Source organism: Hyaena hyaena, unplaced genomic scaffold, assembly GCF_003009895.1.
Source record: "Hyaena hyaena isolate Hyena2069 unplaced genomic scaffold, ASM300989v1 scaffold_119, whole genome shotgun sequence".
In the NCBI taxonomy this organism is placed as follows: Eukaryota; Metazoa; Chordata; class Mammalia; order Carnivora; family Hyaenidae; genus Hyaena; species Hyaena hyaena.
This window is the reverse complement of record NW_024080750.1, coordinates 715,948-855,524: the sequence shown is the minus strand read 5'-3', so window position 1 is coordinate 855,524 and position 139,577 is coordinate 715,948. Positions and strand designations below refer to the sequence as shown.

Genomic DNA, 139,577 nt, shown 5'->3' with positions numbered 1-139,577 from the left:
CTCAAAATATGAACTCTAGACCCAAGTTTGAAGATTTTCTTTTTCCTTCTGAAGTTAAAATCCAAGGAAGAAGACGCTTTGCCCACAAGGCGCTGGAGAGGCTGTGCTGCGCCCACGGTCTCCGTTATTAGCACCGTCCCTGCTCTGGAAATTCTCTTTTCTGTGTGTTTCAGTACTTTTTTATTCTAAAATTTTTATTTTATTTTATTTTTAATATTTTTATTTATTTCTAGGAGAGAGAGAGAGAGAGACAGCGTGAGCAGGGGAGGGTCAGAGAGAGAGGGAGACACAGACTCTGAAACAGGCTCCAGGCTCCGAGCTGGCAGTCAGCACAGAGCCCGACGCGGGGCCCGAACCCACGAACCGCGAGACCACGACCTAAGCGAAAGTCGGACGCTTAACCGACTAAGCCACCCAGGCGCCCCTATTCTAAAATTTTTAAACATCTCTCAGGCCATCAAAGAGGTGGGAAAGAAAAATCTCTCCCCCCTCCCCCTCCCAAATCCAAGCTCTGGGAAAATCCAGAGTCTGTCCCTTTTCCTGATTCGATGTGCAAAGAAAAAAAAAAAAAAAAAAACTCAAGAAGACGAAAATACCTTGCAGTTGCGTCGTCGAATGTTTAGGGGGAAATGAGCCTGGCATTTTCTTCCACAGCTGCTGGAGCGCAGACACTCTCCCAGGAGAAAGGTCATTAATCCCCGGTGGTTATTAATTTTTAACTTTTGGTAGTTTTTATCGCCCAAGCTTGCACCTTCTACCTTAGAGGCCTCGAGACAAGAAAGATGGCCCAGAAGAGATGTGCAAACACTTTAAAGCAAAAAACAGCACAGCCAACTCCGGTTTTGGGGACCCATCGCTCTGACGGTGCTGTCACCCGTCCCAGAGTATGAGACAAAGAAGGATGGGCACCAGGTGTCCCGAAAGCGCTGACGAACCCAGAATTACAGAGCTGCCGACTTTAAACCAAGGGCCCGCATAGTTTTAACGACTAGACGTCTATCTAGCCGGAATTCATTTCAATGTGTGTTTTACAAGCCACCGGTCAAAACAGAAAAGTAGCTAAAGCCCTAAAACAATCACTAAGGTCAGAAATCTCAAGCAGTTTGTAAATCCACACTTTTGGGGGAGGAGGGGGGAGCTTGGAGATAGCAGATCTTTATTTTTCTTGAGATGATGTAAATTGGACAGAAGTCATAAAAGAGGGAAGGGGCAGAACTATTGTGATTTCCTACTTCCCTCCCCAGTACAGGAAATCACAGGCTGTTGATGTAGAAATCGGTGTGCCCCCCCCGCCCCCCCACCATGGGGAAATGCCCCAGAAGCCAGATGGTGGGACTGAGGCTGCTGTCAGGGGTCAAGCATTTTGTTCTTACTGCTTCATAACTTCTTTCTCACTTGACATCTTTATGGGGAACTAGCAAGGAGGCCCCGGCCACCTCAGCTCCCACAGACTCAGTTTTGGGCGCTTGCATTTGTGCGGGAGCTGTTAATTTTCCGTCTTCTAGCTGGGAATGGAATGTTGATACTGTGTGATTGTTTTATTTATTTTATACGTTTTCCTTGGAATGCTTATGTGCGGCCGCTGCCCTGGCTCGAAGGCCTCTTGATTTACGGTAGTTATAAACATTCCAAAGTAGACATGTCAGTTAAATGATACAATAACATTGTACAGTTACAATTCTGTTATAAATGTGCCGACAATTCAAAAAAATCCATTTTCTGTGCCCCCCTCTGCCTCCACCCCTTTCTTTCCTGCTACCTACGCGCTGGTGACTTTGGAAGCCAGCAGCTCAATGGAAAGACGGCAGAAGATCTCAGGTCTAGTCATAGAGTGGCCCCGCCACCCCCAGCCCTACCCTCTGGAAAATATTTCTAAGAAGGCTCAGTATTGGAGTCCAGAAGATGTTCATCTGAAGGACCTATTTGAATTTTCCTTCTATAAGAAATCACATTGACTCACATAACCAATGTATTCCCAGGAGAAGTGCGGGTCGAGCAATTGAGATGACCTCTCGCTCTCAGTCTACACTGCCTTCCTTCCTCACCCGGCCAGAAAGACTGGTTTGTTTTTCCCGAAAGATGTTGGGAGAGGGAAGGCAAAGGACCTCTCCATGGATACAACAGTTCAGAGGCAGCATTCCATCAGAAACCCACCTCAGTATCTCCCACAGAGATATATCAAGAAGAGACTCCTTACACATCTTTTCACAGAAGATACTGGGGCCACCACACAGACTGCCGTCATTGCCCATTGTGAAACTGTTGTGTGCACATCTGACGACTGATATTTGAGGAAGAGTGTGCACCTGAAGGATCTCCACTGTCTCCTAAAGCAGGGGGGTCACCAGAGCACCACCCCAGTCACCCGTTCTCTGTCTCATCAGCTCCTTCCAGGTCATCACCTTCTCTTACTTGGATGATTATAATAGGTTCCTAACTGGTTTCCCTAAACCCCATCCATCCCACCATCCATCTATCTGTCTATCCATCCATCCCATCCATCCCCTCTATCCCTGCCTCCATCCATCCATTCGTCCATCCATCCCATCATCCATCTATTGATCCATTATTCGATCCATCCATCCATCTCCTCTGTCCCATCTATCTCTCCATCCAACCATCCAACCATCCAACCATCCATCCATCCATCCCACCATCTATTTCTCCATCCATCCAGCCCACCATCTGTCTGTCCATCCATCCATCCACCCATCCACCCACCCATACATACATCCTTCTATCCACCCATTCATCCATCCATCCATCCCCTCCATCCCATCTATCTCTCCATCTCTCCATCCACCCACCCATCCACCCATCCACCCATCCATCCATCCATCCATCCACCCATCCACCCACCCATCCATCCATCCTTCTATCCATCCATCCATCTATCTGTCCATACCTCCCTCCATCACACATACGTTTGGTGCTTTTCTAGGACCCAAGCACTGTGTAGGTCCTAGTGTAGGTGGAAAACAAAACAGACACCCTGCTCTCAAACAGAACAGTGAATTTCAAAGTACGACACCCACGAGGAAGAAGAGCAGGCTATCTAGAAAGAGAAGGACATCGGGGGGCCTCCCTAAGGAAGGTTTGTGGCAGAGGCCGACCTCACCAAAAGGTGAAGTATTAGCAGAAAGAACAGGTTATTCAAACGGAGACACTTTCAAGGGTGAGAAAGGAAGCTACTGAAAGTTCCCCCAGGTGACAGGCACAAAGCAGCACCGGCTCGGGTCAGCTGAGGGGCATGGCGCCCTGGACACCAGGGTTCAGAGGAGGGGCTGGGAACACGGAGCAAGGAGGAGAGAAGGAACTCTTTTTCTTTGATGAGGGGCCTCCACACCGACATAAAGGAGAATGAGGGGAGGAAGGAAAGGGGAAACGAACAGACCAGCGGTGTTGGGGCAAGAGTGAGGTTCATGGAGGCGAAGCGAGTGAGGCCGCCCGAAGGAGGTGTGCACGCGAGAGGAACAGCATACGAGGCTTGTTTCCCAGACCCTCAAGGGCCAGCAAGAGCTCACTGGAGCCTGCAATTTTTGGTTCAGGGCGAAACGCAGACAGTGTGGATACAAGTTGGACAGAGGCACTCTAGGAAAGTCAGCGGCGTGACCAACAGGGCTGCGGCCTCCAGCCCCTCGGAGGGTTCTCCCTGCTGGAAAAAAAGCCTGAGATTTCACTCAGACACCAGCTCTTTTATCTGTGCTGCCATCTACCATTTCGTGTGGGCACGTTAACTTTCCAGTTTCTAGAACTATCTCACCCCCAAATTCTGCTCCATCGCCATGATGATCTCCACCAGGTCAAAAATGTCTAAACACAGGTCTTAGACCAAGACGGGGGATGGGGGGAGTGAGGGGAGAGACAGCGGGGGAGAAAGAAGAGAAAGAGAGAGAGAGAGACACAGAGAGAGAAGGAAGGGAGAAAAAAGGAAGGAAGAGCTTCCTTTACTGCTGTTTTATTCTCTCAAAAGAAGCAAATTAGAATGACGTTCTTTTTTAATTTCTTGGATAAGCTCTGGCTGTTGGGGACGCACATCCCTAAGTAGGTCTCATTATGAGGCCTGGACCCCTGGAGCTAGGGACATCGGGGTTTGCAGGCACTGCCCTCTTTGGGTCACCCCAGCACATGAGTGGTACCTCAGCCTGTCCCTCTCTGGCCCGTGAGCTTTCTGGGCCAGGGACTCTGCTCATCTCCAGCCCTGGTACCTAGTACAGGGCTGGCACTTAGTATGTGCTCAATAAATGTTTCATGTGGGCAGAGCCTTTGAATCCCAGAATGTTTCATGGCCTCCATAGGATGCCTTGCGGGAGGCGTGCTCCGAGCTCACACTTGATTTCGTGCCTGGCTCCTGCAGAAGTCGAGCCCTTGCTCCACTCGGGCTATTTACTGTCAGACTTTCATCTCCCCCCACGCCAGGCTGGCCTCACCTCTCTGTCCATCAGTTCTCCAGGGCCATCCAAGGAGCCGCGTGAAAGCTGACATTTGCGGCTGGCGCGCATGACCTCCGATGGGTGTGGTGGCTTGCGTGTCACCATCTTGCAGTCTGGTGTCTTCCGTCGGCATCAGCAGGCACGCAGCGTCTCCAAGCAGAGCGCTGACCTCACGGGTGGCGCCTCCGTGTCAGGGCTGTCGAGGCAAAGGGGATCTCGATCGCAGGCGGTGCGGTCTCCAGCTCGCTCTGCGATTCTGGGGAGAGACCTCTGTCATCTCGGAGGCCCCTTTAATGCTTCTGTGCACTGAGATAACACTGCGCCCGTGTCATAGGCGCCCGGCACACTGTGGCAAGATTCATCGCCGCTGTGCTTTGACTGAAGGCAGAGCTGGGGCTCTGAGCACGAATCCTAGTGCTTCGGAGCGAGGTGCTTTCTGGGCGCCCAGAGCAGGTGCAGGTGGGGGTGGGGGGGCCATCTTCTCTGTTTCTGTCCTCAAAGGGGTAGGAAAAATCACTGACCTGAGCCAAGTGGCCCGGCCTCGCTGCCTCCGCGACAGCCTCTGCTTGTCACCCAACAAAGGCCATGCCTCTGAGCGAGCCTGCCTGTGGCTTTCCGTGGCCATGTTAAAATACCTGGCCACGGCTGTAACTCCCTCCCAGAGACTCGGGAACGAGCACCGGCCCCGCGTCCCGACATGATTTAAAACACGCTTTGTTTATGCTCTTGCAGAGCGGACGAGACTTGCATTTGAAGCGGCCCCAGGAATTCTGGGCAGGAAGGTGGTGCTGTTCTGGCTGCTGAGGTGGAGGTGCTGGGCCTTGGGGGCCGGGGGGTGCGGGCGCAGGTGACCAGCGCCTTTGCTGGCTCACAGCCTTAGGGAGAAGCCCAGAGGCCACAGCGGCAACAATGCATCTGTCCACCCCGTGACCACGCTCTGCGCCCCGCCGCGTGCCGGACCCGCGGACCAGAGTCAGGCGGGGATGAAGGCCCTTCAGGAAGGTCTGGTGAAGTGACTCTTGGAAAGGCGCGGGGCCTGGGCAGGGCTCAGGGGACGCGAGGAGGCGCTGTGGTCCTGCAGGGCTGGGGGCGATGGGGCTGCTCTCACCCCAGCCCAGAGGAGGTGACCCCACGGGGCTGCTTGGCAGGATGTGTGGCCGGAGGAGGGTACATGTCCCCAGGGCGTCCGCGGGTGCCTTCACTGACCCAACATCCTGGAGGCGGGAGGGCACAGGGCCTGCTCACCGGTCCGTAAGGAGCAGCCCCTTGGGGCCCAGAGCAAGGAGGAGAGGGCACGTGCGGCTTCCGGGGTCGGGGACTGTCAGCACCTGGTTTGGGGGTTCAGACTCGGGCCTCAGAGGCAGGTATATGAATGGGGGGAGCCAGCCAGGCGTGCGACGGAAGGGAAAGGTGGCGATGCGGGCAAGCCGGCGCGCCCACCCGGGAAGGGCAAGGGTCCGGGGTGGCCGGATCCTCCAGGTTTTAGCAGACACGAAATCAGGGTATTTATGAGCTCTTGAGTTTCAAGTTCAGCCGTGAGGTCAAATTTTTGAAGAGAAAACCTTTTGCAGGTGGGACAAATGGAAGTGGTCTGTGGGCTGGAGGTCACCCCGAGTGGCTGGCTGGGGGCCTCGGGCCAGGAGCAGCCCTGGTGAGCTCTGGCGGCTCTCCTGGCTGGAAGGGGCTTGGCACCTGGGGCTCAGGGCTGGCGGCTGAGCTAAACCCGCCATGGTGGGCTATGAACCGGCCACCGCGAGCCTTTGCCTACGTCTCCTGTCCCTGGCCCCACCCCTCCCTACATGCCCGCTGCCACCTCTCCACTCTCTGCTTTTTAGAGCATTTATTCCAATTTATGATCGTGCGCTGCTTTACTCACGGACTTGCTCTCTCCGTCCCCGCCCAACAACCAGGAGTGTATCCGTTTCCTACATTTCCCCAAGTCCAGGCGAAGAGATCACAGGCGTATTTGTTAAGTAACTGCGGTTGCACCCCTTGTGGGGGGGTGGCATGGTTATTGTTACTCTCACTAGTAGTAATTATTGCCACATAGTCATCGCCCATTAATGAGGAAACAGAAGCACAGGGTGGTTAAGAGACTCCGTTAGGATCGCATAACCATGGGGGCGCCTCGGGGGCTCAGTCGGCTAAGCGTCCTACTTCGGCTCAGGTCATGATCTCACGGTTTGTGGGTTCGAGCCCCGCGTCGGGCTCTGTGCTGGCAGCTCGGAGCCTGGAACCTGCTTTGGAGTCTGCGTCTCTCACGGTCTCTGCTCCCTCCCTGCTTGTGCTCTGTCTCTCTCTCAAAGATAAATAAACATTTAAAAAAAAAAAAAAAGATTGTACACATGAAGTACTAGGGAGGGGACGAACCCAGGACAGACAGAGTCTCAAGGCCTTTGCTCTTAGCTTGATCCCCAGGCATCCCTTATACTTGAACATAGATTCTGCCTCCTCCAAGAAGCCCTCTCTGACTACCCAGCCGGGCTCGGTGCTGCCTCTGGGCTTCCCAGGCCCCCGGACTCTCTACCCAGGATTTCTGTCTCTGCCCTGCCTTTTCCTGATTGCCATTTCTTGCGCCCTGGTTGTGAAGTCCACCTTGAAGGCAGAGACCTTGTTTCGTCCGTGATTCCACTGCTGACCCCTTGTAGCCTAGCATCTGGCGTGTATCAGTCCCAACAACCCTCATAATCCTTGAATCAGAAGAGGACTGTCATTAATGAGTGAGCACCAGGCACCCAGATTTTATCTAATCCTCGCCCCTCCTACAGATCAGGGACCTGGGACTCAGAGAGGAGCTTGCTAGAGGCTGCACAGCAGGTCAGCGGGGGAAGTAGGAGTCAAATCCAGTCCCGCCTGACCCTGGAGCCAGTGTGCTGGCCTCTGATCCCGCATACAGATCCCTCTGCAGGTACTTGATGAAACGCCAGATGCAAGGGGCCGTGACCTTGCTCCGTAAACAGCCAGACTGTGACTACGTTTGCAGGCCCTATGGCCTCTGTGGCAGCTCGAGCTCCGTTATTGTGCACGAGCATCGTCAGCCCATGAACAAACGGGCTTGACTGTGTGCCAATAAAACTTTATTGACAAACACAGGTGATGGGCTGGGTTTGGGCCGTGGGCCTTCGTTCATGGACTCCTGCTGAATCAAAAACATCAACGTTGCAAGGTATCCTGGTGTCCAATGGATTATAACGTGAAACACTGTGTTTCCTAGAGTCCAGGGGAGTTGGTACTTGTTGGGTGAATGAATGAGTGAGTGAGTGAGTGAGTCATTTCTTCGGCTGTGCTCCTGCATGTTCAGCGGGGAAGACAAGTACCTCAAGGTAGGTTCCCTGGATGCTCTGTGGACCTCCTCAGGGGACCCCCACCGCCCCGCAGTGCCTAAGTGGAAGCCGAGGCCCCAGGAAATCAAGGATTTGCTCAGGCCAAGCGACTCCCGGCTTGCCTGCCACCGTGGTTCACGGGCCCTTCGAGGCAGGAGGGGTGCACTCCTGCATCAGCCGAGGAAGCCAAACCCAAAGTCACAGCAAGTGCCCAAAGAATAACTTTTCGCTTCAATTCCGTCCAGATTAATTCAGCGAGACTTTATTGTACACCTTTCATCACGGCTAGACGGGGGAGAGGGACCTATAAAACATGACTCCTGCCCTCAGGGAGCTTAATCACATCTAATCTTATAAACCACCCAGATGTAAAACCGGCCAGAGAATTCGGAGGCGCCGGGCCCCGTCCTGCCCCCGCAGAGCCTTCCGAGGTCTGTAGCGCAGATATTTTCCAGGCAGGAATTAATCATCGCTGTGCTGGTGCTCCGAGCCAGCCCCTACTTAATGCCTTCTATAAAGAGCCTTATTACACGGGAACGTTGTATATTATATTCTTCACTGCACACCAGCTATGTGCGTCGGCTGCTCCCTACATCCCTGGTCCAATAAATTAGATTTCGATTACAAGGGGAAGAAAGGCGGCCCGGTGCATGAATACCTAACAGTCACTGCAGACGGGGATGTCTTGATTTCGACATGGCTAAAAGGCCCGGTGAAGAAGCCAGGAGGGCGCAGGTTGGCACGTAAAAGGCTCATAACCTCCATACACAGACCATCACCTTGAGCAAACAGACCCTCTGGCCGGGGCTGGGTCTGCAGGCTGATGGACAGCTCTGATCCAATGTCACGTGCATTTCCCAAACCCAAATCGTTTGCAACTACAGATTATCAATCCGGCCGAGGAGTGTGGTCTGCCTTTGATGCAGAGGCCCCTCGTCTGGCTCAAGAGGTTTCCGTCTTGGGGCATTAACATTTTTCGAGGACCCCTGTGGGACTGGAGGGAGGAAGTCAGGCATGGGGCACGAGTTACCGTCACCCCCCAGGCCGCAGCAGGCCATCAGGAGGGCTGTGGACGCAGGCCGAGTGTCTTGCCAGGGGCAGAGGGGATGTGGGCCGCGGTAGCGGGAGCACTAGCAGCTGCGGTGGGGCTGACGGCCGTGCTCCCCAAACTGGCCTTGGGAAGGGACCCCCAGGCTGGAGATTCTGGCTCAGGACTCAGGGGCTTTAATAAACCTCCCAGGTAATTGTGGGTGTCCACACTTCAGGTGTCCTGGGGGCCCTTCCAGAATCTTCTCTCTGGAGAGCATCACTGAATTGGATGCTCCAGAGACTGAAACTATGGATGGTCCTGTGGTGGTGGCTGGACTTTGAGTTCGGGCAGAGTGGGTGTGGGGTAAGCCTCAGCGAGGTCGGCTGCGTGCCTGGAGGAAGAGAACTCATGGGGGTGGTGGGTAGCAGGGTCCCAAGAAAGGCCAGGATGCCCGGGGGGAGGGGTCGGCCACAGGGAGGAAAGATGGGGAGCACAGAACTATCTGTGGGCAAGGATCTTGTCATAAAACATCTCTCCAGGGAATTCAAAGCGGGGGTTTCCCTCCATCCTCCCCCCTCCCCTCCCCCACCCCAAATGTCACCCCGTTCATCACCCGCGAACTGTTTGCATTCAGATACATTCAAATCATTTTCTTCCATTAACTGGACCATGCTGTCCGTGTTAGCCTGCGCCCTGTGCTTCCTGCTTACGCGACGCTGTGTCCATCACATCTCAGTGAAGCTGCAGAAGCAAACCAGCGAGCGAACCGAGAGAACAATGCTTAAAATGGCAAAGCAGCAAACCGCCTCGGCCGCCACCGACAGAAGAGCGAGGGAAGCAGCTCTGGGGTCCGTGCCTGGAGCACGACGCAGCAGGGAAGAGGGACGCGGGCTTCCCCAGTGAGTCACTGCGGGCCCGGCAACGCCACTCCTGGGCTCGCCCGACAGGAGGGACACAGCTGTCCACGTCCACGTGAACTTGGGCGTGAATGTGCACGGCGCACTGTTCACGGGTGGAAACACCCCCCGCATTGTCTTGAAGGTCCCCCCAAGCTTAGACAAGCAGGTTTCCCACACTCTGGTTTTAAATTTTTTTAATGTTTATTTATTTTTGAGAGAGAGTAAGAGAGAGTACAAGCCAAGGAGGGGCAGAGAGAGAGACAGAGAGAGGGAGACACAGAATCCAAAGCAGCTCCAGGCTCCGAGCTGTCAGCGCAGAGCCCGACGCGGGGTTCGAACCCACGAACTGTGAGATCACGAACTGAGCCGAAGTCATGTAACCAACCAAGCCACCCAGGCGCCCCCAACACGCTTTTTTTTTTTTTAACAAACCACACTATTTTTATTCTGTCCTTTCTCATATTTAAATTGTGAGAAAATATGTATAATGTCAAATTCACCATTGTGATCAAAATATCCCATTCCGTGGCATTAAGGTCACCCCCCCACCATGGAATTCTGCCAAAGGAACCCCCATGCATTAAGCAGGTGCCCCACCCCCACCCCTAGCAGCCACGAATCCACTTTCCGTCTCTGAATTTGCCTGCTCCAAGCATCCCACGCTAGTGCAGTCAGATGAGCTGTACTTTTGTGTGTGGTCCTTTCACAGAGTGTGACATTTTTGAGGTCGCCCCGTGTGGCAGCAGATGTCAATGCTTCGCTACTTACCATGGCCAAGTGTCCACCACACGGACGTGCCACACTTGGTTTACCGTGTCCTCTGCTCGTGGACCTTTGGGGTGTTTCCACCTTTGGCTCCTGTGAACAGTGAACGTTCACGTCCAAGTTCACGTGGACGTGGACAGCTGTGTCCCTCCTGTCGGGCGAGCCCAGGAGTGGCGTTGCCGGGCCCGCGGTGACTCACTGGGGAAGCCCGCGTCCCTCTTCCCTGCTGCGTCTTGCTCCAGGCACGGACCCCAGTGCTGCTTCCCTCGCTCTTCTGTCGGTGGCGGCCAAGGCGGTTTGCTGCTTTGCATTTTATGCATTGTTCTCTCGGTTCGCTCGCTGGTTTGCTTCTGCAGCTTCACTGAGATGTGATGGACACAGAGCGTGGTGTAGGCTACGGTTCACCGAGTGACGACTTGATGTGCGAATAGGTCCTTGCTCTCTGCGCCTGTGTGAATGCTTCCCCAGGACAGCTGTGCAGACCCAGGGGACCCACGTGCACATGTAAAGCGTTACTGGGTGTCCGCACGCTGTCCCCACCTAATGAGTGTGTGGTCTCAGGAGCGCAGAATGTGCCACCACCTTGCTGTGTCGCACGTACTTACACGTAGCTACAAGAATAGGTGTTAGCCAGGGTAAGAAGGGGGCGAAGAACCTTCCAGAAAGAGGCAGCTGCAGAGCAGCAGGACAGGACAGGAAGAGTGCAGAGTTCAAGGCCGCACGGGGCTCGCTCTGCAGAGCCTGGCAGCTGGAGTCAGCCCGGGAGTCAGAAACGGGCCCGTCTGTGCAGGCGCTCGGCTTCCCCGATGCGCAGGGCCACCGATTTAGAGAAGGGAGGGATCGCAGGAGGCACGGGGGGACGGGCGGCAGCTGGGGGGCTGGACTGTCTGCATCCGGGTCCCAGCTCCGCCACGCTCCCCGGCCCGTGGCCTCAGGCAGCCTTGCCCTCCCTGAGCCTCAGTTTCCACGGCTGTAGAGCAAGGACGAGATGTTTACTCACAGGCCGTGATGTTCGGTGGTACCAACAGGGGAGGAGAGGCTGGGGCGCCTGCCCCGGGGGTTAGTGAAGAGCAGAGCACGGCCCTTCGAGTCGCGGAGGCAGCCGGGGGCCACCTTGCTGCTGCTCGAAGCATCAGAGTCACGCGGAGCCGCGCGGCCCGCCTTGCACCAGGTGCCCGGACGCAGGGGCCGAAGAGGAATATGGAAATCTCTTCCCTTTTGCCCAGGCCTGGGCATTCGGGGGATTTCCTGCCCCCTCATGCTGTGCGGTGGGCTTGATCTTTCTCTTTCTAGCGAACAGCCTTTCCTTTTTATGTGTCGTTTATTGTAAACCACCTCAAATCCCTTTTGGAAGCAGGCAGGGTATAAATTATCGATAGATTTAATTTAAAAAACTCAATAGGGCAGTTTGTACAGCACCTCACCATTGCTTCTGTTGACATTTCCCTCTTTACCCGGTGGAGGGGCCGGGGCGGGCGGAGGACGTCCCTCGCGCTGCAGAAGGCGAGGTGCCCGTGTGGGGCCGACACCCCCCTTCCCTGCCGGGAGCCGCACAGTTCAGCACGCACCCTGGAGCCGGCCCTCTCTCTCCCCTCTGCCGGCCCACCTCACACCTCCGCAGGCCCCTCACCAGCTCATAAAATCCTGGAGAGAAGACGGCAGAGCTGAGGCCGCTTGCCTTTCACCGGTTCCTGGTGCCGCGTGAAAAATGTCACTTTCGGTCACTTGGTGATCCCGTAGGCCTCGCCTCGGTCGGCCTGGGATGACACCACGAAGTCGGACGAGGCATCCTTGCGGAAGAGCTTCGGTCAGACTGTCTTGGTGGGAGGCAGCCTAAGGCGTTAGGGTCCCCGGGGCTGTGTGACCTCGGGCGAGAGGCCCAACCTCTCTGAGCCTCAGCTTCCTCATCTGTCAAGTGGGTATAGTAACAGAACCCGTTTCAGAGGGTTGTTGGGATGACAACTTGCATCAGTAAAGTATATCTGAAGCACTCAGAAGGGGACCTCGCACATTCGAAGAACGTCACCCAGCCTTTGCTACTTTGGGGCACACACCCACACCCGCACACATGCCGACGGAGGCCATTTTTCGGGTTTTTACTCCCCCTTCCTGGCCTCACCCAAGAAGCTCCATCATTTAGTGGAGGCAAAGTCATACGGTCTTTCCCTCTCTCCCTCCCTCCTTCCTTCTTTCCTTCCTTTCATCCTTCCTTCCACCATCTCAAGTGTCGGTTGAGCGCGTGTTTGGTCTTAGTACAGAGGGACACGGTGGCAACCAAACACAGACGTGGTCCCTGCCCTCCTGGAGGCCCACTCTAGGCGATTCTTAAGAAAACAAACAAGGAATTTCAGAAAATGGAAGAGCTTGGAGGCAAGATGGCAAGGGGTAGGGGCTTGCCCTCAAGGAGGGGAGGTGGAGCTGAGGCGTGCATGGCAAGAAAGAGCCTGCAAGTAAAGCAGAGCTTTCCAGGTAGTGGGGGTGGCAAATGCAAAGGCCCTGAGGCCGGAGCAAGCTTGGTGGTTCAGAGGCACAGAAAGAAGGCTGATGGGACTGGGGGGTATCGATCGCGGGCGGAGTGGGGGCAGGGAGGAGGAGATGCAGGCAGGGCCTGAGCCCTGGTGAGGCCTGTGGATTTTGTTCTAAAGGGCTGGAGAAGAAAAGGAGACTCCAGGGTCTTCTCCCCCGGCTGCCCGCCCCCACCCCACCTTGCACTAAGGCTCCCCGGCCCGCTAGTCATCACGGCGGACTCCTGGAGATCAGATCCGGGAGCAGCGGCAGCGGCCACAGGCCCTTGGTGGCCTCACCCGCACGACCTGTCGCTGACGTCAGTCGTGCGGGGGCTGAGGGCCCCCGGCCTCCCGGCCCGCTCTGTTCTCTGGTGCTGCAGCCAGCGCGCGGCTCCGGCGAGAGACCCATGGCTCTGCTGACCTCATCGCTTTATGTTCCATCCGCACAGAAAGTTTGTACTTTATTAAATATACATACGCCTCACATTTTCCACGGGGAGAGCGGTTCTTGCCCACCCGCCCCAAGCCAGCCAGAGAGCACTGCTTAAAGAAAACGGTGAATTGATTCATTTTCTTCTCGGAGAGGTTTGTTTCGTTTCCCCGCTGTGGGGGCGCCAGGCCCGGAGGACACAGAACGTAGAAGAGGTCATCGTCCCTGGCCTGCAGGGACCAGCCGCGAGGCAGCTCTATTAGCATAAGCTGCAGAGTTAAAAATGGCAGAGTGCAGGTTCACTGTGCCGGCCGAGCCTGTGCGTTTGTGATCATGGGCGAGGCCTTCTAGAAGCTTCTGACAGAGGCCGAGTGGGGCCCCCGTGGACCGATAGGCTTGGATTGAGCAAAGTTAGAAAGCAGCTTCTCCTGCAGGACTTGTCAGATCCTTCACACTGTCCGTGACCTGCTCCTATCTCTGGTCCTTCTGCCAATTTCTTGTCGGTTTCTGGGAGTTTCACTGCCAGGGTCCAGCACCTGTCTCTCCCTCGAAGGCCACCCTCACGTTTCCGGAACTTACTTTGTCTGCCAACATGGTGAGCAGGAAGGACTTGGGAGTTGGTACCCTCGTCCTGGGGGCAGCCTTTCACTGATGACTGGAGAGTGAGTGTGTGAGGGTATAAATACCCTGCCCCCTCCCTGTGGTGGGAACAGCCCTGTGGCCACCCCCACTGCTTTCCAGAAACCCCTACATAAGTGAGTCAGTTACCTTCCATAGGGCGGCCCCCTTGCTTGCTGACCCCTCCTGGACTCGCTTCCCTACTCCCTGTCGGTCCCTCCTGAAATGCTTCCTCACAAATCCCCCTCCCTGCATCCCCACCTCGAGGCATGCTTCTGGGGACTTGACCCACGACAGCGATGCCTCAGGCCGGGAATTAGACATGGCATCAAGCAAAGTTAGACAGCTGTCCACATTGCAGGACTTGTCAGAGCCTTGACTCCATATGTGCCTGGTGGCAGTGCAGGAGGGGCAGCGGGAGGCTGCATGGTGCTCACACTCACTTGCCAGCAACTATCCTCACCTGAAGGCATCCCTGGTGGAGAGCAGGCTTTGGATACTGTGTTGCAGAGAGCAGGGGAGACTGTGGGAAGAAACCCCAAGGCCTGAGGGCACGCTGAGAAAAAGCAGAAAACTGGGTCCAGAATGTGAAAATAGGACTCTAAATCCCCTCCCTCAACGACTGCCCCTCTCCAGGCCTGCCCCCTTCACCCCCCACCAGGCTACACCGGATGCATCTAGGGCTCCCTGCACCACCCTCCCCGTTATACCTTCATGATCTGAGTTAGCCTTGGTCCTCGACAAAAGCCCCGACGGCAACGTAAACAAACGCAGTCGCCTCGATTCCCTGCACAGCGAACGTGCCCGGGCTCCTGGCTTTTCCTACGCAGATGCGCGTCTCACCGCAGCTAGCATCGGTCAGGCTCCCTCCGTGCGTCCCCCTCAACTCTGCACGGAGGGCCCCCCGCCTGGTGAGGAGCAGGGAGACGGAGACAGCCCCGACCCTGGCCCCTCTCCCTGGGGGGCTGACTCTCCCACTTGCTCCCGATCTTTATTTCGGAAAATTTCAAACATGCACGAAAGGAGAGGGAATAACCTGTGGAGCCTCTCCGCACCCGGCACGCACCAGTGCTGGCCGTGCTCTGTTCTCTGTGCTTGGCTGCCGAGAGCCCACCCGAGCCTCACGTCACTTCTGCATGTGGGTGTCGAAGCTGCGCTCCCAGGACTCCGCTGTCCTGCTCTAGGTATATAGTCTACGTACAGCTTCCCCTCTAGAATGTAAGCTCCGCTCGGTGCGTACTTTGTTTTGTTCATTACTCCATCCCAGCACATAGCACAGTGCTTGGTGCGTGGTAGAGCTCAGTAAATATTTGTTGTTTCTCTCATTCTATCTATCCGTCTCCGGGTGTGTGCATCTATCTATCTATCTATCTATCTATCTATCTATCCATCCATTCTTCCATCTATCTATTCATCTGTCCATCCATCAACCTATCTACCCATCATCTATCATCCATCAGTCATATCTATCTATCTATCTATCTATCTATCTATCTATATATCTATCTATCTATCTATCCGTCTATTCATCCATCCATCCACCCATACACCTACCTACCTCTCTACCTATTCTATCATCTATCATTTATCAATCATATCTATCTGCCTTTCCATCCAACCATCCATCCATCCATCCACCTATCTACCTACTCTATTACCTATCACCTATCAGTCGTATCTATCTATCTATCTATTTACCTGTCTGTCTATCTATCTGTCTTCTGTCTGTACACTTATTTTATTTTTAAATTTTTAAAATTTTTAAATATTTCTTTATTTTTGAGAGTGTGCAAGCAGGGGAGGGGCAGAGAGAGGAGGACAGAGGAGAGGAAGCAGGCTCTGCTCTGAGAAGCTGACAGCAGCAGGGAGCTGGATGTGAGTCTCGAACCCATGAACCGTGAGATCATGACCTGAGCCGAAGTCAGACGCTCAGCCGACTGAGCCCCCCAGGTGCCCCAGTCTGTACACAGATTTTAAATGAAAACAAGACCCTTCTACGCACACTGTTTTGTGACTCTCTGCTTTCCCTTAAGAAATGTATTACACCCACAGCTCTGTGTCCATAAATGTCCCTTCACCCCGTGTTTGCTGCCTGCACAGCCCCGCATTGTGTGGATGCATTGTCACTGGCTGAACGGATTTTCTGTGGGACACTGAGGTGGTTTCTAGTTTTTCATTACTGTAAATGATGCTGCTTCTGGGCCTTTGGGAACATCCACAATGATTTCTTTAGAAACGATTCTTGGAAGGGGAAAGGCTAGCTCGAACGGTGTGCACCTTGAAAGGGTGGCTTTAGTGTTTTAAGTACGGTTGATGGATCTTAACGATGAATGGTAACCTTTCTCAGTACAAAGTGACACCCCTCCCCACCACCGGATTATTTTTACTTTGAATTCGGTGTGAGAAGATGGTTGTGATCTTGGAGCTGCCGCGGGGGTAGGGGTGAGGACCTGGTTACCTGCCGACGCAACTGTCCTGGGCAGCGCAGACCCTGGCCCAGCCGCTCTCTTGGCAGATGGCAGCCGGGCCCATGGCGGGCGCCGAGGGCTTGGTGACCGCTGCTCACAGCACCACCCCCGATGGCTCCCTCTGGCCTGCCTGGAGCATCTGCACCGCCTTGTACTCCGACCCTTTCCGAGTTTCGCTGTTGACACGTGGTCCACATCCCTTTGCTCACTTGTGTCCGTGGACAGGACACAAGTCGTCCTCTCGGGCCAGCTGGATTTTAGCCGCCATAAAGCCTAATGGTTAACACCATGAGCTTCTGGAGTCGGGCAGTGTGGACGGGAGCCCTGACGTTACTACTGCCTAGCCGTGGGGCCTCAGGAAAGTCACCTCACCTCTCTGAGCTTCAGGTATGATCCCCACGTGGCCGGGATCATAGGAGTGCGGGCACCCAGAAGGTCCTCACGCCTCGCAGAGCGGGCGCTGAGCCGGCCGTGTGCTGGGCTTGGCCCTGAGCACTTTAGGCTGCGTGTGCTGATCCTAAGGCCACAAGAGGAGGCCCCGGGTGGCCAGGGGGGCTGGTGCGGGTGCCGGGACCCAGCCCACCTGGTTTGCGTGGAACCCCCTCGCTGAGCAGGTGCTGGAGGCAGGAAGTGACTATGGGATGGGCGGGCAAATGGCAAACGGCCGGAGACCCTGGGGACAATCACGTCTGACGGCATCTCCCTGGAACGAGAGGCGAGGAGGCTTGCATTGACCTCTCTTAACACTGAAGGCAAACAAAGTGGGAAGGTCCGAGCCCAGGGCGGAAAAGGGGCTTTCTTCTTTTGCAAAGAGATGCCAGTGGAGACTGTTGGGACAGAGCGCAGGTTCCTGGGGCAGCTGGGGAATCCGCACGGTAGTGACAGGGATCCACCCGCCGGGTGCCGGGCAAAGGGCCGTGGACGGGATCCATTGGTCTTGGGGGCCACAGCGTTCATGCAGCTCGAGGCTGGAGGGCAGCAGAAACGGCCTGCACAGCAGCCCCGGGGTCCGAGGGCCGTCCAAGCCCGTGTTGGGGTGACGGGAGGGAGCGGGGCCGAGCGGGGTCAGAATACCAGCTGTCCCCACCTTCGCAGCGTGTGCTCCGGGGGGAGGCACATCCCTCCCCTCCCCTGCTGTCCCTGCTGGGGCTGGGGACGAGCCACACCCTGCCCTGGACTGTGCAGAGCACGGCCTCCGGGGCCCGAGGCACGTCCCGGCGGGGAGGTTGTCCCGGCTTATCTGGCTGGGCCCCATGTCGTCACAGGGAGGAAGGAGGGGGATGAAGGTCAGAGAGCCGGGCGGGAGCTGCCCTGCTGGGTGGGGGGCCGGGAACCCAGGCCGCAGGCGCCTGAGGAGGCTGGAATTGGGGACGGGCTCCCCTGGACTGCAGGACTTGTGACCGCTCCTACTTGGTGTCCTATAGGTCACTGAGTTTGTGGCTGTCCCAGCAGCAGGAGAACTCGGGCACAGTCCGTATCTCGGAAGACGAGGTCCAAACCATGGCACCGCGGGGTGGGTTTCCCATCAGGGCTTTGGGGTTCCCGGAAGAGCCGGGAGGCACGGGGACGCAGACCGAAGCCGCCAGGGCTGAGCTGTCCCCCTGGGACCACACGTGAGTGGCCATCTGCTGGCTTCATGACGCTGTCAGGTGCTAACAGGGCCACAGCTGTGCCCCCAGCGTCCTGGCGACTGCGGCGTAGTGACTTTCTGAAACAGGAGCGGAGAAACGATGGAGAACAGGGGGCTTGCCTTGCAAAGGGGTGAGGGCGCAGGGGGCTCGCCTTGCAGAGGGGTGGGGGCGCAGGGCCTGTGCTCACCAGCGGCCAGCTTGCTGGGAAGGGGATGGACCAGGATGGAATTCACTGGGCGAGAGGTGGGCTGGGGGTGGGAGGCTGCTGTCGTCAGAGCAGCCTGTGCCCCCAGGCGCTGCCGTGTCTTCTGGCTGCCCCCCTCTCCCTCCGCGTCCTAAATGAGCATCTGGCTTGCCCTCTGCCTCTGGTTGTGTTTTAAACTTGTCCCTTTGCCTCCTGGATGAGTGGGGAAATGGGTGTGAGAGTCGGGGGTCCCACGCTGGCCTCCTGGCTTTGTCTTTTTCTAGCCTCGTGGCTTTGTGCAAGCCTCCGAGCCTCACCTTAGGCGGCCACACACCCTCCTTGTGATTCCTGGGGAGCTTCCGGCTCCCCGGCTTGTTCCGATGTAAGTGAGGTCATGGCCACCGTGGCGTCCCCAGCACCTGCCTCGCAAGAAGCACCTCCTGGACGCTGGGTGAGCGCATGAGGCACATGGGCGTGAACAGCTCTCAGTGCAGCGCCAGGCACGGAGCCACCCCTCAGCCAAGCTTCGCCGGGAACTTGCGGCTGCCGACAGGCCCCTACTTTCTGCTCAGCCTTCCTTCCTCTCTCCCGCCGGCCTTCTCCTTCAGGCTGCTGCTCGACTGTCTGTGATGGACTTTTAAAATCGTCTGCCCCTTAATTATCCTCAAAAAGCACCTTTGGACGTTGGGTCTTCGGTGTCCGGGAGCACTGGGTGCTTTTCTTTTCTATTCCGTAACGAGCACGGTTCCGCTCCCTGCCGTCCCTGAGGCTGGGGGAAGCCGAGGCCCTGGAGTCTGCGTTTGCGCCTCGGACGCATCCGGCCTCAGAAGCCTGCGGCGATGAATGAATGGCGAACGGGGGGAATGAATGCATGCGGAATAAATCAGTAGATGAATTGGAGGGTGAAGAACGGGCTCTGGTCTTTTCCGAGCTCACGTGATCTTGGAGAAGGTGTGCTCTGTGGTCTGCAGTTTCTGAGGCGTGCCCTGTGGATAGAGTGCTGCCCAGCAAGCACACGTGCCATCCAAAACCCACAAAGAGGCGGGAGCTTTCCTGCACCAGAATAGATTGGAAAATACTGGTGTTGGACAAAATGAAACAGGTTTCTTCCTGGCAGGACTTCTCAGAGCCTTGACTGTGCTACTATGCTTAGCAAATCGCCGCCCCCCCCCCACTTCCCCAAAGAGTACAGATGATGTGATTTTCTGCAACATGTTGGCCGCGGGGTCCATATTTTGGGGACGGGGTTCAGCAGAGCTGGCCGGTGGGATAGCTTTTCCCAGGGGGAGGGGGCTGTTTTAAGGACAGAAAGAGAGAGCAGAGGGCCGGCCGCCGAGCAGCGGCTGCTCACTCAGCCCCAGGTCAAGAGCAAATCCAGGAAAGCAGGTGACCCCCTGTTAGGCAGGCTTGATGTCTCGCAGGAGCGAGGGACATTATTGCTGCCGTCAGTTGACAATTGTCTGCCTCAGTTCAGAGCTAGCAAAGGACGCTGCTGGGCCTTGTGTTTTCTTATCTCTTGCGCCCGCTGGGCCCCTGCCACGGGCCAGGGCTCCCTCCAGAAAGTGCTCAGCGAGAGCTAATACATAAGGTCACTCGAAAACGAAGCTATTATTCCCTTCTTAAAGGTTAATGTGTTTTTTCCAAGGAGTGTGTGAGTGGAAATTTCAAGTATTCCACATTCTTCATTTAGCCGGGTAGTGTCCGGAGCTACTCCAGAAAAATGAGCCCTTGAACAGCAAAAGAGGAGCCCCAGGAGGAGAAGGGGGGACAGTGGGAGGGGCTGGCCGCCCCCGCGGGTGTCACTGCCCGCAGACGGAGGTGAGCTGTCCCCCCTGCGCTCCACGGTGGGAAATAACCAAAGTCCGCAGGGCACAGCTGAGGGAGAGGGGGCTCCAGGGAGGCGTCCCTGGGGCGTCACAGGACCCTGGGGAGTCTTGGAGCCCCTCCACGCCTCCTCTCTACTCGCTCGCCACGCGGGCTGCGGCCAGCCTCCTCTGCTCCCCAACCCCTAAGTCTCCGCGGGCTCAGTTTGAGATGGACGGGGGGCCGGGTCCCAGCTCCAGGGGCCCCTCACGTCAGGTGTCCAGCCCCAGCCCCATCGGGCCGGCGACAGGGTGCCGTCCCAGCTCTGTGATGGACAGAGAGCGAAGGCCCTCTCGGGCGATCACCATGGTCATGGCCGTCACGGCCTGTGTTTGCCCAAGGCTCCCGTGACCCGCCAGGCGTTGCTCGAACTGGAATTAGCCAGATCGTCCTGCTAAGAGCCGAGTAGTAAACACGTCTGACTCGGGGGCCAGAAGGTCTCTGTGGTAACTTCGGGGCTCTGTCATCTGAAAAGCAGCTGTGGGAAATATGTAAATGATATGGAAATGAACGGGCGTAGCTGTGTGCCAGTAAAACTTATTGACAGAAATAAATGCAGGCTGCGTTTGGCCAGTTTACGAACCCTTCATTATTCAAAACAAACAAACAAAAAGTCCTGGGTTAGAGGTGGAGGCCTTGTGGCGCTAATGTGGGGGGCACGCAACCCACTGGGCAGCAGGGAAGGTGCCGGAAGACCTAATGTCCGTGTCTGAAATAGACCCATTGCAGGGCGGCCGGGCTGGCTCCGTTCAGCGGCCTCTGGGAACCAGTTCCTCTCTCATCCGTATCATCTGCACCCTGAAGAAGAAATTGGATCCTTGACTCAGGAAACAGCCTCCTGAGGATGGAAGGGCAGACTGCATAGAAATGCTCAGGTACTAAATAGCCAGGGACCCCCCTGCCCCTAAAAGGAAGGGTGGAGTGGAGTCGAGGTTGAACCATTGGCCAGCAGGTGGAGTTATTAATCCCGGAGGTCTGCCTGGAGGAAGTGGATTTTGCATGCTGTCACGAATGCTGAAAGAGCCATTCCTGTAGCTCGAGGGACATGTGTGCCCAAGGGAGGTGGGGGTGGAGGCTCTGGTCTCACCCTGCCTCCATCACACTCCTCTGCAGAGCCACCGCTGACCTTCCCTCTTCTGCGTTAGCGGAATATGGCCGGGTGCATGATCACCCAGAATAAAGACCACATTTCCCAAACTTCCCTGCAGCCACATGTGGCCACGTGATGGATTTTGGCCGTGGTGATGTGAAGTGGGCAAGCCGGTTCCAAAAAGGCGCTCTTAAAGGGAAGGGGCGGCCCACTCCTTGCCCTTTTGTTCCTTCAACACTTGCTGGAATGTAGAATGAATGGCAGGAACCGGAGCAGCCATTTTGTATCTTGTGTGTGTGAGATGCAGAGAAATGAGGTAGGAGAGACCTGATTCTGACAACTGCGGAGCTGCCCTACAAGCCCTGGACTGTGACCCTAGACCTTTCCCGGGGAGAGGAACGATGTCCGTGTTGACTCCACGGCTCTTTCAGGTTCTTCTGTTGTAGCAGCCAAGCCCTAAGATAAGACCCCCCAAGGCGCCCCAGTTAAACCTACAATCTGAGTAAGCACCTTGGGCTTGTGATGCAAATGAGGCTCCAGAGCTCCTTCCCCTGGGAGATTCTGGGGCCCCAGTTGTACTGTTCTGCCCTTCCCTGAGTACCTCCTCTGACCACAGCCCTACTCTGTCACGCCAGCTGCTGGCTCCCTTTCTATCACCAGGGCTCAGCACGTATTTCCTGGTGGAGGAAGGACTGAGGGGTAAAGGGGGCTGCTAAGGCCAGCGGAGCCTCCTGGGCCTCAGCAACACCCTCCCACCCCGACCTTCATCTTGACCTCCCCCCGCCCTGTGAAGGGGCACCTGTGAGGACTCAGGGGCCATTGGGATCGCAGCTGAGCTGCCAGGATGAAAATTCAAAGCCCCGTTCATCTGGCCTGTGCGGGTGGGGCTGCTTTTCTCAGTGATCTCAGCCTCCCCCATCCCAGCCCCATTCCCATAAAATCACAGGAGGTCTGGCAGTTAGATGCCCTTCGGCTGAGGCCCCTCTGCGTGGAATCAGCCGTAATAACTTAATAGCCTTAAGTTCGGGAAGCTTCTTTTGAAGCTCAGAATCTTTACCCCCAGCCACTCAGTTAATCTGGAAAAGCCTCTGTCTTCCCCTGACCATACCAATTATCTGTGGCCTGCCTGCTCTCTGGGACGCATCTCCGGGAGCCGGCCTCGCTGACAGGCACCGCGCGCGCTTCAGGCCCGGGCCCCCGCTCCAGCCCGCTTCCCAGCACCGACTCCTGAGAGAAAACCGAGTGCAAGATACAAAAGGCTCAGCTCAAAGCATGCACATCCACACAGCAAGAGGAATCAAAGAAAGTACCCACTGGGTGCCAAAGACGGTTCAAGAAGAAGGGCTATAATCGCGGAGAAAATGTAATATGCAAGACTCGGTGTTGGATTAAGTGTACCGCGCAGCTGGAAAACGAGGCTGGAGATAGAAACGTGCAAACGTCCTCGTGGGCGGCCTCCAAGTTTCCAGCGCTCCTAATTCCCTGTCATAATTCAAGCTCGTTGGCCTGAAGATGATGGCTTGGCCCGTGAAGTTCCGGGATCTATCAGCAGCTCTTCCAAGGCGGCCAGCGGTTCCCTCTGCAGACCCCAGCACGCTGATGTTTCTGGAGCAGGATGGAAGCCCGTGTTTCCATTTGGCCGGGCAGAAACCTACCGCTGAGCTCATCTTCCCGAGAGCTGGCTCCGTGCAGGGGTGGGGGGAAGAGGGAGGGCAGGGAGGGTCCATGATAGAACAAGGCCACAGTTTCTGAAAGAGCTTGTCCTTGGGGGCTGGGGACAGGAGTCCTTCAAGTGATTTTGGCGCGACCAACCAGCCTTCAGCAATGGGTCGTCCATCGTCTGTCAGTCTATCTACTCATCATTCATTCATTCATTCATTCATTCATCTTTCAACTGCCTCTTTACCATCAGCCATGCTACAACCTTAAGTGAGCAGCTAGAACCTAATGTGTCCTAAATGGAACTTGTCATTTCCCTCCGGTGCGGTGGGCAGCATCTGCAAAGGCTCTCAGTGAACCCGGTATTCACACCCTTGTGCAGTCCCCTCCCCGGGAGTGTGGGTGGGGCCCAGTGACCTCCTCGTAACAGACAGAATGAGGCGGAGGTGATGGGAGACCACTGCTGAGATTAGGCTACACGAGGGTCCGCGGGAGTCCACGGGACCCTCTCGCCCACACACCTGCAGAGGCCTCCTGGCTCACCCCTGCTCCGCAGGCCGAGTCCTGTCCCACGAGCTCCCTGCTCCCAGCCTTCCAAGGGCTCCCACTGTCCTTGGTGCAGAGTCCAGACTGCTCCCACGGCCCTTGCTTCTCCCCGGTCTCACCCCTTTCCCCACTCCCGTCGACTCACTCACTCTTACCCTCCAGCCGCCCTTCTGCACCAGGCTTCTCTGTGCCCCCCAGGCCTCGTAAGCTCCTGCTCCTGGAGCCACTTCCTCAAGGTCTCAACTTGGTGATCCCTTTTCCATTTCTCTCTAGAACATCACTCTGTTTTATTGTCAGGATAGTGCTTTCGCCTTGCGAGATTATCTTTGTCACTTATTTATATGGCCTATCAACCTACCTACCTATCTGTCCATTCGTCCATCCACCTGTAAGTCTGTCCATCCATCCATCCATCCACCTATCCATCCATCCATCCGTTCATCCATCCATCCATCCTTCATCCATCCATCCATCCATCCATCCATCCATCCATCCATATCTGCCCCTCTTTCTCTTTCTCTCTCTCTATCATCTCATCTATCTCCACTAGAATATAAGATTTTTTAAGTCATGACCCTTATTTGTCTTTAGATTTGTTTCCTGGGGTTGCTGTAACAAATTAACACAAACTAGGTGGTTTAAAATAACAGATATTTATCCGCTTATTGTCGGGGGGCAGAGGTGCCTCCTGAGGCCACAGGACAGAACCCCCCTCCCCTCTCCCAGCTCTGGCGGTTCAGCCTCTTGGCTTGTGGCTACTTCATCCCAGTCTGTTCCTCTGTCTTGGCTTGGACTTGTCTGTTTCTCTCCTCTTCTGTTTCTCTCTCCTCTCTTTTAAGGAACCTTGTCATTGGGTTTAGGGCCCATCGAGGTAATCCAGAACGATCTCATCTTAAGATCCTTAACTTACTTGTGTCTGTAAAGACCCTTTTTCTAAATGAGGTCACCATCACAGTCTGGGGAGACATGTCCTTTGGGTGACCACCCTTCAACCCATTACATCTTGTTCCCTGGTTATTGAACCCCTGAACCTCTAGCAATTCCAAGTATATCTGGGAGCATTCAGTAGATATTTGTTGAATGAATGAAATCACTCATTAGTTTGGGGGTGCTCCAACAGGAGCTCACAGTAAAATCACCTGGAGGGCTTTTTAAAACACAGGTTGCTGGGTCCCACTCCGAGTCCCTGAGCCAGCAGGTCTGGGTAAGGCCTGAGAATCTGCATTGCTAATGAGTTTCCACGTGAGGTTGCTGCTGCCGCGACCACCCTTTGAGCACCCCGCTTTAGGTGATCTGTTCTTCCTTTCAGCCATTAGCAGGACCTGAGTTGTAATTAAGATTTCATTTCCCCCTCAAAGAGCCTCCAGGTCCCCCAGCTGTCCCCAGCTCTTCCTTGTCAAGGAGAAAAAATGATCCAATTACCTAATTCTTCCCCAAAGAGCCTGGTGCCTTATGTCCTCCCTGGATAATTGCACTTAAAACAGCTCTCTGGAGGAGGCGGGCCAGAAACCTGCCCAGCAGGGAGGGGCATCGCTGGGTGCAGAAGGTTGGAGTCTTCTTACATTCTCTCAAATCACACCTCTGGGGCCATACCTAGGGGTTGTTACAGAGTTCAAATGTGGTCCACGATTCACCCTTAAAGGGGAATTTCTGGTTTCTGGGCACATGTTCCCCAGGGGGATATGGGAAGGGAACATCTTGAAAATCTTACCATTAAGATGCATTTGTAGCCAGTGGTGGGACCTTCCCCTGAATGCAGAGCTTTTCCTGGGCTTCTGCTCATGGGTTCCACTCTTCCACCCAGCAGGGCCTGGAGGTTTCTTCTTCTTTCCCTTTTTCCCCCTTTTTTATTTTATTTTTTAAAAATGTTTATTATTTATGTATTTAGAGAGAGAGAGAGAGGACAGCGTGCAGGAGTGGGGGAGGGGCAGAAAGCTAGGGAGAGAGAGAGAGTCCCAAGCAGGCTCCACACTGTCAGCACAGAGCCCGCCGTGGGGCTCAAACCCATGAACTGTGAGTTCATGACCTGAGTCGAAATCAAGAGTCGGATGCTTAACCGACTGAGTCCCCTAGGCATCCCACCTTTTTCCTCTTTTTATTTTTTTATTTTTTATTTTTTAAAAATATTTTAATGTTTTATTTATTTCTGAGAGAGGGAGAGAGAGACAGTGTGAGCAGGGGAGGGTCAAAGAGAGAGGGAGATACAGAATCGGAGGCAGGCTCCAAGCTCTGAGCTGTCAGCACAGAGCCCGACATGGGGCTCAAACCCATGAACCGTGAGATCGTGACCTGAGCCGAAGTCGGACGCTTAACTGACTGAAGCCCCCAGGCGCCCCTCTTTCTCCTCTTTTTAAAAGGCACTTTATTGAGATAGAATTCATATGCCACACAATCCACCCATTTTAAGTGTGTGACCCAATGGTCTTTCATATACGCACAGCTATGTGTAAACAGTACTTCAGGGTCATTTTAGAACATTAAAAAAAAAAAAACAAAACCCACCAGCATTTTCATCATCTCGGGAAAGAAACCCCATAACCTTTGGCTGTGGCAGCCTTACCCTCTGACTCCCAGCCCAGCCCTACATAACCACGAATCCACTTTTTGTCTTCCTAGACTTCCCTGCCCTTGACTTTCAGAGGCGTGGAGTCACCCGCCGTTTATCTCTTGTGACAACTCCTATCTGTTACGGAGATGGATGCTCACTGGCCCTTCCTTCATCCCCTTTCATGGCTGAATAACTAATACGCCGTCGTCTGCACAAACCACACTCTGTGTATCTACCATTCACTTGATGGGAACCTGGATTGTTTCTGGCCACCATGCATAATGCTGCTAACGACACTTGCGTACAGGTGACATTTGTTTGTGTGTCTCCCTGACACCTAGGACTGGACTTCCGGGTCAGGTGACAAGCCCCGATGTTTAATCCCGTGAGAAATGGCTACAGTGTTTTCCAGAGCAGCCTGACCATTTCCTATCCCTCCAGCCACGTGTGCGCGGCTGCCCTGTGTCCACACGCTTGCCCACACTTATTACTGGACTTGTGGATTCTAGCCATCCCGGTGGGCAGGACGTGGCTCCTCATCGCAGTTTTGCTGTGCATTTGCTTCATGACCGATGCGGCTGAGCACCTTTTTACGTGCTTCCTGGCCGCTCTGCATACCTGCCCTGCAAAAGTGTCTTTTCCTATCGTTTGCTCATTTTAAAAATCAGGTTATTTGTCCGTTTATTGTTGAGTGGTGAGCATTCTTTACATATTCTGGATACAAGTCCCTTATCAGCTATATGATTTGCAAATAGCTTCTCCCATTCCGTGTGAAGTCTTATCGCCTTTTTGACGGCGTCCTTTGAGGCACAAAAACTTTTTAGTTTTGAGAAGTCCAATTTAACTCCGTTTGCTTTCGTTATCATACATTTAGTGTTGTATCTAAGGGTCCTTTGCCGAGCCTAGGTCATGAGGATTTGTCCCTCTGTGTTCTTCTAAGAGTTTTATGGTTTTGCTCTTGTGTTTGGATCTTTGATCCACTTTGAACTAATTTTTATATATAGCGGGAGGTCGGGATCCGATGCGAGTCTTTTGCGTGTGGCTAGCCAGTTGTTTCAGGGCCAGTTGTGAAAGACTCTTCTTTCCCCACTGGGTCATGTTGGCACCCTTGCCAAATGGGAGGGGGTGTCTTTTTTTCTTCATTCCTGTAGATTTTAAAACAGAGAGGGGAGTAGTCAGTGACTTTTTATCTAATTGTCATATTTTACAAATTTACATATGTCACAGATTGTAGTAGGCAAAACAGGTCTTTTGTCATTGTTGTCGTTGTTGAAGACTGATCTGTAGGTCAAGTTTAAAAACCTCTGCTTCTGGGGGCGCCTGGGTGGCTTAGTCGGTTAAGTGTCTGACTTTCGCTTAGGTCATGATCTCACGGTTCGTGGGTTCGGGCCCCGCGTCGGGCTCTGTGCTGACTGCCATCTCAGAGCCTGGAGCCTGTTTCATTCTGTGACTCCCTCTCTCTCTGACCCTCCCCTGCTCATGCTGTCTCTCTCTCTCTCCTAAAAATAAAAACATTAAAAAAAAAAATTAAAAACAAACAAACAAAAAACCTCTGCTTCTGGGCATTAGTACTTGGATGTGATTCTTGAGAGGTCCCCAAAATGCCAAAGAACAACTTTTGAGATCTCCAAAGGGAGGTGGGTAAAGAGCTACTAAAAAGTCACTGAGCAGACAGGGGTGAGTTCCTTCTCTCTCTCTCTCTCTCTCTCTCTCTCTCTCTCATAGCTGCATAGTATTTTATTGGGTTGTTGCCAGTTTTATGCTATCCAAAATAATTTAGCCAATGACTATGCACATACACCAATTTTCATACACGCAAGTACTTCTGTAGAATAACATTTTAAAGTTGGAATTGCTGGGCCACCTGGGTGGCTCAGTCGATTAAGCATCTGACTTCGGCTCAGGTCATGATCTCACAGTTTGTGGGTTCAGCTGTGCAGACAGCTCAGAGCCTGGAGCCTGCTCCCCCTCTCACTGTCCCTCCCCCATTCATGCTCTGTTTCTCTCTGTCTCAATAATAAATAAACATAAAAAAATATTAAAGTTGGAATTGCTATTTCCAAAGTGTATTACGAATTTGTCATAGATGTTGCCCCATTCCATTCCATTAGGGGTCAGGCTGAGTTATAGCCCCACCAGCAATGCTTGTGTGCCTGTTTTTCCAAAGTTTAACCAACATAGTGAATTATCAGATTTCTGGTTTTTTGTCCATTTGACGGGTAAACATGGGCAATTCAGTACAGTTTTATTCTGCGTTCCTTACATTATGAATAAGATTATACATCTTTTTCATATATTTAAAACCAATCAATACTACCTTTTGACAAATGATCCATTCATATCCTTTATCTATTTTTATTGTGTGTTTTTTTCTTATTTGTTGAAATCCACTTTATATTTTAGGGATATTAAGTCCTTGTCTGCAGTGTAAACTTTAAACGTCCTTAGCAGTTTATCACTTTGCCTCTTGATGTTGCCTCTACGGGCTCTTTAGGTTGGATTCTCCAGTTGGTTTTACTGTATCACACAGCAGTTTTGATTATGTGGCTGAACTTAGTTTTTCTTCTATGACTTCTGGATGTTAGAGTCATCATCAGAGAGATCTTTCTCTGCTTCCTACTCGGGGGATCCCTTTTAAGGTCAAGTTTAGTGAGGCATGATTTACTTAAAGTTCACCCTTCCATGGATTTTGACAAACACATACAAGGGCGTAACCACTGCTACAAACAGGGTGTAGAACAGCTTTGCAACCCCACACAGTCCCCTCCTGTCCCTTTGCACAGTCAAGCTCTCACCTTAGCCCCCAGCCCAGGAGCCCAGTTCTTGTCCATGTAGTTTTGCTTTGTCAGCATATCGTATGAATGGAATCACACCATAGCCTTTTGAGTTTGGCTTCTTTCACTTAGCAGAATGTATCTGATCTTCACCATGACTTGTGTTTTTCAGGGATTTGGTCCTCTTTATTGACGAGTAGTGTTTCACTGTAGGGATATACCACAAGTTTTAAGGGGACATGCGGATTGTTTCCAGATTTGGCAACTGCAAATAAAGCTGCTATAAACACTCATGTCCACTCTGTGTGTGTGAGCACGATTTTCCGTTTTTCTTGGGTAAGTGCCCGTGATCATTGAGTCATACGATTAATATATGTTTAACTTCCTAAGAAACTGCCAAACTGTTGTCCAAAGTGGCTGCACCATTTTGCATTCCCACCTGCGAAAAGACGTGTTCTGGCTAATCTGTATCCTTGTCGGCATGTGGTATTGTCAGATTTTAAAATGTTTTCTATCCTAACGGGTGTGTCGGTGTAGCTCAGTGCGATTTTAATCTGGGTTTCTCAAATGACTAATGACGTTAAGCATCTTTTCATGCGTTTGTTGGCCATTCGTATTTCTTCTGTGAGGTGCCACTTCAAATCTTTTGCTCATTTTCTTGACTCGTTTGTTTTTTCGATTATTGTGATGTAAGAGTTCTTCATGTGTTTTGGGCACATGTTCCCAGATGTGTGCTTGGCAAACATGTCCCCCCACTTTGTGGTTTGCGGTGTTAGTCATCTATAGCCACATGACAAATTAGCCCTGAACTTAGTGATGAAGATGATCAACATTTATGATCTCATATAGTTTCTGTGGGTCATGAATTCAGAAGCAGCCCAGCTGGGGGGTTCTGGTGGGAATCCCTCATGTGGTATCAGGTGAGATGTCGGCTAGGGCTCCCTCATCCGAAGGCTTGACTGGGGCTGGAGATCTTAGAGCTGCTCGAGTGTCCTCACAACACAGCTCCAGGGGTCCCCCCGAGGAACGATCTAAGAGGAGGCAAGTTGGGAGGCAGAATGTCTTCTGTGACGGCCCCAGAGGTCACACATGGCCATTTCCCCAAAATGCTACAGAGGTTTACAGCGGTCCGCTCTGCTTGGCATAGGAGTAGACGGTGTAAGGGCGTGAATGGATTGCAGGAGGCGGAATCTTTGGGGACCCTGGTGACTGGTGCCCACGTTTGTATTTCCATTTTCTTAGCAGCCTGGGGAATTCATTTCTGCCTTCTGAGCTGCAGTTTCCTTATCTGAAAGTGGGGACGACAATCCCACATTGAAAACACTTTAGAAAGCACTTGGTGGACCCGTGCAGACTCTCATCCCGCTTCAACCCCATTCTCCTTCAAGGATGCCATTCAGTTCCTTGAAGTGAAATGGCAGCTTCTCCCAGGCCCTGAGACATTCATTCTTTCTCACATGCATCTACTGAAAAGCTACCGTGAGCCCACAGCTGTTCCAGAGGCCAGGGGCTAGCAGTCCAGCAGTGGACGAAATAAAGGCTCCATCTCGTGGGGCTTCTTACGGAGGGAAACCAAAACGGAAAGGAAATGAAAACTGATCGGAATAGCATCTACGATTCACGGGGTACCGACGACACGAGGGGTATTTCATGTATTCGTACAACAATCCTAGAACAAAACAATGATTGGCTCCATTTTACAGATTTTATGAAGGTTTCAGAAAAAGAAAATGACTTGCCCAAGCTCATAATTTAAGTCAAGAGGATTTGAGTCCAGCGCTGGCTGGCTCTGAGGACCTGGCAAAGAGAGTCAACTCCTACAAGTCCCTACTCACCTGTGAGTTTTGGGGACGGATTGGGGTGGATGCTCGACTGAAGGGGACAGAGCTGGCTCATGAGTTCTAGCATCGTCCAAAGAAGCCCCTTGGCCAGAGCCCCTCACCCCCACCCCAGTTCCCAGCAGAGCCACAGGCCCCTCAGCGCACAGTCGGCGATGAGCCAAGTTTCATGAGCAATTCCATTCCGTGCGTGTAAGACTGTGCAGGAGATGCTTAATTAGATTCTTTCTAAACCTTGGGTTTCTTTGAGATGAAACAGCCGGAGGGCTATAGGGTGTGTTGTGCATGCGCGGGGTTCTCCCTTCCCAGAAACAGGGCCTTCCAAGGCTGCGAAGGCATCTGGGCTGGCTCCAGCGCGACACCCCCGGCCCCTCGCCGGCCCCCCGGCAGCCCCCTCCCTGCTCTGCAGGGCCATCTGGCCAATGCAGGCGGGCGGGAAACCATCTCTGGGTGGGTGGTGGGGGGGGGGGCGCGCCGTTTCCCGCTCTGAGGACGCCAGGTGCCGGAGCCGGAGCCCAGATGGCCCTGACTACCGGGAAGGCCTGCCTTGGGCCTCAGCTCCGCGCGGGGGTCCCGCTGGCCCCTGGGCCTCCCTGGAGGGACCCCCACGGGCTTGCCCTCTTGGAGCACAGTCTCCCGGTCTGTGCCAGCTGGTAGTGACCCCGGATGGAGCTGGTGCAGCCGAATGTGCATTTTCAGAGACCTCACTTGTGTCAGTCGAGCAGGAGCCATGAACTTGTGCCAGCGACTGCACACAGCTGGGGGCGGCATTCGGCCTCACCCAGGGTGGGTTCCTGGACATGAGTCGTTGTGGCTATTGTTGCTCAGGCACCTGTGTCGCCAGGGGAGAGGGTTGCCGGGATGCGTGCAGGGTGCCCGGTTAAATCTGAACTTCAGATAAACAACAAATACTCTCTTAACATAAGTATAACCCATGAAATATTTGGGATGTACTTATGCTAAAGAGTTACTTATTGTTCATCTGAAGTTCAAGTTTAACAGAATGTCTTGAATTTCCTTTCCTAAATCACTACCTCCCTAGGGGAGGTATCAGCCACTCAGAGATCCGGGGTCAGGGTCAGATTCCGGGTATGGGGCTGGGCCTAGGCATCCACATTTTGCTCCCATTTTCTGGGCATCTCCTTGCACAAGGTCATTCATTCACACAAGGAGAGACACGCAGGGTGCGCTGTGGGCCACGGTGGAGAGCTGAGAGTGAATTCAGGAGCAGGCCTCCCCCTCACCTTGTCTGTTAACACAATGCGCCCCCCACCGCACCCCCAAACACCCCAGGGCTGGGGTGGGGCACTTGGGGTGGGCCGCATCAGTGAGGGCCAGCTGGATGTCCTGGCTGCGAGCCCCGGAATGTAGATCACGTGGCCCCAGCTTCAAATCCTGGCTCCTCGACTCACTGCGTGGCTCTGAGCGCGTCAACCTCTCTGGCCTCCGGAGTTCTGGGGAGAGATGCCACAGGCTGTTGGAAGAACGGAGAGGCCACGTGGGAAACGCTGAACGCAGCGCTGCAGCATAACGATGACGGATCACGGGGACACGGTAGTAGGAACAGCCCATGCTGGTGTGGACGGGGCACTGCCCGGTGCCTGGCATGGTGAGCGGTGCTCCGCCCTCGTTAGCTCCGAGCCTCCTCCGGCGGCCAGGCGTGCGGCAAGGGCCGGAGCATCAGTCTGCAGCAGCCCTGGGGGCAGCTCTGAGCCCATCCCACTTAACAGGGGCAGGTGCTGGGGCCCAGAGAAGAGCACTCCGCTGGCTCAAGGCCGCGGCCCTGGTGAGGGCCACACCGGCTGGCTTGGGAATGTTCGCCGTGGCAGTCGTGATGTGGCCACATCCAGGTGTGAGACAGTGAACTTCCCCCACGGTGAGGACACAGGGGACCACGAAGTGCGGGATAAGCCCAGGAACATGGCGATGGGAGTCAGAGGTGGGTCCCACAAACCAACTTGACGGGTGGCAGCTCTGGCCTGTAGCTGGTGGGGGACACAGAGACACCAGGCCTATGTGGCCGCCCGGCGAGTCACCGGTAACCCTGGGTGTGGGATTTGTGGAGAGAGCAGGCCGGCTAGTCCCTGCCCCCTGAGTGCTTTGAAAGGCTTGACACGTAGGCACCCCAGACGTGACGTGGCTGCGTGTGATCTGGGAATGTGGCTCATAGGGGCCCAGAAAGCCCTCCTCTGTCCCTTGGACCCATGGAAAGGGGAGGCGGGGATGCCAACATCAGTCTGCCCTGGGTTGAGTCCCGGCTTCTACACAAACCAGCACTGGGACCCTCTCTGATCCTCACTCTGCTCCTGCGATGAGTGGAGTTTGGGCTCTTGTGGGTTTGGGAATGAAAATAGAATCTGGTAGAGGACCTAGTGGGCTGCAAAGGGCTGGCTGAGCGAGGGATGGTGTTGACATCATCCTTTGTCTGAGCTCCCCGTGCGCCTCTGGTGCTTTCCAGTCCATTCTCTGTGATGTCCTAGGGAAAATTCAAAAACAGTTCCTGGCCCTCTATGACCAGACTCATGGCTTCCTCTTGCCTCAGGGCCTTTGCACATGCTGTTTCCTCTGCTTACAATGCCCACTCTTCCCTGAGCCCACTGACTATGCCTGTCCCTTCCATTTTAATTGCCAGCGGCACCCCACACCTCTCCTTCGTTGAACTTGGAGCTGTGGCTTGATGCCCACCCTGGAGACAAGATATAATCCCCTGTTCCCTGGCCCACAAGCTCTGAAAGGACAGGGGCCATGATCCCTTTTGCTCATCACGATCTCCAGCACCTCACAACACACGGCCCACAATAGGCCCCTGGCTGGAAGGAGGCAGAAGAATGGAGACCCCAGAATCCTGTGCTGAGCCCCACATCTCACCTCTGCTCTATGAGTCCCTTCCTGAGCCAGATTTTAAGTCTGAGGGAGGAAGCAAAATAGGCCATTTGCTCATGGGTCTTGCTCGTTTGTGGTGAAATGTTCTCTGTGGCTTTTCTGAGGCTGGCTGGTGCCAAAATAGACACGCTCCCCGTCTCCCCCTCTCCCTTCCCGAGCTGCAGCCGAGCGAGCCCTCTGCCCCGCGGACACACTGGGGCCCGACGCCGCTTCCCCTTGGCCCCTGGCTCAGGATGTTCAGGCCACACAGCAGTCAGCTTGTTCCCACTGAATGAGAGCAGCCGGCTTCCCAGGACAGGCTGCCCGCGGGTGCTGGACCCGGGAGGGGCCTGGGGCAGGTTCTGCACAGCAGCGGGCTCCTTGCCACACCCTGGTCTGGACTCCCGTCCCGGCGCCCAGAGGACCCCAGCGCGGCCCTGGGAGGCCGAGGGGAGCCACGGGGGGAAGCTCTGACTCCCCCTCCCCCCATCTCCTTCACTGCCCAGCGGAGCCCCCATCCCGTACCGGTTCCGACAAGGGCTCCCAGTGTCAAAAGAAGGTTTGGAGGAAAATCCACAGCTTGACGGTCATGGCTTTGGCATGTTCATTTCATGCTAAGTACAGAAGAGGGCGGTGGGGCTGGAGGGAAGGAGGCGGTGTGGAGCCTGGGAGCCTCAGGCCCAGGTGCTTCGGTTTCCGTCTCCCTTCATTCCGGTCCCTTCCGAGATTCCAAGTACCACGATAAAAACATGGGACCCCACCTCAGTTACAGTCGTCTCTCCCACAGTGTTTGGGGTACATTTAAACAGTTTTTATTGTTTACTTATTTATTTTTGAGAGACTCTCAAGAGAGAGAGAGAGGGTGAGCAGGGGAGGGGCAGAGAGAGAGAGGGAGACACAGAATCTGAAACAGGCTCCAGGCTCTGAGCTGTCAGCACAGAGCCCGACATGAGGCTCGAACCCACGAACCGTGAGATCATGACCTGAGCCGAAGTCGGATGCTTAACTGACCGAGCCCCCGGGCACCCCGACAGGAAGGTACACGTGGCCAACACCGTCAAGCGAGAGTTGCTACGTCTTGGGCCCTGCTTTCAGGTGCGTTCTGTTGTGAGTCAGATTAGTCATCCGACTCCTCTGGGCGCTTCCGTCCCCCGGGTGCTGTTTCTCTGACCCCTGTGTCCACCTCACCCTTCCAAGTCGCATTTGACTGTCCAGATGTCTTTGCAACCCAGCTTCACGCCGTCAGGAGCAAAGTCAAGGGTCCCGATCTGGCCAAGAATCACATTTGTCCCTTCAAATGGATAAGCAAACGGGGAAGCTTATACTTCAGTCTCCTGTGAATTTGGTTGCTGTGAGTCTATCCCAAAAGGCCTGTAATATTCAGGGTACCTGGGGGAGCTTAATAACTGTGCCTGAAAAGGTATGGTCCTCCTTTGAGGGCTTTGTTTTTTTTTGAGAAAGGGAGAGCATGTGAGTGGGGAAGAGGGAGAGAGAGAGAGAGAGAGAGAGAGAAGGAGGGAGAAAGAGAGAGAATGCTCAGCATAGAGCCTGGCACTGGGCTCAGTCCCATGACCCTGGGATCATGATCTTGGCAGAAACCAATAGCTGGATGCTTCACCAGCTGAGCCACCAGGCGCCCCGGGAAGCCAAACTCCCATCCCTTGTGCCTTTAGGGACTGAGCCGTGGGCTTTATTTTCAAAGTGGATCCCATATTTATGTTTGTAAGCAACACTTGCAGCACGCTGGAACTTTGCTGAGCACTTTCATGTGTTACTTGGCTCCTAGTACCCTGGAAGCATTTTGTGAGAAAGTGCGTGTGTGTGACTTTGAACTATAGCTACTATCTCGAGCCGTTAACACTGTTAGGATGACCCACAGGAAACTGCCAATGCCTGACTTTCTGGATCCCCGCAACAGGGCCATTTCCTATGGTTCAGCCGACGAGCGTGGACCTTTCCGGAGCTCTGAGTACAGAGACAGGATCCGCCAATGGTATCACATGGCGCAGCTGTTACCTTCATCCCCGTGAGTTCAGAGAGGTCAAGTGTCTCACAAGGTAACACAGCAGCGGCTCCACGAATCAGCACTCAGGCTCAGGGCGCTCTAGGGAGGCCTCAGGTGACGCCGCAGCCCATTGGCGTCTGTCCATGGCCCTTACTGCTCCCCTGCCAGGCCCCCTTCATCTCTCGCCTGCTGTGTCTCACTGGCTCCCCGGCGGGTCTTGGGCCTTCTGGGCACCTGTCCCCTTAGCAGGCTTCCAAGATCCCGTCTCCTTGCCTCACGCCCCTACACTCGAGCCCCGCCGAACCCTCCCTAGTTCTCCCGCGGTGGCACGGGCCGGCTCATCTTTAAAAGGGGGTGGAGGGGGCGCCTGGGTGGCTTAGTCGGTTAAGCGGCCGACTTTCACTTAGGTCATGATCTCGCGGTTCGTGGGTTCGAGCGCCGCGTCGGGCTCTGTGCTGACTGCCAGCTCAGAGCCTGGAGCCTGTTTCAGTCTGTGACTCCCTCTCTCTCTGACCCTCCCCTGCTCACGCTGTCTCTCTCTCTCTCTCTCCTAGAAATGAATAAAAAATATTAAAAAAAAATTAAAAAACTAAAAAAAATAAAAGGGGGTGGAGGTGCCGACCATACAAACTGAACTACTATGCTGAGTCGTCCGCTCAGCAAACGCCAGCTGAGCACCCGCGTGTGCAGACACCGGGCTGCAACAGTGAGCAAGTCAGCAACAGCTGACGTTTGAGCACAAGAGGCAGAAATGAGCCAGGAAACAAACAGCACCATGGAACGTCGACGTGGGTGCGTCCCAGGAAAGGGGAGGGGAAGGGGTAGAGGGAAAGACGAACCGGTCAGATAAGCAGAACGTAAACACAGCCGGAAGAAGAGCGTTCCAGGGGCTGGAGCAGCCAGTGCAAAGGCCCTGGGGTGCACGGTGCAGTCAAGGCAGGGCCAGGGGTTAGGGCGGCTAGTGCAAGAATGGAGGAGAACCTGTGACCCACGTGAGACACAGTCTTTGGCACAGAGCAGACACGCGCTAACTGCTGGCCGTTAGAAGTGGGTGCTGTCCCTGTCACAGAGGAGCTTCCTGGAGGGCCATCCCGGCCTGGGAGGGGTGGGGCTTCGCGTGCCCCGTCTCTCTGCCCGTTCGCCCCTCCAGTCCCTTGCTCGTCCTCCACGCTGCCCCGGGCCCTGCGTTGCAGGGGTGAGGTGGCCATCCGGCGCTTCCTGCCCTCGCCCCGCTTGCCCTGCTCCAGCTGGTGGAAGGCAGACCACACCTGGCATTTGGGTCGCACGTGTCGGCCCGGGGCAGCGGGGTCACCGTGGGACGGCTCTGCAGGCCCGGCTTCCTGTCTGGGAGGCCCGGGGCCGCACAATGCCCCATTGTTCCTCAGCCGCTCCGAGGAGCTTCCTCAGGACGTGGGGGGCCAGGCCGGAGGTGCCCGCTATTTCGGGGGCCGGGTGAAGGCCTGGACTTGCTTGCTGTGAGCGTTTTTCTCAGGGGAAAGGTCAGCGGGCCCTGGCCCGGGAGGTCGACCAGCCTCGCCGACTCTGTTTCCCACGGCGTCCCCGACTTCCTCTCTGAAGAAGGGAGGAGGCCTGGCGTCCGTGCAGCCGGGCTGGGGCCCGGGGGGAGCCTTTTCCTCCCTCGGGGGCCACCCTGGGGCCTTGCTCGGGGTCAGGGACTCCTGAGGTTAACCCGCTCCGGGCAAAGGCTCGTGCAAACACACGCTGGCATTTGATTTCGGGGGTCCGTGGGGCCCCGGTGAAAGAATCCTGGGGTACGTTTGTCGTCCGTGCGTCCCGCGTCCCGGGGCTGACTTCAGCCCGGTCGCTGGCACGGGGCACGTGGCGTCTCCCTTGTGACCCGGAGCAAGACTCCACCCTTTCGAGCCGCAGGCTCCTCACAAGACACAGTGGTCACCCCTGCCCTAGAGTTGTCGTGGGAACCTGAGGTCACTGAGGTAGCACCACCCCTCCCCACTGGGGCCCTCGGGGGCGAATCTGGCTCCTGGAGGAAGTGGGGGTGCAGCTGGGAAAAATCATCTAAAAACGCTCCCTCGGGGGACGATGCTGGAAAAGGTGGGGAATGGAGGATGGCGCCCAGAATGTAGTACGTGCTCAGTAAACGTTAGCTGCGGTACACGTCCTGCTACGGGCAGCAGGTGTCGTAGGAGCCCGTAAGAGCTTTATTTTTTTATTACTTTAATCAAAAGTAATTTTTCTGGTTTGCTTTGTTGTGGTTGTTGTTTAATTCATGTGCCTGTCTCTTGTCCTTCTGTCCGTGTGGTATGATAAGCTCCTTAGAGGCAGGGGCTTTAGTGTCCCCCCAGGGACTGGGCCGGGGGGCCCTCAGGACCCGCTTATTGGGGGCAGGAGGCCCGCCAAGGCTTTTTATTGCCCTGGTTATTTACCACAGTTGTCATCCCCATTTTACAGAGGTGGACACGGAGAGCGGGGACTCGTCACGTGTGCCAGAGCTCGGGGAAGTGCCAGGACCCAGGGAAAGGCCAGGCTGGAAGGGAGGTCTCAGAGCGGCAAGAATGGCCCCGGGCCCCAGGGGAGCATTTCCCTGGCACCTCCCCGCCGTGTCTCAGCAGGTTGGCAGGGCTGGGAGGGGACCCGGAATTCAATCAGGCAGAAAGAGCCGGACAAACAGGACACGTGGCACTAATCAAAGCTGACGCGCAGACAGGGCCTAGGAGGCCCCGGGCTTTGTGAGCTCAGAGCACCTCCGTGGCGACTTCCTTCCTCCTGGGCCCCGGACTGCTGGGCCCCTCGGGTGGATGGCCGCCAGCCGGCACCTCCCCCACCTGGGAGCCGTCGGGGGACACGCGTGGGCCAGAGGGGCCGCCGGGGGCGTTCCGGCTCAGAGGCCTTCAGGCAGGGGCCCTGGGAAGGAAAGTGGGGTCACCCTGGTGTTTCACGGCCATCTCTGGCCAGCATGGAAATGACGGGCTTGCGCGGGGCAGTGACTCAAACATCTCTGGGCCTCAGTTTCCCCATCTCTGAAGGCCCGGGGCCCAGAGGCCATGCTCTGGCCCGGCCTTGTCTCACCCCTGAGCCCGGGTGGGGTGCTCTTCCCAAGTGTGAAAGAGAGCATGCATCCAGAGCCTCCGGCCAACCTTCCGGAACCCCGGAGCCTCCCTCAGATGCCACCCGGGAGGCTGACTGGACACCCCCAGTCTCCTTCCCCCGTGTGAACACAGCCCCGCGCGGACCTTGGGCCGTGGCTCCCTTCGGCTTTCCGACAGCCCCATCAGCCAGGCCCTGGCGTTGGCTCTCATCTCTCAGATGGGGAGACGGAGGCCCAGAAGCTTAGGAGGTGCTCGCCAGCTTTCCTGGTTTGGAAAGTGGGCGCACGGGGGTCCGGACCCACGGGGGACGCCGGAGCTTTGCACTTCTCACCGTACAGGTGGGACACCCTTGCCCGAGACGTCCAGATGGCTGCCGAGGCCGGCTGCATGCCCCGCCCTCCTCCCCTTGCTCACCCTTCCGTGCTCCATGCGTGCTTCTAGGCATCCTCCTCTTCCCCCCCCCCCCCGTTCTCTCCCGCTCTCTCCATCTCCTCCAGTAACCAGATGGCTTGTCATGTCACACTCCGCCCCCCAAGCGGCAGAGGACACGGGCAGGTGTGCCCCGCGCGGTACCTGCACCTGCGGCCGGGACAATGGGCGGGAGGCGTTGGCTTGCGCACGGGCGCAGGGGCGGGGGCTGCCGCCGAGCTGCACCCCTACATGAGGCCCCGGGGCCCAAGGCTTGTTTGCTCTGGCAGCTCGTGAATAGTCTTACAGAGACTCCACGCCCCCCACTTCCTTGGGGGGGGGCATCTTGTCTTCTTTAAGTCATTCCGTTGTGTCGATAACGCCTATTCTTTCCACGGGGCCATCTGCCAAGGTAAATGTTGGTGTTGTTTTAAAACCTCACATTATATCACTGTGGGAAACTGAGTGGACAGAGCCCCCCCCCCCCCAAGTCTTAAGGAGGGGTGTGCGGGAGGCGGAGGGGAAAGGCTTTTTCTCCTCCCTTTTGTCACTGTTGCTTTCACATGAGCCACTGTCTGGAAGGTGCCCGCTTCCCAAAGCTCCGAACGTTCGAGGTCGTGTTCGTTACACGCAGGCCCTTCTCTCTCCTCCGACGACCCTCTGTGGGTGATGCGGTCGCCGGTCATTTCCTAGAAAAATAAACAAATAAATAAAAAGGAAAGAGGAAGATGGCGACAAAGGGAAGGGTAGGTGGGGGCTTCCTGGAGCAGAGACCCCAACGTGCTTGGGAGGAAAGTCTGAAATACGCCGGCGGGAGAGCGAAGGGAAAAGGCTCGGAATGAAGCCTGCTTTGTGTCTGTCGGAGCCGCCGGCCCGCGGGAGGGGAGGGTGTGATTTTAACGGAAGAGGACAGTAGCGCAGGGGCCCCGGCCACCACCTCCTGCCAATTATGTGGCCCGCCACCGGCCTCGGGATGCCCCCGCATTAGGGGCCATGCCCCTGGGCCCACTTCGGTGCTGGGCAAGCCAGACGCGTGGCCGCCACAGCGCCCGGCCCCAGGACAGGGACTCTGTTCTTCCACAGACGCCCTGATGAGGCGGGCGCAGGGGGGGAGGCACCGAGGCCGGCCCGGGTAGCCAGAGCCCGCAATGCCACGGCCACTGGGTGTGTTCGGGTTTGTTGGGCGTGAGCAGCAGAGAAGGGCCCTGGGGCTCTACCCCAGACCACCTGCACCTCTCAGCCATTCCTCCAGGGGGAACTCCGTGATTGACACTCTTGGTGGGTGGGCGGACTCGGCACTTGCCTTGGCCAGAAGGAAACCTTCCTCCTTGCAGCCCGTCCCTCCACGATTGCTCCCTGAGTGCGGGGTGTTGGGAGACCCGTGGAGACGGGGACACACGGCCCTTTGTCCTGGCGCTCGCAGTCCAGCGGGGCCGCCAGGGGCTGGGAGCTACAAAGGAAAGTAGGGTGGGCCTCGGGAGGCAGAGGACGGGGAGGGACGGGCAGGGTGAGTGGCAGGAGGGAGCAGAGCTGGAGGAGCAGGGCCCGCAGGGAGACAGGCGCGACCCCTCACAGCCCCCGCCCTGCAGCCTGTGCATGGAGGCCTCCCTGGGGCCCCGGGGTCACCGGTGAGGTTGCCCTCTCTTCAAAGGCTGCCCACGTGCCCCCTGTGCCTGTGTGCCCGCCGGGCAGTCACATTCTGTTCAGGCACTCGCCGGCCTGCCCACGCTCCCGGCTGCCGGCCCCCACGGGGGGGGGGTTGGGGGGCATCATCACGGGCTGCCTGCCTCCCGCGTGTGTGACCCCGAGAGCAGCAAGGCCAGCGCCCAAGCTTTGGGGAGCGTGTCGTGGGCCCCTGTGGCCCCTCAGCACCCTCCACCTGGACGCTGAGTCGGAAATGGGCAGGCGCACCTCCTCGGGGAGCAAGGGACACCCTCAGAGCCGCCACGCTCAGCAGCCGCAGGGGAGAGCTTGCTGCCTGTTGGACTGCTGTCTCCGTGACTCACCGCCGCCTCCTAGCTGTGCACCTTTGGGCAAGTGACTTAACCTTCCCGAGCCTCGGTTGGCTCACCCGTCAAAATGGAGCTCAGGGCCGCCCCTGCCTTGTGGGGTCACGGTCGGGGGGTGGAAGTTGCCATGTGCAAAACAGGTAAGACCCCTGTCCGTCTCCGCAACCCCCTCCGGCCCAGGGTCCGAGTGGTTCAGCGTCTAGATGCCGGTGGCCCAGGGCGGGGCCGCATGTGCACTTGCATGTTTTTGAAACGGGAGATGCAGACACACCCGCCTCCCTCCACCCCCCCGCCGCCGCATCCTCTGCATGCGGGGCGCTGGGCTTTGCACACCGTTTCTTCCTGGGACTTCACAACGGCCAATGAGGAAATGGAGACTCAGAGGGGCCCAGTGACTTCCAGAGCATTGCATGGTGGGCACGCCGTCCAGCGGGACCCTCCCCCCGCCGCCGCCCCTCCCCGTGCCAACTGTGCATGGGTCCCTGGTTGTCAAGGACACTGCATACGTGTCCACTGGACTCCCAAGGAAGCGGCAGACGCGAATCCCTCCCTGGGATGCCCTGTCTGCAGACTCGGGCGCTTCCCAGGCCCCGCGGGCCAGAGGCCTCCCCAGGGCTGGGGCTGGGTTCGAGGGCAGTGTTGCTGAAGCGCAGGAAATCGAATCAGGAGCTGTCCACACGCTCTTCCTTCCCATAACGCGTTTCCTCTGACAAAGAACAGCAAGGCAAGGTGGGCCGGGGGCTCACGGTGGCACCAGGGTTCAGCTGTGACACATTTTTAGAGGGACCGGTATGAAACAATCCCCGTGACCTTTGGGGTTAGGGAAAGTGGGGGGCAGAGCACTGGGGGTACAGTTGGAACCCCCCACTTCTGCACGCAAATAGGTGGCTGGTGCTGCTGGGCTTGGGGGCCGTGCAGGGGGCCCAGGGAATGCTGGGTGTTAGAGGGGCAGGGGTAGGGGGGGAGAGGTCAGAGTGAGCACCCCCAACGCATTGACCAGGGCAGGTCACTGCCCCCTCAGTGGTGCTGGGCCAGGTGTGGCCGGAGACATAGCTCAGGTGACTGTGCGGGGCCGAGCCTGGCTCGCGGTGGGGAAGTTTCCTCGAGGAAAATGACTGGAACTTGGGCCACAATTCCCTCCATTCTCAGATGGGGTGGGGTGGGGGTCTGCTCACTAAATCCCACCTGACCTTTCTTTCCTGGCATCATTTGGCCGAAAGTGACTGAGCGTCATGCCATCTCTGGCTGCTGGTGTCCTTTGGAAGGCCTGCGGGGCTGGGAGGTGTGGGGCAGCCCCTCAGCCAAGGGTGTCAACGGCCCTGGGTCACTTTGAGAGGTGAGCCCCTGTCTGGTCCCCCACGGGTCATGGGGGGCTGCAGAAGAGGGTACCAAATACGTTGAGCGAGGGGTCACTCCATGCCCGGCCAGGAGCTAAGCCCTACATGTGTCGCTTCTCATTCCATTTCCCAGCAGACCCACAGGATGGGCATCCTGGTCCCGAGAGCTTGGAGCAATCAGGAAGTGGCCAGAGCCAGACGTGAAGCCACATCCATTGTTTTTGACAGCTTTATTGAGATATAATTTACAAACCATACTATTCACCCATTGAAAGTGTACGTGGCTTTGGGCATATTTACAGAGTTGTGCAAGCATCGTCACGTCCTAAATTCTAGAACATTTTATCACTTCCCAGAGGCCGACAGTCACCCCCGTTCCTCTCACGAGCCCCCTCCAGCCCTGAGCAAACACTGAGCTGCTTTCTGTCTCTGCAGACTTGTGTACTCTGGATGTAACCTGTAAGTGGGCTCGTACCACAGGTGGGCTTTTATTTTTATTTATTTAGATTTTTTTGGACATTTATTTATTTTGAGAGACAGAGCATGAGCACAGGAGGGGCAGAGGGAGAGGGAGACACAGAATCTGAAACAGACTCCAGGCTCCGAGCTGTCAGCACAGAGCCCAACGTGGGGCTCAAACCCACGAACCATGAGATCATGACCTGAGCCGAAGTCAGAACTTAACCGACTGAGCCACCCAGGCGCCCCAGTATGTGGTCTTTAGTTAATGTTCTCTCTTTTTTTTTTTTTTAACTTAGTATCATGTTTTCAAAATCCATCCGCCTCCTAGCAGGTATCAGAACGTCATCCCTTTTTACGGCTGAACAATATCCCGATGTACAGAGACGCCATCAGCTGATGGACGTTTGGGGGTGGTTTCCACAGTCGGGCTATTGTAAGTGGCACTGCTGTGAACATTTGTGTGTGGTTTTTGTGCAGACATATGTTTGCAGTGCTCTGGGGCACACGCCTGTGAATGGAATTGCCGGATCACAGGGCAGCACTGTGTTTGACTCTCTGAGGAACCTCCAGGCCAGTTTCCAAAGCTTAGCTGTTGTTCATCCCCACCAGCAACATAGAGGATTCCAGTCTCCCTGCATCCTCACCAGCACTTGCTATGGTCTGTCTTTTTGATTCCAGCTGTCCTAGAGGGTGTGGATTGCATTTATGGCCTTTCCTCCTCTACCAAATGGACCCTGTGGCCTTCCTGCGCCCACCCCTCCACCCCCTTTCCCGGCACCAGCTTCACAGAGTCCCTGCTGAGTGGGACCCCAAGGGTCGGACAGAACATCTGAGCATGGAAAACCCCATCTCCTCTTTCCTTGTTCATAGTCTATGGACACGGGTCTTGACTAAGCGCCTGTGATGTGTCTGGCTCTGCCTTGGGAGGTCAGGGTGAAGGTGAGGGCCAGGGTCCAGCTCTGTGATGATACAGCTAGTGCTGAGGGAGGGACAGACGCTCAAGGGACTCATGTCCTTGCAGAGGCGCCTGAAGGATGAGAAAGCTATCGCACAAAGGGAGGGAGGGGTAAGAGACTCAACGTTTCCTTCCTTCCTTTGACAATTATTTATTGATCACCGGTTGCGTGCTGGGCATTGTGCGTAGCGGCCGAAGGCACGGAGGTGGGGGCTGTGCGCGCCCTCTGTCTCTTCCTCTAGGTGTGGGACCCGGCGAAGGCAAGCTCATGTTCACATGTGATGAGACCCCGCCAGCTGTGTGAGCTGTCCCTAAATTGCAGGCCAGCTTGGGTCTAGATCGATTTCATGCAAATCACGGAGATGAGGACAGCTGACATTTGTGACCGGGCGGACACACATAAGCAGCCACAAGCACCTTTGTAACCATTAAACACAATGGCCCGTGCAGTGGGCTTCTAATTGCTCCTGCGCGGGTGTGGGAAGTCCCCTTTCGGGCCCAGCCAGGCCCGTGCAAGCAGCACCTGGCTGGCTATGTGGCACGTGAAGATCTGGAAGTCTCCATCCTGGTGATACACCCTTCCCGGACGTTGAGAGAGCACTTCCGTTTGGCAAAGCCCCTCCCTGGGCGTTAGATGTGTGTTAGATGGGTCTTCCAGAGTCCTTGCCATAAACGCTCTTGTGCGTGGCAATTACTTCGGGGTCTCGATACTTCAGTCCGGTTTAGGGCTGGGGCGTAGAGCTCTGGGGGACAGTTCCCTTTCCGGGGAGACTTGGGGATTGGGGCCAAGCACCTCTTCCATACAAGGTCACCCTCTGGATCCCTGCCGAGTGCCCGAGCTTCACAATGAAGTCTTACTGTAAAAACCGCACAAACATTTCCAGCCATCTGCTCACTGTCTTCCAGGCATTCACTCGTGATTTATTTGTTTTCCGGATACGCACCATACCCTGTTCCGTCAGGACTTTTCAATGAAAAGCGAATCTGCTTGCTTTGTGTTGGGATGTGAGGGGCTCTTTCCTTTTCCTGTTTCCCTGAAGCCACTGCTGGGTGTCAGAGAACGGCACAGCGAGCAAGTCCGCAAAGAAAACTGCTGCCCGTGAGACTCTGAGAAAATGAAGGCTGGCAATGAGGCCTTCAGCCACGCGGCTGGATCCGAAGGCCTCGAGAGGAGTAAAGCATGGGGTGCCACTCACTCATTATATTTCAAGATCTATCTTAGCTTAGTTGGGCGTGTAGCTTGAGGTGATGCCCCGTGTTTCCAGGCTGAGGCATGATTTTCCCTGCCCTTGGTTGCTGGGGTAATCGACTGAGCAAGTCGTTCCCCGTGGGACACCCTACTTGGGGTGTCTGCCTTGGACTTCAGACAAGCTTCCCCAAGTTCAGGCCCCCACAAAGGCTGGAGTGGCCACAGGGCTCATCTGCTCAGGCTCCCGGGCATCTGTGGGGAGAATCAGGAACAGAGGAAACTGGGGAGAGATGCCCCAAGGGGTATAAAACTCTCAGGACAAAGACCGAGGGGCGCTTCAGAGGTCAACGGACCCTAAGGGCAGAAGCAGTTCTGGAAATCGTCAGACGTGACCCCAGGCTCCCGGGTGGGCTCACGCTGCCCAGATTCCCCAGATTGGAGAGCAGGTCGGAGGGAGGACGGGGCCGAGCAGTTCCCTCGATGTCCCGTGCCCGGCCCCACCCTGAACGGAGGAGGAGCTGAGCTCTGGGTCCCCATCCCTCGGCTGAAAACCGGTGCCTGGGTCTTCCTCCGAGGGCCAGCTGCACCGTGTGCAGTGAGGCAGAGCTGGCTTGGCATCCCACCCCCTCACTCACTAAACCAGATCGGCCGTTCAATCACGTAACGACTATTTTCATTCAGTATTTACTGACTCCATCCCACACGCAACCACCGAGGCGGCGCGGGGCCCCTGCTGTGCAGCGGGGAGCAAACCCCAGCCTGTCCCCTCCAGTCTCCTCGTCTGGTGGTGGAAACACGCAAAAGAAGAGAACCAGGCACGTCAACATATAATTACAAATCTGCAACGCGCCTTGAAGGAGAAGAAAGGAAGGTGATGAGAGATAATAGCGAAGCCTGCGGATTTCAGGCAAGGTGGCTGGAGGCCGCCAATCCAACCGAGCCCTGGAGGGCGAGGGACGGTGACGACAAAAACAACAGTCGTGGTGATAATCAGTCATTTCTTGAGTGCTTAATGGGCGGCGTGGGAAGGCTGCACCTGCCCGGACTCGGTGTGCAGTGACCTATTTGAGGCCGGGTCAGCGCATTCCATCATCGCCTCGTGGTGGGTGCGAAGAGCCGGGCTGACACTGGAGCTGGATTATGTTCTCCAGCGGAGGCTGTGCCCCGAGCCCATGCTTTTCAGGGGGTAAATGGAGCACAGAGATGCCTCCTTTTCCCTTGGGCCCCTGGGGACGCCGGCCTGTGGGACCCTCCAGAGGACCCTCAGCTCCAATCCCATTCATGGCCCAGGACGAGGGTGGGGCGGGAGAAGCCCAGCTCCGGGCCGGCCGTGGCGAGGCCTTGCACGGGCCCTGCTGGAGCGGGCAGAGCGGGCCACCCCCAGCCTCCCTCGGGCTCCACATGGGAGCTGACACATGTGCAGGGACCCCTGAACTGCCTTGGACGGCAGTGGAAAATCGGCAGCCTCGTGCATCTCTCCGTTTGGTTGAAGACGGCGAAATTCGTCAGGGCTGCTTGCCCGCCAGCAGATACGAAAGCCTCACATCCTGGAGCCCAGGCCAGAAGCCCCAGGGAGAAGCCCCCCATCCCGGAGAGGAGGCTTGCCCCAGAGTGGGTGCTCACAGCCCCTGGCCCGGCAGGGTGGGCCTTGTTGGGGGGGGGGGTTGGGCTGCCAGGTACCAGTGTGTGCTTGGCGGCCTGGGTGAGGTCATCGCTGCTGCCTGCCTGGAGGCGGTGAGGGCGGGCAGCCGCGCCTGCATCTGGACCCCTCCTGCTTCTCCCAGTGGGGAAGTATGCTGGTTTGGGTGTCTGCTCTTTGGATGCTTTCCTCTCCTCTCCCCCAGCTCCCCACTCAGAGGATTAGCAGATCGGAGGAAGCAGGATAATAGCGTCTTGGTGACAGCCAATTTTCTCTCCTTTTGGAAGGGCTCTCACGTCTATACTCACTGCTAGCTCCCTCTTTCCCAGAGCCCTTCCTCGCACCTCTCTGCAGCTCCCTTCCCAGCTTCCTTAAGCTTGTCTAAAACGTGAAGGCAAGCCCAAGGTCATCCCATTTCCCTGGGCCAGCCCAGAGACACGCTGTTTAAACCGTGTGGGCCGGGAAGGCTCTGCAAGGCAGTGAACACAGAGCCGCGTCCGATGGGCAGCCAGGCGTGACACCGGCAGTCCGAGGTCCTGCCGAGGGCCGACTCCCACACCCAGACCTCCCCCCCGCCAGGAAGTCCAGTCCGGCCTGGGTCCCAGCAGCCAGAACTTCAGTCCTGCCCCTCTTGGGCTCCTGGGGCTCAGTACCTCTTCTTTCGATTCACCTGTTGGAACAATGGGCCAAACAGTGCTTATCTGCATCACCCAAATGCACAGGGATCTGCTTCCTGAGAAGTCACCAGTGGAAAACTTCTTAGGGTTGGAGTCGTGTGGGCTTTGAGCTGTGGTCAGGGCGGGAGGCAGCTAGGTACAGGATCAGGAGCTGAGTTTGGATTAGAATTGGCTTGGGTTGGGTTGAGATGGGTTACAGTCGGGTTGGGTTTAAGAACAGATTTAGAGGGGCGCCTGGGGGGCTCAGTCGGTGAAGCGTCCGACTTCGGCTCAGGTCATGATCTCGCGTTTCGTGGGTTCGAGCCCCGCGTCGGGCTCTGTGCTGACAGCTCGGAGCCTGGAGCTGCTTCGGATTCCGTGTCTCCCTCTCTCTCTGCCCCTCCCCCACTCATATTCTGTCTCTCTGTCTCTTAAAAACGAATAAATGTTTAAAAAAAGAAAGGTTTAGATACAGGAGTAAAGTTGAGTTGGGTTAGGTCAGACTGGACTGGGGCTAGATTTGGGGTTAAGGTTGAGTTGGGTTGGGTTTAAGGCTGGGGCTAGAGTTGGGGGTGGAGTTGAGTTAGGTTGGGTTTAGGGCTGAGGTTAGAGTTGGGGTTGGGATTGAATTGGGTTGGATTGGGTTTAGGGCTGAGGTTAGATCTGGGGCTGGAAGTTGAGTTGGGGTGAATTGTGGTTGGAGTTGGAGTTAGGTTTCCAGTGGGGTTGGGATCAAGGTTAATGTTAGTTCAGGGTTCAGATTGAATTAGGTTCAGTTTGGGAAAGAAAATACCCATTTTCTCCTTTCCCCCTCTTCTCTCGTTCCTTCCTGGGAATGGAAGAGGTTTCCACTCTGGACATGACTAGGTCACTAAGTGGCATTCAGGGCCATGAACAGAGGACTTTTTTTTACCTAGTCAAACACTAATTCAAGCGAATTTTAAGGCTACTGCTATGGGATGTATCTCTATAACACTCGCCCCTCCCATGCTGTACAGCCAGGGCACCTGTATGAAAAGGAAACCCAAGGAAGGGGAGTGGGTTCCCCATACCCAGCTCTTGGGGCTGAGGGGCTGGTTTGTGTTGTCTGGAGGACACCTCACTGACTCATTAAAGGGAGAAGCACTCACTCTATCTCCAAATCGGGTTTTATTTGGGCAGCCCCAGCCTGAGCCCTTGCCCTCTGTCTCCCAGACCACCCTCTCACTCAATTAGTCATCAAGCCTTGTGCATTCTCCCCTCCAACAGCTCTTGGATGCATCCATCTGTCTCCACCTCCGCCACTACCACCTGTCAGCAGCTGCCACCCAGTCAGCTGCCCCGAAGCCACCCGGGCGGACCCCTAGTTCCCAGTCTTGCCCTTTCCAAGCACAGCCTTAGCTGGGCTCCTTGAAGACAACACAGGCCTCTTGTGGCCCAGCTTCCGCTGCCCTCGCTGGCCCCACCTTCCCTGCGTCCTACCCTCCACCCACACCGACCTCCCTGCACCCCCCAGGTGCCCTCTGCCTCCCCCGGAGAGCATACTCCGCCGGCCTCACTGCCTACCCCTTGCCCCGCGCCCCCGGGGCCCTGCTGGGAAGGCTTCAGTGGGCTGCTTCAGTGGCCTGCTTCTGTGGCCTGCTTGTGCCCATCCACTTGGATTTTGGGCACGGTGGCCTACGGATAGAGCAGGGGGGTTCTTCCAGGAGCTTCTCGGAGGCCCTGGCTGATTGGGAGCAGCTCAGAGCAGGGTACAGAACCCTGAGCAGACTCCTGACCCCCCCAGCCTCCACCGCGATGCCCGTATCCTAATTCCTGGAAGTGGAGAAGAGGAACTGTGCAGATGTGATTAAATTATGGACCTTGAGATGGGGGGACTGTCCTGGATTAAAAGATTGGGTCCAATCTAATCACACGGATCCTTAAAATCAGAGAATATTTCCAGCCTGGAATCAGACAGCAGTGTGACAACAAGAGCAGAGTCAAATACACGTGTGTAGCTTTGAAGGTGGGGAAGGGGGGCCACGAGCCAAGGAGTGTGGGAGGCTCTTGGAATGTGGAAGAGGCAAGGAAGTGGATTGTGCCCACAGTGTCCAGGAGGAACGGGCCCTGGGAGCACTCGAAGTTCCCAAGTGAGACTGGGGTTGGACTACGGGGTATTAGATGTGTGTTGTTTTAAGCCACTAAGTTGGCCCTAGTTTGTTAGTGCAGCAGCAGCGCGCTCATACGAGGGCTTCAGAGTTACCAGAACCAGGTGTGTGTCCCCGCCCCAGCACCGAATCCCACGTGACCTTGGGCGAGTATCTTGCAAGTGTCAGTGTCTTCGTGTGTAAACGGTTTCTACTTCATAAGGTGGCTCATTCACCCACGTCCTGTTGGGGCGCTGGCTAGCCGCAGGCCCCTGTGTGTCCCGTGTCTGACCCAGGAGCAGCTCCGTGGCGGCGGTGTCGGTAGGTGGGGTCTGCGTCCTCGGAGCATCAGGGAGAAGGACAGAGGCGTCCCTGGGTCATGTGGCCGCTCCGTCTGTGGGCGTGGATGGGCACGCGCCCTCCTCTCTCCAGGACTTGAAGGCGGCCTGCGCCCGATCAGGGAGCGGAACTCGTGGGAGTGGGTTCTTGGTGATCTCAGGGCTTGGGGACTTCTCGTCCTTCCCCCTCCTTTTCTCTCCCTCCCTGTCCCTCCCTCCTTCTCTCTCCTCACTGTCTCTCTTCCGTGAGCAGGAGTTGCCTAGTGAGGGTGTGTGGGACTGTGGGTGCTTATGTGTGAGTGCGAGGGAGTGTGTCTGCTTGTGTGGGTGAAAGCGCAGGAATGTGAGGGGGTGTGTGCTTGTGCGTGAGAGCCTGTGTGCTTATGCGTGTGAGCATATGTACGTAACAATGTGTGTTTACGTGTGAGTGTACGTTTGTGTGTGACAATGTGTGTGCTTACATGTGAGTGTGAGAACATGTGTGAGAGAGTGTGCTTACGTGAGTGTGACAGCACATTGTGTATGAGAATGTGTGTGTGCTGAGGTATGAGTGCAACAGAATACCTCTGTGTGTGTGTGTGTGTGTGAGAGAGAGAGAGAGAGAGAGCACGCGCTTCTCCTTAGTAAACCTGGCATCGAACCCACCGCCCCTGGGTGGCCCCAGAGATGGCCCCCCTCCCCCGCAGCATCCAGGAGGGAGAACGGCCCCAGTGAGCAGTGAGCCTGTTTGACAGGCCGCCTCGCAGGGTGGGTTTGGGCCTCCAAGTCCTCCCCACCGAGGGCCTCTCCCCCTCCCCGGTCCCGGGGAGGCCAGGTGGGTGGTGCGTGGGGCAGAGACCCAGGGCTTCCTGGAAGCCTGCAGGAAGCCTGAGTCACGCCTTCTGGCTTCACAAGGTGGTCTTGGACTGTTCACTAGACCCACCGGGTTGGAGCCCAAGAAAATGAAGAACTGGGTCCCCACGAGGGTCTGACCTCAGTGTAGAGTTTCATTCTGTTGGCCCGGGCGCGCCATGGTAAACACTTCTGAAAACTCTGGGGGCCCCCGCCGTGGGCTAGAACTGTGAGCACAGCCCTCAGAGCTGCCATGGAAGCCACAGCCCTGGACCCCAGCCCCCAGCCCCATCCCTGGCTCTCATCCCACCTCCTCCAGAGGTCCCCATCACCGCCTGACTCTGGGGGTCCCCATCGCCATCTGACTATAGGGGTCCCCATCGCCGCCTGACTCTGGGGGTCCCCATCGCCATCTGACTATAGGGGTCCCCATCGCCGCCTGACTCTGGGGGTCCCCATCGTTGCCTGACTCTGGGGGTCCCCATCGCCATCTGACTATAGGGGTCCCCATCGCCGCCTGACTCTGGGGGTCCCCATCGCCATCTGACTCTGGGGGTCCCCATCGTCGCCTGACTCTGGGGGTCCCCATCGCCATCTGATTATAGGGGTCCCCATCGCCGCCTGACTCTGGGGGTCCCCATCAGAGACCTCCAGCCCACCTGCTGAGGGACCCTTGTCTCCTTCAGCCTGCCTGTGCCTCCTGTTCTCAGGGAAGACCAGCCCCACCCACCCCTGCCACCCACCGAGCTCGGTCCGGCTCTGCAGCTGCCTCCCTTGCTCCGCAGTGGACCGCGGCCACATCGCCTCCTCCGGGAACTTGACTGACTTCACTGCGGGGGTGCGTGTGTGCTTAGGATTGGCTCTCCTGTAGCGCCCACCCCCCAGCCAGAGAGTGAGCGGCAGCGAGGTGGGTGGGGTGTCGAACGTCCGCCGCCACGCCCGTATCGTGGAGCCTCAACACGATGCCTGCGCTTGGTCGATGCTTAGTGACATTTGGATAGGTCAGCAGAGGCGAATGCGTTCATCTGACTTCATCACAGAACCCAAGTCTCTTACGAACATACAATTTTGCAAATTCCCTCGCAAAACTCAAGCCCCTGTAGTGGGTTTAACTGCCCCCCCCTAAAAAAAAAGATACATGCACACAGATCCTTAGGATGTGACCTTGTTTGGCATGAGGATGTTTGCAGATATGACTAAGGTCTGGAGGTGAGGTCCTCCTGGATGAGGGAGGACCCTGGATCTAATGACATGACTCCTCCTGTCAGACAGAGAGGAGGCAGCTCTGTGATGATGGCGTCAGGGAGCGAGGCAGTGCGTCTCATAGGAAGGCTCGCCAAGGGCTGCTGGCGGCCACCAGCAGCCGGGAGGGGGCCTGGAACAGACCCTTCCACGCAGACCTCAGAGGAGCCCTGGCAACAACACCTCCCTTGACTTTGGACTTCTGACCTCCGGAACTGCGGGCAAATACATTTCCATTGTTTCAGCCCTTGGTCGTGGTGATTTGGCAGGCCCTCGGAAAGCAATCCTCCTTATGGGATCCAATGCCCCGCCCCGAGGAGCTCCATCAACTCATCACAGACCCCCCATCCGCCTTGAGATCCAGTCTCTAACTGCAGATACAGCCTGCCCCATCTCCCCAGTGCCCCCCACTCACTCCCTGGCTCTCAGCTGCCCTCTGTCTGCTTTCTGTGACCTTAGAGAGCAGGTTTCATTGCTTTGCTGCTGCAGAAGGAAGGCGTTGTTGCTTCTGATGGTCCAGCATCTCCCCTCCCCCCACCCCACGCTCTTCCGGTTGTGGTGCCTTGGATTTCTTTTGGGGAGACCACTGTTCCCCAGTTTTAAACCCCTGAAGTCTGCATGGAGCCCATGACCCTGGACTGGTCAGTCAGAGCGTCCCATCTTCCGGCCACTATGGCTCACGTAGAAATGGGCGCATAAGCCAGTGGGTCAAGGGGACGCAATCACTGGGGCTCTGAGTGTGGCTCTAATGAAGTAAGAATGTGAGAGGCTGTAAAACAGGACAGAACCTGCCTGGGAATGAAGCCAACGCAGAGAAGACCAGAGCTTAGAGTGCAGCAAGGTACTGACGGCAGCTTTAATATCCCTGGATCTCGCCACGCCTGAAATCCACCCTATCCCTCTAGATATGCACTTTCATGAACCAGCAAAGTCCCGTGTTTTTCCTTGAGACACGTTAAACTGGGTTTTGGCTCCTGTCGACCAAAAGCGCATTGTTGGTAGAAGATATTGTGTACCTCCCCCGCAGAGGTGAACAGAAATCTGGGGTGCAGGGAGAGTGTCTTCTTCCAACCCAACCCCAGTCATTTTAGGGTTCCTCTAGCCAACAGTCATTTCCCAGGCTCTTGAATCTCTACTGACCCCTCCCTCCCGCCCCCCCCCCCCCCCCCCCCCCCCCCCCCCCCCCCCCCCCCCCCACTGTCTGTAGGAATGACCAAAACCGACGGGCACTGATCTGGAAGTCACCCCTTGGCGTCAGTCCGGCCTCCAGGTTGCTGCTACAGTTTTCTGTCCTCAGAGGCTAAGCCTGCCGGGCCCCACCCCCACCCCACTTGGCTCCCAGCTCTGTAGCTGCCTTGTGGCCTCGCATGTAATTTGGTTGTTTACCGGCCGACTCTGCTCCCAGACCTTGTGCCTGGGGAGGATTGCGGGCCCAGACTGGGATGCTTGCTGAATGCAGGACTCCATGAACAATCCTAGCCTGGGGGCCCAGACCCACCCGGGGCACCTGCGACGATGGGTCAGGTCTCCTTGCAAGCACTCTGCATGGGGCCTCAGCAAGGAGGTGGCCTTAATGGCCTCTGTGCCGTGCAGACCGGGGCATGAGGGACCGGGCAGTGCGCTAATTTGTACGCGGTCACAGATGGCCGTGTGGTGGGCTGGGGTGTGACGGCCCTGGCTCCAAAGCCCACGTTCTTAGCAGGAAGGAAGAGAGGGAGAGGGAGAGCTGGGTGGTTCGGGGAGAGGGGAGAAACCGGAGAGGAGGAGGCTGTGTGTATGTGTGCGTGTATATGTGTGTAAGTGAGTGTGTGTGTGACTGTATTTGAGTGTCAGTGTATGTTCGAGGGTGGGGGTGGGGTGGGTGTTATGCATGTGCACAGAGAGAAGTGTGTGTGTGTGTGAATATGCATGTGTACCCTCAAGTGTGTGTGTGTGTGTGTGTGTGTGTGTGTGTGTGTGTGTGGGAGAGAGTGTGTGGCGGCGTCCAGTGCTATCTGCCGGCTCACCCATTATCAATGTGCATTTTTAATGCCGGTCTCATCAGTGTGCGGCCGAGCTGACTCACACCACTTGCCGGGTGAGTCACTCGCGTCTGAGCGCAGACATGGGGGCCGCGCCGGCACTGAATCCCCCGCTGGCCTCGGCTCTCAGCCACGGCCCCCACCGAAGCGCCCACACCCACGCCTGTGCTCGCCCTTGTGTTCAAAGAGCCACTTCGTGAGGCAGGATGAGAGAGTGACAGGCTCAGAGGCAGTGGATGTGCTCCCTGGCCAGACACGAGGCGGCGGACGGCAGACACGCTGCCCAGACCGCCCCCACCCCAGAGGCCCTGTGGGCGCGTCGTCCCCCCGAGCAGGCAGTGGGGGCACGGCCGGGGACACGACAGCCCCAGTCCAGTGGGAGGCACAGACGACGGACAGACAGACAGACACATAACAAAACACAACCAGATGGTGAGGGGCGCTGCTCACGCTCCTTCATAGCTGGGACCACGGGAAATAGGGTCCACATTTATCGGCGTCCCGGGACGCAGACCCCTCCGGTCAGGGCCGCCCACTGCACCTGCGGGAGCTCTGATGTCCAGCCCGCCCTGCCTCGCTCTGGTGGCCCCAGGTGGGGAGGCAGCAGGGGACAAGGGGGGTGGGGGTGGAGGCTGCTGCAACAGCCCCTGAAGACTTGCCTGCCACTCTGGATTCACCCCACTCCCGGAGGTGCGCACCGGCCGGGACCCTGCAGAGGTGAGGGCAGTCCATCACTCATGTCCAAACACCCAGACTGGCAGGGAGCGATACAATCAGCCGTTTCCCCCATGAGCTTGACTTCGGGGGACTGGAGGAACTATTTGCAGCACTTTTAAAGCCTTTTATAGGTCAGTTTGTTACCACTGATGACAGAGAAAGAAATCACGCTATTAGGCGGCAAAGCTCTAAAAGGTATTGGGTATTTCTGATCGGAATGCTGTGCTGGGGATAAATGCCCGCGCCTGTCCTCGAGGGGCCGTGAGCTAAGGCCTCACCACGGCCTTGGACCCTGGCCACGCACCCTGCCCTTGGCCTGAGGGTGCACTTGACTGAGAACCTCGGCAGCTGTCTCTTCTGTGTCTGGGCCCTGGCCTGCCGAGTGTTTGGGATTAGAGACGGGTTTCTTGGGTGAACCCGCGAGATGGTGGGGCTCAAACCGTCTCTCGTGATTGCCTCAAACTTCCTTTGACCATCTTGTTCTCTCTGCCTCGTTCTGGGGTGCTTGCTTTTCACCCCCGCCTTCCTTCTCTCTCTTACCTTTTCCCTCCTCCATCCACCTCCACTCCTCTTTGCCTTCCTCCCTCTGCACTGACCCCACCTCCCTGGTCATGACAAGAGCTGGCTCGGCGGGTTCCTGGCCCTGATTGCCCTGTTATCAGACTGAGAATTTGGTTCCCTCAGGAGACCTGTCGCAGCTACAGGAGCTGGTTTTCTGGAAATGTCTGTGGTAGATACATGGACGCCTGGGGTCACAAGGCTCATGTGATTCCGGGATCTGACTGACCACACACCGGTTGGTGGGGTCTCACTTTCCTGGGAGGAAGCCAGACGCGGACCCGGGTGGCATGGCCAGTGGCAGAGCCCAGGAGAGAAGCCCGGGTCCGGGTGGGGAACCAAGATGGCGCCGAGTGGACGTGGACATGGGACGGCTGAAGCGCCCAGGGGTCGGCGGAGTTGTGGGGGCAGGGGATCGGGGGCCACAGTAAAGCAAGGTGGGCAGAAACGTTGAGAGCTGGGCTCCCGTCTCCACAGCTCTCTGGATGTGTGGCCTTGGGCAAGCCTCTTCCCTACCTTCTTGAATCCCCCTTCCTGACCCTTAGAGGGAGGGGACAAAAGGAGACATGTACTGAGTGCCTGGCACGTGTGACGGGCCGTGCCATCCGCCGTGTTTCCCACCTCCCAGGTGAGGGGCTTCAGAGCCAGACTCTGGGTTCGGACTTTCCCTGGCAGGATGGTGGGGGGCTGGGGACAGACGGCAGCCCCCGAAGGCTCTGTACTGGGCACGGCAGTCTCGTCACAGCCGGGCCAGTGGGCGAAGGGCCTCGGGGCTGCCGGCTGGTGGCGATTGTTCCTGATTCTGGGGACTTCTCTCTGGCTAGCCTTGTCTCTGGGGAGCACCCGGTCCGGGGTCTCTGGAAGGCTCTCCTCCGCTTCTTCCCTCCCAGCCTCATGTCCCGACAGCGCTGTGTGCCGGGGGGCTCACCGAATATTGTTTTCCTTCAGTAGTTGACGCGGCCGAGGAAACCTTGGGTGACAAGTTCTCCGCAAGGCTCATCCCTCGGAAAGCCCATCTTTGAAGGACTGCCAGGGCCTTCAGGGCTGAGGCCGTCTTCCTTAGGGACCATCGACACATGGAACTTAACTTTTAATTTAATCGAACGACAACCTCCTTCCCCCCCCTCCCCCGCCCCGGTCTCCTGCTGTTGCTTCTGGTGCCCCATAAACACGGAACACGGGGCTGTTGCAACCTCTGCGGCTTCGTGGCCGCGTCCCGCCTGGAAAATCCTCTCCCTGCTGGTTGGCTTGGCCGAGCGTTCCCACGCTGGGGGACTGTGCCCGGGCCCTGGGCAGGCTGGGAAAGCCCCGCAGGCAAGCCGACCCTTCCCATCTCCCTGTTTGGAGGGAAAGCTGGAGGGAACTTGCACCCTGGGGAGCCCTCACGCAGCCATCGTCACCCCCGCCTCGTCTGGCTCTCAGCTGGGATGCTTTACGTGATGTCCTCCCCGCCGCAAGCCCGTTTTCGTTTTTAGTTGTTTTTAATGTTTATTTATTTTTGAGAGAGAACGAGAGCGTGAGCAGGGCAGGGGCAGAGAGAGAGAGAGGGACAGAGGATTCCAAGCAGGTTGTGTGCTGACAGCAGAGAGCCTGACGCAGGGCTCGAACTCAAAAACAGTGAGACTGTGGCCTGGGCTGAAGTCGGATGCTTAACACGCAAGGATGGCGAGAGGCTGGCCCCAAGCGGAGCGGTGCAGCGGGGCCCCGACCCCAGTCCTGGCCCCGCGCCTGCCTCCCGCAGCCTCCGAGGGACCTCTCATCACGATTCTGTCGCCACTGCCTTTAAGACACCGCTGGGGGAGGGGCCGTGCCGATGGCTTCACACCAGTGACAAAGATGCGTCTTTGCAGATGCTGGTTTTTTCCTGAGGGACTCAAGTCACTTAGGTTCAAGGTGGGGGGAGCGAAAAGGCGAGGGGAGGGCAGGGCACTGTGGCTAATTCAGTGTTCAGCACATTTCTTCTCTCTGGGCCTCTCCTGGCCCAGAAGCCCCCTCCCCAGCTATGACGTCGCCAGCCAGCCCCCGCAGATGACAGTCTGTGATTCACGTTCAGCCATCTGCTTTCTCACTGCCGGGGACAGCCAGAGCCCAGGGCAGGGGCCCACCCGGGCTGAGGGGCAGTTGCCCCTGACCCAGCACAGCCCCGGAAGGGCGGCAGACCTTTCTGGATTCTTTGCATGTTTGGAAATGCTGGCTGTCTCACCCAAGTCTGCAGATAGCACCATCTCACCATTCCTGGTTGGAGTTTCTAAACAGTCAGATAACCTTGCTCCCAGAGAAACAGCCTGAAATGCCATTTATAGAGAGCAACACGATTTAATGAGATAAAGCCTTGGGCATCCACGAACCAATTTATGGTACTAGCCGTGATGAAATGGCTGTTTTCTTAATAGATACCCAAACTGAACACAGTCCAGAGCTCTGAAAGCTTCAAAGAAACTTCTCGGCTCTTGCCTCTTGCCTCTTGAAATTTTGGGCAAAATCCAAACACTTGACAGTTCTATCGCAATCATGAAAATGATGTGTTTTTGTACTATTATGTGGGACCCATTTGCCCCAGCTGCTTTCGGGGCTCAGAGCCAGTGTCTTCACCCTTGTTTCCCATTATGCAAACCCCAAATTCCAAGACCTCCTCCAGAGGGGAGATTTCAGATGAGCGGCTTGTCCTGGAGAAGCTTAAGCATCTGGAAGGGCAATAAATATCAAGGGCCCACTGGTTCCCCATTCCCTTGAACTTGCTGGTTTTCTAAAGACGCCCATGTGGGTTGACCACAGCAAGTGGGCAACTGAATGTCAGTCTCATTCCTTAAAAATAACACCCTCTCCAGAACTTCTCCCATCATGGGTCCCCCAGGCCACAGCCCCCTGAGACCGCAGCCCCACAAGCCCCCTTTGAAAGGGCACAGCCACCCCTATGGTGTCTGTTCTGGCCAGCTTGGGAAAAAAAATGGCTCCCTCCCCCAAGTTCCTAAAACATTTATCATCCCTACGATTCTCCGGGCAATTAATCATGTAATGTCTTGAATATCTCTTCTATTGTGGTATTGAACGGCTGTTTAACCCTTATCAGCAGCAAGGCTTTCGGTATCTTGTCTTTCTAACTAGACGCGAGCTTCCAGAGGGCCGGCTGGATGTCGCCCCCATGTCTCTCCCCTGCCCCTAGCCGGAATGTGCCCAGCTTGTCACCATCTGGGTGAGGGGTGTGTCTCCTTGTTAAGAATAAAGTGCCCTGAGACATCCGGGGGGCTCAGTCAGTTAAGCATCCGACTCTTGGTTTCCACTCAGGTCATCATCTCATGGTTCATGAGTTCGAGCCCCACGTCACGCTCTGTGCTGACAGCGTGGAGCCTACTTGGGATTCTCTCTCTCCCCCTCTCTCTCTCTGCCCCTCCTCTGCTCCCTTGCTCTCTCAAAATAAATAAATAAACTTTAAAAAAAAAAAAAGGAATAAAGCACTGTGCACAGAGATTGATTTCTCGTGAGTGCCCAACAAGGGCCACTGATAATTAGCCTTCTCATCAGTAGTTTTGCTACCGAGCCTTCTCACTGAGTTATCAAGCACCTTTCCTGTGCCAGGCATTATGCCAGGTGCTCCAGAAGCCACCTGACAAGAGTGCCTATGGATTCGCTTGGAGAGTTCTGGAATCCAGGTGGACACTCCAGGCATCTTCCCTACTGAGGGATGCGTTCATCCCCCGGTGGGAGCTTTTCTTTCCTCAAAGGCCCTCAGCCGTGTCAAGGACCCTTCAGATCTGGGCAAAGTTGGTTGTTTTGGTCTCAAGAGCTGTGTGTGGCTTCCAAAGAATAGAGGGTTTGGAGGCAGAAATGTGCATCAACTTCTCCCCTAAAAGAAGTCAAGAACCGCAGGCAGGGAGGTGGTGCGCCCGTGGGGCTCCGCGGGTCTGGGGTGGCTCAGAGAGGCCCTGGGTGGTGGGGGGGCGGGAGGGACTGCTCACTGCGAGGTGGGAAAGCTTCATTCTCAGCAACTGCCCCTGGCCAAGGCGGGAGGGAGATCCAGACTCCAAGGGTCATATACATCTATACAGTAAGTACATATTTATATAGTATATATAAAATACCTAAATATATTTTAAAAGATATAAATCCCTGTCATCTGCAGTAAAATAGTTATTACTGGACCATCCAATAGAGCTCTGCCTATCAGATTTTTAAACGTTTCCTCTGGTTCCTGTGTGGAGGATGTTTGGGGGTGCTGGGGTACCCCGGGAGCTCAGTGGCGGGGGAGAGAAGCTGGCGTATCTCAAAGCCCTCCTTCCGGCCTCCCCACGCTTGGGTTCCCTGCCCCTCCCCCGCTCCCTCCGCACCCCTGACCCCCAGCACCTGTCGGGGACGCTCCACAGGGACAGAGGCTCTGGCTGTCTCTGCCAAGCACGCGGGCCATTATGTCCCCTCCTGGTTCGGGGCTCTGCAGTAATCCCACCTGAGGGCTTTGTCACAGCGTTCGGGGCCGGGGGCAAGAAGGGGCTTAGCTCGCCGGCTGAGTATTATTCCATTCAAATCCTCACATTTTAAACCATGCTTCATTCCTGCCCGAGGTTTATGACTCTCCCGGGATCCATTCTGCAGCCCACTTCCCAGCAAATCCGGATTCAGGGACAGCTGAGGCCCGTCCCTGGCCCCAGAAGGAGAGAGACCTGCGTGTCCCCAGAGGGCCCCTGGCCCTGCGGACAATGGAGTCTCTGTCAGCCTGTGGCAAACATTACGAGGACCTGAAGACTCTTCCCTGGCCCCAGTGTGCCTTTTACGAAACAAAACAAGTTAAACACACACACGCACACACACAAAACACCAAAAACAAAGTAAAAATTGGTGATGATGATGATGATGATGGTGACTTACCTCCATCTGGCCCTTAAAGAAAAGAAGTCCCCGCAGACCCTCCCTGAAGCTGCCCTGGAGGTTGGGGTACGCGCAGACCCCGCCATGAGAGAGCCCCGCTCCGAGGGGTGTGACAGACACGGGGATAATGAGCACAGGGCGCCCTGCTGCTCAGCCCACGACCGTCCTCTGCCCCAGGGAGCCCCGTGGCGGTCTGAGTGGTGCCCCCCGCAAGTTTCGCATCCAGCCAGAACCTCAGCGACCTTCTTTGGGGATAGGGCCGTTGCGGGTGTACTTAGTTAAGGATGTTGAGATGAAATTATCCTGGGTAATTCAGGGGCCCTAAAGTCAGTGACGGGTGTCCTTTTAAGAAGAGGGGAGGACACAGAAGCACAGAGGAAGAAGCTGGTGTGAAGATGGGGGCCGAGACCGGCGGGCGGGGGCCACAAGCTGAGGAACACCGGGAGCCGCCAGAGTCTGGAGAAGACCAGGAAGGACCGCCCCCCCCCCCCCCCCCCTGGGAGTCTGCAGGGGGACTGGAGCCCTGTCCACACCTTGATTTCATCTTTACAAACACTTTTTAACGTTTATTTATTTTTGAGGCGGGGGAGGAGGGGCAGACAGAGAGCGGGAGACACATAATCGGAAGCAGCTCCAGGCTCTGAGCTGTCCGTGCAGAGCTGGATGTGAGGCTCGAACGCACGAACTGTGAGATCACGACCTGATCCGAAGTCAGATGCTTAACCGACTGAGCCTCCCAGGCGCCCCGCACCTTGATCTCAGACATCTGGCCTCTGGCACCGTGAGAGAGCAAATCCCTGTTGTCAGCCACCAGTTTGTGGCACTATGTGACAGCAGCCACAGGAAACTAATATAACCCAGGGGGGGGTTGAGGCTGAGCCTCGTTGGGAGAAGGTTGCTGAGAGCTGAGACCCTGGAGCCTGGCACCCAGTCCCGGCCAGGAGGCTGCCAATGGGGAGGGTGGACCCGGCTGTGGAGGGGACTGTCCCAGGCTGTGTGGGGCCCTGATCGCCAGAGACACTGGGGAAAACGATGGCCCTGGCCAGCCGGGGGCCCCCAGAACTTGGTCCCGCTGGGGGGCTGGGCTCCTAGTATGTCCACTGTTGCCTCCTACTTGGGACCAGGCGTCCTGGAATGGTGGTGGCCGGGAGCCTCCCCGAGGAGGGGCAGCCGACCTTCCTGGCCAGGCGGGAGCCCCTCAGCTCTGAGCCCATGTGTGCGCTCAGCCCCCACCTGCCTCCACCTTGGAGACCGGCTGCTGGGGGGACTGACGAAGAGCACCAGGCCTATGAGGGTCGCGCAGTCTGGGCCTGAATCCTGGCTCTTTTGCTCACTAGCCGTGGGGCCTCGAACAAGGGACTTCCCGTCTCTGAGCTCCCTTTCCTCCCTCTATGAAATGATGGCTCAGCTCTCCGCACCTCAGTTTCCCTGCCTGTAAAATGGAGATAAGAGTAGGCAGCCTGGGCGGGGCGTTTTCATGCAGGGGCTCTTGGAGGTGTTACCCCACGCGCGGGGCACCAGCGGTTTCCAGCGGCGATGGGTCGGGCACGCCAGTGCTTGCTGCCGACGCTCACCTGGCGAGAGCTGAGCCCCCACTGCATTCAGGTGGCCGGACACATGCAGAGGACCGGGGACTCACCGCAGGGGGACGCGGCTGCTGTGAGAGCTCTGCGGTGTGAGAGCGATGGCAGGCTCAGCGTAGATACCGGGGCTCCCGGGGCTCCGTGAGATATGTCACGTAATCAGCTGCCCTCCGTGGGCAGAGTCCCTGCAAAGACCCCGTCGTCCCCAGGGCCTTCCACAAAACCATCCGGGCTTTATTTCTCCTTCATTCTTTGGACAAATATTTGTCGAGAATCTACGCTATGCCTGCCCCTCCGTGTCGAGGCCTCAGTGGCGGGGCCGGCTCACAGCTAGTGGAAGCGGCGAGGGCCTGAGATAGAGGCTTAGGGGCTAGTGGAGGGCAGCCGGAGGGCTTCTCTGAGGAGGAGCCATTCAAGCTGGGATCTGGAGGATGGGAAGGAGCCAGCCATGGGATGAGCTGGGGCAAGAGCATTTCAGGCAGAGGGAACAGGGCCCTGAAAAAGGGGACAGTTTGGCCAGTTTTGGAATGTGTCTGAGGCCCCTGTGGCTGGATAGCAGTGGGCCCCCGTGAGGGGCAGGGATGCAGCCTTGCCATTTAATCAAAGGCAAATTCCCTGGGAGGCGTGAGACAGCTAACACACTGGCATGCCGCCGCCTCTAGGAAGTCTTCCAGGGTGGCCTTGGTGGGGGTGAGTGGCAGCACGGCATAAAGCCTAGGCCTCTTGCCACGGCCTCACCTGGCTGTCATCACCTGTGTCTTTGCTTCTTGGGGGCCTTGTATTACGAGGGGCGGGTTTCTAATCCTCTAATACATGGAACAGGACAGCGCGATGTCTGCTATTCCACTGATCCCAGGATTGATGTGCCACCTCTGGCTGGGCAAGCAGGTGACTCCTCATCTCCCAGAGGCTACGTGCTAATAGAGCTTCCCAAGGAGGAACCCCCCGGGGGGCCCTGCGTCCAACAGAATTTGGGAGCTACACACACGGTGATTGATTAGCAATGTCTGCTCGGAGCACAGGGCGAGAAGGGGCACCCGCAGGCCATGTTTTTGCCATCATTCATACGTGAGAACCTCCCCCCCAAGCTCCATACATTTCCTAGCTCTTAACCCAGTGGCATGTACATGATAGATGTTAAAAATATTTGTTATTTGATCAATAGTTTATTCAGCGGCCATTTTAGAGGCTGGTGACGGCAGGCTGGCTGAAGAGAGGGGACGGGAGAGGGCGGCAGTGGAAGCTTCTGGCCGCCGGACAGGCTTCGGGCAAAGTGCCGAAGACAAAGGTGAACCCTCTTGCCAACCTGGGCACAGAGGGCCATTCTTCCTTTGCGAAGTGCCTGGCGCTCTCCTAGCAGCCACGGCCTGGCTCAGGAAGGCACCTTCACTCTCTCTGATTTCATGAACATTGTGCAAAGAAAGCCCGGTGGCCTTCCTGGAAGAGGCCCTGGAGGGCTCGGCTCCTGTCCTCCAGCGGAGCCGCAAAGGGGATTCGGGTTCCGTTTGATAAACACCCTTAAAAGCAGCCGGCAGCAGGCAGGAGAAAGGCCTTATTTAATGGGGCCTTGTTGGAGAGTCGAGAGCTTAAATTCTCTTCTTGAGAAAAGGAAAAATACCATATAGACCCATACCCACAAGTGCATAAATGTGGGCGTGATTTATGAGCCCACATGTCGACCAGTGTTTTCTCGCGGTGACTGTGAAATCTTTCCTCTTCTCTGATCAAGACGGTTTTCCACTGTCTCCAGAGCCAAGAACTGGAAAAAAATATTAAAAATGAGAGTGCACAAAAAGTAAAGGTCAGGCCATTCCCAACCAGTTTGGGGAGGCACGGAGGACGCTTCGTCGAGGACCCGCCGGGCCCCGACCGCGGCCACCGCCCCTGACGGCGGCTGATCCGCAGACGCCCCCTGCCCTCCCCGCGGCTGGCGGTCATGGGCACTCCTCACGTTCCTGTCGGACGTGGGGGCCTCCGGCGGGCTTCTCTGCATCCCTGCTGCCTTTCTGAGCTTTCAGAGGTGACACCCCCCTCGGAAAACCAAGGGGCAGGCCTCCTGGTCGATGACGTGCTTGGGTCCGGGTGAGGGGCCGCCTCACCCCAGCCGTGGGCCGACGTGTCTCCCGGGTTCCTCACGGGGTCCCCGTGCGCGGCCCAGCCCCTGAGCCAGCGTCACATGGATGCGGTTACCAGCCACCGGCCACCGTCTAGGGCCCAGGACTTGAAGAACAGGGAGACTCACCCGAGGGGGCATCACCACCCCCCCAGCTGCACCCTCATTCTCTTTCCAACTCTGTTCTTGGATGGGTGCCTGGGATACCTTTAAAAAATAAAAGCGAGGAGAGAGAGCGTGCCAAAAGCATTCCCGCAGCCTCTTGCACGAGAGGAAAGGGAGTCAAGCCAACGCGAGAACATGGTGGTTGAGAGGCCCAGAGAGTCAGAAAGAAGGAAATGTTCTCGGTGGTGGCTCCTCCTGTCACATGGGGTTCGGGAGAAGGGCTCGGAATCCTCGTCTCCCGGGGGTAGCAAGGGCAGGTGACTGCAAGAAAGAGACCGGCCTGGCCCCGCTCAGAACCTTCTCCATGGGGGGTGTGGCTTCAAAAGCCGGAATGAGCGCTTCCGTCCAGAGGACCCACGCGTACAGACCCCAGGAGTGGCCAACAGCCTGATTAGATTCAGCCAAATCCACTGTCCTTCCCACAGCCTCCCGGGCTCTGCACTGGCCTGTCCCTGTGCTGTTCCTTCCCCACGCCCTCCCCCTCCCCCGCCTACCGTTCCCTCGTTCCCACTCCGGGTCTCTCTGCTCCAACATCACCTCCTCCTGGAGGCCTACGCAGATCACCCTTCATGGGAGTCCCCCGTCTGCCCCGAGGCAGTGCCCCTGGGTCGTGCTGGCCGATGTAGCCCCAGCAGCCAGCTCCGTGCTGGGCACATAGTGGGTCCTCTGTCGATGATTGGGTCACAGGCTCCTGTTGCTGGGGACCCTGCGAGGTTTGACCTCGGAGGACTTCCTTACCAGGTGCTCTCAGCGGCGTGGGCTTAACCAATGTCGTCATGGGTGTCGCTAGTGGGTCCCCTCCCCCCAGTGAATAGTGTGATCGAGGGGCCGGGCGTGGGCCCTGCAGGCAGTCAGACCTGAGTTCCGGCTTTGGCTCTGGGTCTGCGCCACCTCAGGTCAGTCACGTACAACTGCTTCTTTGTCTGCAGTGCGGGGAGGGTTAACGGCCCTGGCTTCCCGGCTGTGGGAGGCGACTCGTTTCGGGTGCTGAACTTAGTTGTAGCTGCAGCAGACACGCACGCGCACACACGCGCGCACACACACACACACACACCCCAGAAGGAACATCGTTTCGCAGAATTTCTTGAAAACTGGGATTTTTTTCCTCCTGAGCCGAGAGCCTGGGGTTCCTTCTTCAGTAGGCCCTTTGGGGGGGGCCTCCAGATTGTACACGGAACTTCCTTAACTAGAAACTGAAGAATTACAGGCTGGGTCCCTGTTACCCCTGCGCCACATTGCTGCCAGGGGCCCGGAGAGCCCCCTGCCAGCCCGTCCATCCCCCCCCATCCCCCGGGGGGCCACACTGCCCCGTCATCTCCCAGGGACGTGGTGCCGGCCTCCTGCAGCCCATCCCCCAGCTCAGGGAAAAGTGCTGTCAACGAGTCTCCCTTCTGGGCTCAGCTTTCAAGGGGCAAGGAAATCCTCACGCCTGGGGGCTCTCTCCCCGGATCCATCTGTTGCCTTGAAAGTTCCTCCCCGACCAGGGCCAGTGGCCAAGGCGGATGCGTTTGAGGCGCGATGCCCTCATTTCACACCACACGGCACCCTAAGCCCACAGACATGCCTCCCGGCTGCCAGCGCCCAACTCGAGGCCCAAGTGCCTTCGGCAGGGGTGCACGCCAGCCCCCGTGGCCCCGCACATGCTCTCCCCACGGCCCGGGCTTCCGGACCGTCTCTCAGGCCAGGCCCGCTGAGCGTGGGGCCTGGGCCCTTCCCCGCAGCTCTGGTCTGGCCCCGCTTTACTCCCATCGGGAGGACGGCCTTTGCTCTCACGAGGTTCATTCATTCATTTGCTATTCATTTATTCTTTCATTCACTCAGCAAATATGTGCAGAGCCCTCACTCTGGCCCCGCAGCTCTGTGGCTCCGAGAGGGAGATAAGGGAATCCTGGATTTGGGTCTGCAGGGCTCTCTGCCCCTGGCCTGCCCGGCATCTGCTTTTCCTCCTTCGGGTAGCCAACTGTGATTTTCTTCGGGAAAGCATCGCTCTGCCTCAGTCTGCGTGGTCGGGGAGCTGGCCCATCTCTGGCTCTCTCATGAGTAGGTGAAGCAGTGGGCCCGATGGAGCCTCCGTCCCCGGCTGAGAGCAACTAATTGGGTTGTGTGGCCTAAGTCAGGCCGATGAGACTCAGTTCTGGGACCTTTCCTGGAATGACTAGTAAGTCCAGAAACACCAAACAGTCAAGGCCAAAGAATCCATTCACTCGTCTATCAGTCCAGGAAGGCTTCCTGAAGGTGGAGTTTTAGGTCTTTAAATGACAGGAGACAAGCGAGTGCGGTCAGTGCTCCCTCCAGGTGGTCAGTCACCCACGGACCCAGCCAGCCAGCGTTAGCTGAAGATCTACTACGCACCAGGCGGTTCCAAGAAACCTGGGCGTGTTCGAAGTGTGTGTGGCTCGGCAAGAGGGTCTGAGCCCTTTTACCAGCACGTAAATAGTTCCCTGCTTCCGTTCCCTCTGACCTGCACGCCTCACCCCAGCCCTTGCTTGTCGACTAGGTAAGCGATCGCATCTCTTTGGAGATGAGGACCAGCACCCATCGTTCCTGAGAGCCACACGCAGGAGATACTGGTCTTCGCAGAGGACTTCGGGAAGGTACTCATTCTTCTCCGAGGGACAGGATAGGGCACTGAAGGGCCGCTCTGGGAGTTGAACTGGGTTCAAGGCCAACACTGGCCCTGGGCAGCTGTGTGGCCTTGGACAAATGGCTCCGCTTCTCTGGCCTGCATGGTCTCTGGGCGTCCATCCAATACATTCGTTATTTCTAAATCAATTAGAAATGCTATGGCCAGGAGGCTTGGCACAGGAGCCAGAGTACGTGGGGCTGACCGGTGACCCCCTGGGAAGATGGCTGCCATCTGTCATGTTTAGGCGCTCCCTCTGCTGGCCTTCCCCAAGTCCACCGTGTCCCCTTTGTGTTTCCCCTGTTCCAGGCAGAACAGGGTAGGAAATTCTGTTGCATAAAGATGTGATGTGGCTAATGGCATCCCAGGGAAATGAAGCGTAAAGCCACACGAGTTATTTAGCTTCACATAATGTTTTTTATCAGGGGCCCTGGAAAGAACTCCGTAGCAGGAGGAAGTCTGATTTCCTTGGAAAGATGGAATTCTGGTGCAACCAGAAGGCAGGCGGGCCCTGCTGGCCCTGAGGCAGGGTGGAAAGAACCGCAGCTCCGCCGAAGACAGAGACCAAGATGTGAAAATCCCCTGTCCCCCCGACACCCTCGCCCCCCCCACACAAAAACCATGTTTCTTCCCCACTTTTCTAAAAGTTACATGTGGGCTTTTACTTGGCCAACATTGAAAGAGGCCTTGACCCCAGGATGCTCTTAGAGTACAATCCAGTCTCCTGACTTTGACTTCCAAGGTCAAGAAGACCTGTCGCTCTGGCCTCACCCCGCGTGCTAGGTGCAGGCTACCGGCTCCTTCCTGTTCCTAGACTTGGTGCGTCCTGCCTCCAAGCCCGTGACCTCAACACTCCCTCAGTGCGAGTGCTGTCTACACGGCGAGTGCTGTCTACATGGCGGCCCTGCGGCCCTTCAGGGTGCAGATCAAGGCCATGTGCTCCACGAGGCGCTCCTGAAATGTCCTGGTCAACTGCCACCCCTTCCCCGTTGGTTTTCTCCAGGCACTTCTCAATCTCTGAGCTCCCATAATTTATTTCTTGCTTATTCTCTGCCTCCTCCTAGAAAAGGGACTGTGGGAAGGCACCACCACTCTGGTTTGTTTAGTGTTTCACCCCAAGTTGGGAACAGCACCTTCCAAATCTTGCGGGAATCTCCTTGTGGCCCACACTCACTGTCAACAAACGAGAAGGCAATTCTGGGAGAGGCAGTTCAGCATGGCCACGCCCCCGGGGGCATGAGCGTCTGTGTGCCCCGCCCCCATGGATGCTTTTGTTGAAATCTGAACCCCCAAAGTGACGGTGTCCGGAGGTGGGGTGTTTGAGAGGAGATTAGGTTCTGAGGGTGGGGTCCTCGCATATGGGATCGGTGCCCTGCCTTGTAAGGGACCCCACAGAGTTCCCGGCTTCAGCCACCAGAACGTGACTGTGCAGGCACCTTGATCTTGGACCTCCAGCCTCCAGAACTGTGAGGGACAGATTCCTGTTGTTTATGAGCCCCCAGCCTGGGGTGCTCTGTTATAGCCGCACAGCCAGACTGAGACCACAAGTTCACACATTCGAAAGCCATCATCCTGGGTCCACATAATGCTGCCCGATGGGGTGAGTGAGTGACTGGTGTCGGAAGCAAGCGTGAACTCAGCCCAGCACCTCATGCTCTGTGTGGTCCAGGCTTTGCTGACCCAACAGCTGCCTATGCCAAGAGCACCTTCCTCCCAACCCTTCCCTGAGGTCTGGGCTGTCTGCTCGGCCCAGAATACTGTCCCTCCACCATCCACCTGGGTGGCCTTTGGCACCTTTTAAGACTCAAGCTTCAAGCACTGTCTCCCTGTGGACTCACTTCTCACCAAGCCTGAAGTCTTCTGTCTTCTTCTCCCTTCCCCTCCCTGAGAACCATCCAGCATTCCATGTCTCCTATGTCTCTTTCCAGAGATAACCTAGTCATTTACCAATGAAATTTATAGGTTTCTCACATGAAAGATGGCAAACAATATTTTTTCTGAATCTTACCATTTTTTCTTTATTTCTTAAAAGTTTATTTATTTTTTAAAAAAACAAATAAATCTTTATTTATAATAATGTGGGAGGGGCAGGGAGAGAAGGAGAGCAAGAATCCCAAGCAGGCTCCACACTCAGCACAGAGCCTGACGCGGGGCTCAAACCTGAGCCAGATCAAGAGTCCGACGCACAACTGAGCCACACAGGTGCCCCTGCAATTTATTTTCTTAACACTATATCTTGGAGACCTTTCCAAATCAATAAATATATACTGAGCTGCTTTTTTTTAACTGCTCCATGGGATTCTTTCTGGAAGGACCATAATTTATTTAACGGGTCACTTTTTGTTGGAAGTTCAGATGGATTCCGTGCTTTTGCTCAGATAAACGACGTTGCAGAGAACATCTTTGGACATGCTCTGATCATGCCTCCGCCCCTTTGACATCCTGCCGATTTCTAGCACTCTGTGAGAAGCCTTCCAAGAAGCCTGCTTAAATCTTTACTGAGCTGGGGGCGCCTAGGTGGCTCAGTTGGTTAAGTATCTGACCTCAGCTCAGGTCATAATCTCACTGGTCATGAGCTCGAGCCCCGCGTCGGGCTCTGTGCTGACAGCCCGGAGCCTAGAGCCTGCTTCAGCTGCTGTGTTTCCCTCTCTCTCTGCCCCTCCCCCGCTCACGCTCTGTCTGTCCGTGCGCCTGGTGCCCCCCTCCACGGGAGCACTCACTATGAGATGTTCCTGTGTCTGACTCTCCCTGTGTCTTCTGCGCAATCCTGAATCCTCAGGCACACGGTGAACGTCTGGGAACTGAATAAACGTCAAAATTAAAGCTCTGACTTCCGGGGCCTCCAGATCTCACTCTGCCATAATTTGGGTGAGCATCCTCCCCTCTCACCAGCTCCCCGCCCCCCTGCCCCGGGTTCACCCGGCTCAGGCATGCCCTTCCGTTTCTGAAGCCTTTCCCCATCCTTCAAGGCATGGATCTTCCTCTACCTCCTTTGTGAAGGAGGCTTCCGTTGAAATGATCAATCTCTCCCTTTTCTGAACCGCCGCTTGCCTTTATAGTCACTTTGGCATATTTTTTCAAGCTCCATCGCTCACTAATTGTTTCCCGTCTGTTGGCTTTGTGTCCCCAGCTAGGCTGTGAGTTCTTTGAGAGCAGAGTGTGTTACACAGACAGCCCAGCATCTCCTGCAATGCTGGGCTCATGGTAGTTGTTCAATTCTTCCGTATTGGGAAAGCAATTGGTCCCTTCATTGATTGACTCAGATCTTAATACCGATTGCAGAAAATGGTCCTCAGGGCAGCAAGGAAGTGCTAAACATCCTGATCCTGATAACCTTTGTAGCAGGAGATTCCATCCCTGCAGAGGAGTCGGCTTCTCTCTGGATCTCCCTTACTCTCCCCACCCTACTGGGATGGGGCCTTCCACACGAGTGACCCACAGGTACATCAAGGTGTACCTCTCTGCCGTCTCCTGTGAACGCCTCTCCTTTGGAAGGTGTGCGTAAGACACACGCCGCTCCCCTGGCTCCTCACGAGAAACGGAGCACCCAGAGAGAATCGAATGAGCTTCACCCAGACCCCACGTCCAGTCATATTTCCAGAGATAATTTGACACGAGTCTGACTCAATCAGCCTTTATTTCCATCAAAAAGACATGAAGCAGGCTGTTGATCCCATCAGGGGGGAAGAGTGAAGTCACATCTAATAGAGCCAAAGAAAACATTTAACTAGGTTTGCTCCTGAACTTTGGAAAGAAAAAAAGAGAAAGAGGGTACCAGGACCTGTGTGGCCTGTGTAGGACATGCAGGGAACTTTGAGCCGCTGGAATGGAGCCCTCAGAATGAGAGGCTCGAGCAGAAGGTGGTGTCTGTGGCGAGAGCCGAGCAGCAGGTGGCATCTGAAATCACAGGCAGGTGAATAGGACAGGAAAAGCAAGCACAGGGCGCTGGGGGGGCTCAGTCGGTTGGGCGTCCAACTCTTGATTTCCCTCGGTCATGATCTCGGGGTCATGGGATCAAGCCCCGTGTTGGGCTTCATGCTGAATGTAGAGCTTGCTTGGGATTCTCTCTCTCTCTCTCTCTCTCTCTCCCTCTCTCTCTCTCCCTTTGTCCCTCCACCGATCGCTCACAGACTCTCTTTCAAAAAAATAAATAAAATAAAAAATGAACTAAAAAAAAAGAAAAGAAAATCAAGGACAAAAGACTGGGGGCAAATCCGCATTGGGGGGGCTGGGTGACAGAGAGACTGTGGAGAAACAGTCACATCCAACGCTCTGGAAGTCAGGGCAGTGAGTTTCTAGGAAAGGCAGATGGTGCTGTGTAAAGGGCACAGAGCAAGGATGGAAAACTGGCCTAAGGCAGAAATCTGTTGCATTTGAGCACCCAATATCCCTTTTCTTGGGTCCAACACCCTCACCTTCCGGAGTCTGGATGCGGTCACATGACCCAGGCCTGACTGATCAGATGATGGCTGCTTTCTGGCCTCGGTTGAGGGTTGAGGGTCTAGAGATAAGGATGTGACTCAGGACAGGTCAATGAGAGTTAATTCTAGAACTTCTGCTGGACTCACAAGGGAAGAGAAGTGTCCTTCCTCTAGGGTTGCTGAGCTGTGAGACGCCAGGGCAGAATGTCAAGATGTCAATTTGCTACCTCCTGGGGAGAGCTAGCCTGAGCATGAAACCAACACAGAGGAAGAGAAGGCTGAGAGAGAGGGAAGGAGAGGGAGAGAGAGAGAGAGAGAGAGAGAGACTGTTGCTGATACCATGTACCCTCGATATAGCTTTGCTGAGGTTGTTTTTGTTGTTATTTGATTTTTTTTTAAGTTGTCTGGGCCACCATATTTGCTTTTAAGCTTAAACCAGTCTGATTTGGGTTCTGTCACGTGTAACCAAAGGAGTCCTGGCCCCTACCAAGCTAAGCTACAAGGATGGCACGTGGAGAGGACTACAGCCAGCCCTGTACTCGCCCACCACACCGCACACCACACACAGGCCAGTGGCTAGAGCCATGGGAAGGAACAAAACCAGAAAGGGATGAGCCCACTGTGTCTCAATACCTGTTACCGTGAAAACACAATGATTTCCTTTATATTTTTGCAAGGGGTGAGTCATGCAGGTCAGCGCTGGCTTGGCACATCAACGTATTGTTCCTGCCAAGGGAGGATGGTTAAGATGGGAAGGTTGATTTATTTGAGTACATATGTGTCAACTTAATCCTGGAAAAAGGAAAAAAGAGTGCAGAAGCGATGCTTTGCTGGCATGAGCTATTATCAGAAAGGGCTCTTTCTTGGCCTCAAAGACCAAAAGCCGTGGGGTTAGATGTTGATGGAGTCTTGACATTGAAGGAGCATGCGTAGACGGTGTGATGGGCCTAGGGCCCTGGGAGAGGACAGTCCTTTCCCAAGGGCATGAGCAATGTCGAGAGGCTACTGTATGTGGGGTGGTGGTTGAGACCTCAGTCATGAGGAGCCAAGTCACGTGAAGAGTCTGGGTGAGAGGGGCCAGCCCGTGCTAAGGTTTGAGGAACAGTAAGAAGGTCAGTGTGGCCAAAGTCACAGCAAGTGACGGGGTAGACAGGGTGACTGTACTCTGTCCATGCTGCCCATTTAGGGTCCTGATGGTCTGATATTCTTAGGCACTTAATATATTTAGTCTCATCTTTCTATCAACCCATGTATTCATTGATCCCCCAAACATTTGTTACACCAGGCAACACATGGGACTGAATCTTGAAGGAAGAGTTAGCCACGCCAAGGGGAAGACTTGAACTCTAGGCACCGGAGGGTGGGCCTGTTGGGAAGGGCCTCGAACACCAGGCCTCCATCCCAGTGACCACTCCACCATGTTGAGAAGCCACATGAGCTACTGGCAGAATGCCAGGAAATACTGATATGTGAAAAAAAATGAATGAAACCCATGTTTCTGGACCAATCAGATGCAGCCTGCTAGTACAATAGAGCCAAGTGGTAGCAGCGACCAAAGGCTTAAGAAAAGTGAGGGAAGTAACACCGAAAGTGGAGACTATCCCATCAATTAACTTAATTTTTTTTTTCTGCCAACCATGAAAAGACCGTCATTAGTTACTATTAGTGAGGGCCTGGCTTAGAGAGCACCTGTTTTCTGCTGAGCATCGCTGGTGTGGGCCGGAGGGAGCTGTTCCAGGGCCTCAATCAAGCAGTGACATGATGAGGTTTGCGCTTTGGAAAGGTCACCGCGGCCGCAGTGTGCAGGGTAGACGGAGGGGAAGGGAGGCCGGCTGTAAGAACCGGCGTGCGGGCGGAGTCGGTGCACACAGCAAATTCCTTGACGGCAAGGGTATTTCTGTTTCACCCTTTTAGCGACGCCTGGCAAGGGCTAGATACAACCACTGCTAGGTCTGTGGACATGCCCACTGAACTGAGTTGTCTGGTATAAAAACCTGGCAAAATGGGGTCTGGACAAACCAGAACTATGGCCTCTAGCCGGATTTATTCTGCTCGGGAGAGGCGTCGTGGCTGAAGACCGAGCCAGGGGGAGTTCTCTGAGGTTAGAAACACTCAAGGTTTCGAGGAGCTATTTGGGGAGACAAAACATAAAGTTCCTGGTTCCTACATCTGGCCGGCATCTGCCTGTTAGGTCAGATCTGTGCGAATACGATATTTATCAGGCTTTTGCTGTTCATCTTGATTAAAAAAAAAAAAATGACCATCTGCCTTTCAGTGGGCGCTAAAAAGGTCAGAGTTAAAAGGTTTCCATGTGAGACTGTTGAAATAGTCTCAAACATGAGAGTACATTGTAGACACATCTGGATTCCCAAACCGCAGAACAGGAATCTTGAAAATGTGCTTGGAGGGTGCCCAGTCCCCACCACCGTGCCCTGCTCTCTGGAACGCTGCTTTCCAGGGAGAGCCGAGCCGACGGGAGCCGAGCCTTCTGTGTGTCAGCAAGGCGGCTGCTGTACGAACCCACGTTGCCCGTTTGTGGAGCACTGGCTCGATGCCGGGGCCACGCGAGGGCTTCACCAGCCTCGTCGCCCTGCGCTTCTGCGCCGAAGAGGGCGAGTCTCACGCTGCTGACCCCATGCTGTCCAACCACGAACTTGTCAGCGCTTGAATTGAAACCCTGGCCCTGCCGTCGTCTGGCTTCGGCCGGGAAATTCCACATTTACGGTTCCCTTCCACACTGAAGATGACAGGAACACAATAAAACACTTGTCTCCAAAAGTGACTTCTTGGATCCATTGGCAAAATGTTAGAAAGTGGGGATGAACGGAGCCCAAGAAACAGGACACCCAGGCTCTTTGAGCTCGGGGAGTAGAATAGAATCCTCTCCCAGGCCAAGAATGAGTCACAATGAAAGCTTTTAAAATATAAAACCATCAACCCAGATTTCAATTCCAAGGAAACACATACTTGGCCATGAGGGAATGCTTAAAAAAAAAAAAAAATCAGGCTTAAGCCACTTGACAGGAAAATTAAACAGCCAAGGAACATTCAAATATAATGATTTACATCCTCCGCCCCCCCCTTCCAATATGGGTCAGGGCTTACATGGACACAATCTCGGCCAGTGTGCGTGTCCCCTGTGCACCCCCCCCCCCCGGCCCTCCTCTTTTCACTTAACACTGTTTCATGCACACAATCCCAGGCCTGGCTGCGGCTGGCTCAGAGCTGCACACGTTGCCTTTGCCAATCTCCTGGATTCTTCATGATCCCTCGGCTGTTGGGCTCCTGGGCTGCTTGAGGTGGCTGTTTTGGGAATACGAGGATTTTTCTTCCATTATTTATGTGTGCGAGCCCTGTTCGTTTCCCTCAAAGAAATGGAAGCCTGATTGATTTCCTAAATGTAAGAACGAGATTGTCCCGCAATAAATATTTAAGACTGACCAGGAAAGGCGACCACCATCTGCTGAAAAACAAGCCAGGAATTACTTTGTTAAAAGCTTTCCCGGCGAAGGGGATGAATGGATAACCCTCCTATATAATATTTGCTCAGCATCTGATGGTTTACAGAGGTTTTCACCTATCTTACTTGATCTTCACAATAGCCCCAGAGAGGGAGACAGGGCACGGATTACAAGGATGATTAAAGCCCCACGTCCCCCCCCCGCCTTTCTTAACAGATAAGGGGCTCTGAAGGCTTAAAGTCACTCACAGAGGTCAGTCAGTTTGGGGACTAAAACGCGGGGTTCTCTTTCATTCATACGCATATTTAATAAACATGGATCCGGAGCCCCTTGCCAGCCAGGTGCGACGGGCAGTGGGGACAAAGATGAATAAAACACGGGCCCTGCCGGGAGGAAGCCCGCGCCCTCGCCCCGGGGACCGAGCCGGTTGCATAAACAAGGGCCTGCTTGCAGGGTGACGAGTGTGCTCAAGGGAAAGGAACGGAGCGCCGACACGTTCTAATCTGATGTTCCTACCTAACGACCGGCCGGTTGTTATTCACAATGTGTTCTCCGAGCGGGGGGAGGGGGCTTCGCCGTGCGCCGGGAGGTCACATCGCTGCGGGATGGTGGCGGAATGAATGTGCAAATAATTTTCGGGGTGCGTCGCGAGGCACCCCGCCTCCCCGAAGGTCCCCCCCGCCACGTGCTAAGTCAGGTCGGCGACCCCTTCCCGCCTCGGCTGGGGCAAGGCGGGCCGCGAAGCTGGGGGTCGCGCGCGCGGCGTGCGGGGTCGCGAGGTGCGCGGGCGGGCGCCCCTTGTCTGCGCCCTCCGGCCCCGCGCGCTGCAGCCCCTTCCCCGCGCGGCTCTGCGGCGCTCGCTTCCTTCGCATTGATGCATTTTTCTAGTTCCCAAAGGTATTTTTGACGTTAATGCTGAGTTTCGCGAGGGACGCGTAGGAACGTCGTCCTTTAGAGGAGGGGGAATGGGGGGGGGCGTCCGGCCCGGGACCCCGCGGACGCCCCCGGAGGGCGGGGGGCAGGCTCGGCGCCGCTGCCCCGGGAGCCGGCCCGGCCTCGGCTTCCCGCCGCGCTCGGCACGCGGGGTGCGAAGTCGGGGCGACGCGGGGGCGGGCGCGAGGGCCCGCTGCTGGGGTCGGGGCGGCTGCCCGCGGGGCCACCCCTCTGCGGGGACCCCCGCCCCACGGCGCCCGGCTCGGCCTCGGCCCCGGGTCACACGTCCCGCGGGGTCGGGCCTCTCGGCATCCCGCGGAGCCCCTGTCCGAACAGCCTCCCGCCCCGGGCGCCCCCGGTCCCCCCTCCACCCCAGCCCTGCCGGCTGGAAAGCGGGGCCCGCGGGGGAGGCCGTCGGGGCGGCCTGGGGCGCCGGGCCAGGCCCAGCAGCGGCGCCCGGGCCCCCGCGCGCCGGGAATCGGCGTTCGGGGAGGGGGTGAGGGGCCGTCAGAGTTTCGGGGGAACTTTTCCACTTGAGCTTCCACGACCCTGCAGTGCCCCCTAGAGAAAGCGGCGGCCGGGGAGGGCGCGCGGCCCCCCACGACCCCCGCAGCCGCCAGCGGCGCGGCCCCGGGCGGCCTGGCAGCTCTGGCTTGGCTCTTTTTTTTTTTTTCCTCCTGGTTGTTTTCGGATACATTTTCTTTCTTTTTTTTTCAGAATTGAAAAAAAAGGAAGAGAAGAAAAGCGAGCCGAGCCGCCTGCAGTGGAGCGTGCTCGGCCTCCAGAGGCAGTCGTCTCCAACTTTTCCGCTCCCGCCCCAACTCCGCGCGCGCCTCAAACTTCGCCTGGGTTGGGGCCCAAATTTGCCTGCCGCTCGACTCCACTCTAACGGGCGCCAAGGCCCCTGGCGCCGCTCCGCGCGGGGGGCTGCGCCCCTGGGCCCCCGGCCCGCCCGCGGGCGCGCGCCCCGAGCCCCGGGTCCGCGCCCGGGCCGGGGACGGCGGGCGGCCCGAGCACCCCGGGGGAGGGCGGGGCGCTCCCGCGCCCCGGGGCTGGGGTGGGGCGGGGTGGGGCAGGGAGCTCCCGCGCCCGGAACGTTGCGAGCAAGCCTTGCGAACGTCGCAGGGGGGCACTCGCGAGGGACGGACAGGAAGAGGGCCAGGGGGGACGCCAGAACCCGGGACCACAGCGCGGAAACGGCCCGGGGCTGAGCTGCAGTCAGATCCGGGGATGGAGGGAGCCGGAGAAGAGGAGTGAGGAGGCCGGGGAGGCAGGCCCTGCTGCCCTCCTGGAGGCCGCCAGGCCGCTGTGGCAGTGGAGGACCGGGCCGCCCAGACAGGGAAGGGGTCAGGAGGCCGCGCCCGGGCCTCAGCAGGCCCAGACGAGGCCCAGAGGGAGCACCAGGCGCCCTGGAGTTCAGGGCCCAGGCCTTGGCTCGGCTTGTCCAAAGGAGGCCTTGGCCAGGCCTCTGGTGGGGACACTGAGTCACAGGCGGGCCTCAGGGCACGGCCTGGACGCGTGTGAGCCAAGTTAGGGGTAGGGGGCGCAGACCCTTGGGGAGGGGGTCTCCGAGACTAAGGGGGGCAGGGGGCTTCAGGGCCTCCCAGCCCACAGCCGGATTGGCGAGTGAGACGCTTGTAGATCCGAGGTTGGATTGGGGTGGGGTCTCTGGGACGTTGGCTAGCGCCGCAAGGATTGGGGGGATTTAAGTGCTTAGAGATCGAAGGCAGGCCTTGAGGAGTGGGAGTCAGACAATTGGAAAGCCTAGGTGCTTATTTGGGGAGGGGTCTCCGCGCTTGGGCGAAGCGCAGGGCTGCGCCCGGCTTGGCTCGAGGCCTTGCCCGGGCAGGGCTCTGTGAAGGGTGGGCCCGCCCCGGCCACGGGCCGCGAGCAAGAAAAGTGAACAAACCAGGAGTGCTAAGTGGGCGGGGGGCCCCTGAGAGGGGGGTCACAAAGGGTGAGACATGGCCACCAGGCGTTTAACCGACGCTTTCTTGTTGTTGCGGAATAATTCCATCCAAAACCGGCAGCTGTTAGCCGAGCAAGTGAGTAGTCACACCACCTCCAGCCCTCTGCATTCACGTAGCATTGCTGCGGTGAGTCTCCCGGCGGCCTCTCCGACACACGCACCGTGTGCACTGCGGCTCTGCCTGTCTGTCTGTCTCTTGTCTGTCTCTCTGTTTAAAAAAAAAAGAAAAAGAAGAAGCAATAAGACTTAAGAGTAATCGGAAGTGGAAGGTCTCTGGGCGAGGGGCCGGGGACACGTATAACCCTGGATGGGGAAGAAGAAAACAAATCAGTTTTAGGCCTCTGCTCCACCTCTGCCTTGCCCTCTCTCCTCACTTCCGCATCCCTCCTCTTCCCGCCCCCCCCTCCGCCCCCCTCCCGCCGTCACTGCCCGACAGGCCGCCTCCAATTTACATATGTTTTAACACGGAGATTTGGAAAAATTGGGGCCTTCCTGAAGCCTTGTTGTTTTTGTTTTGTGTTTAACCCCCCTCCCCCTCCCTCCCACTCCCCGGTACTGAGCCTCACTCTGGGTTGCAGGATCGCCCAGCCCCAAAGCTTTGCAAATGAACGACACCCTCCCCCAAAAGAGGAAGCAGTTGAGGGGGGTGTGTGTGCGTGTGTGTGTTGTTGTTTCACTCGTTTTCTCTTAATGGCCTGGCGGCCCTGTGTGGGGCCCTGTTCCCCAGGAATAATTGCTTCACTGTTTTTTCTGGGGGCTCCTGTTTGGGATGACTGTAAGGTGCTCGGTCTTTCGTTTTGCATTTCCCAGACAGGAAATTAAGCTGCTCCCTCCATTCGAACTTTTGGGGGGAAAAAAAAGAAAAAACCCATGGTCTGTGTGTGAAAATTAACCTTCAAAATAGCACATGTATTTTGACTTAATTAACCTGAACCTTTCTTTAGCCCAGCGGTAGAATCTTTTAGAGGGAGGGCCTAGGAAGACTGCTGAGGGGCTTTTTTTGTTTGTTTGTCTTTGGTGAGGTCTCCTTTACCTTTCTTTCTGAGCTTCAGTTTCTTGCTCTTTCTTTGCTCTGGTAAATCCGGCCCAGTCTGCATGGTCCCCGCACAGCGGTGATTAGCTCTGGAAGATCTTAAATTGAAAAGTGAAGAAAACTAGGAAACTAGTTTGTAGTGGGGGTGGGGGGCTCCTTGCTATGGACAGGCTAGGTTTGAAGAGAAGCAGCCTTAGAGGATGAAGGGAATAAAATCACCCCCAAGCCAGACTCTTCGGGATTATACTTGAAATCTACAGCGCTGGGGACCTCACACTTATTTCACCTCTTAGGGACTGTATTGCCTTTTAATTTTTTTCCTTTAGGACCTTACTAAATGCTTCAGAAAAATCATGCCATGTGTCTTGATGGCTGACAAAGACAGTTTTTCCTTTTTGTAACTCACAAGTGGGGAATGTCTTTGGCCATATTGCTCCTATAGGAAACCTATTTTAAGCCGTGTGAACGGTTTCAGGAATAAAATTGTGCAAATTCAGGTCAAAAAGCATACAAAACAGGGACGGAGTATGTTTAGATTTTTATTTACTTAAAAATTTGAAGTTGTTTTGCCTTTGTAAACTGAAAGAAACGGTATTGTACTAAAATAAGTGTGAACTGAAACGGCTAATTCCAGTGCCGGTTTTTTTGTTTTGTTTTGTTTTTTTTAAAGAACGCTCTGAAATAAGCCAAGAATTCGAGAGTAGAAATTGAATGAATAAAATTCCTCAGTGGAACTTTGGTTTTATCGAATAAGATATAAGCATTGCATATTGCATATTCCTCGAATGGCTTGATTTTATGCTACCTGATGGGGGTAAAAAAAAAAAACAACTAAAACTCGGGTTAATGTTTCTAAGGTATCGGTTTTTAATTTATTGAAACAATGTTTACTTTTAAATTTTTAATTGTATAAAGTTCAAAACGCCCTGAACTGTTGGTTAACATGAGACTTTTATTATCCTTATTATTAATCATTAAGTCAGACAGTCTAAAAACCTGATGTCTGAGCCGGGCAGCTTTTTAAAAGTGCATCTGTAAGCCAGACCGATTTTTAAGATGGTTTTGTAAGTTAGGCAATTAAAAAATAGATGTATAAGCGAAGTCGAATAGTTAAACATGGACAGCTGAAGTATATACAATTGGTAAAATTAGGTATGTCAAAGAAGGTATAGCTCTATTTAGCTAACTCGGGCAATTTCTGGAAAATAGATTTCCGAATCAAACTATACATATCTATGTCAGAACATAAGAAAAATATTTTCTGTATGTTTCACCATTTAAAATGTTACATACTGATATTTGTCTATTTGAAATTTTTCTCAGGTTACAAGCAGTCAGATCATTTAAAATATCCCTGTAGTCAATTCAGTCTCTCTAAAAAACAGAATTTGCAATTAAACAAAAATGGTTTGCTTAAGTTAGAATGGAAAAAAACCCCACACGTTAATATTTTTAATTGTGTGCATTGAAAAAACACATGGCATGTCAAATTTTTCTCAAGTATTTAGAGGTGAATTATTTCATCTTAAGTTTGCTGACAATTGATTTACCAGAAACTGTTCTACACACACACACACACACACAACGCACACACAAAATCCAATATGACAAGATGTTAACATGACTTAGTAGAGGGTATAATTCTTCCGACTTTTCTGGAAGTTGGAAAAGTGCTGTAAGCGTTTTGAGGGGAAAAGGCAGGTCTAGCACAATTTTTTAAAACTTCAGCCAATAACTTCTGCAGCATTTTTCACTGCAAATCTGGCTCCTAGGAAATTTAACACCTCATTTCTGAATTGCAAATTTCAAAACCATGTAGCAGAGCAAACAAAATCAAAGCTATTAAATTTAAATATGGACTGGGTTTTAGATGATATTAAGAAATTATTCTTTATTTCAGTTACTTTAATTAAATTCCTTAATTTTATTAGAGATACCTACTGAAATGTTCAGCAGTAAAATGTTAAAGTGCCACTTATTTTGTGTATTTAACCCCCCATAAATTAAACAAATAAGGCAAAGCATTACTGATTGTTAAATCCTACTGATGAACCTGTGAGGTGACAGTATACATACGTTTTACATGCTTTTCTGTATGAAACATTATAAATAAAAACTGAAAAGATATTTACAGGTCATATGAAAACCGTGAGCAAAATAAAAGGAGGCAATTTGTAAATATCGACTAAAACCCAGGTTAAAAACTAAATTCTAGAGTTTCACTTAATTAAAAAAAAAAATCATAACCCGAGATTTCTAGTTCCTAGTTAGAAGAAAAAGCTGCAGAAGTTAATTTCACTGTGTGTTTGTTACCTCACACACAAGCCAAAATAAAAAACCACATTGAACTGATAGTTTAGGGCAGAGGGTTTTGGGGGCTTTTTGTTTGGTTTCAAATTCTAAATCTGAATTTTCACATCCTTATTTAAGGAAAAGGCTGTGATTTTTTGACTTAATTATAAGGTTGTGTGCATGTGTGTATCTCACACACCTCAAAACACAGTACACCCAAAGCCATATCATTCAAGGAACTTAAACATGCATTTTTTTTTTTTTTTTTTTTTTTTTGCATCCTGCTTTGAGGGGAAAAAAACAAGTTAACACGGTGGCGACGGTGGGCTTGTCGTGTGCACCATAACCATGCCTGCTGAAACAGGTTGATCCAGCATTCAGGCAAATATGTCACAGCTAAGCAGGAATTTAAGGAGGATATGCAGCCACAGGCCAGCTGAGTCCCGAGGGCCAGCAGAGACCTAAAGGTCCTTGACCCGACATCCTGTCTGCGATAACCCTTATGCCTCCCTCCCTCGACCACGTTCGGTGGTGGCTGTAGAAAATTCCAGTTCCCTCTGGCACTGCCCAAACAGCCCTTGCCTGCATGAACCCCGAGTCTGTACCTTGTATCCTGTGGTCCTGGCTCTGGTGCTGGCCCTCAGGGTCTCTGACACGGGAGGCCTCTTCCTTCTTCTGCCTGATGACCCTGCAGCCTCCTCCCTGCCGAGAGCTTTCTCTAGCTCCGCAGCCCCGGCTAACACAGCCTGGTTAAGTTTCTTGCCTGTGAATGAAATCTGGTTTTTCTGTATGCTTTTTAAAGTTTAGCAGCCAGAGCTGAACAAAATTCTCCTTAATTGTGGTTTTGCTTGTATTGATGTTGGTAAAACTGATGGTTAGACACAGACGGGGGGGGGGTAATTTTTTTAATTTTTTATTTATTTTTTTATTTTTTTAGACTTGCAGCAAAATGCAGTTGTTGTCATTTGTCATTCATTGTGTTTGGGCCTCAGTCTTAGGTACCCCTGTTATAGCCGTGCCTCACGGCAGTGTGAAATAAAGGAAAGAGCACTGGACTCCGAGTCTGGGAATTTAGGGTTAAGTCCTCACTCTGTGGCTGACTCAGAATGTGTCTTTAGGCGAGCTCTTTGATCTCTTCCGACATCTTTTGCCTTATTTATAAAGTGAGAGGTTTGAGGTGGGTGATTTCTGAGGGCTGCATGGATTCAACATTGCCTCCTTGAGTTCTGGTCCAGCGTGTGGGTTCTCCAGACCAAGGCACACAGCCCTGGCAGCCCCTGGCTTCCATCTGAAAAGGAGGGAGAGTCAACAGCCTTGCTGTGCCTGCTAGGCCAGTGCTGTGCAGAAATCCTTGGAAGTGGCTCCAGTACTTTGCTGACACAACTTTGACATCGTATCAGCCAGGCGCAGGGTTTAAGGCACCACCTCATTCATGCAGTTACAGGCAGCTTGGCTTGAAGGGGCTGAAATGAATTTACAAAGGAAAATAATCATTCAAGAAAGTGTGTAAAGTCTTAAACGAATGAATGAAAAGTAGTGGTTGAGTTGCTGTTCTGATCTTGACGGGGTGCCGGGCGACGCCTTGGATCTGAAATGGCTCTGGCAGAGGGTTTGGAGCCAGTTTGTCCATGTTTACTGCCTGATCTGTCCTCTGCTTTAAAATAATGCGTAATCTATAAATGGAAGCTGGAGTTAATTGGTCTTAGATTAGCTTGAAACCAGCACATTATTTTTAATAAAACATGGTGTGCTTTAGGGGGAGAAAAGATACTAAGGATTAGCTGAGGTTATAAGAAACCTGAAGTCCTTCCATCTTGACCGTAACGGAAGCCGAGGTTTATTGAGAGCTTACTGTGTGCTCCGAGCACATGGGCACCTTCCATATGCAACCTCACTGAGCTCTGTCACACAGGTGCTGCTGTTTTTCTCACGTTACAGATACGGGAACTGAGGTTTGGAGGGGTTGGGGAGCTTGCCTGGTGTCCCCCACTTACAGAGCCAGGGACCTGGGACGGCCTCGGGCCAGCCTGGCCCCAGGGCCCTGTGCTAAGCCACTGGGCCCAGGAGTGTTGCTGCAGGCCCCAGGAAGATGGAAGGCCCTATTGTTTAAATCTGGTGGCTTTTTTCTTCCAGTGTAGGATAGCATCTCTCTGTGTCTCACTTTACAACCATACGCAGTCCATTTTTACTAGCATACAGAAGGTTCTAGTCCACACTAAGTCTGTTGGAAAATTAGTGCTCTCTCTTTAGACTCCAAGTATGAAATCACTGTATATTTCTCTTTAGATCTATTTGCTTTCCTGCCTCCAAAGATTCCCTTTGAGCAGTGAGGCTTACTTGAGAATAAGGGTACTTTGTTGGATAAAAGAGAAGCAAACTTTTATTTTGGCAGTAACGGAAATAAAGTAAATATCACTATAGCATAGACCTGTACTTCCAGCTCATTTTGCTCAACTTTTCCAGACTTCCTGAGTAAACACAGATGGGTTTCCACTTATTTTTCAGTTTTATGTAGAAAGTTCTTTAGATTATAAATTCCACATGCTACTTGGAGTTTTCAATATTTGCTTGGTTATATGCCATTGGCAGGTCAGAAACCTAGAGTTAGACATTATAAAGATTTAGAAGGTGATGATGTGTAGTAACGTGTGTTCGTCTGGCTGTATTTTGGTTTTTCCGCATGGTAATTCTAAATGTTTTAATTTGGATCTTGACTAAATTTTCTGGTAATTTGGTGGCAGGGGGAGTTTTGAAGTCCCTCTATTTTTAAGTAGCAAAATGGGGGGGGGGTAGGTGGGGACTCTTTGGCATGATGACCTCTGAATTTAATTCCCAGTCTGGTATGGTAGTAGCTGCCTATCGCTAGTAATTCCCTGAAGTGTTAATGACATTAGAGATGTGGGAAGGTCTGGTGGAAAGAGGCCTCAGCACCTGGGTCTGTCCTCTTGGAGCCATAATGCTCTGTGACTCTGGGAAGATGGATTTTATACGTTCTGAAGCTTAGTTTTCCTACTTACAACAAAAAGAGCCTTTATGTAGCCCGTGATTCTGCTTTCACCTCTTATCAACTAGGAATTGTAAAAACCGAAAGATCAGGGCGTGTGCTTGGTTAATAATCTAAGAAGACAGGCTCACGTGTGGCAGAGAGCTGACCCGAGGCAGCAGTACTTTGTTCGAAGACTCGATGCCAGGTACCTGCTGCAGAAAGGGGCAGATGTACAGACTGCAGCGCTGAAGTTAGGGGTTTCACCCTCTGTTGTATTCATAAAAGCATTTCAGTGCTGTCTTGATGAAAATGTTAAAGCTCTTAAAAAATAAAAACGTTGTCTTTTTTTTGTTCCTTCTTAAAGTAAAAGGTAATTAAATCAGATTGCCATTTGACACCATCTTCTCTATTAAAATTTTCTAGTACTACATTTAAGGCCGGGTGTGTATATAAATATAATTCTCTTTGTTCTCATGGCAAATTGTAGAAGGAATGAAGAGGACTTTCAGCTTTCTATAATGTCAGCTAATTGAATTTTTACATGAAGGAATACTGCTTGATTACACTTTTTATTACTGTCCTTGTTTAATAATATTTTGGGCCTGACAGACCAGTTTCATTTACAGTATTAATTTTTAAATAAGGAAGTTATGTTTTTTAATTTTCTGAATTTACTGCTGAACATTAAAAAACAAAACAAAACACAGTGGATTGTTGAAATTGACCACGAATTATTGCAGTGATCAATCCTGCAAAAAAGTAAAAATAAAGAAATAAGCAAATAAATGAAAAGACCTAGTTCTTCAAATTATCTATCATTGGTAAACATCTGTTCGGAAGAGAGAGTTCCGTGTTGATCTAAAAAAGAACCTCTAGTTTTAAATTGAAACCTCATCCTCTGCTGGTGCTTCTTCCTTCCTGCTCCCCCCTTAAGAAAATCTCTCCTCCTCTTTTTGTTTCGTTTACTTGCTTTTATAATAGCTTTACAAATAACTGTGTGCTTTCTGGACTAATAATAATAAATGGCCAGCAAATGGGAAGAGTTTTTCTTTTCTTGTACCACCTGTGTCTGTCTCCGGGGAAGAAGGGATTCTCGGCTAGCGTATTACCGCGGATAAAGCCGTGTCTGCGGGACTGAACATTGTAGGGACTTTACACGTGTGGTCGCTCCAGTATTATCCGAATACGGCCATCGACCATTTTTGTGGATTGTCCGTTTGCTAATTCTGCTGCATTTGCAGAGCTCATTTACATGCTAAAATATACACTTACTTGACCTGGTAAAACTGCATTTTAGCTTTGCTCTCAAATTATTGTACCTTCCTAAGGGAAATTTAGAATGTTGTATGTCGTGTTTGATATTTATGGAACAGATTAGCATTATATTGTTGTGAGACTGAAGCAAGAGTATTTTATTTGCTTTATGGCATTTTAATTTTTACAACTCTTTATTGTTTCCCATCTCATGCACCGAAACAACAGTCACAGTAAATAAAAGAATACATGTATATTGATGTACTTTTTTTTTTTTTTTTTTTTAAGGAACAGTCAAAAGGGGGAGATTTCTTAAATGCCTTGGTTAGTGGATCTTTATTTTTAGTCAACTTTAGAGCTGTTTAAGACCAAAGTGTTTTCTTGACTGACCATGCCTTATCTGTCTGTCCCCATCCTTCTTTCTTTTTTGCTATCCCTAACCGGATGGGACTGATGGGAACAACCTATCTCTTCAGGAGCTGGATGAGGTATTGTGTTTTCAATATTTTTGTATGTTAATAAAATTATGTCTGGTTTTTTTTTTTTTTTTGATGTCTTTGGTCATATACGGAATACCAACAGAGCTGATACACATTTTACTATTTATTCTGATTATTGATAATTGTTGTGTTTATCAATTTAATCTTCAGGATGTATTAACATATTTTCACACCAGATAAATTGGTGGTTTAGAGAAGGGTTTAAGGCACAATTATTTGCTACTCTTGGGAACGTGTCTCAACCTTAGAAATGGTAAAGGTTGAGCCTTTTCTTGAACTTAAAGAAAGCCAGATTGTTTTTAGGATTATGATGTGGGTAACTCCCTGCTTCCCGCGAAGCGTGCTGCCAGGTTGCTCAGGTAGAGCGTGGAGGACATGGTGGGTGGTGAGAGCCCGCAGGAAGCGGGACTCACAACCTGGGGGCCTGCTGGGGAGGCTTCACAGTCACTCTGTCGGGGGGAGGCCCCTGACCCCCCGTTTGTGCTCATCCTTGGAGGGTCCCCCTTTTTTGCCCCCTTCCCTTCCCGGCACAAGACTTACTAGCAATTCACGCACAAGATGGAAAGGGTGCGTATTCCTAGCACTTTATTCTAGAAGCGCTAATAAAGGGCAGAGGAAAAAAGGGATTGAACTGTGGCTGTCAGTTTGGTGTCTCTATTACCCATTTCTGCTGTGGAAGGATAAAAATGTTTTTCCTGAGGGCAGACCTTTTAAAAAGGACTGGAAAGGAGGTATTTTTTAGTTTTGTTTGTTTTAATTTAGCTATGACCCCCGAGGCAGGATTGGGGTGTCTGTCTTCAAAACCAGTGGAGCTCCTAACTAGTAGAATTAAGATCCATCCGGAAGTTCTGAAAACTTTTTTGACTAGTCAGTGATAGCAACAGATGGCAGACAACCTGCCGGATTGAGAGCTGGTTCGGCAAATCGGACAGCGTCTCGAGTCCCTGTGCCTCTCGAGGCGTGCAGTCCGTCCGTCTGTCCGGGAGGCTGCGGCAGCCTGAGCCCCCAGAGCCACCACTGAGCGGGAAGGGGCCCAATGCAACATCGTGTGGAAGCCGTGGTTCTCGCTCTTGGGGGTTTTGTTTTTGCGAAGAGTGACTCCCATTTACACTTGTGTGTACTTAGGAAATTTCTGAAGAGACAAACAGTCAACAGTGGATGCCTTCCAGGAAAAGCCTGGGATGGAAGAGAAACTTCCTTTCTTCCTTTCTGTTGCCTACCCTTTTCTTAGGCTGGGTGTCGGTTTTTAAAACACATGCATGGATTACTTCTGTCATTGAGAAACAATTCCTATTTGGAAGCAGGTACCCTGAGCGGGTAGCTCATTGATCCGGGTACCATGGCCTCCCTGCCAGCACCCGGCCCTGGAGGGCTAGCAGGTGACTGCGGCTCCCCCACAGTGGAATTCGGCATCTCTGGGGCACAGTGGACGGGATGCGCGTGGGTTTGCCGACCAGACTCTGCAAGGCACGGCGGCCTGGGGGCTAAGAGCCGAGGCCTTTTAGGATAGATGCACCCCTTCTTGAATAGTTTGGAAGTGTTCCGGCCCCCAAAAGGAAGTGTGTGATGGGGGGTAGATAACAAACCACAGAACAGCATGCGTCGAAGAAGCCCTGGCCGCCCTCCACGCGAGGAGCACGTCTAAGGTCGTGGTCCCCAGGGGTCTGCCCTGGGAGCCGTGTTCCAAGCTTTCCTGCTTCTTCAGAAACTGGCTACCCACAGCGGGGACAAGCGGGCCCTTGTGCTTTCCTTCTTGGCTTCTGGGGGCTTAAAGGGGGCCCCCACATCCTGTCACCAGAGACGCTGCCCAGACGGCCACTGAGCCACACCCGACTCTGGTGCTGTTGGGATTCTCTAGACCTGTCAGCCTGCGTTCTGGGTCCGCACGGCCACCTCGTCCTCGTGAGCACCTCACTTGGCCCTTCCTGTCCTTCATCCGGGACCACTGTGTCTTTTAAAATACATGTACATGACATGTATTTTATCTACTTCATTCACCGCACTTATTTGCTGACCCAGCTAATTATAACTGCATATTTGTTACCATTCAGTCCCAGGTGCTGAGTTAGGAGCTGGGGACAGTTGGGCACGGTGTCTAGAGCCCTGGTTCCCCACAGCTGCCACAGGGCTTGGAGTCAGTGTCTTCTGGGGACAGTGAGAGTGACCCCCCGGTTCTGGGCACGAGCTAGCTAGAAGCCCACCCCTCTGGAGTTGGGGCCTGCGCAGAATTCCTGTGTCCCTGGGGGTCTCCCAGAGTGAAGCCGTCTGGTAGTACCTTACAGCATGTCCACATCAGACTGGCATTCTCCTACGCGGATCCATGCGAAACTCTGTGCCTTGGGGATGCTGCTCTTCATCTTTCTCCAGAAGTAGCAAGTGGGGTGCCCCTCAGGAAGAAGCCCACCCACCGTTTACTTTCTTACCCAGAGAGTAACAGAGTGTCTGACCCTCTCCTTTGTTCCCTGCTCTCATTTACATCCCTTCCGGTAGCAACGCCATCTCCCAGCCTGTTGGGTTTTTAAAATTCATAATTGGACATAATAAAAATTACAAGATGTCAGTGTGAAGCTCTCCAAGCATATAGCCTGGGCAGGGCAGAATGATTTAGCAGGACATGGGGGTTGGGCCCAGGTTGGGCCCACTGGTCACCTGCTTGGAAAGTCTCTATCCGGGGCGGGGGTGCGGGCTTCATGTCCCTGTTTGTACAACAGGGGGCAGTCCTCTCCGAAAGCTTGTCACTGGGAGACAAAGATCAGGTCTGAGGCAGGATGACTCCCACGGCGCAGGCCATCACCTGTCCCCACTTCTCAGGGTGTGCACGGTAGCTGGGAGCAAAGGAGAATCAGGGATCCCAGCAGCATTTCTATCTGGGTGGTGTGATTCTCTGGCTTTTATTTCTCTACTTTTTGTACATTTTAAAAAAGTGTCTAGTTTGAACGTTTATTGTCTCATAACCAGAAAAATTAATCACTTTTTAAACTATCACAGGCTTAAAAAATACACACACTGCAGGGCTGACATGCCCTGTGCTTTTTCATCCACAGGCTTCCTCCCTCCCTCAGAGACCTGGGATTTCTGAGGCCTCACTGTCTGTTAGCACAGCCCCCAAGCCACCTGAGCCCAGCAAGTCAGGCTTGTGGTGTGACTGCATCATACACGCTGTTGGGTCATCTCACGTGCAAGTGAGAGTGGCCAGGCTATAATTTCAGTGTCCCTTCTGGACTTCATAAGTGATCATTGCCACAAAGAATCCAAAATTGTCAGTATTGTTTCTTGTTACCGATCCATTATGGCTGAACTTCCTTTATGTATTTATTTTTTTAGATATGGGGTTGAGGGGGAGGGTGTCCGACCGCGCATCTCTACAGAGGCTTGGCCGCGTCCTTAATCTTACAATACACGACATCAGCCTTGGAAAGGCAGGGTTGCCTTGGAGTAGAAAGGCTCTAGATTTGAGCAGCCAGATTGATAAGAAGAGTATGTGTGTGTCTGTGTCTGTGTGTGTGTGCAAGCGCTCGTTCGTGTGTGCATGTGCACGTGCGCGCTCCTTCCATAGATCAAAAACTGTGCTGTCTGGTGCTCTTTAAAGGGACAAGCGTCAATATCTAAAGTGGATCAAGGGCAAAGGATAACTGTAGTGAGGCCAGCAAGGGAGCCCTGTGGGTGTACAGTTTTGAACATCTGTTGCAATTTTTCTGCATTGATGACCCCAGGTCCAGGCAGTGCACCCCCAAATCAGAGACAAGAATTCAGGAATTCTAAGAATTTTTACTAATTTTTTTATTTAAAAAAAAGATTTTTTGTTCCTTCAGAAGCACGAGTGCACTTAAGAAACGCTTTATAGACCAGGATCATCATATATTCAGAGAGGGGACTAAGTTGCAATTCAGCAAGGAGAAGCAAGGAGAATTAAAACTCTGGCAGTTTTTTAAAAAGCCTGTATTGACTAAAAGGGCAACTTGAAAATGCATAGGATTGTCCTGGATCTTAAAAAAATAAGAAACTATGTTTTCAAATGTGAAGTGAGGTTGAAAGGGGGTGATTGTTTTGCAGGTAACAGATTTTGTTAATGTTCATATTTGTTTCTATTTCAAGTAATTGACATTTATCTTCAGTTATGTCCCCCCAGCTCAAAACATTTTTTTTTTCATTTTAACTTCATACTGATAAAATAAATAACACATTTCATCTGAGTACTGCTGAATTTCTTTATCATGATGAGCTATGGCCATAGACTATATGGTGAAGGGGACAATTTTTCCAAGATTTAAAGTTTGCAGTCCCAAAGACTGCCAAGACTCTGTCTTGTTGGTAAAATCTCGATTCAGCGTGGGGAAACCAGGGCCGGCGTTTTGAGCTGGACTTTGCCTTTTTCGCATAGGGCTCTCTTAATTAGCAGGCTTCCTCAGAGCATTGAAAGAGAATGTGTTTGCCTCAGTTTTAACTTCCACTCGGGGTGGGAGGGGACGACACAACTCTTGTGCAAAATCAGGTACTCCTAAAAAAACAAAAAACAGGTGGATCCACTTCAACTGACTTCACGTGTGATTGACAATTTCTCATTTGTTTCAGAGAAGTCAATACTGATTACTACGCAGGTAAATTTAGATAAATACCATCTTTATCTTTTTTAGTTTAATGTATTTTTATAAACAGTAAAAACAGTACACAAAAGATCATGAGCTTAAAAGCATAAATAAAATGAAGTATTACTCTATCGAAAATGATTTACTAATAAAATACAGTGGATTAGATAATAAGCTGGCATAGGTGAAATTCTGTGAGCCATGAAGAGGTACCTTAGCAGTTTGGGGGTTTGCTTTGTATCAACAGCTGGAGGTTTAAGTTCATGTTCTGCTCTAACAGACCCACAGCCCTGTGTCCTACACCTGCCGTGCAGCTGACAGACTCTGGGAGTCGGCTGCTGTGGTCTGTCCCTCCTGCCTCCATCAGTATGTCCCGCACAAGGTTGCATACCTCTCTGTGACTTTGGGGCGGGAGGTTGAGGACGAAACAGCCGGCTTCTCCCTGTCTGTTCTGCTCTGTGCAGGGTGAGGTCTGCACCCCATCGCTGCTCCCGCAGGTGTTCAGTGAGCAAGGCCACTTGATGTTGGGACTTCGGCGCTCCCTGGGACCCGGTCCTCTGTCCCCGGTGCAGCTCGGTGGGAAGGGATCTGGGGACCGTGTCTTGCCATGGTGTGTCAGGCTGCTGGCTCGCTGTCCTGACTTGTTTTCTCCGCGCGTTGCAGTGCATTTCACGGGCCTGCCGAGGTGATTGGCGGAGTAGAGGAGATGGGGCCTTTGGAGTCCTTGGACCCGGTTTTAGTCTGTCATATAATAGCTTTGTGACCTTGGGCAAGCTACTTGACTTTCCTGAGTTTCAGTTTCCTCCTTTATAGATTGGAATAGTAATTCCTAGCTCATCTAGTTTCTGTAAGGATTAAAACAATGAAAAGAATACAAGATTCCTATTAGTGAGCTCTTCAAGACAAACAGGGTGGCTGTGGCTGCAAATTAGCACTTGATGGACTCAGAGCCCCAGATAGTGCAGGCCGGATGACACACCATTTATCTGTGAGCTGAAATGACACTGGGGTCCTGTAGGGTCCACACAGTGACCTAACGCCGGCGACTTACGACTCACAGTTGCTCAGGGAGCCACCACGAGGGTTCTGGTGCCTTCGGTGCGGTCATTGCACGCGGTGTGATGGTGAACACACAGCATGCCCTAAGCCCACGGGGGTAGGGCCTGGCGGGGGCGGGTGCAAGATATGGTTGCTTTTAGGGATTTTTCTGTAAACGGTGGAGGATACAGGGCTTATGACTTGAGGCATTCTTCTAATGTAGGTTTTTGCTTATGTCATATTTTTCCCTTTATCTGTTGATTTTTCAATTCTATCTTGTTCTTTATTAGAAAAGCAAACAGGCATTTGCTGAATGAATGAAAACATGAATTTAGGTAAAATGCAAGGAAGAGGGAGGGGAAGAAAAGCAGCATGAATTCTCCACCCAATTCCGCAGCATGATTTAGAACATTTAGAAAGTATTACCTGTAAAAGACTTTTGTATACTGTTTTCCATTATTTTTCAATCATCATTTCCATCTTGGGAAACTGGCATTATAAATTCTGAACTCGGGAGGGCACCTCAGGATGCTCTCAACCCCATTCGTTCACCAGTGGCCTCCAGGCATGCAAGCAGCATAACTAAGCCAGACCCAACCTTTCTTCCCTGGGCTTTTGAAGGCAGTGTCTGAGACCTGAGAAAAGTCCAGAGCTCTGGGTATCATTTCAAAATAAGCGAAAACACTGCGTGTGGACCCTGAACTGAAGAATGGAAGCGACAGGCAGACTTGCATTGAGATTTTTAAGGATTGCTTTTGCCAAATGGTGGGTAATTTGCTGATCGTTTTCAGGCAGTTGTCTCATACATTTTAACACATGGTTAATGACCCTGTGACCAAGATAACTGGCTCAGTCCCGTTTCCGAAATAAGCTCAATGTGTTTAAGTAAACCGTGCTCCTGTTAAACACTCAGTGTGAGTTCCATTTGTAGCCGAGTATTTTTTTTTTTAACTTAAATCTGCTCACATTAACTGTTGAGGTTCGTGCCGTCCTGTCCGTACGTGGAACTGGTAATAAGAGGGGTTTCTGTTAAGGATCTTCTGTTGATTTTTTTTATTACGTTTCTGTAGCCAGATCAAGTCAAATTCATGTTCACAAGTATGTCCAAGAAAATTAAGAGCTGGTGCATGAAAAGATAGGAAAACAGTCCCAAATGCTAGCAGTACCAAAGCAAGCTTATGATACAGGCAAGTGCACTACTTACTCCTACGTTTCTCGGTCTTCTCAGGGAGCGACATTTAAAAGGGTGTGAGAGCGTGCTGATCAAAATGGAGCCTGAGTAACTTTTTTCATGTCCCTTTATTTCCCTGTAGCTTGCCGACGACCGTATGGCTCTGGTGTCGGGCATTAGCTTAGATCCAGAAGCTTCAATCGGTGTGACAAAGCGGTCACCTCCTAAATGGGTGGATGGAGTGGATGAAGTAAGTTGAACGTTAGTTTCACACGCTCTTTATTTTTTTAAGTAATTGTATGACATCGACACGTGCTAAGGTGCTTTTGCCGTAAGAAGTGGCGTGACGACACGTGAATGCACGTGCCTGGATAACCCCGCCTGCAGGTCACTCGCTTCACACCCCACGGAAAGGGTCCTTGAGCCACTGGGTCCAGCAGGAACCACCTGGGTTATAGAGAGAGACCCAAGTGGCACGTAACAAGGAGGGATTTGCATTTCGATAACTTGAATTAAAAGTTGCCCACACATCAGTGAGACAAGTTGGCTGAGTCCGGAACTATGTAGTCTAGAGTGTAGCCAATTGTCTCAGAGGCAGACCGGTGCCTGGCAGGCATCAGTGCAGTTCTGGTTGTTTCTTTTGCGTAGATACAGTACGACGTTGGCCGGATCAAACAGAAAATGAAGGAGTTAGCGAGCCTTCACGACCAGCACTTAAACAGACCCACCCTGGACGACAGCAGTGAGCAAGAGCACGCCATTGAAATCACCACCCAGGAGATCACTCAGGTGAGGGCGGGACTGGGCGCCCAGGCCGGAGTGGCCGTTTCCCAGCCCTCTCGGAGGCCACACGCGGTCCAGCCCTGCGTCAGATCGCGCCTCCCTTCCCCAGAGTTGCCCTTCCCCACCCAGAGCCCACCAGGGGGGCTCGAAGCCCCGGCCTCCCCCAGGTTATCAGCACATGTCTTAGAGGACTGGGAACCATCTCCTCAGTTGTCGGTAGATACCACCGCGACCTGATTTAAATTCACAGCATCACTGAGTTCAGTCACTTGATTTAAAGATGTAAAACTTCTGCATATTAGTGCTTAACACTTGTTCCTGTTCCAGAATGGTCCTTCTAGCTGGAAAAGATTAGGAGCTTGTTGCCCTAGGCTTGAATATATGAGTATCTTCAAGAAACTTAGCAGCCTAGAAAATTTTCTTGTAAAATGTTAAATTTGAGTAATTTTTAAAAATATTTGTATATTTTTGAAAGAAAGAGAGAGAGAGAGAGAGACCGAATGCAAGTGGAGGAGGGTCAGAGACAGAGAGGGAGACACGGAATCTGAAGCAGGTTCCAGGCTCCGAGTTGTCAGCACAGAGCCCGACGCTGGGCTCTAACTCAACGAACCGCGAGATCATGACCTGAGCCAGAGTCAGACGCTTAACCGACTGAGGCCCCCAGGCACCCCAAATTTGAGTGATTTTTAAATAATCTGAGCAGTGTGTAAAGCACGGTGTTCACACAGCTTCCTCGTTTAAATCTCCTGGAGCTGACCGTCAGCAAAGGGGCGCGTGCCATGGAGAAGCTCTGGGCGCTGGGGTGTTTGAGCCCCGGCTCTTCACGCGGTGTCGGCGCCATAGCCCCCATTTACTCCCTCTGCCTCCCCCGTTCTCATGGGTAAAGTGGGGCCAGTAACAGTGACAGCCCCTCGGGGTGGTGGCGGGGTCAGGGGAGAAGACCGTCGTCCTGAGCGGGCCGTGGCGCCGGGCCCAAAGGGTGTGCGCACGCTGCCCACGCCTGGCTCGGCCTTTGCGCGCGCACGCAGAGCCGCATGTAACTTGGACTGGGCCCCTCGCGTGACGCCGGCCAGTGTGGACAGGGCACCTCCTGGCGCTCATCTCCCTTCCCGCTCACCGGGAGCCGCGGCCCCTCTCCCAGCTCTTCCACAGGTGCCAGCGCGCCGTGCAGGCTCTGCCCGGCCGGGCCCGCGGCGCCCGCTCTGACCAGGAGGAGCGGCTCCTTCGCAACGTCGTGGCCTCCCTGGCCCAGGCCCTGCAGGAGCTGTCCGCCAGCTTCCGGCGCGCGCAGTCAGGCTACCTCAGACGTGAGTGTCCCCGGGCCTGCTGGACGGGGTCCCGGCTCGTGGAAGTTCCAGCACTAGGACCGCTTTTTGTCTCCATCCCTCCTCTTGGCTGCTGGTTCTCCATTTCGTCCTGAACCCTTCATCGTCACCCCCTGAGCGCATTCACAGCTTCTGCAGCAAAAGGGACCCCCCCGCCCCCCCGCCCACCCCCATGTGACCCCCGATGCCCGGACTGAGGCTGAGGACGGGGTATCGGAACAGTCACATGCAACAGAAACAAAGCTTCCTCTGTGCCAAGCTGGAAGAATGTGAATATCACTCTAGCATGGCGCTCCCCCAGCCCGTGGCCTCCCGGATGTGGGGCCGGAGGACGCTGCCCACATGTAGGTAAAATCAGTTGTCGTCACGTTGAAGCTTCGCGCTCGCGTAACAACTGAAGTATTGGAGTGCCTGTCCTGGCGCTAGGGATTCTGCCGGCCTGCCCCACCCCCTTGCTTCCTGAGCAGTGCGAGTCCGGTGTTAGCCACGTCCGCATTCGAATTACCTCTAAACTGAGTTTTTCTTTATTGCCACTGTAATCAATAATCCCCACGTACTCCAAAAAAAACACCTAGTTCCCCCTCCATCTGAAAACTGGCATATTTGTTTTTTAATTTCATTACTTCTAAAATTTGATTAGGGCCATTTGGAATTGTTACTGGAGATGTTTCTAGAGAGAAACATTGATTTTTTAAAAAAATGTTTTACAACAGCAGTTAAATGAAATATTTCTGCCTCACTTAGAGATTCTCAGACTGTCTCAGTGTCCTTTAGTCACTCACTTGGCATTGAGTGAATTATACACGTTTACAGCGTGGTTTTCATCTTGAATAACCCCAGATGCTCGCATAGTGTTTTACGTTTATAATCTTTACTCTCCTCCCACCTCTGTGGGAGATGGGCTTCTTTTAAAGCTGCTAAGAATGTCTCCATTTTGACTGTTGAGTTTCACTCTAGATTTCCCCTTTTTAATGGTGGAGCCGTAACCAGCATGGTTTACATATTCGAGTAAAGTGAATTCCTATCTGTGATAGGCATGAAGAATCGAGAGGAAAGATCCCAGCATTTTTTTGATACATCAGTACCACTGATGGACGATGGAGACGATAATACTCTTTACGACCGGGTACGTGAGGGGCCGCAGAACCGACTGCTGTGCGCGTGCGCTCCGCTCTGTCCCTTCTCCTAGACCGTCTGCTTGTGCGCGGTGCACATGGGTCAGCGCCACCTCGAGTAGCTTTTGCAGCAGGTAGAAGGAGTCCTGGGGGCCATACCTTTTCTTCCTTTGCAAAAGCTACAAGGAGACCTTGTAATCTGCCTTCCAGAACCTTCAGGAAAGCAGTCTGCCCACCCCACGGTGGGAGGAACCCAGAGAAGCGCAGGGTTAATCCCGCTGGCTTTGCTCCTGGGCCCCTGTGCAGCCACAGACAGGGGTTCGCCCCGTGCCCCCCGCTCGGGCCGGCTGTGCTTCAGATCCTGCAGCGTGTTTTAGGAATTTGGATCTTTCCTGCTAGGGCAAAATACGTGCTTGGGTTCTGTTTGCCTGCTTTGTGCAAGTGTTTTCACGTTGTGTTCTTTGAGTCGTGTCTGAGATCATACAGCATGCCTTTGTGGGGAACATACAAATCTGTACGTCTTGTTTCGCTAGGGTTTTACAGATGACCAGTTAGTGCTGGTGGAGCAGAACACGCTGATGGTGGAGGAGAGGGAGCGGGAGATAAGCCAGATCGTGCAGTCCATTTCTGACCTGAATGAGATCTTTAGGGACTTGGGAGCGATGATCGTGGAGCAGGTACGTGGTTTACCTTCCTCGGCATTGAGTCTTCCTGCTGTGACATTGGGTCCCTTTTCAGAGTTCTGATTCTGCGTTCCTGTCAGAACAGAGTTCGACCCTTCTCCCCCCCACGGATGTACGTGTGTGCGCGCGCGTGCGTGGATTACAGACGTGTGCTAATGTCACTTCCTATGAAGATATGAGAGCTTTTTTTTTTAAGTTAAAACAAATATCAGGAGAAGATCTCATATTCTCCGTCCGAACCCCCAGGATGCTCTGGGGACCAGCCCACCCTGGGGTCTGGTGCCCCCCACTCAGCAAGGGCTCTGGCAGGAGATAAGGTTTCCCCTCTGATTTTGGCCGGTTACTGTGCAGTGGCAATGGGAACCACTAGCTTTCAAGTAGAATTAAATTGTTTGTTCACTGTTACAATCTGATTAGGGTGTTTTATTATCTTGCCAGCAGGGATTTGGGTCCTGATCCCCCTGCGAGCAGCTGCAGGATGGAGTGTTGAGGCTGTGGAAGATCTGGTTACAATAATTACTCCCGTGGTTCCCGAGGAACTGCCCCTGCTATCTCTCCTGTGCACGTGGCCCATTAGGAGCCCTCTTCTTGCATAGAGCCTGGTGTTGCCTTCTTTCTCTTTGAACCGAGAGATTAAACCATTAAAACCAGAATCCTCCTTGAGGCAAAGGCGTAGTTTGACGAGGCCGATCAGAGCGAGCTGGCTGTCTTTGCTCTGAGCCACGGAAGCCCGTGCTGATGTTCGCAAACTCAGTCAGTTTCCAGGCCTCAGCCTCACTGGGCTTGGCTGAGCCCGCGTTCTCTGCTTGCTTGGAGCCAAGCACTGAAGCAGCGACAGGCACAGAAGCTAGCCCTTCGCCTCTCAGAGTCCATTTCCACCGACCCGTATGTTTTTTACAGCCCCAGTAAGTCTGACTAAGGCGTAGCTTATAGTGGCTAAATCCTAAAGAGAAACCTCCGTTCGTCAGTATTTCTGTCTCACGAGTTAAGCCTTGATTGTAACTAACACGGCACTCTACCACTGAGTGCCTGATACTGCTGGGTGATGGATTCCAGAGCTTTCCGCGTGCACCCTTACAACACAGTTCGGGAAAAGAGATAATCCTGTGGGTGACGATGTCTGCGTCGTGCACCCGTCCACTCTGAAGCTCTGTGTCTCCCGTGGCGGGTGTTGACGGTCCTGTAACTGGCATGTCTTCCTCAGGGCACAGTCCTGGATAGAATCGACTATAACGTTGAGCAGTCCTGCATCAAAACCGAAGACGGCCTGAAGCAGCTCCACAAGGTAATGCCGTGCGTTTCGGCGGCTGAGAACGTGAGGACCTGCTCTCAGGCCCCACGGCTTCCTAGGCGGGCCCTCCGCGTGGCAGTGTAAGAACGCGCTAGCGGCCTGTGCGGAGCCCACCCCAGGGGTCATTACCGGCGCCCTGCAGGCAGCGGGTCCAGGCTCACCTCTCCCTTGGGTTTGACGCTGCTGGGAACTCCCTCCCTTGACAGGAAATTATAAAGCAGTCGGGCTTTTCTTTCTGTCAGAAAGCATTTCGTTCTGCGGGTCTTCTTGCTTTAGGAGCTCAGGGGAACGGGCACTGGCTAGACACGTGCCGAACGTTCTGTTCGTTGGTGCCGGCTCGGGTCTCTCTCGTGGTGACACGCTTCTGACGACTTGCTGGCGGAGGGTCATTCTGGAGCAGACAGAAGTCTCGTTTTCCCTTCTCATCCCCACAGTGCACCTGTGTGCTCCCTTGAGAAAAAAGTAGTTTGTTGAGGTGAGAGCAGCTCTCTCATTCTTGCTAAGAAGGTAGCGCTTTCAGGAAGGTCTTTCATGATATTTGTTAAAAACAAATGGGAAGCGGCTTAGGAGCCTTGTCATCGGTGGCGACACAGGCGCAGACGCACGTGCAGCCGAGTGGGTCCCGTGTATAACCAGGAGCACGTTCGCCTGGGAAGGGAGGCGAATACCTCCCGAAGAAAATACTTTTCTGTCCGTTTCCTTGTATCTTTGAGACCCAGCGATAGTCGTAGCCACAGAACGAGCATTTTCCCAGTCTCCTAACGTACGCACTGTCGTTTTGCGGAAATGGCGGCCCTCTGGCCCGGACGACCCTGGCGGCGAGCAGTGTCAGGTGTACAGAAAGTGACAGTGGCCGAGATCCGACGAGAAGCCCTTCGTGGCCACTGCCGCAGCAGGCTGGGAGTGAGACTCCCAGCCCCTGGCAAGAACAAGAGGCCTTCCTCGGACAGGCAAAGGGCCCTACGCGGGTAGATTCCTTGTGCCGCCAGCCTGTGTACGAGAGCGACTGCTAACGAGTTCCCCGCTCTCTAACACCCAGTTTCTGATGTGCTGTCGTTAAAGTTTCCTAAATAAAAGCTAGTGAAACGTGTCCTGTAACACAACACAGACTGTGGGCAAAGCTTTCCCCACAGCAGTGCACAAATCCAGTGGGAACTAAAAATACGTGTAGGGTCTACGTTATAAATCATTTTGAGAGGTTTTAAAGTCTGTGGTGTGGCTTCGGCTTCCCCGGTGTTCCGGGGTCCTCGTCAGGAGAGTGAGCGAGTTCCGTCTTCTCGAGAGAGAGTCCCGTTCTGCCAGCAGCACGGCTGCCCGGCTCCCTGGCCGTCCCCTCCTCCAGGCACAATGGAGCCTTGGGATTGCGCAGAGCCCGGCCCTCAAGACGGGCCGACCTGTCTATGCCGCGGCTGCCTCCTGCTTGACGAGTGGCTCCCAGTGGGTAGGTCGGTCCACTTAGGAAACAAAACCAGCAGTCAGAAGCCCGATGGGGAACATGGAAGGGGGATGAGGGAAGAGATTGGGTCTTCTTAGCAGACATTTCCATCAAGCTGTTCCTCCTTGTCCTTCCCTGTGAAATCCCCTCCCCCCCCCCACCCCTGGGGAAGGGCAGGGCGTGCTCTCCCCGGACACCCTCCTTCTCCACCCTCCTTCCTCTGGGCCGGTCCCCAGGAACCCAGGTGGGCCACTTTTGCATTTGTGCACAGCACGGGCTGTGTGACTGATGGCGAGCCCCCCCCCCCGCCCCCGGGCCTCAGCAGGTGAGGCTCCCAAGAGGCTGCGGGGGGGGGGGGGGGGCTGGAACTGCCCGCCTCTTGTGCCAGCAGCACAGAGAGAGGGGCCCACGGGGGCTCCTCCTGCACTTGTCACCCACGGGTCACTCTCTCCCACTCCCATTTCAGAGGAAGAGTGTGGTCTTATTTCCAAATTCAGGGAAGTCACAAAACAACCCTCTGTGGGGCCGTCAGACTGACGGGGGTCGCCTTAGCCAGTCGTCTGACCTCGTGGTGAGGGCGCTGCGCGTCTGTCCAAGGGACTGTGTCCAGGAAGAGGAGGCTTTCATTGAAAGAGGGGTTCATCACAGGCAGTGGCAGCCAGCGGGGAGGCAGAGTCGCGGACCCTTCCTGCAGCCTCTGTCTCAGCAGTGGAGCCGGGGTCGGGCTCCAGGGCATTGGCCAGTCGTCTGACCTCGTGGTGAGGGCGCTGCGCGTCTGTCCAAGGGACTGTGTCCAGGAAGAGGAGGCTTTCATTGAAAGAGGGGTTCATCACAGGCAGTGGCAGCCAGCGGGGAGGCAGAGTCGCGGACCCTTCCTGCAGCCTCTGTCTCAGCAGTGGAGCCGGGGTCGGGCTCCGGGGCATTGGGGGGCGGGGGGGGGGGCTTTGGGATCAAGGAACTCATCCTCTCGTGGTGATTAAGATTGGAGGCGCCGGTTATGCCGACAGAGCCGTGAGCCCAGAACTGGAAGCAAGCGAGCTTGGTGTTCGGCCTTTTGGGAGAATGACAGCCTCTTTCCCTCCTCTTTCTGTAGGCAGAGCAGTATCAGAAGAAGAATCGGAAGATGCTTGTGATTTTAATATTATTTGTCATCATCATTATCCTCATTGTTGTCCTGATCGGCGTGAAGTCTCGCTAGGCGTCTGTGGGGCTGCGTGGGCCGCCCGCGTGGACTCCCAGGCGCCAGGGGCTCGGCCGCCCTGCGGGCACAGCGGAGGCACAGGCCGCGGACCGCGTGGGGGCAGCGAGAGCTTACCTGGACCCTCGTCGTCGCCGTCGTGCTCCAGCCGTGGGAACGAGCTGCTGCTTTTCCTTCATTGTCAAGAACTTACGGACCTTTGATAGCGCTGCAGAATAGAGATTGAGTTCTGTCATCGGTTATAATATATATTTTTTTTAGAAAGAGAAAATGAGTTGAATGTTTACAGGCTCTTCCCACGCTGTTCGATACTGTACGTGCGTCTGCTATTTTTTTAGCAGTCCTCTCTGAGCAGCATGTAAAAATAATTTTTGGAAACGTTTTTTAAAAACCATCTGGTTTTTAAGAAATTCGGTACCAAAAATTTATGAGTAGAGGCAAAAATGCCTTTTCATCTCTCTGTATATTTTCCAGTTGAAAACAAACTGAGAAGTCCTTTAAGAATTTATAATCCGTTCCCCATTAACTTAATTTAGCTTTTCCATCACTGTTAATGATCAGAGTAACAAAGTGTGAAAAATAAGAAACCATCATTGATGTTAATTAACACATTTAGATGGGCCAGTTAAAACAGCTTCATAAGTTTAAATTAATCGTAAATGGACTATTCCTCATTGCGAGTTCGTGCACTGCATTTTCTACTGTAAACCAAAAGGGGTTACTAACAGAACCACCTAAATTTAAAAGTTGGTCATTTGAACCAACCTCTCACATGGAAACACGAAAAAGGGAAGCTTGGCAGGGTCGTGAAAGTCACCAGAGTCAGCCAGTGTGCCCGGCCCCGGCCATCCTTGCTCTATCCGTCATTTCTACACCAACCACATAATGACCTGTTCAAACCAGACACCATTTAATGAACTGTGAATTTACACAGAGGCCATTCTAAATGGGTCACCCCATTTAGGATTAGTGGATCTCAAATTATTAACCAAACATCACTCCATTTCAAAGTAAAATATTCCACCAGGGGTATGATTTATCGGCTCTTCCATTGCTACTTAACATGCCCAGAAAGTAAGCACGTTCCTGCAGATTGTGCAAGTCTTGACTAGAAACTCGCTCACTTGTGTGAGCATGGACCAGATCGCCACCGTAGACTTTGCCATCCTCTTCCCTGTTATCACTATGGTGCTCGAATATACCCCTGCGACTGTGAGTTACGTGGGGAGTGGTGATGGCTTTGGAAGCTCACCGTGTTCATCTTCTATCCTGTCTTGAGACACCAGTACAGTTCTAATGGTCTTTGTGTAATTCTCGATGGCTTTTCCGTTTTTTACCTCTCCTAAAAAGTTTGAGAGGAGCATGACCTCATTAAATGTTTTGTTTGGATCGGCCACATGAAATATGTCTTTAGAATTGACTTTGAAGTTATTTCCAGAAACTTAAACACAAGTCCAGTAGTTCGGGTTGTCCGGGCAGATCACGGTCTTCACGCCCGCACCCATGCCCCAGCCTTCCCTTCTCAAGTTGTTTGCAAACTCCTGGCTGCCACTGGCCTCCCTGTGACCCATGCGGCTTTAACGACCCAAAGGGGCCCCTGGCATTTCAGGAAATCACCTGGTATTCCCAACAAACCATCATTTACTAGGAGAGAAGGTCAGGAAACAGGAATCCACCACCTTCCTGATCACCCCTGAAACGTGCGGCTCCCACGTTCTTGAGAATCGCTGTAGGCATTTTCCAGTCACAGCGGATTTTCATCCGGTGGCCGAGTCAAGATGTTCCCCTTGACCGGCTGCTCCTAGGAGCGGGGGCCGTTTCAGGTCAGGGGGCTTCCCGCCCCAGCGGTCGACAGTGTCAACAGGCTCAGTGGTCTTAACCTTGAAGGAAAGTGACCCTTTAAGAAAGGATCGCCAAAAAAAGAAGAAAAAAAGTATCACCGTTTATTTATATTTATTTTCAGTTAATAGGGTGATTCAGGTTGGGTTTTACCCACCGCCAACCCTTTGGGGTAAAATAACCGGATCTAACAGAAGTGGTTGTAGGTCTCAAGTGAGCCGAGAAAGCAGTGCAGTACCAGAGGGGGTCCCAGCTGTCCGCTGCCATCACCTTGTCCCTTGTCCCGAGGCCGGGAAGCGGTCCCGGGCGTGTGCTCCGCAAAACACTGTATTTTTCTTTTGAGCGTTTACTTAGGGAAAGATCAGCAGCCTTGGGGGATAGATCAGTCGTGGAGCCCAGGAACCTCAGGGTAATTCTTTGCTTCTGAAGGACACGGGCTCCTTTTCCCCCAGACGGCCATTGTCTGCGGGAAGGCCGAGCCATCCATCTCTGCTGGGCTCTGGTGGCAATGATCGCCAGCCCGGCCTCTCCCCTCGCCCAGGACACGACCGGGGAGGGAGGGCCCGAAGAGCACAGAAAGCGCCCTCTGGGCAGCCCTGGGCTCGGGCCCTGGACACCTGCCCCCTTGACCGTGTCCAGGGCCGGAGAGGAGATAAGCAAACATTTACCGTCAGGTCTGCAGAGCTCCTGATCTTTCCTGAGATTGTAACTGAAATCTACTGTCTCTCGTTGTATTAATTTGGGGGTGGGGGTGCCAGCTTCGCCATGGGCGTGAGGCAGTGTATGTCTCTAATTTAACGGATTTACCGCTTTCTCTGCTAATTGAGAGAGCATTATTTATTTGTTTTGACACGAGTGCTTTCAGTGTTTTATCCTAGCTAATGGCTTCTTAAAGGTAATAAAACCCTTCCAACCTAATTGGTCAGATAAGACTTTTTTCCTCGTGTGCTTAAATAAAGCAATTAGTGAAGCGCTTCTATCCAAAATGACTTTTTTTTTTTGTCCTTTTTTAAAACTAATTTACTGTTACTGGAAACTTTTTGTACAATAAAGCAATCATGCGGATTAAAGAGCATCCTGCAATCCTCGCATTAATTTTCATGATGGGGCCCGCGTCGTCCTCAGGTACGCCTGTTATGGAGGGCCTGGTCCGCTCTGGTCGTTTGAACCGAGGACTGTCTATTTTGTGTCGGAGGCCTTGCCTCGGTGTCCGAAAGTCCATCCGTCTGCCTGATGGGTACTCGCAGAGGGACCAGTCTGTCTGCCATCCAGTGTACAAAAGGCGAGCTGGATAATTATGTCTCTTATGAAAACGTATGCTTCGTATACAGACAAGAAGCGTTAGGAGACCTTCAAATAAAACTCAAGAACTCTGGTCATCACCCAAAATTTGAGCAACCTCCCGTTCTTCCCCATTCTCCCGTAACTGCAGCAGAATGGCTTGCCCAGCCCGGCTTACTTGGTAGGGTGCTGTGTTAACTCTAACATGCTAGCTTCATTTTCATCACCAGGCTCCCCTGTTCTAGTCAAAACCTGTGGGAACCAGATGGAAAGGCCCAGGTAATGTCTTCTCAGAAGAGACATTTGACAGGCGGGTGCAGGGAGGTCGGGATGGCGCCACCGCGGTGCTACTTCAGCCGGCTAGTTTAGCACGAGTTCCCGTGTCTTCTGAGATTCAGGTGGGCGCCCTCGGTTCACTTGCCGTCAGCTGCATTCGCAACCTAGCAGTGTGTGTACGTGTAAATGTGGCTTCAGATTGTGTGTGTGTGTGTGTGTGTGTGTGTGTGTGTGTGTGAGCCCTTAGAAACCCTGAATTTTCACTCCAGATGCCCTTGACCACCCAGCTGCCATGTCTAACCTTGTTGCATGATGTTTTTGTTTAGTGTTGTTTTGGAATTGAGGGAAATGATGGGCATTCGTTCAGGCGAACTAACGTGGACGCTGGGTGGGCTGGCGAGAGACTTCCAGCTCGTCTGAAAACCATCCAGACATAGGGCCCCAAATTGATCACTGGGCACCGGCTGTGTACTGCGTGTGTCTGGGCCCGGCTGCACGCCACCCTCAGCTTCCTTCTAGCAGACTCTGGTGCGGCCTTCTTACAACAGGAAAGGGCACTCCACAGAGTCAAATGGCAGAGACTCGTGCACAATTATCTGGTCAGTTGAAGCAAAAGAAAATAGTCATTTGTCCAATTGTCCAAATTAGCTCTCTGGACTGTCCTGAATGCTCAGGATAATTGTGTGGGCCTCCACTTCAGCTCCGTGCTCTGGCTAAGACAGACCATTTAAATGAGACGCCATTCGGTACAAGGTACATGTCAATTAGAGTTCGTGAAATTAGACCATAGGGTTTAGCGTTTTCTGTTTGTCAACTAGTCTCCTAAAGTTGTTTGTAGCTAATCATCCCAATTCCGCCACTAGTAATCACTGTTTCATTTTATAGATGTCATAGAGGCAGAAGGGGCCTTGGTTTCCGTCATGTGGTCTCGTGGAGAAAGTGCTGAGGGAATCACGTGGTTTTTTAACTTGGCATTCTGACTCAGGACCCCGTGACGGACCTCCGTTTTCATTGCCAGTTGGGCAGAGACCATCTTCCCCTCCTCTCCCAACCAGCCCCCCTTTCCCAGATGGGGAAACTGAGACCCCCGCAAGAGGGGCTCCCCAAGGTCACATGACTAGCCCAAGCCAGGGCTGGAGCTAGAACCTTCAGCGTTCCCGTCTCCAGACCAGGACCATTTCGGCTCCTGCCATTTGAATTGTTCATTTCTTTCCATGAAATTAAATGACCTTCTACGAGAAAGACTTAATGGTCAAGATGTGATGTGGTAAAGGCTTCCTCAAGGATTTTTTACCTTATTACAGAGATTAGACCAGACTGAGGCTAAGAGAGATTTGCAAACAGTGGCATCTCATTATCCCTAGTTCAGTTTTTCATGTAATTGGTGTGAAGAGATTACCGCTGATGAGTAAGCCTCTGCCGAACAGAAAATAATGATTCTTCTGTGACGTGACATGGTATACATACGTGTGTGTGTGTTTGGGGGTGTTTATGAAAGGTACACGTACACATAAAATGCTTACCAAGATGGATCGTGTCATTTTAAAGTTGTAAACGATAAGAAATAGGCTTGAGCAAAACTGATCTTACAATTGCCTGAGAATGTAACACTTCATTTCCGCACTATGCAATGGCTAGAAATTGATTTTTTTTTTTTAAATCCAATTAAGCCTCAAGGTTGGTTATCCATTTAAAAGGTCGGCTGAGTTAAACAATGACAGTACCTTCAGTTCATGCTAATAATTAAATTTACACAGAACTCGAGCGTTTTCCATCATGCCTCATGGAAGCAGACATCCTGTGTATTGCACAAAAATGTTCCGCGGAAGTCACCCCTCTCCCCTGCCCCACCCCGGTGCCTGCATGCCAGCCGAGCATGAACCCTGACCGGGTCAGTCCGCAGGCCCCCGGCCGCCATCCCTGTGGCTTCTTCCCTGGCATTCCCACAGAACACCGCGGAACGCCCTGATGCCCGCTCACCTCCCGTCTCCCCCTTCCTCCGGCCCCAGGGGTGTTGGGAGACTGCAGGTAACCTCGTTTAAAGAGAAAAAAGAGGGGGCTTCTGGCATGTGTACCCCTGGCGTACCCATGAAACTACTCTGTTTCACGTGCTGCCGAGTTTCTAACGTGACAAATAAATCACGTTTTAAAAATAGTACTTTGCGGTGCGTATTGACTCTTTGTTCCCAATGTGTTAAGGAAAAGACTTCAAAATGTCTCTTGATGGTACTCGTAGGTGATGTTTAAGTACTTGACCTTATGAAGGTGTTAGGCGAACCAGGAACCCGATTGGCACGCTTTTTACCCTGTTTGGGTTGTAACGTCACTCCCATTTTGTAAAGCACCGAGATGGGATATTTGATCTTGTGTCAAATCTTATTTCAAACCTAGCATTTTAACCTGCGTTGTAGTGTAAGGAAGGTCATGCCAATTCAGTACTTTCCGTCCGTAACTATGAACCAGGCTGAAAGATGGAACCTTCCAGATTTAGTGAGGAAAAAATATATATATATTGAATTTCCCTCTCAGGGCCCTGAAGAAAAACTAACAATTCCTGCTAAGTTTTCTGTCCCCCACCCCACCCCCACCTCACACCCCCCAGCTGCCCAAATCCTCAGCCACAGTCTGTGATCCTTTCTTACTTTTTCAAAGATCCACGTTCAGCCAATGCCTGTAGATGTGTTTCTTCACACAGGCGTGTCCCCGAGGAAAAAAACGCGGCTCAGGTTTTTGAAGATGGAATCATTTCTGATGCGCTAGAGAAACATGTCACTTTAAAGGACCCTGTAAGTGCAGGGTTTCCTGAAGAAAAGCTTTCTTGATCAAAATAAACATTTGCGCCCCCTCAGTGTGCTTTGCTGTACACCTTCCTTCCCATCTGCTATGTTGCTTCAAGGAAGGTGGAACGACACTCGGCCTCGTAATTACTTCTCAATTCCTTTCTGCACTCCCCCTCCCCGGGTCCCCGGTCTTCCACAGGCCCTTGCAAACTTTCGCGGGGACGGAACTAATTCTGTCAGTGTTCAGAAGTAAATAAGAATCTGGTCCCTGGGACAGGACGGTTATTACTAGCCCAACACAGCGGCCTCCCTGGGAGGGTAATTTAGGCTGCCCGAGCGCCAGGGACTGCCCAGAGCAGCCGGCCCAGACCCTCACTTTATCGAAAATTCCTAAAAACAGATGTTCGAAGGAACCCTTTTTGCTGTTAGTAAGTGGTTCCTCCGGTACATTTTTTTTGTAAAGATTTTTTTTTAATGTTTTATTTCTAGGAGAGAGAGAGAGAGAGACAGCGTGAGCAGGGGAGGGTCAGAGAGAGAGGGAGTCACAGACTGAAACAGGCTCCAGGCTCTGAGCCGGCAGTCAGCACAGAGCCCGACGCGGGGCTCGAACCCGCGAACAGTGAGATCATGACCCAAGCGAAAGTCGGACGCTTAACCGACTGAGCCACCCAGGCGCCCGATCCTCCGGTACATTTTTATTAACAATCTCTCATCCCACTGGTCACAGATCTTTAGGGGAGATCACAGAATGTGCTTTTTTGAGCAAAGTGCACGCGAGATGACACGTAGGATACTGTCTTGTGTGTCGAAATGTGAATATGTATAAACGTGCTTTTGGTTTTGTTTTTCCAAAAAGAAACAGGAAAGATAAACCAAAACCTGATAAAAGTGGTTGCCTCTGGGGGGATGAGTGGGAAAGGAGTAGAAGGTTCAGGGAGCATCTCTGAGCCTTCCTTCATGCAGTTGCAACTCCTGAGCCACATAAATGTTGTTCGTCTTCAGAAAATAAACTTTAAAAAATGAAAACAGCAAGCCGTTCAGTTCAATACAAACAGGCACAGGAATGTAGGAAGGAGATGGATGCGCCATACAGAAACCAAGGAAATGTCTAAGACACCGGCGGGGTGATGCTAAGAACAAAAAGAACTTTCCAACTTGAGGTACTGGGTTTGTTGTCATGAGTGCTATCGAACAAACACTCCAGTATCCACCGAAGGGTGAGTGGGGCCTCGGGTCCTCACTGTGGGAGAAGAAAGTACCAACATAGGGTGGGCACGTGAGGACAAGCCCAGTAACGTGGGCTTCGAATCAGAGGAATCCGTGTGAACCCATAATGTTAAAAAAAACCCAAATCCTCCTTCTGTCTCCCAAAAGAATCAGGAACAGTGACAGGAGAGGAGGAGCGGGCACGCTTCCCACGCAGCACTGGGTTTCCAGATGGAAATCGAAACGGCCATTCCCCCGACGTCAAGGAGACGGGGCTCCCGTGAGGCCCTGCAGACTCTTTGGTTTGGGGCGGGGAAGGAGCAGAGTGAGCCTGGGGACCATCTTCTCCTTCCAGGGAGGACAGAAGTCCTCAAAGACGGATGGTGACATGCGGAAAAGACACAGGGGAGGGGCACTGGGGGGCTCAGTTGGTTAAGCATCTGACTTCCGCTCAGGTCATGACCTCACAGCTTGTGAGTTCGAGCCCTGTGTCGGGCTCTGTGCTGACAGCTCAGAGCCTGGAGCCTGTTTCGGATTCTGTGTCTCCCTCTCTCTCTGACCCTCCCCTGCTCATGTTGTCTCTCTCTCTTTCTCAGAAATAAGTAAAACATAAAAAACTTAAAAAAAAAAAAAAAAAGACTTCCAGGTGGAAAACGTGGAAGGGACAATTCGGCTAGAAAATCACCATGTTGCAACCAGTGCATGATTGAGGCAGAGAATGTCACTGGATGGGAAAGCTTTTGGGGGAGAGTTCAGGAAACAGAAAAGGTCCGGATCTCAGAGGGTCCACACACTTGGAAGAGGAGACTGAGCTGAATGCTATTAATGATGAGGAGGGAAATGGACCTTTACCGTGAAGAGATCTGGTCGACACCACTTAAACCCAGTAGCCCTGCTGGGCCATAGCAGGAGCCACGTGGGTTAGGTGGCTCTGGATGACGTGCAGTGGGAAACACAGTGTGTTTAAGCCGAATCTAATCGTAAGGAAACACTCCCATGAATGCAGACCACAGGGCTTCAACGAGACACGTCAATGTCAGGAAACACAAAGGCAAGGATTGTTCGGGAATCAAGGAGACCAAATAGAATAGACAACCAGGCGGAAGGGCTGGTCTTTATTTGGGTTCTGGAGTTTTAAAAGGCAATGAAGGACATTTTGGGGACAATTAAACACATTTCAATGTGGACTGTGTATAGATAATGGTATTGTTTCAGGGTTCGTTTTCGGTGGGTCTGATCAGGATATTATCGTGATTATGTGGGCTTGTGACCTTGTTCCTAAGAGATACATGCTGACATGTTTAGTGTATTTAGTGTTTGCAACCAACTTCAAATCGTACAGGAAAAAGTCTATGTCCACACACACACACACACACACACACACACACACACATCATGGACCCAGGTAAAGGGTATACAAGTGTTCACTAGACTTGTTTTTCAACTTTTCCAGAAGTAAATGGATTTTTCAAAACTTCTAGAGAAATGTGATTTTCATGGCTATTAGTTCATTTTCAATCCTTCAGGGAACATTTGGCACAAATCTGGGTGGCATGCCTGACCCAAGATTTACAAAGCGTAACTGAGGCGCTCTCCGACACCCAGGCACTTACTGGTGGCGAGGGCAGGTGCCTCCGTTCCGTCTGGGTGTGTGAAGCAGCAGATCACTATCCGCCGGGAATGAACCCCACCTTGACTTCATGTTAGTCTTGACTGAGGCACTTGCACTGGCTCTGTGACCCACGAGATCAAGTTCAAACTCTGTGGCTCAGAGTACTTCTCATGTGCACTTTATGCGTGCACTTGAACTTCGCATGAACAAATCACTTATCGGGGATCAGACCACCCGGGACACCTCAGCTCGTCCTTGGCTGTCTCGTCCCAGCTCAGTCTTGCCCCAGAGACTGGATTTCTGAGTTTTACTGCTCTCTTTGCTCCCGCAGCTCTGCGCCCATGCATGCATGATTCGTGCCCACCCCCCACCCCCCTACACACCCACATGCCATTGTACCCCCAAAGCCTGACCTGGCTTAGAGTTCTTGGCAACTGATACTCAATAAGCATCTACTGAATAAAGGAATGAGCGACAGTACTAGAAATAACCAACAAGCACTCCAGGGGAATGCGTGTTCCTCAGATCAGAATAATGGAATCTGGGAATCTCGTGGCAATCAGTGTAAGCAGGCATCAGAGGAGGTTTTCTACAGACGTGAAATTAATATATGAATGCACATCTCATTCGCCAAGAGCCATCTGACAGCGTACGATCCCAGAAATGTGTTTTAGAATGTGAACGGTACCAAGAGCTTCCCCCTGAGTCCTGGGAATTTTATTCTGATTTCTTCCAGGTTTAGGTCTTGTTCCCCAGCTGCTGAAGCCTGAACGCCCCGTTGAATTCGGGATGAGTCGCACCTCATCAAAAACATAAGTTAACTTCTTGGGTTGCATTAAAGATCCGGTAAGTTGTTTTAAATTTTCATTTTTTTGAAGAAAATGAAGTTGAGGTGCATTTTTCATTGACAGTGAAATATATACTAAGCTGTGGATTAATACCTTCATAAAAATTTATCTAAACAAAGTGCTGCCCGTCTTATTTATGTTGGCGTCTGTCAAGTCTGCAGTGCAAAGGGGAAGTACTTTCCTGGAATATATTTGTATCTGTCACAAGCTACATCTTGAGGAAATTGGCAGGCATTTGAAGTGAAATAACTCCTTAGCGGTCTGTTTAGTTTGGATTTCTTCGACTGGGGGTGGGGGGAGGGGACGCTTTGAACGAAAAATCAGGACTATCTGCTCCTAACAAGCATCTAGCATTTCCCTGGCTTTGTGTATCCTAAGTGTTCTCCAAACGCTGGTTGGATTGGGTAATCTCGTTCATCCTTTCTCGGGGCCGTTGGGGTTATTATTCTCCTCTTAAATATGAAAGAATTCTCAAAGGAAAGAATCTCTAGAATGATCTCTCTACCAGCAGTTTCTCTCCCCCTCCAACTCCCTGCACTCAAACCTGCCAGATCCGGCTTGCTAAAAGCGAGGCTTGGATCCTTCCGCAGGCAGAAGTCTCTGGAGTGAATCCCTGGCTTAAACCACAGCCCTCTCCTTCCCTGTTGTCTGGGACCCTCTGAGACCCTCTGATCGTCTCCCTGGGGTTCAGAGCCCCGTGGACACGTGGACACTCTGGGTCTGGGCTCTCCTCCTAGTTTCTCCTCCCTGAATGCTTTCCCCTGCCCTGCTTGTGTAGGCAAGTCCCATTTCACCCTCCAGGACAAAGCTCCCGGCCCTCCCCCTTGCAGAAGCTCCCCCACGGCCTCACCCCTGCCGGCGGAGTGCCCTGTGCCTTTGCGTCGTATTTGCAAACAGAGAAAAATAAAACAAAACAAAACAGTGATAGATCATACAAGCTCTTCTCGTACCCTTTACAATGTGTGAAAACATTCAGCTGCTGTAAAATCTTTTGAGGAAAATAAGATCCAATTAGCGTCGACTTTCATGTGGGGAAAGCCGAGGGTTTTCGAAGGAATCCCTTTCACGGATTCAACAACTGCACCTGTTCTGTGCGGGGCACTGGAGCAAGGAGGCGATGCAAGCCCTGCCTTCAGAAGGCTGAAGCTCTGGTCCGGAGGGGCCGCCAGGGACCCCGCACCCGGGACCGTGGCTCCAGACGGAGGGCGAGACACAGATGAGGGGACGGGGAAGATGAAGCTGTGGCTGGCGGGTGGGTCGCAAGGCAGGGAGTGCGGGAGACGCGCTGGGAAAGCAGCAGCTGGAAGCCTTGGATGCTGAGCGAGGGGGTTGCCTTCGGTATTTTTTAAGGTTGATAATGAAAGAAACTCAAAATGAGAGCGGTGGCTCATGGAACTAGCTGGAGGCAAGAGGGGCCCTTGAGCAATCAGGATGTGGGCAGGAGCTGTATTTTAAATGCCCGCTGGTACAGCTTCCTCAAACCGGTCATCCCTCCCTGAACCTGTATCTGAGCAGCATCCGGAGCTATGACCCCAAACGGCATACCAGCCATCCACCCCATATGCCCCAGGGCCCCTCTGCCACCCACCACCTGGGAAATACTGGGGACCTGATCAATGTCAAGGAACCCATCAAGCGAGGAGGGCGGAGCTGTCGGTACCTCCCCGCATGCAGGGCAGCGGGGCCTGGTCTAAGCCAGGGGCTGGCCCGGGTCTAGGCATCGCCCAGCCAAGGCAAAGCTGACTGGCAGCTGGGGGCTGTGGGAAGGGGCGCACTGTGCCCCCCGCAGGGACGCTCGGGACCCCCTCCGGCAGCTGGGCCTAGGGCTCATCCAGACTGTGGTCCAGTGGGAGCTGCCAGGGCGGACTTGAGGTTGGGCCTGGGTGGGCTCAGCATATGCTAGAGGTCAGGGCCACCAGGGTGTGCTGGGGCCCGAGGCCAGGGCCTCTTCCTGGAAAGGCTGTCCGGAGAGCTCTGTGTCCCTCACTTTGAAGGCAGGACCCACTGTGGGGGTGGGGGGCAATGGGGCTCGGGGCCTGTCCCGGCCTGGGGCCTGTTAGGCTGGTGGAAGGGGGGACCCTGCCAGGCTTTGGGGCCTGCCTCCGGATCCGGGCTGCCCGGTTTTCGGGCCCGCCCCGGGGTTCCGGGCCTGCTCGGGGCCTGCAGCCTGCCGGCATCTGGGGCCTACACCGGGCCCGGGGCCGGGCAGCTGCCGGTCGGGGCCTGCCTGGCCGGGCCGGCGGGTCGGGGCCCGCCCCGGGGTCAGGGCCGCCCGCTCCGCCCCGCGGGCCCGGCGCCCCCTCGCGCCCCCTCGCGCCCCGGGCGGGCCCTGCACGTCTCGCGAGCGGCCCGGAGCGGCGGGGGAGGCGGGGCCGGGCAGGGCCGGGCAGGGCCGGGGCGGCGCCGAGACCGGGGCCGGAGCGGAGCCCGAGCGGAGCGGGGCGGCGGCCGGGCCGGGCCGGGCCTGTTGGGGGGGGGGGGGGGGGGGGGGGCGCGGGCCGGCGGAAGATGGCGAACGTGGGGCTGCAGTTCCAGGCGAGCGCCGGGGACGCGGACCCGCAGAGCCGGCCGCTGCTGCTGCTCGGCCAGCTGCACCACCTGCACCGCGTGCCCTGGAGCCACGTCCGCGGGAAGCTGCAGCCCCGGGTCACCGAGGAGGTGAGCGGGCCGCGCGGCCGCCCGGAGGCCCCGCCCGGCACCCGCAGGGGCGCGAGGCCAGCCCTGCGGCGCTCGGGTGGGGGGGGCCTCCCCCTCCCCCACCCGCCCCCCGGGGAGCCGCCTCCAGGGCGCCGCCGCCGCCGCCGCCTTCGAGGGGTGCGCGCGGCCCCGCGGGGGAGGAGCCGGCCGCGCGCTTCCGGAAGCCCTCCCGGCGGCACCTGGCCGGGCCCACCCCGTGCTCGCAGCTCGAGGCCAGGCGGCCCCCACGCTGGCCTTTTAAATCCCCACCGTGTAATCCCACAAGGGTGGAATCGTGCCAGCAGACACACACACGCGCGCACACGCGCGCACGCACGCTTAGCTCCAGCAAGAGGCCACACGTCTTAATTACAGGGTCGTGGGTGCCCTGGGGAAGCTGCGAAAGTGCCCTTTCAGCGACACAGGCGCCCGCGTGCAGGGACCGGCTCCCGGCGAGCGGGCTGTTTGAAGTCTGGTGTCTGTCTCTTGTCTCTCCCCTTCTGATCCAGCTCTGGCAGGCGGCGCTGAGCACGCTCAACCCCAACCCCACGGACAGCTGTCCCCTCTACCTGAACTATGCCACCGTGGCCGCCCTGCCCTCCAGGGTGAGTCGGCACAACAGCCCTTCCGCTGCCCACTTCGTCACCCGACTTGTGCGGACCTGCCTGCCGCCCGGGACCCATCGGTGCATCCTGGTGAGTGCCGAAGGCCGCCCGCCTCCTACCAGCAGGGAGTCTGGCGTGCCTGCCCAGCGCCCTGGCCTGCGGTGCCTCCCTGGTGGACATGCGGCCACAACCCAGGGCGCTGTAAGCCCTGCTTACACACGGGGCAACTGAGGTCAGAGAGACTAGGCCATTTACCCCCGGATCATTTTCGGTGTCAAATCTGAGACTCAGACCCAGATTTGCTGAACCCACTCCCCTCCGTGTCCTCCGTGCCCCACTACTCTCCTGTCTGGGAGGCAGTCCACATCTGGTGGCCGTGTCCCTTTGTCACGCAGTGAGGCAGTGGCTCCGGGCAGGCCCCTGCACGGTGGCTTCGTTGGGGCCCCTCTGTCCAGATTGTGCCCCAGCCCTGCCCGAGCTCAACCCCTGTGGGTTTGCCCCTCCTCACGGCTCTGCCTGTCTGTGCTGCAGATGGTGTGCGAGCGGTCGGACGCCTTCGCCTCCGCGTGCGCCCTGGCCCGGGCTTTCCCCCTCTTCACCCACCGCTCGGGGGCTTCGAGACGCGCGGAGAAGAAGACGGTCACGGTGGAGTTTTTCCTGGTGGGACAAGACAATGGGCCCGTGGAGGTGTCCACCTTGCAAGTGGGTGTCTGCAAGCTCAGACTGCGTCCCCTGGGCCTGCGCGAGCTGGGGGCCGCTGGAAGGGGAGCTGGGGGGTCTCTCTCTGTGTCTTCCCGGGGGTGTGTGGAATGTGGCACTGGGGAGCTGCAGCAATTCCTGAGAAGGCCCCCGAGGCCTTTCCAGAGCCAGGCAGCTGGCCCCCTCTCTCAGGGGAGGCTTCCTTTTCAGGATTCAGTCTGTTTGACCAGTATTTACCAAGCACCTAACCAGTGCCAGGCACTTTCACATTTCGTACTAAGAATCCCGTCTGCGTGTGTATCACCTTACCTTCCGTGGTACACTTTTACACATGTTGTTGCATTGGACCTTCAGAATAATCCTTTTATTTTTATAACGTTTATTTACTCTTGAGATGGGGGAGAGGCAGAGAGAGGGAGAGAGAGAAGCCCAAGCAGGCTCCATGCTCAGTGTGGAGGGATTCCAGGTCAGAAGTCCTTGTATGGGGGTTGCGTTCCTACCACACATCCTCCCCTGCCTCCCGTGGCGACTGACCCCTGACATCACCCTCCTCGTCCCGGCCAGCCCTGGGCTGTGCTTCCCACCCCACCCTTCACTTCTGTCCCAGCCCCCGCACCCCTGCCTCCACCTCGAGGAGGAGAGGCCGTGCTTCCGTCCCCACGTCTCGTAACAGCTGCCTTCCTTTCCTTCCATTCCTCCCCAGACGTGGAAAACACACAGGCTAATTGCTTTGCCGTTCTGAACTCCCTTCCCCCACCTCAACCCACAAAGTGGAGGTTCCACCCCACTTCCTGACATTGTTTTTTTTTAAGAGCCCTGTCTGCCAGCCTGGGACGTTTGTCATCCCTCCTGGAAGGGTCTGCCCCACCCAGAGTCGTGCCTCCTTCCCACGTCCCCTGTGGCCTATGACCTCTTTATCTCTTTCCCGACCTCCCGGCCTTCCCGTCTCTGGGTCCTGGCAGGCCTGCGGGGTCGCCCCTCCGCCGGGCACGGCTGAGCACTGCCCCTGTCGCTGCAGGGGCTCCTTCTGAGTTCAGGCCTCTCCGCACCAGAGCCCGGGGCTGGAGCCTGAGCAGCACCCGGGCCATCCCCACCCCCCACCCCCTCTAAGCGCTCCTCCCTCCCTCCCTGCGGGCCATGGTGGGCTGCCTTCCTGCTGGGCCTGGACCCCGCCAGCCTCCCACCTCCTCAGCCTCCCCGACCAGGTCCTTCCTGCTCGGGCCCCGCCTGCTCTCAGTCGGGCTTCCGCCCACATCCCTTTCCCCTGGGGCACCTGGCCATCCGGCTGAGATGGCCTCCCTCACAGTCAGGCCCTCTGCCCGCTGAGCGCGAGCCCCATCCCACCTGATGGGATACGTCTTTGCTCAGCCTCTGTGCCCCAGGCTGGGATAGAAGCTTCCAGAGGGCAGGGACCTGGTCTGTAGCCCCAGCACGGCCCAACCTGTGGCCAGGGCCACTGGGCTGGTGGGTCTCCTTGACCCCCATCCGGGGCATCCTGCTCTGCCCACTGCCATGGGGAGCTCCCCCCTGCACCCCACTGCTCTCCTGGACCATTGCAGCAGCCTCCGGGCTGGCCTTGCTGCCTCCAGACTCCCTCCCTCCCTCCCTCCATTCCCCCTTCCTCTGGCCACGTGAGCTCGGTGTCTTCCAGTGCTTGTCAGGTAGCAGGAAGTGCTCTTAGCGAGCGCCCACGCCGCCGTGCTTAATCCTCTCAACAGCTCTAGGCCTTGAAGCCTGTCCTTATTCCCATTGTAGAGCTGGGTAGACTGAGTCTTTGTAACTTTAGATGACTTATGGGGGCCCCACCAGCAAGGGACAGAGCCAGGTCTTAACCGCGGCCACCGTCTGTCAGTCCTCTGTCCCATCTGTCCTGGGTCATGAGCGCAGGAGCGCTTGACGCCCCATGTGGCCTTTTCCATACTTTGGGGCCCCCCTCAGCCACCCTCCAGGTCCTCTTAGCGTCTGGGCTCCTGTGGCCTCTCCTCCCCCCTCCCCTATAGCGTGTAGCCGGGGAGGGACATGGTCAGGTTCCCAGGGCCTGGTGTGGAGCCTGCACACAGGAGGAGCCCCCCGAAACGTGGGTGGAATGAAACGAATGAACGAATGAACAAATGCTTGATCCTGCTTCTGTGATGGGGAGGCTGAGGCATGAGGAGGCACAGCTCTTCATGAGGCTCTGAGTGCTGGAGGGGCTCCGGGAGCCCCCCCCCCCCCGCAGGAGCCGCCTGCCCGCTCCCCCGGCCGCGCCGCACCAGGAGCTCTGAGCTCACGGAGGTCGGCTGGCCGAGCGCGTGGCCTCCTTAGCGACGAGTCTCAGGGCACTGACGCACTTCCCAGACAGCGGCTGTGGGCTGCGTCAGCAATGAGCAAAGGTCTCTGCAACGCCCGCGGACGGGGACCCTCGGCCTCCCAGAGGGGAGCTCGCTGTCAGGCGGCGGGGACCACACGAGCACATCTCATATCTGAGCTGTCAAGTCCTGCGTCTCTGCCTTTGAGGCTTTGGGGTTTAATTACCTGGGAATGGCAGAGGCCCTCTGAGCGGTTCAGCAGGGTCTAGGGGGAGGCTGGGCTGGGGTCAGCCCCGAACCTGCCCGCCCCGACGCCGTGGGGCCGGGAAGGGCGGTGATCCACTCCAGCTGTCCGCACGCCCATGCACCTGTGCCGCTCTGCTCTTCCCACATCGCCTCTTCCCTGCGCGCCAGGGGAGGCGGCCGGCCAGCCCAGTGTCTGAGGCGTGGGGGTGGGCATCGGGGTGGGGCAGGTGGAGACGAACGAGAAGGCAAAGAGCTTCCAGGATCGGTGTTGAAGCAAAAGCAGGGCAGACGTTCTTGGCAGAAGTTAGCGGCAGGGCTTAGTGGGGCGGCCGGTGTGTGTGTGTGTGTGTGTGTGTGTGTGTGTGCGCGCGCGCGGTGGGGCGGTAGGCGGCGGCTGTATGCAGCTCAGATGCCCGTCTAGAGGGCCTCCCCTGTGCCGGGCTGAGTGTCATGGTGGGCGGTGTCGGGTCCCTGCTGCCTTCTGGGCTCTGGGCCAGTGTGTGAGCTGTCCGAGGCAGGGTGGGCACCCTGTGCCCAGAGCACGGGCGTTGAATGGCTGGGAAGACGGGGGCAGGGAGTCTTTACACACCCACATGGGGCTCAGGTGAGAAAAATGCCCTCCTGATGGCCGGAGGGCCACGAGGAAGGCCAGCAGGTTTGGGGGTGCAGGACAGAGAGTACTTTTACTCTGCTGGGAGGGTCCAGAGAAGCTTCTGGAGGATACGGCCTTTAAAAAGCACCCAGAGGATGGCTAGGGTCTTGACCAGAGGAGAAGGGAGGGTGTATTGGTCAGCTCAGGCCACAGCAGAAGACCACAGACGGGGTCTTCACAGGTGTGTATTTCTCACAGTTGTGGGGGCCTGATGTCCGAGGTCTAAGCGGGGTCTGGCATGGGCCCCACTCTCCTGACCTCGTATAAACCTGATGCCCTCTCACAGGCCTCCTCATTCCATCACACTGGGGGGTTAGGGCTTCATAATACAAGTTTGGGGGCGACGCAGACGTTCAGTCAGAAGCAAAGGCTTGAAGCAAAGGCTGAGGGATTACTGGACGATCCGGGTTGCAGGCAAGGTCAGGGCTGCGCTGAACTTTGTGCAGGGCGCCTGGCGGTCACAGGCACTGGGGAGCAAGCGCAGGCAGCGTGACCCTCTCCTCCCCGCCCCACCCCTCGATGACGTCAGCCGCCCCGAAACCTCCCCTAGGGGCTGCCGGGGTGCCTGTGGTCCCTATGGGAACAGAGAGGGCGGGACAGCCCTTCCGGCCTGGTCCTGGGTCCCCAGTGAGGGCCTCTGGTTTTCTTGCCCAGTGCTTGACAAGCGCCACGGAAGGCGTGCGGCTGGCTGCTCGTATTGTGGACACTCCGTGCAACGAGATGAACACAGACACGTTCCTCGAGGTTCGTGGCCCCGGGGAGTCTGTGGCACCGGGCTGGGACCGGGGCGGGAGAGGCGTTAGCAGGCCTCGAGGAGGCCGGAGGAGACCCGGGGCCGGAGGGGGCAGTGTCCACAGTCTGTGCGCCTTGCCCGGGGAAGTGGGGGGCTGCCGTGGACGGGGTCCCGCTGTCCCCCCAGCTGCGAGGGGCCACCAGGCCTCGGCTGAGGGCGGAGGGCGGACAGAGCCTTCTCCCCAAGGCCTCTCTGCAGGCCTGCAGCCATGAACTGCAGGAAATTGCAGTTTGGAGGGCGAGCCTTCTGTCCTGGGTTTAATCGCGCCCAGAGCGGAGAGAGCTGGGGCCCTGGCCCCCCTCCGTCGCGCGGGCGTCTGCTCATCCCTGGCCCAGAGCTGCGGCCTCGCCTTGATGGAGGCCACCTTCACGTGTCTTTGTGTCGCTTTTCCATGACCGTGTCCAGGAGATTAAGAAGGTTGGAAAAGAGCTGGGGATCACCCCGACCATCATCCGGGACGAGGAGCTGAAGACAAGAGGATTTGGAGGTGGGTGGGGCGGGGCCTCGCCGGCCGCGGCCTCAGGCCGGTCCTGGGTGCTGGGGTGCGAGGGTGGAGGTGGGTCACACGCTGCGTTGCCTTGAGCTTCCCCCGAAGGAGGCCAGCCTGCATCCAACACCCAGGCTGGACCCTGGGAAGTAGACCGTCTCTGGGGGAAGAATGAGGCACTGATTGAGGTTCTGGTCTGGATTCTGGAAGCCACGGTGTCCAGGTCCTTCCACGGCCCGCTCTCCCGTCCACGAGGGCTACCGTCCTGGCTCCCTGGACCAGCTCAGCAGGGCCTTTCGGCTCCTCGAGGGCACAAGCCCATGTCTGCGTCAGGGCCTCGTCTTCACGGCCAGCCCGCTTTCTCTGGAGTACTTCCCCGAGACACTGGCACAGCAGGGCCACCACACCCTGCACGTCTTGCGCGGAAGTTGCCTTCTCAGAGGGCCTTTCCTGGTGGCCGGGCACATCCTCCCGCCCCCCATGCACTAGGACAAGGTGCTCTTGGTCTGGCTGGGGGAGGGGCACTGTACTCTTGATCTGTGGCTGCCAAACAAATGATTCCAGAAGGAAGTGCCACACGCTCCTATGGGTGGGGATTGGGCACGGCTTAGCTGGGTGCTGGGCTCAGGGTCTGTCCCGCATGGAGACCCAGCATGTTGACTGGGTCGGCCGTCATCTGAAGGCTCAACCGGGGCCGGTGATGTGCTGCTCTCTGTCACCCGGCCTTGGCTGTCCCTTGTCACGAGGGCCTTTCCTTGAGCAGAACTCACAGGCGGCAGCCGCTTCCCTCAAAGTGTGATTTCTGGGCGAGGAAGAGTGAGCGGGCGAGGGAGAGCCAAGGTCTTTTTTCGTAACCCAATCTTGGAAGTGGGATCTCATCACTGCTGCCGTAGCCAGAAGCAGGGCGGCCTGAGGTTCCATCCACATATAGGGAGAGGGGCTCCACGTGCTCAAGAATGCCCAGAGGCGGGGGTCACAGGAGTGCCTACCTCAGGTCACGTGAACCCACCCACAAGTGGAGGGAGGGGCTGCTCCTGTCAGAGAACTCGTCACACAGGAGAGGACATCTGCGGTGGGCCATGCAGGACGTGTAGGAGTTTGTCAGACCGCCGTTATCAGTTCTCGTCCTGACCTTTACGATTGTTCGCTCCGGTTACCGGGGGACTTTCGGGCATAGCTTCTGCCCACAACAGGCTTTCTTGAGAAGAAGGGAAACGGCACGGCAGCAGTGAGGCAGCAGTGGGAGTGAGCCTGGGAAGGGTGGAAGCTTCGGGGTGGGGGAATGAGCGTGGGCCGGAGTGGCCTTGAGGCAGGATCCAAAAACCATTTCATTCTGCAGTGGTGTTCATTCCTTTCTGGGAATGATACAGGTTTCTGTTTTGGTTTTTTTTTTTTTCTCCTCAGTGGATTTTTTTTCTTAACGGTACTTCACATAGAATTCATTCGCAGCCCCAGCGCTTTGGAGCTAATTTGCATTGCCCGCTGCCACGCTGGCCAGGGGCAGGAGAGGGGGCAGGTTCCTCCCTCGGGGACAGCACACGCTCCAGGAGAAACACCCACACGCCCGTGGATATTTCCAGGGCTGGGGGGCGGGGAGAGCTAGTGTTACTGGGGGGCTGCTGGGAGGTCTCTGCTCGGTCCAGCCTGAGCCCAACTGACCCCCACCCCGTGCTTTCTGTAGGAATCTATGGTGTTGGCAAAGCCGCCCTGCACCCCCCCGCGCTGGCCGTCCTCAGCCACACCCCAGAAGGAGCCACCCAGACCATCGCGTGGGTGGGCAAAGGGATCGTCTATGACACCGGGGGCCTCAGCATCAAAGGGAAGGTGAGGTGCTGGGGGCGGCGCTCGGGCAGGGCCCGGGGTGAGGTTGGAGGCGGGCTCCTCAGCGCCTAGAGGTTGCGGGGACCTTGGCATTGGGGCGTGCCTCCGGGGAGCCGGGCTCGGGCCGAATCAGTGGGGCTGATTCCTCTCCTGAGGGGGAGACGGTTTCGTGTCCACACTGCAAACAAAACTGGGATCCAGAAGGAGCCACAGAAACGATCAAAAGGCTGGAAAACTAACCCGAGGAGGCCATGTTTACGGACTCGGTGCTTCTGAAGAGAAGGGTGTGGAATGGCGCCCACCATCCCCGTGACCATCCAGAGAACCTCGGGGGGGTCCGCACGAGCCCGCGCGGGGAACAGGCCCCCGGAGAAGGCCGGAGGGGATCGGAGCCACAGGCAGGCAGCCGGCAGGTGTCCCGGCGAGGCCGGGTCTCGCAAGTCTGGCCCGTGAGCGGCCTTCAGGCGGGGCCGTGTCCGGGGGCTGCGTCTCCCCCCTCCACACCCAGCGCGCCCGGGCCTGCTGTGCCCCGAGAGCTGAGGTGGCACCAGGAGGAGGAGGAGGGCCACGTCTTCATCTGCTCACGTCACACACTCGCACTGAGCAACTACTGGGCACCCGGCCTGCGCCGGGCTCTCCGGCGCCAAGACCCAGAAGGCCTGGGAAGGAGCAGGCATGTGAATTCGGTGCCTCCGGAGACCTGGGAAAGGAGAGCCAGCCTTGCCAGCGACGGGGCCGTAGAAGAGACAGGACGGGCCAAGCTCACGCAGAGCAGACGCGGAGAGCTGGCGGCCGGCGGGGCTCGCAGATGTGTGCTGTTGGCCCGGCGTCGCTCTGTAATCCGAGTGAGTTCCCGGCGTTTACAAAACAGGCAGGTTCTCACAGAAGGCTGGCTGGCTGACCCTCGGTAAACTCGGCGGACTGGCGGCACGGGCCCTGTCCCCCTGGCAGCGCGGGCCGCAGCTCCGGCGCTGCCCGACCCGAACCCCAGTGCTGGTCGCTATTTGGGGTAGAGGCTGTGCTGCCTTTTGCACTGACTGCTAGTCTGTCTAGTGCATTTGTCTAGTGCATGGCCTTTTTTTTTTCTTTTTTAACATTTATTTTTGAGAGACAGAGGGAAACAGCGTGAGCGGAAGAGGGACAGAGAGAGAGAGAGGGAAACACAGAATCTGAAGCAGGCTCCAGGCTCTGCCCGACTCGGGGCTCGAACCCACAAGCTGTGAGATCGTGACCTGAGCTGAAGTCAGATCCCTAACCGGCCGAGCCAGCCGGGTGCCCCTGTGTTTTCTTCTTTGTTCTTTTGTAGCATGCTTCCTCCTGTAAACAACATTATTTTCAGGACTAATTGGGAAATGATCCAATAATAAAGGTTTAAAAAAGCAAACACCTTCCATTCTTATTATCATGCCAGCGAAAAATTGAAGTAAATGTTACAGGGGTTCCTGGCTGGCTCAGTGGGTGGGGTGTGTGGCTCTTGATCTCGGAGTTGTGAGTTTGAGCCCCACGTAGGGTGTGGAGATTACTTAAAAATAAACCTTTAAAATAAATAAGTTGATGAATATTATAGTATGCATAGAAAAGATAGTAATGTATCAACACTTTTAAATAACATTAATGGGACGTTTTGTTTAGGAAACAAGTATGCCTCCTTTGTGGCCTGTCGTGGTAGCAGATGTTAGCATTACGGTGTCTGTTTTCAGGCCTTTGCTTCTGCACATTTGTCCATGATTTTACCCAAATTGATCTTTTCCACATCTTTACGTCCACTGCATGGACAGAGGTGCCAGATTTGTGAGTCCGTCTTCACTCGGGGTCGGTCCAAACTGGTCCAGAAACACAATTTTAATCGTGAAGAGTTTCTATTGCGTGAAGTGGCCAATACACAGATACCCAGGAAAAGTCTTTCATGTAAGCGTCACTTGGCAGAGACTTGGCAGAGAATCTTGTTTTCCAAGAAACTCCAGAAATTGTGATACTGTCTGTGTCTTCAGTCCTTCGAGGTTGATTTTAGGGGCCTTCAAAGATCTGGGGAGTAAAAGCATTTTAAGCAAGTCCAGCGGTTCCCTTAGATGGAGAGAAGCTGAGAGCTCCAGGCTCCCCGCGCCCTGGGGTTTGCTCGGAGCCCGTGGTTGGAGGCGCTGTGGGTGCCCCCATTTCTGACGGAAGGCACGGCGTGGAGCCGGTGCTGGCCCAGCCAGCCATGCACCTGGCAGTTAACAGCGTCCATGTAGAATGAGGTTTCTAAAAGGATACGTAATTACAGTGGGTGGGTTGGAACCTTTTATTTATATGATTAGAACTCACTTCAAGCCACGGATTTTTCAGGAGAAATATTTTACCACTGATGGTGGCAGGCAAACCAACTTTTAGCCTGTTAATTGTTATTTTCAGGCTCCAAAGACAGTGGAGCCCTGGGCCGCACCTGGTGCTGGCCACCACCGTCTCTCCCCCGTGACACTGGCTCTCGCCCTGGAGGCAGCTGACTGCCAGCAGGGGGAATTGCAAGCTCGTTTCTCCTGGGATCAGATGCTTATTCGGGATGCCGGTTTGTTGGAGGGCGAGTGAGAAGCAGGGGCTGCTGGAGGATGAGGCATATTGCTGGCGGCCCCGGTCCAGTCCTGCGGGACGGGCCAGCCCTCTGTCTCCAAAGACTTCAAAGGTAAATCAGGATCAGTGTGAATTTAGGTCTCAAATGTGTGAGTCTCAGAACCCCTCCCTCTCTCAAAAAGGATCAATCCCAAGAAGATTCTTTTTTTATAAGACTGATGTCTGTTGATATTTACCCTAGTGGAAATTCAAACTGGGGAAAGATAATAATTTATTCTAAAATAACAGTATAAATCCATCGCGTGTAAATGTAAATATTTTATGAAAATAACTGTATTTCCCGGGATGAAGAGAAATCATTGAGAAGAGTGGCATTGTTTTACGTTTTGCCAGCCTCGTTCGTGTCTGCCTTAATAGAAGACAGCCAGGATCTCGTTGCTGTCTCTGCATTTAGTCTGTTGTGATCTGTCGCTTTAGTTGAAATAGAAAAAGAAAAAGAAAATCTGGACTCGCTCATTTTGTAGTTGGAAAAGGGAGAAATATTTTAGTGCCCTTTACAGACAACCAAGGACATTCGTCTTTGCTATTATTACACCAAAACTCGTCAAGTGGGAGTGTCTGCAAGCGTAGTGGTCGTGCGGGATCAGAAACCACAGCAGTGGCTCTTTGCACTCCGTTACGTTAACATCTACGGTCTGTCATGGACTCGGCATGATCTTGTGGTATCATGCATGGGCCACTCAGAAGACTGCCCGCGGAGTTATGCAGAACCTCTAAATTTTGACACAAAACATATTTTTTTTTTCTGAGAGAGAGAGATTGAAAGCATGAACAGGGAAGGGTAGGAAAGGTAGGAAAGGTAGACACAGAATCTGAAACAGGCTCCAGGCTCTGAGCTAGCTGTTAGCACAGAGCCTGACGCGGGGCTTAAACCCATGAACTGTGAGATCACGACCTGAGCCGAAGTCAGACACTTAACCGACTGAGCCACCCAGGTGCCCCACAACACATAATATTTTTAAAGTCACACTTGGTCCCACCATCTGTGTCATTGTATTTCTAAAAAATTTTAACAAAATGTTTATTTATTTTGAGATAGAGAGTGAGCAGGGGAGGGGTACAGAGAGATGGAGTGAGAGAATCCCAAGCAGGCTCCACACTGTCAGCACAGAACGGGCATGGGGCTCGAACCCACAAACTATGAGACCATGACCTGAGCCAAAACCAAGAGTCACACATTCAACTGAACCACCCAGGTGCCCCAGCTTATAACATTTTTAAAAGTCATGCTCCGTCCCACCATCCATCTCATTTTTAAATTTTTTAATGTTTTATTTATTTCTGAGAGAGAGAGAGGGAGAGAGAGACAGTGTGAGCAGGGGAGGGTCAGAGAGAGAGGGAGACACAGAATCCGAAGCAGGCTCCAGACTCTGAGCTAGCTGTCAGCAGAGAGCCCGATGCGGGGCTCGAACCCACGAACCGTGAGATCATGACCTGAGCCGAAGTCGGATGCTTAACCCCCTGAGCCACCCAGGCACCCCTTAAAATCTCCACTAGGAAGCTGCCGCAGAGGCAGATACAAGTTTTTCAAAATCATGATTTTTGCTTGAAAGCTCAGGTTTTACCCCGGCGCCCGTTGCTGTCGGTTCGTCTCCCGGAAGTGAGAGTTCCACTTTGTTCTTTTTTAAGGAAACATATGCCAAACACCTAAGTCCAAATAACCCGCAGGAGTCAGCTGTTCCTTGAGGTAAGAACGCTGTTCAGGAGCAGAGTTCTCTAGCTGAGCAGAGAACTGGGCCCCCGGCCCCCGCCCTGACCGCCCTGACCGTCTGGTGAGAACAGAACGGCTCCGCACACACCTTCCGTTCCATCACGCAGAACATCGAAAACAGCTGTACTCGGCGGCGGCAGAGACTTTGAAACATTAGTCACGTATCTGCGTCAGCAAGGAATCAAGGGAGTGGCCCCACTATGACTCCGACTCCGTGGAGGGCGGACGTGACAACCCCGTGAATGTCCCAGGTGGTGACATCTTCCTGCTACTCTGGAAAGCGTCTCTTTTGTTAAACTGGGAACAGCATGGTGGGGGGCCGTCTGCAAAGCTCACGTAGTCAATTGAGTTACATTTGCCACATGGTGCTCCTTGTCTATGATCGGGAGGCTGCCCCGGTGACAGGGAGACACAATTTCAGCGACCATCTCCAGCTATTCTGTGCCGGCCGTTTTGCAAGTGGTTCGATTTCAGATCTGAGGCCCCTGTTTTTCCATTTAAACAATCCTGTGCTTTCTTGCTGATCAGGTCAAAGAGACACCTTATTGTCAATAGTGCTCGCCCGATCGTCGTCACTCAGCTTAATTGTAAAAGCAGCTCAGTTTATGTCTAAAAATACTTTCCATTAAAACCCGAGGCTTGTGTAATCCGATAAGGGTTCAGAAAAATCACTCTGTGCATTTCAGACCCAAATCCTACATCTGATGCCCTGTTGTTAATTTAAAGTATGAACTTGTCAATTAGAGCTGGGAGTCTCTCGAATGTAAAAATGTGTAACCATTCTCGCCCGGTTTGTAGGAAAATCACAGTTACTCACAGTCACTTCGGCAGCATGAGGGGCCCGCGCGCCGGCCCGGCCCCTGTTAGACACGGACGGAGCGGGCGGTGGGGTTGGGGACTGGTGACAGTGACCTTGGGGAAGAGTTCGCATTAACCTGAGTGGATTGTTTGAGACGTTGATGTCGAGGAGCAGGGAGAGCTTCGGGGAAGCCTGTGCCAGAGCCCGGCGGCCCTGCCCGGACACCTCAAGATTCAGACGCCCCAGACCTCAGTTTCCTCCTCAAAACTTGGGCAGAGACGTGGGCAGAGAGAGCTGTTGGCAGGCAGACCCCAGGGGAACTCGGCAGCCTGGGGTTGGGAGCCCGGGTCGGAGGAGCCAGTCTGGGGCAGCTCCCCGGCTCCCCGCCCTCCCGCCTCTGGTTCATCAGGTAACCCCCAAAGCTCTGCTCCGGCAAAAGGATCCCGTCACCTTCGGCCATTATGTCCCATTGCCTGTGGGGAACGGTCGCGTGACCCCTGGCCGTTTCTGGGCTGCTCTGGGGCCCTGGTGTGCCAGGCAGGGGCAGGGCCCTGCTGAATGCAGGCCCTGCGACCACGCCTGCTCACTGCCACCCCCGCCCCTCTGTGCCCCCTCCAGACCACCATGCCGGGGATGAAGAGGGACTGCGGGGGCGCCGCGGCCGTGCTGGGGGCCTTCAGAGCTGCCATCAAGCAGGTGAGTGTGGCCCCCCATCTGTAGCCCTCTGGGAGGGGGGCTCCCTGGGTGTGGGCTCTCTTTCCTCCCCCACCCCCACGCCCCTGTGTCCCCCCAGCTCAGCACCTCTCTCCCTGCTCTTCGTGGACTTCCAGGGCTTCCTGCCTGCGCTGGGGCCCCTCTGAGCGTCACCTGTCCTGAGCGTCACCTCTTCATAGAGTCTCACCTCTGACAGGGGCACGTCTTCCCGGATACATTGCCTTTTCCTGAGCGTGTCCATCCCCCCACCACTCAGGGTGTGGCTTCTGTCAGGCCCCCAATGAGTTTGTGTTCAGTGAAGAAGCCACATGGCGTGAGCCACATGGGGTGACACCTTCCTGCTTCCTAGGGGCCCGGCCTTCACCTCACCACATACCAGACTTTCTTTCTCCTCCAAGTGAAAACAAAAAACAAAAGCAAGGTCTACACAGACAGTTTCCGACTCTGGCTGGTCAGGGGTCTAGCCTGTTGCCCGAGACAAGCAGACGTCCCAGGAGGAAGGAAGGCCCTGTCTGTGGGTGGGCATGAGGGAGGGTGCCCGACTCTGCCTGGGGGCTTCTAACAGGGCGGAGGGGGTTGGCACAGCCACCAGCCAGGCCGGCTCCCGCGTCTGCCCCGCGCTGGTGCCCGCCGGTCTTCTGTGAGCAATAACCAGGCCGGAGGCCTGAGCGGGACGTGCCGGAAGGAGCTGGGCCCTGTGCTGGCTTGGTAGCTGAGCTCGTGAGGACGCGAGGGGGCAGGCCCCAGCTGCAGGGTGCCCGCTGGGAGGCCCTCTCGGGGGGGCACAGCCGTGGCGTGTCGGCGGCCCGTGAGAGGCACCTGGAGGGCTCAGGCGGCCACACTCGGGCCCCGTTGCCCTTCATGGCGGTTGCTGCTCCGAGGCTCTGGGCCGCCTCCGGACAGGCTGGCCGGGAAGCGCCTGCCCCAGCAGGTGGACTGTCCAGGGTCCAGCTTCCTGCTCACTGGGACCCACTTGGCAGTTGGCACTGATTCCTCACCTGGCGGCCATGAGTGGTCTCTGGACCATCTGACCCATCCGCGTCCAGGGGTGCTATAGCGGGGTGCTGAGGGCCCCTGCACCCCCAAAGGCCACAGCCTTGAGGCTCCACCCTTAATCCCAGTTTTGTGGGCCTTGACGTGAGCCATGAAATAAATCACGGTGATGCTGGCTTAGGACCCACCGGGGAAACTAAGAATCTGCACGTCTGTGAGTGGGAACAGAGTGCTGAATGAACAAATAACCCGGGGAGGGGAGCCCTGTTTCCGGAGAACACCCCCCCCCCCCAATGCCAGGGCCTGACGGACATAGCAAGTCAGTGTTGGGCAGTCAGCACCGTAGCTGTCGCCTCAGGTGCGCGCGAGCGAGCGACAGCCGCTGGAGCCAGTGTGTGGAAACGCGGTGGGAACAGGACGGCTGGCACGTCCGAGAGTGAGCTGGGGGGACGCTGTGTCCCTGCGACGTCACGGGGGCGGGGGGTGCACAGCGCATGATGCACCTCAGACAGCACTGGGAGAACACAGCACACCTCTGGGCGTCCTGCCAAGCGCGGGCCCGGAGCTCAGGGAGGGGGAGACGTGTGAGGCCACCAGACTCGGGGGCCAGGCCCCAGCAGCCCCAGCGCGAGGGGACTCAGGTGACAGCCAGGCGGGTGAGCCCGGGCTGCATCCCACCACCATGTTGGCGACATGGTCGTGCTGTTTGCACTGGGGGGTGGGGGTGGGGCAGTCAGGGGTGTCCAGGAATTGCTTGTACCATTTTTGTAAAATTTTCTGCAAGTTGGAAATTATTTCAAAATGAGAAGTTCTGCCATTTTTAAAAAGGGGAGGACATGCCTGCCGACGCGAGGGCTTGCCAGGGCCAGTGGCATCGGGTTCTGGGGCGGTGGTGAGCCTCCAGGCCTCACTTACCTCAACCCTCGGCTGCCTGCCTCCCCCTGGGGTCCTCTGAGACCCGTGTGTCACCCCCGCTGCCCAGTGCCCTGCAACCTGAGGACCTGCAGTGCCCTCTAAGCTGGCCTTCCCCAAGGGGACCCCACACCAGAAGCAGCAGCACCCCAGACCTTCTGGATCCAAAATTAGGGGGTGGGAGGGCATCCCACTGGGTCAAGTTGGGGGCCATGGTCTCTCCGCCCCGCTGTCCTGTTCTGCAGACTCCTCTCTGGGCCCAGACCCAACCTGGCTTCCTCCAGGAAGGCCTCAGGGCTCCCCTCCTTCTGTGGTGGGGTCCACTTCTGTGGCTTCGGCGCCCAGGGGTCAGCCCGTTGTCTCGAGGCCACTCGTCACATTTTATTTGATCCCAGCCACTCACTCCCACGGGGATGAAGACAGCTGGAGGCGGGGGCGCAGTGACAGGGACATCAGCCGTTGGGGGTCTTAGCGAGGGAGCTCTGACGGAGGGGACTGGGGGTCTGGAGGCCATTAGCCCTTGTGCTCGCACAGCCAGGCGTGAGCGTGGTATCGGCCCCGGGACGCGAGTGGGGTGCTCCCCCGGGCACTGAGTGTTGGGTTCAGGCTCCCAAGCTGTCCCAGCCCCGCGCTGTGGCTCCTGCCCATGCTGCTGGCTCTGCACCTGTGGCTCGTTGCCTGTTCCTGAGAAAGGTTCCGTATCTGTCAGCTGTTTGTAAGAGCCCCGGAGGGGCTGGGGGTCCTGGAAGAGCCCTGGAGGGGCTGAGGGAGGCCTGGGGGGCCTGGAGGGGGCCGGGGGCCTAGTGCACCCCGTGTCCGGAGGAGACACATCTTGGTTAAGGGCTTGCATCCGGGACAGACGTGGGGTGTGGGACCTCAGCTCCCCTCGATTCCCCCTGCCCGTCCCCCCCGCCCAGGGCAACGCCTGCTTGGGGTTTTCTGGGGCAGGTGCCGGGCCCGTGTAAGACGGAAACTGCCTCAGCCTGTTCTGTGCATGTTTCTCTGTGTCCACACGTCAGTTTTGGCATCAGAAAACCAACTTCACACCTAAACTTGTGTGAGGCAGGCTCCCCCCAAACCCCCACGCGTGTGTATGCGTGTAGCTTGCTTTCGTACGCCGATGCGGAGCTCAGACGGTTTGTACGGTGGGAGACATTGATCACTGCCCATGTTTTGTGGGCTGGAGGCAGGGGCTGAGCCGGGTAGGTGGGAGAGCCAGGAGGAAAGCCAGCAGCCGCACCCCTGGGCTCATTCCCCGCAGCGCGTGGGCTCAGACGGAGGAGGAGGAGGTGAGACTCCCCCAGATGGGGAGGCCGGGAAGTGATGGGCGGCAGTGCTCTCGCTCCCCGGCGCGCTGTCTGTGTGCCGTCCACGGGGGTCAGAAAACGGGCCGGTTCTGTCTGCTCCACGCGCTGCCGGCCGGTACCTGGGGCCTCTGCCTGTGTTCCCTGCAGGGTTTCAAAGACAATCTGCACGCTGTGTTCTGCTTGGCCGAGAACTCGGTGGGCCCCAACGCTACGAGGCCAGACGATATCCACCTGCTGTACTCAGGAAAGTAAGGCTGGCTCCCTCGCCCCCTGGCTGCCCTCTGGGCCTGTGGGCCCTGCTGGACCTAGTAGTGGGTGGGTGGGGAGAGGCTGTCCTTCCCAGAGCCAAGCTGGTCAGTCCTGAACCGCGGCTGGCCTGGGGCCGATCTCACCCTGCGCACTCCAGCCTGAGGCACGTCCTGTCCCAGGAGCCCCCGGGCAGCAGGCTGCTGGCTCCAGGGGCCCAGGAGCGGGTGGTGGGTCACCTCCCTGGATGGGGTGAGGGGCTGCCTCAGGGTGCCTGGCTCAGGGTCTCCTCTGCCTTAGCGGGATGAACCCTGCCCAACCTTAGGCTTAAAGTTCTTTGTGTCTCTAAAGCCCTGACCCCCTTAGACTCCCTACTTGGGGCCCCTCCCTGCATTTCCCCCTCGAACTGCTCCTTCCCGGCTGCGAAAGGACACACTGAAAAGCCAGTGGGCAGCAGCTGGAGGGGCAGGTGATCCAGATTCGCAGCAGTGTGCGGGGTGACCCCCAGAGGGGCCCGGGGCTGGCCCAGTGCACATTAGGCCACCCAGACAACCCTGTTTTCCCATCTTACAGATGAAGAAACCAAGTCACAGGGGGCTGGGTGGGGTGGGGGTGGGAATGACCTGTGGCCCCCGCTTCTGACCCTGGCGTTACATTGCTGTAGGGGTGGGAGCGGCCCTGCCTTCCGGAGTGGAAAGCGGGCTCTCATGGGGTGTCCCCAGTTCCGAAGGGACCAGTCCCAGTGCCCCGGGGAGCACCGTCCCTGAGCAGGGCTCTCCGCTACATCCTAGGACTGTGGAAATCAACAACACCGACGCCGAGGGCAGGCTGGTGCTGGCGGACGGGGTGTCCTATGCCTGCAAGGACCTGGGTGCGGACATCATCCTGGACATGGCCACGCTGACTGGAGCGCAGGTGGGCCGCCCCCAGTCCTGGTGCCTTGTCCCTGGTCCTGGGGGAGCCGCGGGGGGCTTGTCCCTGGCGCCCCGTGGGCTGCAGGTGGCGGAGCCCCTGGGCTGGGTCCCAGCGTCAGGACAGCGTGGGAACCCGTCCTCCCTGGTGGCTCACGTGGTCTCCCGTTTCTTTCCGCTTTGCTTCTCCCTGCCTCTCTCGCTCCGGCCCTCCCTGCACCCCGCCCCCCTCCCAGGGCATTGCCACGGGCAAGTACCATGCTGCGGTGCTCACCAACAGCGCCGAGTGGGAGGCGGCCTGCGTGAAGGCTGGGACGCGGTGTGGGGACCTGGTGCACCCGCTCGTCTACTGCCCCGAGCTGCACTTCAGCGAGTTCACCTCCGCCGTGGCCGACATGAAGAACTCGGTGGCGGTAGGTTTGCTGGGGCCTCCCCACCCAGCGCCGGGTGCGGCGGGGTGGACAGAGTCCCAAGTGACCCCGACAACTAGCAGCAGTGTGGACAGGGGGCCCCCCCAGCTGGGCCCCACATCCATGCTCAGGATGGAACCATCCAGAACGTGGATGGGGTTTCCTCACCACTGTAGGACCTGCCTCCGTTGGCCCTCATCACCTCGTTTGCTGACTCCACAGCCTCCCCGGGGTGAAGGCAGAACGCTTAACCCACGTGCGAACCCGCTTAGCCCTCGGCGTCCCTGTCTGCGGGCTCCCCGCGCTGGGCACCTTCCCCCCCAAGCCCCTTCTTGCAGAAGCAGGGGGAGGCGGTGGCTGAGGATGATGTGGTCCAGGGGACATGGGGGCATCCTCAGCGGGTCCGAGTGGACCCTGAACTCGCTTGGGTGGAGCCCCTCTCCACGCCCCCACTGCTGGCAGCAGAAAGGTCACCGTTTATCCTTCTGTCCCCCAGGACCGGGACAACAGCCCCAGCTCCTGTGCCGGCCTTTTCATCGCTTCTCACATTGGCTTTGACTGGCCTGGGGTGTGGGTCCACCTGGACATCGCCGCACCTGTGCACGCCGTGAGTCCAGACTCCCCGTCTGCCCCCCACCCCCCCGCATGCACCGCACGCTGGCCTGGCCACTCCCAGAAGTGGCGGGCCTGGCCCGCTGTGCACCCAGAAGCCCTCTCTGGCTCCAGGCCGAGCTCACCAGACACATTTCTGTGCTGAGACTCATACCGCCTGTGGCCTGACCTCGGCCAGCGGTGCCCCCAACCTCTGGTCTCTACATCCCTGGAAAGAGAGGGGCCGCTGTCCTTGGCTGGAGACCCCCGCCCTCGGCTCACCCTTTCCCACCCAAGAAGACTCGGGGCGGGGGGGTGAGTCGGGGCCAGAGGGCAAAGAGCCATCCCACCGCCTAACTCAGCTCTTGAGTGGCCGGATGGCAGGAGGGGGCCACAGGGCAGGTGGGGGCCGGACGCCCTCACGCTGACCCGGGAGTCCCTTCCCGCACAGGTGGGCAGGGGTGCTTGCCGAGCGGGCCGAGCCCAGGCTGGCAGAGGGGCTCAGTCTGCCCCGTGCCCACAGGGCGAGCGCGCCACAGGCTTCGGCGTGGCACTCCTGCTGGCGCTTTTCGGCCGGGCCTCCGAGGACCCTCTGCTGAACCTAGTGTCGCCACTTGGCTGTGACGCGGATGCCCAGGAGGCGGACGCCGAGAGGGACTCCAAGAGACGCAGGCTGGTGTGAGGGGCGGCTTCGCGACACAAGGCTCTTTACCTCACTTTGCACTGATTAATTTTAAGCAATTGGAAGATTATACCTTAAGATAGCCTTTGGTTTGTTTTTATTTTTAGTTGTCACAGTGATAGAAACAGCTCCTTCCTTAAGACAGCTCAGGGTCTGGAGGAGGGGAGGGAGCACCGAGCACCGGGGCTCGCGGCTGGTGGAGTCACGTGCCCGGCTCCCTGCCGGCTTCACACGCTGCTCCCCGCAGGGGCCTCCTCACGACCTTGAGGCTCCACGTTGCACGGATGGCCTCCTCCCCTGCTCCGCGCTCGCAGTGGGTGCCCGTGGCTTTATCCTCGGCCCCAGGCCCCGCACACGGCATCCGCATCATGCAGAGCCCAGGCCGTGCCCCAGCCGGGGCAGCCACTCCGCCTCCGGGCAGCCCACCCCTTTCGAAGGATGGAAGTGACTTGTTTTAGGGACCCAATTTTATGGAGCGAGAGGAGTCCCTGGGCCGCTGGGATTCCCTGGAGGTTGAAGTAAACATGGCTGAATCGCATCACACCTCGCCTCTGCCTCCTCTTTCTCTCACCCTGGCTGCGAAACCCGCCCCGAGGCCTGCCCGAGGCTGTGAGCCTCCCCGCCCTCCCGCCTTCTCAAAACCTGGCATCCGGCTTGGCAGCTCGCTTTTGCTGCTGAGAGCCCCGGGGTGTGTGAGGACGGGTGTGGGGCCAGAGCCCTCGGTCAGTGCCTGCACAGCCCAGGCTGCCGTGGTTTTCTGAGGTTTCACGGTGTGGACTCCCCACGGGAGGCCCCTGCGGCTTTCTGGGGTTCTCCCAAGGTCCTGTGGTCTGCAGGGAGGGCTGGCCCCGCCCCAGCACATCACCAGGCGAGCCGAGCACCGGACTGAGTCAGGTGTGTCTCAGCAGTGAAGACCCCCTGGGCACGGCCTTAGGTGCTGAAGGGCAGGGTGTCAGGAGGCTCCCCTCCCTGGGACCCACGCGTGGCAGGTGAGGCAGGACCTTTGTCCCCTCCTATGCTCTATCCCAGTGGGCTGCATAGACTCCAGCACCACCTGGCATAGAGGAAGCGGCCCACACTTCCTCGGCTGGGGATGGAGGGGGAGAATGTGGCTTGTGGGACACAAGTCACCAGGCTATGCCCTGGCCCACTGACCACCCCATCCCCGCCATAGGGTCCCCAGACTCCCAAGTCCCTTCCCAGCTCTGGCTATCAAGGTGACTCTTTCTGGGCTTAATCCCAAGCTAATATTTATTAACTGCCTGCTGTGTGCTCAGTCCCAGCCGGGCCCGGAAAAGGCCGGGAGCAGCTCTGAGGCCCCAGCCCCGTCTGGGAAAGCCCTCACCGGACACATTAACTAACGAATAGCAGTCACAAGGTGGTAGGTGGGCTCTGTGAGGGGAGGGGAGGCACGGTGGGTGGCCAGAGGGGCCAGGAGCCTGCACGGTTCATTAGCCTGCTTAATGGCCTTGCAATTGGGCAGCCCTCTCCAGCTTCCCCAAGATGCCCCAGGGCAGGCAGGTGTCACCGAGGTGGCCGAACTCCTTCTCCGGGCAGCTGGCACTGCCCGCGCCCCCCACCAGGGGGCTGCAGGATGCAGGGTCAAGGAGCAGGGGAGGAACTGAGTCTCCCTTGTGCAGGCACAAAGGCGGTCTCCGGGCAGGGGACTCAGCTGGGGGCCAGCTGCATGCCCGGCGTCAGGGGGACCCTGGGGGTGAGCCAACAGCTTCGCTTTCCCGAGAGCCAAAGGGCTTTAGGACGCGACGGCTGCTTCCCCCGGCCGCACCGGAACCCCAGCAACAGGGTCGGGGGCGGCCAGCGGTGGGGGGCAGGTGGGCACTGGCGGAGCCGCTGGGTCGCGGTCTCCGGCGACCGGCACAAGAAGACGGAGCCTGGCAAAGCTTTGCTGTCCCGGCATCCAGCTGACCCAGCGCACGGGCCGGAAGATGTGGAGTCCGGGCACCCCGGTCACAGTGGGCGGCTCATAGCGCCTGCGTGCCCGAGAGGTGCCCCGTCCCCGCCCACACTGAGAGCCTGCCGGAGGGGTGAGGCCTGTGGCCCTGCTCTGCAGGGGGCAGGGGGGGCAGAGGAGTGAACCTGGCCTGTGAGACACCCTGGGGTGGGCCTGGGAGGGGCTGCTGGGTGTGGGGATGCGCCCCCTGCCTGGAGCACGGCTCATGTCACCTTGCAGGCAGGGATGAAGGACAAGACGAAGGAAATGGCTCCTGGTGGAGAGAATTCCCAGCTTCCTCCTGGGAACCGGCCATCTTCTCCAGGGCTTGGCAAGACCCCACTCTGCTCTGTATCGGAGGACCTGGCCCCAGATTTGGTCGTGAGTGCCTCGTGTGACAATAAACCACAGGGCCTCGGGCACACGGGGCTCTCAGTAAGCCGCGGCCAGAGGATTTCCCAGGGTGCGCTCACACCCCGGAGCGTCTGCACTGGGCTCCGGAAGCGGGTCTCCAGCCGGAGGCACCGCAGGCCACAGTGCGTCCTTGTGCACGTGGGCCTGGGGCTGGGAGGGGCTGGGAGGGGCCCCCACCCCTTGGCACCCGTTGGAGGCGACTGGTCCAGCACTGCCCCTCCTGTCCGGCCGGGGTCATGAGAACCTGCCTGACCCCCGGACACCCACACACGTTTGCAGCCGTTGCTTCCCATTTCCGTGCCCCCCAAAATGGGGGCGGTGGACCTAATTCAGAAAAAGCGGTTGAAACTGAATGAAATCATTTCCATCCAGGGAATGCTGACCGTTCGGTCATTTCAGAAAATCCCACCCCACCTCACTGGCCCCACATTAATTACCCCTCCCTCTGGCCGGGCTGGCAGCACCCCCAGGAGACTTCTAGAGCGCCCCCTGCAGGCAGTGCAGCCGCCCCTCGGGCGCAGCATGGCCCCGCGTTCCAGTGCACCCCGTCTTCTCGGCCTGTGCAGGGGGTCCCTCCCCAGGCCTCCCCTGCGGCCCCTCCTGAGGGCCCCATGTTTGCAGTCGGCCTGGGAGGGTCAGCCTTGGCCCCCGGGGCACACTGGCATGCCCCCTACGACTCTCAGGGAGCCCCTGACGGGCACATCAGCCCTGGCAGCCCCCTCCCCCAGGATGTGTCTGTGGAGCCGGAATTCGCCGCGTGACTGTCTGCCCAGAAGCCTTGTTCAGACTGTGCTCCCTGGTGAATTCATGTTCAGCATTTTTGTTTATTTGTTTGTTCTTTAACAAAAGGTTGCTTTGGTTTGAAATTCAGCAAAAACACACGCTGTATTCGGCTTCCTCTCCGTTCAGGATTCAGTAAGTGAGTTGTTTTCCAGTCTGCTTGAGTCCTTGCCTCAAAGGAGCCTCCACGTCCCAGGCCCCATGCACACGCGAGACGCTGTTGTCACGGGGGGGGGGGGTTTGCTCACCCCAGCCGGGCTCCGCGCGGAGAACGCTGGCCAGGTGGGGGGCCCTGGGGGCGCCCCGAGGCCCCGGCCCTCTCTTCCCATCTGGGAAGGGGACAGGGATGTGAGGGCAGGAGCGTGCGGAGGGCGGAGAGCAGGTCCTGAGGGACTTCCGGGGGGCTGGTTCCGCTTGAGTCCCCACTGGGGTCCTGAGAGCTTCTGGGGTGAGTCTAGGGAGCAGTCCTCAGTCAGGAAGACAAAAGCAAAAGCTAAACCCCCCAAACTAGAAAGCTGTGACGCCTGGGTCACATCCACCGTGAGCACAGTGAGAACACTCCTGTGCGGAGACCCGCTGCCTCCGTCGGGGGGGGGGGGAGAGGCGACGGCTCAGTCACAACTACAGACCCCTTCTTTGTTTAAAAAAAAATGTTTTATTTATTTTTGAGAGAGAGATAGAGACAGAGCATGAGCAGGGGAGGGTCAGAGAGGGAGGGAGACACAGAAGCCGAAGCAGCTCCAGGCTCTGAGCTGTCAGCACAGAGCCCGACGCGGGGCTCGAACCCCCGAACCGTGAGATCATGACCTGAGCTGAAGTCGGACGCCTAACCGACCGATCCCCCCAGGCGCCCCCAGACCCCTTCTTAATGCCCTGCTCTCCCCTTCTTCCAGCAGGGCGCGTGGATTTCAGGGGTGTCCGCGAGCATGCGGGGTCCAGGGTGGTGACTGACTGCTTTCTCATCCAGTAGCATCTATGAAGTGCCACCTGTATGCACCCCCTGGAAAGCTCACCCTATTTCGGGAACCTAGCTTCTGGCCAAGGTGGCTTCCAGTGGCCTCAAAGGGGGAAGGGAGGCTGGGTGTAGACCCCGCCCCCAGCACCCACGGGCTTGGGGCTGGGCCGGGCAGGTGCGGGAAGGGTCTGCAGGCCCACCTCAAGGGCTCACCTCCCTGTACCAACCACCAGGGCGTTCCCCGCAACCCGGGAGCAGCTCACGTTTCATAAGCCGTGTGCCCAGTGCACGGCGGGCGGTCCTACCCCGACCCGGGTGTGGGGTGCCGCCCCAGTCCGTGCCGGGCGGGCCGGGGGACGCCCCGCCCAGGTGGCCATGGCCTGCGCCTGCCGGCGGCCGCACCTGGGCGCCCTTAGCGGGGCGGCCGAGGGGGCAGCTCGGGCAGGCGCCCAGCTGCCGGAAGGAGGGCGGGCGGGCCGCGCTCCGCACGGGGCCGCGCGTTCCCGCGCACCCGCGGCTGCTCCCAGGTGAAGGTTCATGGTGGTGAGGCCGCGGCTCGGCCGCCGGGATCCCTGGCGAGCCAGCAAAGCTCAGACACCCCGCACGCGTCAGCTGGAGACCTGGGCGGCGTCTTCGGGAGGTTCCGAGTGCAGGCAGGGCACGGAGAGCTTCTTTTTTTGCTTTTTTGGTTTTTTTTCGAGCCACCAAAAAGAAAAAACTGGAACCAGTTAAATGTGGTTCACGGGTAATGGGCCTCAGGTCAGAAAAGCCCAGTGAACAGAGTCCTGTCAGCCTCCTGGGCCCCCAAGGAAGGGCCACTTCCTCCTGTGGATGCAAGACAGCGCAGCCCCATTTCCTCCCGGCTCTGGTAAGAAAACGTGCTGTAAATAAACAGCCCAGAGGCGGCAGTTGAATAGAGGGGAGGACACAGCAAGGGAGAGGGCTTGGGGAGCGGGCCGGCGGCCGGGGAAGGCCTTTCTCAGGGAAATGAGATCCGAACTGAGATCGTAAGGAGGAGTGAGTGTTAAATGGTGCAGAACATTGGAAGTATGATTTCAGACCGGGGGAACCACTGTGTGTGCAAAGGCCCTGGGGTGGGAGCAGCCATGGCAACCTAGAGGCACAGAACGGAGGCCAGGTGGCTGGGAAGGAGAAACGGGCGTAGGGGCAGGTCAGGGTAAGCGCTGAGGTGGGTGTGACACACAGAGCTGGGGCGCACACAGGCGTGCAGGACGCCCGCGGGAGTGGTTTCCACTCTGAGAGCAATGGGAGCCATTGAGGAGTTTGGAGCTGGAGCTGACAAGAGACAGGGTGTATCCAGCTCCTTTTCAGAGACCCTCTGTCTGCAGGGGCCTGCCCCCCAACACACACCCAATGGAGGACCTTCCTCCACACACCGCTGTAGCCGGGATAAATTCAAGCTGCTGTGAATGAAGTCCCGAGGCTCTAAGGAGGGCCCATGAGAGCAAACATGTGAGGGGCTTCAATTCCTAGGGGTCTGACCCGAAAGCCAAAAGCCACCCTCTGCGGGGGGCGACCCCACGTCCCCACCTCCCACGGTGCAAGCGAAAACACTTGTGCTTCTGCCTGCACCTGCTCCGGTCATGCGACTGAGTCGTCCTGCGCTTCAGCCCCGTCATCGGGGAAAGGGGAGCGTGGTGCTCACGGCCACCCCGCAGGAGGTTGTAAGGGAGAAGCCCATGGGCAGCGAGGGTAATCTCTTGACGCATCGAAAACACAGCTGTTGGCAGACACTGATGAGAGGCCAGCAGTAGGCGGTGGAAGGGGTCAGGCCTTGAAAGAAGGGGAGTACGTGGGTTAGGTGACTTCCTGCCCGAGGATGCCCCCAGCCCTCAGCCCAGGGAGGGGAGGGGTGCGTGAGAGGCTGGGGCTGCGGGGCCGAGGACCGTCCTGGCGACGGGGGCGACCGGGGTGTCGTGCAGGGTCCGTGCCTAACATCCCCTTAGGGCCTGCTGTGCCCCCCGTTTCCAGCCATGATAGCGTAGAGGCACTGGATTTACCCCCCTGCCCCGAACAAGAAGAGCAGACGTGTAGAAGGCAGTGGTGTTTCGGACACCGGACAGCAGGCAGCACCAGCGTGCTCTCTCCGGGAGGATGGATGGAGTGCGGGGGGCTGTGCAGCCGCCCCAGCAGGCGGAGGAGCCCATTCCGAACCGGGTGGTCCTCCTGGGCCGCAGGGAGAGGGTCGGAGATGCGGGAAGGGCCGAGAGTTTGGAGAGTTTGCAGGACGGAGCCCTGGAAGGCGGGGCGCCGCGCAGAGAGAGAGCCATCTGGGGGCTCCCGGACTCTCCGCTGTGCCCTGCCCGACCCACAGCGGGGGGCAGGGTGCCGTGAGTGCTCCCACAAGAGGGGCGCCCCCTGCAGTCCCACCCTGGCCTCCGAGCCAGCGGGTGTGCACTGGGCGCCTGCGGACAGCTCGCCGGGCCGGGAGACAGAAGGGACGGAGGAAGGAGGGCCTCAGGCGGCAAGAAGGAGGCCGTGCTGCGACCCTAGCTGGGTACACACGCAGCCTGCTAACACAGAAGCGGATGGGGGGGGGGGGGTTGCAGGGGAGAAAATCAGCATCCTCCAAAGCATCTTTTAACGGGACCCAGTCTTCCCACGTAACAAAAACAAACGGAATGTCCGGGATGACAGTCCGCATTACTCAGCATACCAAGAACCAGGAAAATCTGACCGAATCTCCAGGGAAAAGACAATCAAGAGATGATGTCCCTGAGGTGACCCAGATGTTGGGATTATCGGACAGAGAGGCAACAGCAGCTGTCCTAATTAGACTTCATCAGGTAGGACTGAACAGTCTCAAAACTAATGGAAACAACAGAAGTTTTGGCAAAGAACGACAAAGCTGTGACAAAGAACCACTGAATGCGATATGGTGTCCTGGATTGAATCCTGGAGCCAGAAAATGGATGTTGGTGTAAAACCCGGTGAAAGTGGAATAAAGTCTGAGGCTTAGTTACCAGGAACATACCAAAGATGGTGACTTTGTTGTGAGAGATGGGCCACGGTACCTGGCCACTTAAGACACCAGCATGAGGAAACCAGGGGAAGGGTCTTTGGGCACACTCCGTATTTTTGCAGCCTTTTGTGCAGATGTAAATACTTATGAAAGAAACGCTAATTTAAAACGAATCCAATCGAAATTTTAGAACAGGGAAACAAGGTATCTGATATAAGAAATGTCACGGGGGATTGGCAAATAGAGCAATGAAGATAACAGGAAACTTGGAGATGAGATCAACAGATCTTGTCTTTTCTAGAAGAACTGAGAGAAAAAAACCAAAAACTGGGCATCTTGGGGACTTGTTGACACTCTCACCATTGAAATCCCTGAAGGGGAAGGGATTGATGCAGGAAAAAAATGTAACTACTTTGTTGAGGTACGATGGACACAGAAAAAGCTATAGAACTTAATGCGCTGAATTATGGTCGTATAATCTATAAATTGTAAAAGATTATATTTTAAGTTACAAACTATAGATAATTGGCGTTTGGAGCTGAGAATACACCCATGATGCCATTATCGCTATCAGTGACGTCGTCACCCGTAAGCGTTCCCTGCCTCCTCTGTCCCCTCTTGTGCTAAGAGCACCTGATATAAGGTCCACCCTCTTAGCAAGTTTTTATAAGTA

At 55.3% G+C, this 139,577-nt stretch overlaps 2 protein-coding genes and 2 long non-coding RNA genes across 13 annotated transcripts; 2 read left to right on the top strand and 2 right to left on the bottom strand.

Moving 5' to 3' along the window:
- Positions 1 to 25,793: 25,793 nt before the first annotated feature.
- Positions 25,794 to 31,383, bottom strand: LOC120234891. Its single transcript, XR_005529235.1, has 2 exons — positions 31,315 to 31,383; positions 25,794 to 27,139 (listed from the first exon to the last, which is right to left on the bottom strand). It is a non-coding gene; the product is annotated as an uncharacterized LOC120234891 (long non-coding RNA).
- A 44,947-nt stretch (positions 31,384 to 76,330) lies between these two features.
- STX16 (syntaxin 16) lies at positions 76,331 to 102,738 on the top strand. Of its 10 annotated transcripts, none has more exons than XM_039236908.1 (10): positions 76,331 to 77,266; positions 84,993 to 85,028; positions 85,181 to 85,192; positions 92,142 to 92,249; positions 92,648 to 92,788; positions 93,924 to 94,089; positions 95,142 to 95,233; positions 95,756 to 95,899; positions 97,110 to 97,190; positions 99,725 to 102,738. In XM_039236908.1, exons 1-10 carry the CDS (start codon positions 77,135 to 77,137, stop codon positions 99,827 to 99,829), a joined length of 1,017 nt encoding a protein of 338 aa, XP_039092839.1. In that variant the 5' UTR covers positions 76,331 to 77,134; the 3' UTR covers positions 99,830 to 102,738. The 10 variants fall into 10 exon arrangements, with proteins under 10 accessions (XP_039092839.1, XP_039092842.1, XP_039092840.1 ...); XM_039236911.1 differs by having other exon boundaries at positions 76,332 to 77,215; XM_039236916.1 differs by lacking the exon at positions 84,993 to 85,028 and adding an exon at positions 91,899 to 92,015 and having other exon boundaries at positions 77,176 to 77,215.
- LOC120234900 lies at positions 77,261 to 81,487 on the bottom strand. The gene is made up of 3 exons (XR_005529238.1): positions 81,070 to 81,487; positions 78,173 to 78,270; positions 77,261 to 77,347 (listed from the first exon to the last, which is right to left on the bottom strand). It is a non-coding gene; the product is annotated as an uncharacterized LOC120234900 (long non-coding RNA).
- Positions 102,739 to 112,165: 9,427 nt separating the features above from the next.
- NPEPL1 (aminopeptidase like 1) lies at positions 112,166 to 132,364 on the top strand. The gene is made up of 12 exons (XM_039236888.1): positions 112,166 to 112,329; positions 112,857 to 113,042; positions 113,484 to 113,654; positions 117,492 to 117,581; positions 118,036 to 118,117; positions 119,799 to 119,941; positions 125,674 to 125,751; positions 129,129 to 129,229; positions 130,019 to 130,142; positions 130,375 to 130,551; positions 131,045 to 131,155; positions 131,663 to 132,364. Exons 1-12 carry the CDS (start codon positions 112,180 to 112,182, stop codon positions 131,819 to 131,821), a joined length of 1,572 nt encoding a protein of 523 aa, XP_039092819.1. The 5' UTR covers positions 112,166 to 112,179; the 3' UTR covers positions 131,822 to 132,364.
- The last annotated feature ends 7,213 nt before the right edge of the window (positions 132,365 to 139,577 follow it).

Excerpts from the sequence above, each read along its gene's own strand:
- STX16 (XM_039236908.1), top strand. The coding sequence starts at position 77,135 with ATGGCCACCAGGCGTTTAACCGACGCTTTCTTGTTGTTGCGGAATAAT. Across the intron at positions 92,789-93,923 it reads CCACCCAGGAGATCACTCAG|CTCTTCCACAGGTGCCAGCG; the intron begins GTGAGGGCGGGA and ends CCCCTCTCCCAG. Across the intron at positions 95,900-97,109 it reads GAGCGATGATCGTGGAGCAG|GGCACAGTCCTGGATAGAAT; the intron begins GTACGTGGTTTA and ends TGTCTTCCTCAG.
- NPEPL1 (XM_039236888.1), top strand. The coding sequence starts at position 112,180 with ATGGCGAACGTGGGGCTGCAGTTCCAGGCGAGCGCCGGGGACGCGGAC. Across the intron at positions 119,942-125,673 it reads GCCTCAGCATCAAAGGGAAG|ACCACCATGCCGGGGATGAA; the intron begins GTGAGGTGCTGG and ends TGCCCCCTCCAG. Across the intron at positions 131,156-131,662 it reads TCGCCGCACCTGTGCACGCC|GGCGAGCGCGCCACAGGCTT; the intron begins GTGAGTCCAGAC and ends CCGTGCCCACAG.